Source organism: Sceloporus undulatus, chromosome 4 (genome assembly GCF_019175285.1).
Source record: "Sceloporus undulatus isolate JIND9_A2432 ecotype Alabama chromosome 4, SceUnd_v1.1, whole genome shotgun sequence".
In the NCBI taxonomy this organism is placed as follows: Eukaryota; Metazoa; Chordata; class Lepidosauria; order Squamata; family Phrynosomatidae; genus Sceloporus; species Sceloporus undulatus.
The window spans coordinates 214,025,642-214,148,647 of record NC_056525.1 but is presented as its reverse complement, the minus strand read 5'-3'; the positions used below and the strand labels follow the sequence as shown (position 1 = coordinate 214,148,647).

At 39.9% G+C, this 123,006-nt stretch overlaps 5 protein-coding genes across 9 annotated transcripts; 2 read left to right on the top strand and 3 right to left on the bottom strand.

Moving 5' to 3' along the window:
* Window positions 1–8,375: 8,375 nt before the first annotated feature.
* Window positions 8,376–28,341, bottom strand: CA13 (carbonic anhydrase 13). 2 transcript variants are annotated; one of them, XM_042463154.1, is made up of 7 exons: window positions 28,173–28,341; window positions 18,186–18,383; window positions 17,135–17,253; window positions 14,845–14,940; window positions 13,769–13,831; window positions 11,390–11,545; window positions 8,376–10,459 (listed from the first exon to the last, which is right to left on the bottom strand). In XM_042463154.1, exons 1-7 carry the CDS (start codon window positions 28,201–28,203, stop codon window positions 10,346–10,348), a joined length of 777 nt encoding a protein of 258 aa, XP_042319088.1. In that variant the 5' UTR covers window positions 28,204–28,341; the 3' UTR covers window positions 8,376–10,345. The 2 variants fall into 2 exon arrangements, with proteins under 2 accessions (XP_042319088.1, XP_042319087.1); XM_042463153.1 differs by lacking the exon at window positions 28,173–28,341 and adding an exon at window positions 23,639–23,812.
* A 5,848-nt stretch (window positions 28,342–34,189) lies between these two features.
* Window positions 34,190–42,669, top strand: RBIS (ribosomal biogenesis factor). Its single transcript, XM_042463628.1, has 5 exons — window positions 34,190–34,310; window positions 36,041–36,165; window positions 38,461–38,577; window positions 39,541–39,646; window positions 41,532–42,669. The coding sequence occupies exons 2-4, from the start codon at window positions 36,052–36,054 to the stop codon at window positions 39,607–39,609; spliced, it is 300 nt and encodes a 99-aa protein (XP_042319562.1). The 5' UTR covers window positions 34,190–34,310; window positions 36,041–36,051; the 3' UTR covers window positions 39,610–39,646; window positions 41,532–42,669.
* Window positions 39,667–55,197, bottom strand: E2F5 (E2F transcription factor 5). Of its 2 annotated transcripts, XM_042463626.1 has the most exons (9): window positions 54,932–55,196; window positions 49,173–49,282; window positions 47,515–47,676; window positions 46,857–46,900; window positions 45,769–45,833; window positions 44,591–44,849; window positions 43,101–43,289; window positions 42,541–42,585; window positions 39,667–40,412 (listed from the first exon to the last, which is right to left on the bottom strand). In XM_042463626.1, exons 1-9 carry the CDS (start codon window positions 55,136–55,138, stop codon window positions 40,303–40,305), a joined length of 1,191 nt encoding a protein of 396 aa, XP_042319560.1. In that variant the 5' UTR covers window positions 55,139–55,196; the 3' UTR covers window positions 39,667–40,302. The 2 variants fall into 2 exon arrangements, with proteins under 2 accessions (XP_042319560.1, XP_042319561.1); XM_042463627.1 differs by lacking the exon at window positions 42,541–42,585 and having other exon boundaries at window positions 54,932–55,197.
* Window positions 55,198–57,906: 2,709 nt separating this feature from the next.
* Window positions 57,907–84,627, bottom strand: LRRCC1 (leucine rich repeat and coiled-coil centrosomal protein 1). Of its 3 annotated transcripts, XM_042465521.1 has the most exons (19): window positions 84,514–84,627; window positions 82,108–82,313; window positions 81,481–81,546; window positions 79,703–79,870; window positions 79,032–79,201; window positions 78,746–78,943; window positions 77,652–77,845; window positions 76,806–77,001; window positions 71,254–71,402; window positions 69,062–69,266; window positions 68,560–68,699; window positions 67,569–67,770; window positions 66,217–66,402; window positions 63,944–64,118; window positions 63,202–63,365; window positions 60,671–60,879; window positions 60,311–60,448; window positions 59,132–59,267; window positions 57,907–58,241 (listed from the first exon to the last, which is right to left on the bottom strand). In XM_042465521.1, the coding sequence occupies exons 1-19, from the start codon at window positions 84,591–84,593 to the stop codon at window positions 58,119–58,121; spliced, it is 3,105 nt and encodes a 1,034-aa protein (XP_042321455.1). In that variant the 5' UTR covers window positions 84,594–84,627; the 3' UTR covers window positions 57,907–58,118. The 3 variants fall into 3 exon arrangements, with proteins under 3 accessions (XP_042321455.1, XP_042321456.1, XP_042321457.1); XM_042465522.1 differs by lacking the exons at window positions 63,202–63,365; window positions 63,944–64,118; XM_042465523.1 differs by lacking the exons at window positions 79,703–79,870; window positions 81,481–81,546; window positions 82,108–82,313 and having other exon boundaries at window positions 84,514–84,607.
* A 5,355-nt stretch (window positions 84,628–89,982) lies between these two features.
* On the top strand, window positions 89,983–102,617 carry SLC7A13 (solute carrier family 7 member 13). The gene is made up of 4 exons (XM_042465524.1): window positions 89,983–90,783; window positions 92,109–92,240; window positions 95,444–95,808; window positions 101,559–102,617. The coding sequence occupies exons 1-4, from the start codon at window positions 90,051–90,053 to the stop codon at window positions 101,790–101,792; spliced, it is 1,464 nt and encodes a 487-aa protein (XP_042321458.1). The 5' UTR covers window positions 89,983–90,050; the 3' UTR covers window positions 101,793–102,617.
* Window positions 102,618–123,006: the final 20,389 nt, after the last annotated feature.

The window sequence follows — 123,006 nt, the reverse complement described above, 5'->3', positions numbered from 1 at the left end:
GGACTGAGTCCGTACAAAATGGCGGCACCCCATCTACATGGGGGCCACCATGACGATGTCATGACCACGCTGCCTCTATACGGGGCGGTGTGGACATGATGTCGTCGCTCCGCGCCAGGGCGCTTAGTGCGCCCTTTGTGCGGAGCAGGAAGGAGCTCTGTTTGTGCTGGTTTGCGCCGCTGGGTGCAGCCTTCACACGGCTGTGCCCAGCAGCGCAAAGGAGAAAGGGGCCAAGCGGCCCCTTTCTCCTCCTCCCCGCCGACACGGAGTGTCCTTGGGACTTGAAGCCCCAAGGACACCCCTTTCCAGGCTGTGGGGAAGCAGCCTTTTGCCGCTTTCCCGCAGCCTGGAAAGCGGCGGATCGGGGCCTCAGCGGCTGCCGTTCTAGCCGCTGAGGCCACGATACCCCGGGGAAAGGGGCGGGTACAGGCCGCCTCAAAGGGGCGGTCTGTAACATGCCTATGTTTGACCTCAGTAACTCTGTGCCTCCAAATGTCCCAATTACAGTACATGTCAGCAGAGGAAGAGATTAAAGTTCAAAACATTTTTAAAGAAGAGGAATGTAGAACCCTTCCTCTACCTATTGCATTCTCCCCACTCTGCCCCAATTCATCTGCACTAGCTATGGGAGAAAGGACCAAGTTCCCACCCATCTACCCTTTATGCTTCAAGTTATACACACACATACTTTATTACATCTGACGGGAATAGGTCTGCATTTTTAAAACACAGATCTTCCAATATCTCACATAGTTTGGCCCTTACTCCACATTTTTTGAATGGCTGTGTGGGACATTTTTTGCAAGGAAAGCCAATGTTAATACAACACCACAGAGCCCCATACCACACAGCACCATGGAAGATGCTGCTGTCTGGAAATGTCACCTGGCAGGCGGCCTAGTTCCATACCAAATGTGTTATTACGGGCTACTGGTTGAGACGGAGAGACAGTGGAGGAGAGAGAGAACAGTTTGTTGTTTCTAGAAGAGACAGAAACTGATCCAGATTTTCTTCCAAACTCTTTTGGATTGGAGAGTTTGAGTGAGCAAGCACCATGCTCCCTCCAAAGCAAGATTACAAACCACCATCTTGATTTGCAGTCTCAGTTTGGAAGGATTTTTTAAAATAATTGAACAGTTTGTTTATAATGGCAAATTATGGTTTGATTAAAACAGGAAGTAACAGATTAAATACAGAGCATGGAAGAATTATTTCCTAAATTACAGCTCCTAGAATCTGTCAGTCAGAATGGCCCATTTAGGATATTACCCGCAAGTTTCTTGTTAGAGAAATGTGGAGTTAGCTGGAAATGAGATAATGGTGTTTATCACACTGAGGTTTTTGCAGCTTTTTGCAGCTCAGTCCCAATGTGATTGCAGGTCCAACGATTCAAATTCACGCTAAAACATGATGTGTTATCTCACGTGATTGCTTTCTATGGGGGGCTCTTACAAGGCATTTCCACATTCAATGTGCACTGACTCCTCATTTTTGTGAATTCGTTAACAAGCGAATTCACCAAAATCTGCTTCTAAGCTCACTTCAATTTCACTTTGAATTGGTCTGGTGTGGAAGATCACTCCGATGTCGCCCCCCTTGGCCTCCTGTGTCCTGCTCCTTCATCCCCCTCCTCCTCCTCCTTCACCCCATCTCGCCGAATCTGCCACCCATTCCATCCCATCATCCCCTGCCTGCTCCTTCACACCGATCCTGGCCCCAGTGACACCCTGCGACCTATCCCATCATCCCCTGCCTGCTCCTTCACCCCGATTCTGGCCCCAGTGTTGCCCTGCGACCTATCCCATCATCCCCTGCCTGCTCCTTCACCCCAATCCTGGCCCCAGTGACCCCCTGCGGCCTATCCCATCATACCATGACTGCTCCTTCACCCCGATGAAGGATGACAGCTAAGGAGGGGGCAGGGAAGGAGGACAGCGTCCAGATCCCCATTGAGCATGCTTAAGGGTGCCGATTCGAATTGTGGAACCCTTTGGTGTGGTAATACAATGTGTACTCATCACGCTTTGCTTGAATCTGCATCACGTGACTTTTCTGGAATCGAACTGTCTCCGCTTCCCCCTCAATTCAGAAGGGCAACGGAAAGGCAATCAGGTGTGATAAAACATCACATTTTAACGTGAATTCGCATTGCTAGATAGGAGTGACTCCGGATCTGGTGTGAAAAAACAATGTTTCGCATTGCTAGAACAGGAGTGACTGCAGATCTGAGCTGCAAACCCCCCACATGTGATAAGGCCAAATGTAATTCTTCTAACCAAAATAGGATGATCTGTCAAAAATCTGCTTTGAGGAATCTTCTGCCACATATGAGTTCTGCTTGTCTCTACAAACACTAGGGGCCATTTCAGACAACACATTTATACTATGATTCCATTTTTACTGTCATGATTGCATTTTATGAAATCCTCGGATTTAAAGTTTGGTGAGATACTAGAGCTCTCTGGTTGAAAATTCTAAATGACTCTCCCTCAGCTGAAAATTATATGAGATGGATGCCAGCATTACTGTTAAGGTGGAATCAGAGTTCTCTAACTATATAGTTTGAAAAGACCCTACAACTTTCAGGCAACCTGTGTCATTGAAGGGGGGGGGATATCCTGGAAGAATTGTTCCAGAAATGTCTTTCTGCTCAGATGTCAAGCATGAACAGCAGCATTAAAAAGCTGGGCAGATTGTGAAACAATAGCTGCCTGACTGCTTTTGAAGGGAAGTGTTGATGCACCATTGGGACCAATACAGCTGTATATTTCTGCTAGAATATCTGGCAGTGAAGGAATTACAATTGTGGTGAAAGGTTGTGCTTGTCTGATGGCTCTAGGCTGTCAACATATTTCAAAGGCCTATTAGGCTATTTTTCTCAGTTTCATTGTCAATGAGTAAGTGGTCTTTTAGGGGAAAGAGGGGTGTTGCATTCAATACTGCTTTAAAACACACTCTCTGTGAACATGTTTCCATCTGATGCCTCCTCATTGAACACTGCAGAAGGTACTCTCCCAACCATGAGAAATAGTTGGCTGTGCCTGCTTTTGTCATTCTGCAGTTTCACCTAGGTCAGTATGAGGTGGTATACCAGAAGTTAAAAAAATGGCTTTGCTGGCTGGGGAATTCTGGGAGTTGTAGTCCAAAACAGTAACTCCTCCCAGGTCTGGCCTATATAGCATGTTTGTTTTTTTACAAACTTATTTTCAGGAGTTAATAATTTGCAGTTAGCTATTGGCAAAACTATTGCTCTTGTTGACAATTTTGTTTAACGTGTTCAGTCCCATCTCCTTACCCAACTTCCCAGAGCATCCAAAGTAAAATCTTGAGCTGCTCTGTTCCAACAGTCCTCTGAGGAAGAGCAGATCTGATGGACTTTCACCCTTCCCTACTGTCATTCCCTTCTCCTTTTGTGTCTTGTCTTTTTTAGATTGTAAGCCCGAGGGCAGGGAAATGTCTAATTGTAAGCCTCTCTGGTAGCCTTGGTTGAAGAGCGGGGTATAAATAAGCATTATTATTATTATTATTATTATTATTATTATTATTATTATTATTATTACAGCCTTAGAAGACTAGGGGCTTGTCTACATGGGCCAATAAAACAGTCTCTCTGGCAAGCTATCTTCACCAGGCAGGGCCAAATCCCCAACTTGAATGTAAGCTGTATACACAACATAAAGCCAGCTCTGCACTGAATACACCCTCTTGCTCCTTTATATAAACTTACCTTTTGCTCTGGATTTTGCAAGAAAACCTGGAGCACTCTGTAGCAACGCAGGATTGTTATCTACACATGCATCCCTGCTGTATCACCCAACACAACCAATGCTGGTGTGAATCACTCCCTCCGAGGTCACAACAAGGGGCCCAGCTGTGTGACTGATGCTAAGTGCCTCATTTCTGACCTCAGAAGAGTCAAAAACCATGCTCTATTAGAGAGCTGGGCATGTTTAGACTAGAGAAGAGACAGTTAAGAGGTGATATGATAGCCCTGTTTAAATATTTGAAGGGATATCATACTCAAGATGAAGTGGATTTGTTTTCTTCATCTCCAGAGAATAGGACCAGGACCAATTGGTTCAAACTGGAGGAAAAGAGATTCCACCTGAACTTGGGAAGAACTTTCTTAGAGTAAGAGCTGTTCGACAGTGGAACACAGTCCCTTCGAGAATGGTGGACTCTGCTTCTTTGGAGGTTTTTAAACAGGCTGGATGGCCATCTGTCGGGAATACTTTGATTGTATATTCCTATAAGGCAGGGGGTTGGACTGGATGGCTCTCGTGGTCTCTTCCAACTCTGATTCTATGATTCTGTTACTCATGACAGCTGTGGTGAACACAGTGGCCTGTTACAGACAGCCAAAATAAAGCTGCTTCGAGTCACAGTGGAGGTATGGTGTTTCAATGATGCATGCGTCCTAAGAGTCCAGAAGTTGCACCAAAGCCATGCTCCAGCCCTAAGGACTAGAGCATGGCTTTGGTGCGACTTCTGGACTCTTAGGATGCATGCATCATTGAAACACCATACCTCCACTGTGACTCGAAGCAGCTTTATTTTGGCTGTCTGTAACAGGCCAGTGGAGATGCATGTGGAGAGTCCTACTTGACGTTGCTACCAAGTGCAGAGGTAACAGGCCATCTCTGGGGCCAGAACACTCTGGGAGCAGCCCAGAGTATGCTGGCTGGTGTAGATAAGCCCTTGTTTCTTGTGGTTGATTTTTGGCAACTTCAAATCAAATTCCTCTTTAAAAAAACAAACTCCAAAACACACCTAAATTGTGGCTGGAGCAAAGCACATCAAAGTTTCATTTACTCGTTCCTCGTCCAGTGTGATACATGCCATCTTCCGTCAGCAGTGCCTTTCTGTATTCTTGTTGCTGTGTGCTTCAATGTTTCCAAATTACTGCAACCCAAAGGCAAGATTTGTTCATGGTAAGATTTGTTCCGAGGGGGTTTGCCATTCCCAGGGCTTGAGGCTGAGAGCATGTGCCTTGCTCAAGGTCACTCAGTGGGTTTCAAGGCTAAGCAGGGATGCCAACCCTGGTTTCCAGCACCATAGTCAAACATTAAACCACTATGCCACGCTGGCTGATTTCTATGCAATACAATAAACTGACACAAATCTCACATTAGAAATGGCAATACTGAAAAATTAGTGGGATAATATTTTAAGGATAGTTTGTCACAGATCTTAAGCTGGGCACTGTGGAGCTAAGAAACATCCAAGACAGAATAGTGAAAGGCTGCTGAATTACAATCCACTATGAAATTCCAGTTTATAACCAGAGGCTGGAATGACAATAAAAGCAGTCTCTTAATTACATTACATGTGTTAACTGGTTTCCCTAGCATGAGAAGGTTTGTATTATTAGCAACAATGAATTATGAATGGCTGAGTTAATAATACATACCCTCCAAGTGTCCCATTTAGGAAGGGACGGTCCTAGTTCTGTCATCTCACTTTTTCAGCTGCTTTAAAAATCTTTGTTTCTCTTTCCTCCTCTCACTTCCCGTCTTGTCCTCAATTTTGAAATTGAAACAAAAGTAATTTGCACTCAACTCAGGAAAAGGGAGAAGAAGGGGACATTTTTTCCTTCCCTGTTAGGCTAAGGTAAAAGCAAACCACTGCAGCCTCTCCTTGCTTGTTTTCTTCTGCATTGATAACATTTGCCATTTGATAACACTCTGATGTTGATTGGCCATGTGCCCATTTTTATCTGTGAATATCATGCAGCACATTATAATATTTCAGTTAATGCCTTCTGCATTTTTATCAGCAGAAACACCGCTACGGTCCCAGCCAGCCACCCACATACACTCAAATCCTGCTCCAAACAGTTGAATAATTCTCTAAAGCATGTTTTCAGGAAACACAGACGCCTGCATCAAGGAGACATAGAAAGGGAGGAAAATTAAGTCATGCTGGTGGCTGAGCACCAGCACTATGTTTAGACTTTACTTGTTTGTACTTTCTCTAGTGCACTGAAGGATCAAACTACCAGTAGATGTTAAGAGGAATGAGCATGCCTTGCTATGACCATAAACTCATTTTAAATTATATAGTTTTGTTCCTAAGCAAGGAAGATATGTGCCTCGGTATCAGATATGCAAATTTAGCCCATGTTCATTTTGAATGTCCTGTCATAAAACAAAGCATACTAAATATAGGCTGTGTAGCTCAGGAAAAATACATAACAGTAACAAACAGATTTTTCACCACTTTAAACAGCAACTCTTCTAAAACAGGAATATTTGGGCCTAAATCCAATGGCTAGTCCCAAACATTGTAGACCCATTGCATCAGTAAAATTTACAGAATTGTTGGCTTACCAGTTACCCATTTACTCAGATTTAGTAGGACACAGATTTGCTTGATCTTGAAATAATCTAAACTTTTATGCTTTCATTCAGCAGTGTGTGGCTTACAGCTAAGAAAGTTTATATAGGATTGCAGCCTTCTGGTTAATGCAACTAAACTTGCTTTGGTCTCAACAATTTCTAAAGTACAGTACTGTGTTAGTTTTGGGGTTACTTTACAAACGACTCAGAGGTAGCCAGGATTTGATTATCCAAGTCTATTTCACAATCAGGTTTAAGTTCTAGCGCAATGATAAACTTAAAACCACCGTAACAGGTTCAGTACAATAACATCCAAATTCCACCAAAGAGTGATATCTTTATTGAGCCAACCAAAATGCACAAAGTACATAGTGGAAGGCTTCAAAGCTTCATGTATTTTGTGCATTTTGGATGTTATTGTACTTTACTACGTGGCCAACATAGCTACCCTTCAATATGTTTTCTTAACAGGTACAGTTATAACTGATATCTATTGAATATGACTTTGTGTGTAGTGACACCTATTGGTTGGAAAAGCTAAAACCAAATGCCTTATTTTAGAGATTTAGTGCACATTCTTCTGCCTGGGGAACTTTTGAAATTTCCATATGCTGTTAATTAACCAAAATTAAATAATAATGCATGGAAAATTAGTAGCATGTTTATAAAAATGCTTGCCAGATTGAAAAACAACAACTCCTCACCTTTTAATGGTTGAGCAGAAGAGGGAATTTCTACAGATCCTGATTGCATGACCATCAACACCTACTGAATTTTCCTCTTCTACACAACTGTTAAAAGGTACAGGATCCTTGTTGTTTTTCACCTGGCATCCCTTGTAAAATTGGATGCATAATTGTGGGGCACATTGTAACTATGCTGGCATATATTTACATTAGACTAAAAATGAACAGAGAGTGTGTGGTATTGTGGTTTGGACTATGACTCTGGAATTCAGTGCCTGAATCCCCATGGAAATCCACTGGGTAGCCTTGGGCAAGTCACACTCTCTCAGCCTCAGAGGAAGGCAAAAACAAACCAACTCTCAACAAATTTTGCCAAGTAAAACCTTGTTATACTTTTTCCTAAACTGATTGGAACTTTTGATTTCAGCCAATATTGCCCATGATGCTGAATACAAAATGCTTAAAATCTGTGTGGGATTTTAAACATGGGAACGTTTGGATGTCTTCTTTCATTCAGACTATAATCGAACACAGAGTTAAGTATACTTAATCCTCAGCATTAGGGGTTGGTATTTGGCTTTTGATTACAGTTCTAAATGTCTCTGTGTGGCACAGAAACAGTGCTATGTAACACATCATTTCTAAATAACTATCTGCCTGCAATACTGATACAATGTAGGCTTATTTGTTTTTGCTTGGTTTGTTCAAAAAATGGATTAATCCTAAAGTAATTATTCACTAGCAAACTAGTAAACAAAATAGAGCCATTTAACCTCAGTGTATTAGTGATGCAGGATTATTTCTTGGAATCAAAGTCAAATAATAAAGGAACAAGCATCACAAGAACCTAGAGAAAATAACTCTGAATCTTGAGTAACAAAACACATGTGCATGTCCCCATTTTGTTTGAATACAGTAAACTGAATGTGTCATGTATATTAGCACTTGACTATAATATAAATCATTGGTTCATATGCTTGAGTTCTTCTTTTAATGATTTCTCAGTTCAGTGCAGAAGAAATGCAGAGGAAGTAATTGAAGTAATATGTTACTAGTTAATATGTGCAAGTTTGCAAAACTAATTATTTAAGAGCGATAATCATATAAAGAATGATTTTTAGTATAACATGCTATTAAGTTTGCAAATCTAGATTATCCCAATAGCTTCCATGGAATTTACTTCTAGGAAAATATGCCATAAAATCATAGCATTCGTTTCTGATAAATGGATTAATAATTTGTTTCCATTTGCTTTATGAAGCCCATGACATGCAACAGAACAGCAAAATTTCCCAAACCCAAAGCAACAAGTGTATAGCATGTGTTCAAAGAAATAAACTATAACACTGTGTGAAAGATACAACATATTATCTCTTGCTTTTATTTAATGTAATTCATAAATATGAAATAACAGGGAAAAGATCAGTTTATTAGTTATCCATTAGAAATTTCTGGGCCCATTCTTCCTGACCCACTGACATCTGACATGAAAAAGATACATCAGTAATCTCACCCTCATTGCTTCCTGCCCTGATGCAAGTGTCTTCTTACAGAATCCTTTACAGTCACTTCTTTCTGCAGCTATTCAAACAACATGAAGGAATTAGGTAGAAGTCTGGTTTAAAAATGCAAATTTGTCACAAATCCAAACCATCATTACTATTCTCATACATGCACACATACAGAAAGACATTCTTTGCACTCTGTAACTTCACACATATTTACCTTCCTAAGTTCTAGTAATGTCTGTTCTCAGCCCTAGCTATACATGAAGGTGGAGAGGTGTGGATATTATTAACCCATGTCTATTCCAGTAAGATTAAAATGAAAAAAAAAATGAGTCATTATACCATTATGTTACCATTTCTACACCTCTCATGAGAATTCTTCCACTTTACTGGCTGTTGGTTGTGAGATCAGGAAAAGACTAATCTGACAGTCATGCCGCATTTTCACATACACATTACAAGGGTGACAGTAGGTTGACAACATCCAAACAATTCCTGGTTATATGTAATTGGCTATCTGTAACTTCTCTTTTAGATTAGTCATTGTTCTTCCTTCAATCCAGAGGAACAAAATAAGCTATACTGTACTAGTAAAGTGCTATGGGTATAGAGGTCATTGCTCCTTCAAGATTCTTTATTTTCTGAAATAACTAGATTAAGAAGTAAAAGGTGGAGCTCAGAAGGAATTTGGGGGCAAAGACAGATGAAGGTAAAGATTCTTAATAATTTCACTATCTAAATCACACTTATATCATATTGACTACCTAGATATGGTTTCTTGGCAAAAAGGTTAGGAAATAATTTTCCCATTTTCCTTCCAATTAGTAAGTAAAATGCTTAAAGGACTAAGGCAAATGTTTGATATAATAGGCTTAAAAGGAATGTGAGATTTTTCAATGGCTGGATCTCACTATAAGAGTTTGAACTGTTTAACTGAAAATCTTTTTCCTTCAGAGATTACTCAGAACTGTAATTTTTTTTCTGAAAGTGGAAAGGATCTATAGGTTTATGGATCTATGGGTTTATGGAAACAATCATTCCCAGGAATTCAGATGCAGTCCTAACAAGAGATTAGAATGGTTGATTTTTGGACTATACCTTCTAGTTTTCTGCATTGCCTAGCCATGGTGACTGGAGGATTATGTAAATTGTAATCCAGAAAATGATAATCTCATGTTCTGACCATAGACAAATCGAAAGGGATCCAAGCAGATAATCTATTATCCCATACTTAAAGGTATTCTCGATTGATACCTGTCCAATCCAAATACAATAGTACCATTAAACCTAATACACTACAGTGTATTCTAGTAGAGTGTAAAAGCTAACTCAGGCTTCTAAGCATAGGATCGGCTCAGTTGCACCAACTCTGAACATTTATTTTTACTGTAATTGACTCTTTCTTAATCTAACAGAACACAATGTGTCTTAATTTAATACAAAACATTTTACCCTAAATTAATTCTTACCAGTTCTATTTTTCATATTAAGTAATGACTACCTACTATAATTAATTTGCATAGAAACAGTATCTGTTATTTAAAGGAAATGAAACAAACAAGTGGACAAAAATGTTTAACTTACCTACTAAAAAATAGAAACATGATCCAGAAAATCGTAAGCATTTTATGCCCTATCAGATTCAACAGGAGACCTAAATGTGTTCTCTTAAAATGCTTAATGTTGGCTGGATCATGTCCTAATTAAAATGCATTCTCTTTATTTTTTAGAAATAAGGTGATGTATTAAAATGAGATTTGCTTCCTAAATAGTCTCAGCTACTGCTGTGAATTATCTTTTCTTGTTCTCCCCTTTAATTTCTTCTCACTTCACGGCCCCTTAAAGGCTGCGGTGGCCTGAAATTTTTCAGCATGCAGCAGGCAGCTTCTCCCTCACCAGTGCAGAGAAGGTTGCGAAATTTGGCTAGCTGTGAATGAAAAGGATATAACAATGAATACAGAAATGACACCAAAGCTCAGTTATCTGAGTGTGCATGCACACATGCGCACAAACACCAGCACTAATCAAGGGCGAGGAATGTGTAGTCCTCCTGGTATCATTGGACTACAACACTCACCATCTAAGGATACACAACTGCTGGAGATAGAATAGCAACACAGACTTCCCAAGATATCCCTTCCCTGCATTTTTTAATTTTAAAAAACAAATCACTAAAAAAACCTTCATATGGTCCTTTAAAGGCCACCAGGGGAACACAATTTTGCCATGTTTTTAGGTCTCCCTGTACTTTTTCAGGACCAGGAAAGGGTATTTTTTCCAGCCCAAGAGTAAACTGTAATCTCTCTTTCACACTACACAATTGTAGCACTTTGATACCACTTAACTTTGAAATAACAGTAGAAGACAATACTGAGTATGCCTTTCCAAAAGGAGACAGTTGCTTTTGTATATTACTGTATTAACACTAATGGTCACAAATTGCTTAGCTGATCGTTCATAACTTCACTATCTTAGTTGAAAAAATCTCAACAGAACAACTATGCAACAAGGCAGGCTTACCTCTACTAAGTATAGAAACAGATGTGTTACATAAAATTAGTTTTAAAGATTTGATCAAAGACTTTTCAATTAGAAAAAGTAGGAGAAAACTTTTCAAATATAAATAAAATGCAGGTATACAAAAATAAACATTATTTTCCATCTTACTGTAGGTTTTGGTTCATTTCGAAAAATAAAATTTAATTTTATGGCTTATTATTGTTCATATTTTGAATTAGATATATATGGGGGCACCAAAATCTTTTTTGTGCTTACAGCCTCTAAAGGTGTTAATCTGGCCCTGCCCTCGTCCTGCCACCCTCCCATAAATACACTCCTTGACAAAGGTAAATCATACCTGTTCAGAGCAAACATTTATGGGCTCTCTCAGTATGATCCAGATGACACTTTCAAGAAGAGGAGGAACTGTGAGAGAGCCGAGGTAAGTCCAGTAGTCCAGAGAATGAGGAAGCAAACAGGAAGGATCAAAGTTGGTGAACATGTGCTGTTTGCCCTTATAGAGAGAGAATGAGAGGGAGGGAGGGAGAGAAGAAGAAATCAGCAAAAATGTAGAGACAAACAAAATTTCTTGAGTGAAGTCAAAGGCTTTCACAGCTGGCATCCATAGTTATGTGGTCTATGTGGTCATGTTCTGGAAGAAGTTATTCCTGACGTTTCGCCTGCATCTATGACTGGCATCTTCAGAGGTTGGTGGCATGGAAGTGAGTGGCATATACTGTATATATACATATATACTGTGTAACCCTTGTCTGGAGGAAGTGATTTGCATGTTAATCTGTATGTTGGTCTGTTGTTGATGGCAAGGCCTCAGGGATATGTGGGAGGATATGTGTGTGTATTTAATTAGCAACCCCTTGTCTGTGAGGAAACCCCGACCCTGGATGATGTTCATCTGCATGTGCTAAGTATTGATTTTGGTGTTTTTCAGGACTGGTAGCCAAACTTTGTTTACTTTCAGGGTTTCTTCTTTCCTGTTGAAGTTGTCCAGGTGTTTGTGGATTTCAATGGCTTTCTTGTGCACTGTGACCTGATAGTTGTTGACATGGTCCAGAATTTAATCTTTTCAATTATCATTTTATGCCCAGTTTGGACTATAACATGTTCTGCTACTGCTGATTTTTCTGGCTGATCCAGTCTGCAGTGTCTGTGATGTTCTTTGATTCGTGTTTAAATGCTATGTTTGGTGGTCCCTATGTAGACTTGTCCACAGCTGCACAGTATATGGCTCTAAATGGTGAAAGTGTCATCGGAAGCATGTTGTGGGCTTTTTTGGTGCTATTTCCAAGGCTTGCTTTTCAAAGTGTTCCATGTAAAAGTTTGCTATTGTGGGGTTCAGTGGGCTTCCCATGGCTACCCCATCCCTCTGAAGACGCCAGCTACAGATGCAAGGGAAACGTCAGGAATAAATTCTTCCAGAACACTGCCACATAGCCTGAAAAACCCACAAAAAATCCTCTTGAGTCTCTGCTACTGACACTTACGCCCATTCCGCATGGGCAGAAAGTACATGCTCCGCATGTACTAGGGTTAGAAAGGGGCGTCCCTTCTGGACATCCCTAATCCTAGTACGCGCAGAGCGCGTACAAAATGGCAGTGTCCATTCTACATGGGCGCTGCCATCTTGACATCCATCGCGCGGCGCAAATGACATTGCGAGTGCGCCATTGGCACCTTGCAACGTCATTAGCACACCGCAATAAGAAGCGCCATTTGGGGCTTCTTTTTTGCGGCGCGGAGGAGCTGTGCGGTTTGGCTGCTGGGGCTCCTCCGTGCCGCAAATGATGGCATCGGCAGACCGCCGATTTTAGGCAGTCTGTAACGTGCCATAAACTCTCTAGTTTAAGCCCATAAACTGCTCATTCCACATAACCACCAGAAGACTGTGCACTTTGAAGCTGGGTTTCTGCATCAGCAGCACTGACCTCTTCTACCTGCTGAATAAACAAGGTTCTCTCCTCTCTTCTCTTCATAGGAGTTTATCACATGGGAAAAATTGGAAGGGGGGTAGATTCCATGTTTATTGTGCAAATTAAGCATAAGTGCACAATTGGTTTTCACACAACGTAACATGCACTCTACTATTAATCCGGTAAGAAAGAGACATGATCTAGCATTTAGGAATTCGTGGAAAATATCATGAATTCATTTTCACTTCATTCATGAATTTGCTTTATTTGCACAACTGCTATAGTGTGAAAGCTAACTGCAGTTTATTCATGAATTAATCATTGATTTTGAGCTTGTTGCCGGATTTCCCATGGTTTATTGTGGCGAGTTTACCTCTGGTTCTGCTTTATGGGCAGACATGGCCGATTGGCAAGAGGGTCGTAGCATTTCACGCTCTGAATTATTTCTTTTTGGTATTGTTATGTTCCTTTATGCATGTGGCAGGAAATGCAGGGATGGATTGGAGGTCATTGAAATAAATAGATAAGATGAGAAGCACAGTGTTAAAGGAGTTTATGGGGGAAGAGGGAACCAAATATACAAATTTAGCATCCTGCTCCCTAGTTCCATGTTTGTGTTGTGTTTGCTGAACACACAGGATTACTCCACCTGTGCCCCGTAAATGCAAGACAGGGTTCAGATCTTTGCATACCAAGGAAAAGTACTCAAACAAGAAATCGGTAATAGACAATGGAACATTCATAAGCCTCCTATACCATAATAAGTATGTCCTAGCTGTGGAAAACATGGAAGTTTAGAATTACCATACCTTAACTTTAATTGCATCCAAATGGTCTGTTATTTTCTTCAGCTGTGGATTACATTCACCTAGCTGAAATACAAATGTCAAATTCATTTTGCTCAGATTTCAAAATGTATTTATTGTTGGAAATACAAACATTGTTTCAAATCCAAATGTTCTAATTAATGCAGAAGTGTCATTAAAAAAACAAGATAGGCAAATAACCCACACCATAAAACTAAACTGAAGAAAATATTTTAAAATAATCATCAGGCATGAGTCAGAAAATATTAATTATCTTATTTATTTAAGACATTTCCACATCACCTTCCAGCCTACAAGGGCTCCCAAGATGATGAACAAATCTAACCGCTCATCCCAATTAGTGCCACTGAATCTATGGGAATTACATAAACATTAACTTATCAGGTTCTTAGTGATTTAATAGATCTACTCTAGTTGGGACTAGCAATCAGATTTAGGCCCAAATTTCAGAATGCATAGGGAAACATAGCAATTCTGGAAAGACATAAAGGCATTGGGGGAGTAGTTTGACATTTTATAAGTAGCCCAAAGTTACCCTGCTGTCAGTAAAGTCCTTTGGATGCTGCATATATGTTGATCCATCCATTCTAGCCATTCCTAATATTGGCCATGTTGGCTTTTTCCATGGCTTCAATCCTACATAGCAAGGATGGGAATTGTGCACCCCCCTGGATGTAACCGAACTATAAATTCCAGCATTCTTTGCTACTGTCTCTACTGGAGAGGGCTGCTGGGAATTCCAATCCAACCACATCTGAAGAGCCACATGACTCTCACCATTGTTAAATACCTGTGGGCATAAGCCTCACTGAGTTCAGTAAGCCTTACTTCTGAGTAAATATGCACTTCTGATGTATTGTATGTTTAGGATACTGAGGTCTCCCCTTGCCCCAGTTCTGACAAATTCTGCTTTGACTTTCAGATGTCACAAATACTACAAATGCATTAAAACATTGCGTAGGTGCTTTGAGAAGATTTGTTTTAAGAAAAGAAAATTCATTTGACTAACAAGCAAATACAGAAACATGTGGTAAAAACAATAGTTTGTCCCAACCTACCTGTAAGAAAACAGCCATGACTGCTAATCCATCTGCCTGGCAAGCAGCATCAACAAATGTGGCGTATTTGTCGGCATTCCAATGGACTACATGAAGCTGAAAAGCAAGATAACAACTACCATCAATTATTACCTTATGGAGACTAGACAACTCTCTGTAACAGCTGACAGGAGTATTAGGGGGCTAGTCTGGTCTTTTATAAGTAGTCCAAAGTCATCTTGATGTCAATGAAGTCCTTTGGAAGCGCCACACATTTTGGTCCAAAACTCTGAAGATCTTTTCTAGTCACTCCTAGTGTTGGCCAGTTTACAAAAACAACAAAACAGACCGTGGCATATTGACATACCAGTCCTTCCCATATCAGGCCGTGAGACCACCCTTATCTTTCCCTTGACAAGAATCTTCAGATTATACAGACTGGATTGAGGGTTTAAAGGTCCTTGCAATGAAAGGTGCTACATAAATGCCAAGATATAGGAGTTGTGACTGCTCAGTTCAATAAATCATTCTGTATTCTGGAGCTCGTAAGGTGTATCTGCCCTCACGCTTTTATTTTCATTAAAAAGCTGGACTGTGTCATTTTAAAGATATTATGGAGGTTATCGAAAAGAAATGCTTTTGACAGGAATGGCATTTGGAAAACAACAAACAAGAAAAAGACACAAGTAAAATCTGAAATACTGTGGGGAAAAGCCCATTCCCAGTGGCTTGTGACTTCTCTGTTAAAGGATGTATGTATCTTGTCTTACCACCGCTCTTGCACCACAGGTAGTTGGAGAAATCTTTTAAGGCCTGTTTCTTTTATTCTTCTTCTTCACCATCATCATCATCTTTGTCATCGATACTCCCATACAGCAGTCTGTTGGAGAAATCTGGTTCCAGTGGATAGACTGCCTTGGCTTAATGGGACCTTCAATCCATTAGCTTGTAAAGAACATCTGCCAGGGGAACCATGTCGTCTTGGACTTGCAGACTAGATCTTTCTTCATGCATGTGCCATTTTGGCAGAGGTGCATTCTTGAGCCAAAGATCCTTCTTCTTTGCAGAACTAAACAATAGACACTACCACCTAACTACTAACCTTTCAGAGGACTCTCCACCTATGTTGGTTATCCTCTCTATTTCTTTAACTTTTCCTCTCTCTTTCAACTCTAGGGTCATTCTTCAATAAGAAAGGGTTCTAGTGGGTTCTTGAAGATATTTATAACCAGCAGGAGGAAACCTTTTTAGACTGACTAACAATTCCTAGGTACTGTCCCTTCAATTTGGATTCTTAAGTAGAACTTATTTTTTTCCAGCTATATATATGTTTTGGAACATTTTGTTTTCTAAGCACCTCTTATTAATTCGTTATATTCCATCTCACCTGGTTCCTGTGGAAAACATAAGTCTTTAAACACTGCAAATGTCATTTCCCTCCAAATGATCTTCCCCACTAATTTTAGCCACTCAGCATTTCCCCACCACCATCACTCTTCTCTATTTAACTTCGGAAATTTATTCTGACACTCTTCAGCATTTTTATTACAATTCTGTCAAGGATCTACCCTACTTCCACTTCAGAATACTACTCCATTTCAGAAATAAGAAGACACTACAACATTTTCCTCCTTCATGTTAGTTAACAGGAAGCCATTTAAACTTTCTAAGAGGTGGGAAGCTATATTTATATATTGCATACTTTAAGTCATAATTTTTGTTATTCCATTTCAACACTGGAACAACACTGAAATACTGTTCGGATAATATTTTTTAAAAAATATCTTTTTCAATCTATACAATCCTTAAAACCTCCACATGTTATTGATTTTCAACTTCCATCACCCTTAGCTAGCATGGCTAAACATCAGAGATGGTGGGAGATATAATCCAACAAAATCAGTAAGATCACATTTTCCTCACCTTTTCCTACAGCATCATCTAGTAGGATTCACCACTAGGGAAGTATGTCTAATGTCTAAGCCAGGCTCGGATATTCAAGCTCATCACAGCCTATTAAAGTTGTTCTGTGTGATCTTGCCTAAATAAATTCTGTCTTGCTGCATGGTAGCACACCTCCAGAGTGATCCAATTAGCACTCTCTTTTTCTCTTTTCTTTATTTGCACATCACATTAGAATGAAACTGTTATAACATATAATTGATAAGGAAAAAAATAAAATAATGATTTTATTCGTGGAATTATGTAATTAAAAACCATGTCTGTTCATCTGCTTTGAGGTCTGATTTCAGGGATGCAACCAAGGAAAGTCACAACAACTCTTTCTGTACAGTTCAGTGGAATACTTTACCTCTGCTGCAAATTTTGTTCCATCCACTGCATGCTCAGAGCCAATGTCATCATTGGGTCCCCAATGGAAGTGAATTTGGCGCAGTCTATAATTTCCAATGAGTGGACCCCCACTTAGCACTATAAAGAGAAAAGACACACACACACACACACACACACACACACAGAGTAGCATAATTAGGTTACTTACCTAGAGAAAATGAAATGTTTGCTTAAGTTTTCTTTCTACTGTTTGGGGACCAAAATAAACCTGATGCAAGAAAACCATTACTGGATTTTCTGACTTTAAAATTGTAGTAATTTTGATATCAGCAACAGCACTAGAGAAAGTTTAACAATTTTTCTGCTGCCAATGCTATTACTAGCTTGGGTGAGTAAGGGAACAATATAGGAAATGTAGGATGAAATCTAGGTGTTATCCTCAACTAGAAGAGACCCACTGAATTAATGTGATTTATATAAATGTTGGCCTGCCATTCAACAACTGATTCTACAGGCATACTCTAATCTGAACTAGCAGTTATATTTAGGATACAAAAGTGATCTAGATCCTTAAAATGCTGCAGGGTAAACCAGTTAATCTGCCCTCCCTAACATATGCACGATAATGAAAACTGGTGAACCAGAAATCTGTCTTAACAATGTGGTTGATCTCATGGACATAAAAGCTGGGGCCCTTTCACACTGTATATTATAGCACTGATTCTACTCTAACTGACATGGCAACATCATATGTAATACTGGAGTTTGTAGTTCGTTGGAGCACAAAAGCTCCCTATCTGACAATCCAAAGTTCCTCACCCAAAACAGTTCAGCTACCTGCATGTGGATGAGATGGAATCATATTCAAGCAGCATGCAGGCAACCCATTTGAACCGAGGCATATTTTCCTAGCAGCAAGAGAAAATTTTAACAAGCAATATCTTCTCAAAGGGCAATATATCAAAAGCAAAATAATAAATGAAACTCTAATGTCAGCCCAGATTAAAACTAAAAGCTGTCCTTAATAAAAGATTGCATTCAAGCATAACAAAATTTGCTAAGAAACAAACCTGATTTATTTTCAGTGTCATCAAACTCCACACTGGTGGAATGTCCATTGTTGAGGATGACTTTAGCAGATGAAGGATCATAGTTAGGGTACAGACGGCGTAGTGTGGGGTCATATTTAGTCTCCTGAGTTTTGATATCGATGGGAGATTGGCGGTCTCCATTAGCAAGAGGGAAAATTTCCTTCCAGTGAGAAGGTCCTAGAGGACATTGTAGTAGAAAAGTTGTTCATTAAAATACATTCCACACAATCAGAAAATGAAAGTAATTGCTATATGAGAAAATAATCACAATAACCTACCTGGATTTTCTTATTTTCTTAAAAATATTATTCTGATTATTAAAAATGGTGGCATTTAAAATGGTGGAAAATACCCCACCCCGTTGTCCTTGGTGAGCTACATGAATAACTTAATTCTAATGAATTAAATACCCAAGGATGCGGGTTAGAACATTAGGGTTGGTCATTTTCTGCCTACTTCCAGGCATTCTGGTCATAAGGAATGCAGCAGGCACCTGAAATTAACACACACATGCAATAGATTCAGAGAACATTCACACATCAGCAGATTATTGTATAGTCCACACATCAGCAATGCTTCATTCAGCTTCAGTGTCATAACACAGGGATCTACGTATGCCTTACCAAATCAGACCCTTGGTCCATAAAGCTCAGTATTGTCAAAACTGAATGGCAGAAATGTTTCCTAAGTTTACCTGGAGGTTTAAGGGACTGAACCTGGGACCTTCTGCATCAAAGCATTAGCTTTGGAAGAGTGTTATGGCCTGTCTTCATACTGAGATGTACATGAATCCAAATATGTCAAATCATACATTGGGTCAAAGCTCAATTGTGAGATTTGCACCAGAGCTTGGAAAATAGTCTACTGTTTCCAGAATATCCTATCCAGCATGTGCCAGTGGTTATGCTGCCTGAGGGGCTGGGGGATATAGATTCCAGAATCTCTCCAAAATTTGAGGGATTTCCCATCCCCTGGGTTCTAGCACCTCTGCATACTAAAATCTCTAGTCATGTTAGTGGGATTAATGAGAGCTGCAGGTCAAACCATGGAGAATCAAAATTTCCTCCTCCTCCTCCTCCTAGCAGCAAACTATTACTCCTTTCTCACTACACCTGACTATTAAATCACTACCTATGCCACTCTGCCAGAGGTTTAAAAAACAACATAAACATTAAGAAAAGCAGTAATACAAGTACAGTATGTGGACTTTGCAATCACTAGCAAAGGTTTCCAGGAAGAATGTTCAAAGTAGAAGTGAAAGGTTTGTGCTCAGGAATCTTCTCAAGTAGGACAAGAAGAAATGGACTTAAGTTAGCAATACAGAATTTTTTTTCTAAAGGAGGGATAATTTTCTAATTGATTACAATAGCATTCAGTTATAATGTAATGATAGCTTTCCCACTGATTTTCTTAGAACAAGAACCAGAAGTATAGTTGGGGTGGCGGTGGCCAAATAACCATAGTAATTCTGTCTCCAAATGATATTTTCTTTCATGCCTCAAATTTTTAGCCATGGGGTAATTTAAAACCTAAGTGGAGTGTTCAGAAGTACAGTTTAAGTGTTCAAAGAAAAAGAGCAGGCAAAGTTTCTAAGGGAATATACAAACATAGCAAATACGAGACTTTTAGGTGTGCAATGGTAGAAATCTGAGGAATGATGGAACATTTAATGGAAGGGAGAGAATTCTTATTTTGGGGTACTCCTTTTGCTCTCTTCACAGCTATGCTATTGACAAGAACTATGTCTGGAAATCTAAATTCAGTTCAGAAATGTGATAAGCTTCCTAAGAGGGGGAAAGGATCCTATTGCCTTTCTGTTTCTCCAAGTTCTCCAGGAAACCCAGGGTAGTGGGGGAGTTAACAGAAAAAACACACTTTATTCTGACCTGTGGTTATTGCTAGTTTGTATTAATCTGTGTGGGTGCATTCAAAGGCTTAATAACAATTCTTTTCAGTATTGTATAACAGTCCACTCAGTTTCAGTTCAGTTCAGTTTGTCTTGGCTTACTTAGTAGTCAAATCCATTTTACCATCCGGCAGTGAAGTAGCAGAGTTTGAGTGACAGAAAAGAGTAAATGTACTTTTTTTTAAAAAATGAATTATTTTTACTGCCAGGTAGATGAAAAGGATGCTTGTTCAATTTTCTGCCTAATGTCTCAAAGCTATGTGTCCAGTTTTGGACACTGTGTGCCTTGATTTGGATGGGTGGTTTAGTGCTGCTGTGCCAACAGCAATACAGTATAGAGGAATTAATGAAATCTCTCATAAACAATATTTTGTATTATTATTATTATTGCAGTTTATACTTAATGTTTTAAACCATTTTTGGCAGGAAAAAATCATCAACAGCCTGTTCCAGTAAAAGCAGTATAGTACTGAACAGTAGTTACATAGCACTTTTCATTTCCTTGGCATCTTTCATATGCATTATCCGAGTAATCCTTATGCAAGCTCTATAAGGCAGAGAGGTATTTCAATTGGAAGACTGTAGAGGACTGAGGCTAACAAGATCAAGCTCAGAAAGGTTGCTTTTTGGACAACTCTTCCAAAAATAAACCAACTGAAGAATTCTGGGAGTCGCAGTCAAAAAATGTAATGTCTCCAAACCTAGGTGTGTATATAGTGGCCTGTCAATGACAATATCTTGTCACATCATTTCTGTAATTCTTGGGAGAAAACATCACTATCACATTGCCTAATGTTATCTATGAGGTCCAGGTCATTCTACGTCAAACATATGTGTGTTCCACCAAGATTATCTTTCAAACTGCGTTCGTTTGACACCAGTCAAATTATAGTCCTGAAATCAATCAGCTATACAGTGATATACTGTTGTACTGAAAGGTCATCCTATTTTAGCATACAATATCATTTTAGCATGCATTTTAGCATACAATATTAAAAAATATATAAAATAATGTTTGCTAACTCTGGGAAGTTTAACCAGCGATTCCCATATACACACAGGTATATTTAAATTGGTTATACTCACTGGAACAAAGGAAGGAACTAGACTGCAATCCTGTACTTATAATGGGCCCTGCACATTTGCTGGGGTTAGGCATGTAGGACCCCCGTGAAAGTGGATAAATCACACATTTTACCTGAGAGAACACCTCTCTAGGAATCTCTAGGTCATCCAGTGTAACTCTTTGGTCAACATCTGGCACAAATTGTCCACAAAATCATGCTGAAGGACCTACAAATGTCTAGAGAAGTGTTTTCTTTTGGAATCTCTAGGTCCTCTAGGTTCTCCAGTGTAACTTTATGATCAATGTCCTGCAGAATCGCACTGGAGGATCTAGAGGTTCCTAGAGATAATATATGAATCAAATCTGTGAATAATCAAATCCGCAAAAGTCAATGGTGCAAATGTGGAGGGCCAATTGTATTTTGTTCAGGAAATCCCCCTGGGTAGGTTCAATGTCTTGCATTCAAAATGTCTGAATGCAATATATGAACCTACAGTCAGCTTTCTGCATTCATGAATTCAACCATTCACAGATTCAACCATCCACTGCTTGAAAATATTATATAGATAGATAGACAGATAGATTTTATCATTTTATATAAGGGACACTGATTTACAATGCCACTGTATTTAATGGGACTTGAACATCCACTGATTTTAGTATCCACGGGGGTCCTGGAACCAAACTCCGTTGAATACTATATAGACCCACTCCTGCATTGCATCACTGTTAAGTAGGAATGGGAATTTCATGAAACATCAGCTATAAATGAGTTTTACAATGAGTTTTAAAATGGCCATTTGTATTAATACAGTATTCCCCTTTGGGCAGGAAAACAGGTTTTTTAGTCCTATGTGCAGCATCTAGATTCAGTGGGAACCAGACATGCATGGAAGTACATGTACAAACACACACATTTTGCTGCACTTCCACCCTCCAGTAATCTCTACTGCCAGCTGCCACCTGATCTTATTAGCAGCAGATAGCAGATAAAAAACCATCTTGTGAAGTAAGGGACCAGCAGTATCCTAAAAAATTAAGACTTATAAAGAAAGGTTATTGGGAGTTGATTTGGGACTGTGCACCTGTGGTGGGTTACTCAGTCAGAAGCTCTGAACTGCACACAGAGGTTCTTGAAGGCAGGAACTCTAGTGCACACTAGAACATTTCACACACCACAAAGTCTCTCCTGACTGTGAAAGGAGGAGAGGATTGTCATCATTACCACCACCACCATTTTTATACGCTGCCTTTCTCCTAAAACTGAAACTCCAGGCTGCTGAATGGTCATGTTTGTCATTCATCAATTTAATATGCAGAAGAGGTACCTAAATATCCTAAAAGGCACCAGATCTCAACTGATCTTAGAAGCTAAGTAGGGTCAGTAAGACCTGGTTAGTACTTGGATGAAAACCCACCAATACCAGGTGCTGTAGACTATATCTCAGAGGAAGAAACTGGCAAACCACCTTTTGAGTATTCCTTGGAGTTTATCACACAGGACAGATCCTGTGCAGAAATTGAATTTAAAAATTTGGGGGGGAAACGCAAAAGTGGGTTGATTTTCAGACGTGTCGGGGATATTAATCAATAGCACAACAACCCAAACAGAAAGTCGACAAAGCCCACCCCTTTTTACTTTCCGGATTTTCCAAAGGTAAAAAGGAGCGGGTTTTATCTACTTTCCTTTCTGGTTACTGTTATGATAATGCTCATTAACCCTTACGTTGTATGAAAATCCACCCCTCTTTTGCAGGTTTTTTCCAGTTTAAATTCAGTTTCTGCACCGTGTGATAAACTCTCTTGCCTAAGTAAACCCTATGGAAATCATGGGGTTGCCATATGTCAACAGGCAACTTGAAGGCGTGCACACTTACTAAGCTTCCAGAGCAGCAGAACATTATGTTCCAAAACTTTATCTCTGATGTATGGCTTGCTAAACAGACGTCATTGACCCTGCTGCTGAATCAAGATTAGACAACTGCAACAGGGTACAGTATATGGCTTTACTGTAAGACTCAAGAATTCCATCTACTACGCATTTGTGCTGTGCACACTCAAATGATGGGATGATAGCTTTAAAAAGGCATTGTACTTATTAGAGAGCCAGCATGAGTGGTTTGAGTGTTGGACTATGACTATGGAGACCGAGGTTCATTTCCCACGTTGGCTATGAAACTGGGTGACCTTGGGCATATCACATACTCTAAGCCTTGGGGGAAGGGAACTGCAAAGAATAAAACTTGTCAATAAAACCTCCATGATAGGTTCACCTTAGGGTCTCCATAAGTCAGAAATGACTTGAAGGCATACAACAACAACAACAACAACAACATTATACTTATTAGTTCCAATGCAAAAGGTTGGAGGTTATCCTCAAACTCATCAGTCTAGCTCAAAAAAAAATCGCAAAGGCGCCATCCAAGGTGGGAAGATCAAGGAACATATTACCGTACTTACTAGGGATTTTTGGAGTTGACTGGAAATGCATAATCTTCATCCTTATTGTAAAGATTGGCCCCTAGCCCATCACCCTTCTGATTCTTAACACTATTACTGTATTTGAGTCTTGATCTAAAGAATCATGAATATCCATGCAGAGACTTCTTTATACTCCCAAAATGTGATTGGCACTACAGTGATCCCTCCACATTCCCTGGGGTTAGGGTTGAAGTATCCCTGCGAATGTGGAAAAAACGCAAATAAAAAAACCACAATTCTTTTCACCTTCCTAGGAATCTCCAGGTCCTCCAGTGCAACTCTGTGATCAACATCTGTCATAAATTGACCACAGAACCATGTTGGAGGGCCTACAAATGCCTAGGGAAGAGTTTTCTCTAGGAATTTCTAGGTTCTCCAGCATAACTCTATGGTCAACTTCCAGCAGAGTTGCATTGGAGGACCTAGAGATGCCTACAGAGAACATATTAATCAAAATTGCAAATAATCAAATCTGCAAAAGTTGAGTCTGCAAATGTGGAGGGCCAACTGTAATATGAAATTGCGTATCACTGTTGCAGGAAGGAGAGATATGAAGGCTGAAGTTTTCCTTCCCTTTGCTCCAACTGACTGGTGAGCACTACACAGAATATCTTTCGTGCAGTGTGAGTTTTGTACTGTGCATGATTCTTGCATGCTAACTGCTGAATGAAGTTATCCTGTGCCCAGATCCTTTCTTTACTTTTTCTCCCTTTCCCCCAAAACTGATGGCAGTAACAAAATCTCAGGAAATGCACAAAGGTGGCAATGAAATCAGTGGGGCTGAGTTCAGCTACTGCTATTGAGCAAACCCAGATGCAGAGTTTGGGAAGGTTACTTCTTTGGACTATACCTCCCAGAATCCTGCAAGGATTCTTAATACTATGAGGGTGGCTGCAAAGTGGAAATTCTGGTCTAAAGCACACTGCAGAAATAATCCATGTTGAGACCGCTTTAACTGCCCTGGCTCAGTGCCAGGGAATCCTGGAAATTGTAGTTTGTTGCAGCACCAAATCTCTCTTGAGATAAAAGGCTAAATGGGTTATAAAACTCCAGTTAAACTGGTGTCAAATTGGATTATTTCTGCAGTGTAGATACAGCCAGATGACTACTTTCTTTTAAATTGCACACTGAAAAAAATGTAAAGTCTGCACTGCCTTGGAATCAATTTGAAAGACTCTAAATGGGGAGAGAGAAAAATCTGTGAAATTTAACAATAGTTAAGAGAAAGATTATTAATGCAACATTGCAAAGAAAACAATATATACAATGCGCAAAAGCTTCTACTATACAAAGAGGTGTCATTTTAATCCTGGCACATACAGTTATCATCACAGAAGTTCCCCTTTTATCTCCAAAAATGGAACTGCATTGCCAGTGCTACAAAACTCAGCCTGATAAATCACATTTTGAAGCATATTTGACAAAATTAACGTCTCCTGTGATTTACTGTCCTTGGAGAATTATCCATCTCTCCATTCCTCTTTTGCACCCTCAAAATTACCAAGGATTGTAGGAGTAAACCTGGTGAGTGGAAAAGGAAATTACAGTACATTCATTTTTAAAATGTCTTGTCTGATAGTCTGGGTTTTTAACATTTTCAGGAACTGGGAATTAAGTATATGAGTACTGTATTGGACTATGAAGATCAGAGTTCGAATCCACCTTCGACCATTGAAACCCACTGGCTGACGTTGGGCAAGTGACACTCTCTCAGCCTCAGAGGATGGCAATGACAAAGCCCCTCTGAACAGGGTGATCAGACATCCTCCTTTTCCAGGACATGTCCTACAATTCAGCCTTCTGTCTAGAAAGGATTTCCAAAATGTATTCCATTTTGAGCATGACTAAGAAGAATGGATTTATATTTGAGCATTTTTAAGCTTTTATTTGGTCATGTCCTACATTTTTCAGTGCCTTGTCCTCTTTTGCAGTTAGGACATCTCGTCATCCCACCTCTGAAGAAAACATGCCAAAAAAAAACCCTTGATCAGTTCGCCTTAGTCGCCATAAGTTGGAAATAACTTGAAGACACACAACAACAACAACGATGTACTCTAATGGAAGTTCAGGCCACAGTAAATATGTCACATTGATATAAGTTACTGTGTGGTTTACACTGTGATACACCAGGACTGCATCCGCACTGCCAAAATAATCCAGTCTGACTCCACTTTAACTGACATGGCTCAATGCTATGGAATTCTGGAAATTCCCAGAATTCCACAGCATTGGGCCATGGCAGTTAAAGCAGTGGATTATTTCGGCAGTGTGGATGCATCCACTAACATGGTTTATGTCTCTGGAAATCTTTTTCAAGTTCATTTTCAAGAAGATGATCCAAAGGCTAACAAGGAAAAAAGGAGCAGGAGGTGCAAGAACACTTGCATGGAAGTGAAATCTCACTTCTCTTTTCTCTTCAGGTTGCATCCAAACTGCAGAAATAATCCAGTTTGACATCACTTTAACTGCCCCAGCTCAATCCTATGGCAATCTAGGAAACTGTAATTTTTGAGGCATTTAGCCTTCTTTGTCAGAGAGTTCTGGTGCCCCACCAAACCACAATTCACACAATTCCACAGCATTGAGCCATGGCAGTTAAAGTGGTGTTGAACTGGATTATTTCTACACTGCGGATGCAGCCTCAGACAACATGTGGGAAAAGGTAGAGGACAAGTGTGGTGCAAGTGGCTTCAATATGCATTCCTCATCTTAATAAGTAAAAAAAGTGTCTGGGGATGCAAAATAACTGCTTCCACCAGCACCACCTTTGAAAAGGTACCTCTATCTTATGCCAAAGTTAAAAGCAAAGCCTCCGCAATCTACCAGCCATCTCTGTAAAGCAGATGTAGAGGTTTATCAACAGGGGAAATCCCATGCAAAAACGGAAAAAAACACAAAAAGTAGGTTGATTTTCACAAATGTCGTTGGTAAACTGGTGTTAACCCAAACGGAAAGTAGACAAAAGCCACTGCTGCTTTTGTCTACTTTCCGTTCAGGTTAATACCACTTTAACAATGACGTCGTGTGAAAATCAACCCGTTTTTGTGGGTTTTTCCTGATTTAAACCCCCATTTCTTCACAGGATTTCCCCCATGTTATAAACTCCAGAGGGTAAATGATCTACACTGTACAAATAATGTAGTTTGACACTACTTTGATTGCCGTGGCTCCATCATACAAAATCCTGGGACTTGTAGTTTTGTGAGAATCCTAGAGTTGGAAGAGACCCCAATAACTATCCAGTCCGACCCCATCCTGCCATGGAGGAATTCACAATCAAAGCACTCCAGCCTTCATTGTAAATACCTCCAAAGGTGTGTGTGTGTGTGTGTGTGTGTGTGTGTGTGTGTGTGTACACACACACACACACACACACACACACACACACCTATCCCTCCATATTTGCTAGTGTTAGGGACATAAGACCCCCACGAATATAGAAAAACCGCAAATAACAAAAACACCATGTTTTTAACTGAGAGGACACCTGTCCAGGAATCTCTAGGTCCTCCAGTGCAACTCTGTGGTCAACATCCCACAGACACTGACCACAGAACTGCACTAGAGGAGCTACAAATGCCTAGTAAAATATTCTCTCTAGGAATCTCTAGGTCTTTCAGTGCAACTTTTAGTTAAAGTTGACCATTGAGTAGTACTAGAGGACCTAGATATTCCCAGAGAGAACATACGTACTAATCAAATGTACACGCAGTTTTATCTGTATTGATATTATGACTAATTGTATAGATATATTGTGTATTTGATGGACCTCTGAACCACTTTGATCACCATGGAAAAGCGGTATATAAATAAAACTATTATTATTATTATTATTATTATTATTCCATGAATAATCAAAATCCACAAATATCAAAGCCGCAAATATGGAGGGATGAGTGTATATATGTGTGTGTGTGTGTGTGTGTGTGTGTGTATATATATATATATATACACTTTATATCTATCTATCTATCTATCTATATTATATACAGTATATATATATATATATATGATTTACTATATATATATATATATATATTTACTCTCTCTCTCTCTCTCTCTCTATAATATTAGATAGATAAATGCCTCCAAAGGATGAGACTCCACCACTCTTTCTGAGAGGGTCTGTCCCACTGTCTAAGAAGGGCTCTTACTGCCAGGAAATTCTTCTGGCAGGTAAGGTTTGCAAAACTACAAATCCCAAATGCATTTGAGGAATTTAAGGCTCAAAGTCTAGGGTTCAGGCTCCTGCCACCACCACCACCTTCCTCCCTCTATTTCAGTTAAGCCCCAAAGGTGCTGCTGGTGCTGCAAGGGAGCCCTTTGCATAGAAATCCCCAGAATAGAGCTCTAGCTTTTCAAGCGGTATCAAGCCGCGTTAATTCTACAGTGTAGACGCAGAACAACCACCTAAAGAAGGGGGGACCACAACCATCGCTCCAGCACCCCCTTCACCCTCCAAGTCCTGAGCCTCTTGAGCCCCCGAGCCCCCCAGGGCTCTCTCCCCCCTCACCATTGTCCTCCTCGTAGCCCCAGTGCAGCATGGCTGAGGGGGGTGCTGGGGATGCTGGGGGAGGCAGTGGTGCTGGTGATGATGCTGCTTGCAGAGCCTGTCCTTTGTCGCGGGAGAAGCGTCCAAGCGTCCCACTGGCTGTGGCTTGGAGGACACCCCCCCTCTCCAGGGCCCTCTTATCATGCCCAGAGGGCTTGGCAGTCACCGCCCTTGGCCACCCCCCCTTTCAGGGAGAAAAGTTTAAACACTCCATCAGTGTGTTTGCTTGCTTGTTGGTTGGTCGGTTTGGTTTGGTTTTCCCCCTCTCAAAAGAGAGTTTAAGCTCGCCTTCCTTGGGCTCCTCACTCACTGAGGGACCATCTAATGGTGTTATTAGGGTGAGCTTGGCAAGTCACACTCTCTCAGCCTCAGAGGTAAACAGGGGCAACCTCCCTCTGAAATAAGCTGCCAAGAAAACCCCATGACCCCATGACTTGGTGACCCTGAGCAAGTCACACTCTCTCAGCTTCACAGGGAGGCAGTGGTAAACCTCTCTCCCTTGAAGAAACCAGCCAAGGAAACCCCACAACAGGTTCACCTTAGGGCAGGGTGGCCGGATGTCCTCCTTTTCCAGGACATGCCCCACATTTCAATGATTCTGTAATCTCAGCCTTCTGTCCAGGAGGAATTCCAAAACTTCCTCTATTCTGAGCATGATTAAGAAGCATGGATTTAGCTTTTTATTTGGTAACGTCCTCCATTTTTCTTGACTTTCTGACATTTTACAGACCCTTGTCCTCTTTTGCCGTTACAACACGTCCTCTTTTTCCAGGGCCTGCTCTACATTTCCACCTTCCCTCCAGGAGGAATTTCCAATAGGGCCTCCATTTTGAGCATGAGTTTACATTGATGTGAGTGTTTTGAACATTTATTTGGCCCTATCCTCCATTTTTCTTGAACATTCTTCATTCTGTAGTGAGGACATCCGGTCACCTTGCTAGATGTCCTAACCACAAGGGACCACAAAATGTAAGACATTCAAGAAAAATGGAGGACGAGACCAAACAAAAGCTAAAAGCACTCCTATAAATATAAATTCATTTCATATGGTTTCTTTACAGCTATATGGCATATACTGCATTTTATTACCTACATGACTGCATTGTTCTGATGAATGCTTAAAATTGTACCACAGCAAACTCTTGACTGAATTTACATTTAGATTATTCCTTTCATTTGTACATTGTGCTGAAATTAAGGGGGGGGACCCATTGCCTAACACCTTTGCTGTCCCTTTCCCCGCTAAACAAATGTGCTCTGAGCTCTGGGCGCAAGTTTTGTCTGCTGGTGGGCCTAAGAAAAAAGAACTGTAGAAGCATCCAACCTATTCCCATATTTGTAGCGAGGACAGGCTACCAAGTGAACACATTTCCCGAGAGAACATCAAACATGGTGTTACTTGCTCTGCTTCTCCTTCATGCCCAAAATGGAGGACATTTTGGAATTCCTCCTGGACAGAAGGTTGAAGTGTAGGACAAGGTCCTGGAAAAGGAGGAGAACTGATCACCTTGCCTAATGCTAGGGGTGTAGCATGAGCATTTTCACCAGAGCAGAGGGCAGGGACAAAAATGGCGGGGAACAGAAGTTATAATGTGAATATGCATGGCTGGACCCACAGTGACTCCAGATCTGAGCTGCAAAACCCCTTGTGTGATAAGGCCCAAGGGTTTGGGCATCAGATCCTAGGAAAGAGGTTTATCTTCTTCTTGTAGTTGTTGTTGTTGTTGTGTGCCTTCATGCAGTTTATCACACTGGGGCTAATTTCAGCGTTAAAGAGAGATTAAAGCACATTGAAAGCACCCCGCAAATAAAGCAAAAATGATGTGTAATTGCACTAATTATTATCACAAGGAATAGCGCAAATAAAATGAATCGAAATGCATTGTCGCTGAAATCCCGAAAGCAAAAAGATGTGCATTAATGCTTTTTTGTGACCACTTTAATGGCGGGTTGTGTGTGATGTCGTGTGAAATCGTAATTACATGATGTTTCTGAGATATTCATGAGATAAACTCCTGATCTCCTTCGTGTGATAAACTCCATAGTTGGATGATACACCAATGGCCATCCAGTCTGACCCCTGCCATGCAGGAATACACAATCAAAACACTTCTGACAGATGGCCATCCTGATCCAGCCTCTATTTAAAAACCTCCAAAAAGGGACATTCCACCACACTTCAAGGCAGCCTATTCCATTGTCGACCAGTTCTTACTCTCAGGAAGTTCTTACTAATGTTAAGGTGAATCTCTTCTCCTGCAGTTTGAATCCATTGCTCCAGGTCATGTTCTCTGGAGCTGCAGAAAGCAAATTTATGGCGGCCCTAAGGCGAACTTATCATGGGGTTTCCTTGGCAAGATTTGTTCCCCTGAGGCTGAGAACATGTGACTTGCCCAAGGTCACCCAGTGGGTTTCATGGCTGAGCTGGCAATCGAAAGACTTGTCTGGCAGGTATGCAAAGGGTAGCGCTTTGAAGACTACCTGTGCAAAAAAGTTGTAGCATTTGGGTTTTGAAGACTTGAAGTAGACCAAATCCACAAAAGCTTATGCTACATCTTATTTATTTTTATTTTATTTATTTAGGTATTTATATCCCACCCTTCATCCCTAATGGCTCTCAGGGCGGCTTACAATTATTTTTAATCAGACAGCTCCCTGCCCTCAGGCTTACAATCTAAAAGACACGAAACAAAAGGAGAAGGGAATGGTGGAGGGAAAGGGGATGAGAGGTCCAGTGGTTCTTCTCTCCCTCTGAGGCCTGGACCAAGGCAAATGGATTGGAGGGAGGGCTCTTCCTTCTTCCAGGCTAGCCCTCTTAATCTTAATTTGCACAGTCCCAAAGGTGCTACAAGATCTCTGAGAGTCTAGGAAGTAAATACTTATTAAAGTCATCCTACTGCAATGATCTGAACTTTTGAGAAAATCTAATAATCCATGATTTACAAAGGTCCAGTAGTTGTCATTTGTATTTGAGGGCCAAAATAAATATGAAACCAAGAAATTTGTGATTGGGTCCTTCAACTTCATTTGTTGTGGTTATGGGTATCAGGTTGGCATTGCCTTATGGTGATCCTATGAATGAAAGACCTCCAAGTGTTCTTGTCATCAGCAGCCCTGTTCAGATCTGGCAAACTCAAAGCTATGGTTTCCTTGACCGAATTAATCCACTTGTAATGCATCCTTTTCCTGCTGCATTCCATTGTATCAAACAGTATCGTTCTTTTAATGAGTCATATCATATCATCTCATGATGTAGCCAAAGTATGATAGCCTCAGTGTAATCAATTTGGTTTCTAGTAAGAGTTCAGCCTTGATTTGGAACATATCCAGAAAAGGATGATTAAAATGGTGAAGGGTCTTGAAACCATGCCCTATGAGGAACATGTTAGGGAGCTGGGGATGTTTAGGCTAGAGAAGGTTGATAAGATAGCGCTGTTTAACTAATTGAAGGGATGTCATACTGAGGAGGGAGCAAGCTTGTTTTTGGCTGCTCCAGCAAACAGGACTGGGAACAATGGATGCAAGCTCTAGGAAAAGAGATTCCACCTAAACGTTCCTGACAGTAAGGGCTGTTCGACAGTGGAACAAACTTCCTCATAGTGTGGTGGAGTCTCCCTCCTTGGAGGTCTTTAAACAGAGACTGGATGGTCATCTCATCTGTCAGGGATGCTTTGATTGAGAGTTTCTGCATGGCAGGAGATTGGACTGGTTAGCCCTTGTGGTCTCTGAGCTGGCAGAATGCAATAGTATTGCAGATTATGGATGCCATTTTTGAATATTCCTTTATGTGAATACACACACACATATACACAGAGCGAGACTGGGAAACCTTTATAAACTTAATGGAATAAACATTTAAGACAGCATGCCAAGAAATACCATTTTCAGGGAATGCTGTGGTGGCAGAAAAGATATTTATTGCCTTATAATGTGGGTTTCTGGTTGCTGCTATGTGAAACAGAAGGCTGTTTGATCTGATCCAAGAGTCATCTTAAATACAGTATATTAAACATGAATACACTGCCACCTTCAGTTTGCTGCTGATACTTCGGTTTGAATTTTCTAAAAATCCAGAATGCTCATAATCCCTGATAATTTTTAAATAATCAGAGTTCACACTCATGATTGCTTGTCCAAGGGTCAGTTGTTTTCAACCATAGTGAACTGATTTAGATACAATCCAAAAGCCAGAAGCATCTTTTGACGTTTTGGCAGTGTGCTATACAAGCCTACTCATGCTTACTTAGAGGTAGGCACCATTGCATTAAGTGCCTCCATGCTAAATATTCACATTGTTACTCAGCACTAAGTGTCAGTGGTGCAGCTTGTTCCCCATAGAAGGTATATACTGCTCGTGCCTGTGAGGCTGCAACTACATTGTAGAAATAAATGCAGTTTGACACCACTTTCAATGTTATAGCACCATCCTATGGAACATGAGATTTGTAGTTTTGCAAGGTTTTAGCAAGTTTCTTCACAGAAAGAAGGGGGGTTTGCTCTTGCCATCCACTGAGGCTGAGAGAGTGTGACTTTCCCAGTGGTTTCTTCTACACTGTCGAAATAGTGCAGTTATGTAATACTGCATTATAATCCTGATGACCAAATGTCCTCCTTTTCCAGGATATGGCCTACTACAATTCCCTTCTGTCCAGGAGGAATTTCCAAAATGTCCTCCATTTTGAGCATGACTACAGAAGCTTGAATTTACACGGACAGGAATCTTTTAGCTTTTATTTGGTCATGTCCTCCATTTTGCTTGAATGGCCTACACTTTGCAGTGAGGACAACTGGTAAACTTGATTATAATGGCTTTCTCTGCCAAAGAGCACTGGTGCCTCAGCAGACTATAGAGCCCAGGAATCTGTAGGCTGGAGCCATGGTCATTAAAGTGGTTTCAAACTGCATTATTTCTATAGTGACCTAGAACAAGTCACACTCTCTTAGCCTCAGAGGATGGCAACAGCAAACCTCTGAAGAAACTAGCCAAGAAAACCCTATGAGAGGGTCTCCTTAGGGTCCTCATAAGGAAAATTACTTAGTTGGGAGGCACAAATCCAGGGTGACTAACTGTCCTCCTTTTTCAGGATTTATCCTCGATTTCAACCTTCAGTCCAGGAGAAATTTCCAAAAGGTCCTCCATTTTGTTTGCGCATGACTACAGAAGCATGAATTTACATTGCTTTTAACTTTCTACTGGGTCATGTCCTCCATTTTGAGATGCCTTGTTCTCCTTACAGGACAACACAACAACTCTGGTCCAAAACACACTGCAGAAATAATCCATTTTGAGGCCGGTTCAAGTCAACTGCCCTGGCTTAGTGCTAGGGTATCCTGGGAATTGTAGTTTATTGTGGCACCAGAGCCTTATCATAGAGAAGACTAAACTACAGTTCCCAGAATTCCATAGCACTGAGCCAGGGCAGTTGAAGTAATCTCAAACGGGATTATTTCTGTGGTGTGTTTTGGACCTGTGCTACAGAAATAATCCAGTTTGACGCCGCTTTTAACTGCCACGGCTCAGTGCTACGGAATTCTGGGAACTGTAGTTTTGTGAGACACTCAGCCTTCCCTGTCAGTGAGGACTGCTCCCACAACAAACTAAAGTTCCCAGGATTCCCTAGCACTGAGCCAGGGCAGTTAAAGCGGTCTCAAACTGGATTATTTCTGCAGTGCGGATGCAGCCAAAGATGGGCCCTAGAAACATGAAGCATAAGACCAAAGGCACTGCTGTGTCAAATGTGGACGAACTCGAGACAAAGATATGTAGAGAGAGCACCTTTGAGACTAAGGTGGCATCCACACTGGAGAAATAACCCGGTTTGGCACCGCTTTAACCTATCAGGCTCAAGGCTATGGAATTCTGGGAGTTGGAGTTTGTTGTGGGGCCCAGAGCAGAGCTCATCTTTGAATTATAGCATTCAAAAGGGGGGGGGGGGGGGAGAAGAACCTGGTAACCTAGGCAACCATTCCCCCCTTCCCTATGGGCCAGGCAAGGAAGCCATTCAGGCGCAGCTGGATGACGTAAAAGGTCTGCGCGGGGGGCGCATGTGCTCCAGGTTCAGAGGCTGATGAAAGGAAGGGAGATTCTGGAGCTGGACGGTGGGTATCGCTTATCGTTAAAGGCCACTCTCATAAGGGAATGCTTGCTTATAGAAAAACCATACATGCCCATACAGAATCATTGGGGAACTATTCCCCATGTTTCTCTATGAGCAAGTATTCCCCATTGATTTCCTATGGGCAAGTACTGCCATTTGTTTTAGTATTCTGATTAATGTTTGATCCAAGGCATGGGAAATCTTTTAACTGTTTCCATTTCCTCGTTATCTGGGTTGAATTTGTGTAAATCCTATGTGGCCATCATTTTCGTTTTCTTTAAGTTTAGCATTAGGATTGCCTTTGCACTTGCTTCCTTGACTTTCTTTAGTGATTGTTCCAAGTCTGTGATGCTTTCCAATTGTAGTCTGGTGTTGTCTATGTTTCTTAGGTAGTTGATATTCCTTGCTCCTGTCTTCACTCCATCTTCTGTGTCTAAGCCTGCTCTTCTTTTGATGCATACACGTTGAGCAGATAGGGTGAAAGCATGCAGCCTTGACTGACCCCATTGTTTTAATATGGGTACATTTTATTTGTCGTCTTAAATAGATGTGTCTTAACTGATGTATTTGAACTGATGTTGTTTGTCTGTTAATTGTTGTTCCCCACCTCAATCCATGGGGAGAGTAGAGCAAGAAACAATGCTAGTATAGTGGTGGGGAAGCAGGGCTCTTCCCACTTTGACCAACTCCATTTGGCTTCTTATTTCTTGCAGTAGATGCATCTCCACTGTATTATTTTATTCATTTACATCCCACCTTTTCCCCAATAATGGAGCTCAGGGCGGTTAACAATGTTTTAAGACTAATACAGATTAACAACATTACAATGGTTAAATAAAAATATAAAATATAGGGCTCTTCCTGCTTTGACCAGCTCCATTTGGCTTCTCATCTCCCTCAGAGAGTGCATCTCTACATTGTTGTTGTTATTATTTTATTCATTTACATGCCATCTTTCTCCCAGTAAGAGAAGGAGGCTAATAACATTTAAAAAATAATACAGTTTAAAAACAAAAGTTAAATGAAAATATAGAACAAAAGGGCTCTTCCCCCCTAGACCAGCTCCATTTGGCTTCTCATCTCTCTCAGAGGGTGTATCTCCACTGTATTTTTATTATTATTCATTTATAGCTTGCCTTTCTCCCAATAATTGGACTCAAGGCAGCTAACATTTTAAAAACAATACAAATAAAAAGCAAAAGTTAAATGAATGTATAAAATATAGGGCTTTACACACCGCTTTGAGTCCTGTCACTGAGAGAAAGGTGGGATATAAATTATTATTATTATTATTATTATTATTATTATTAATATTAATAGAAACAGTGTAAATGTACCTTCTGAGGGGGATGAGAAGCCAAATGGAGCTTCTCATCTCCCTCAAGAGGGTACATTTTATATATGCTTTATATAAAATATGAAAATATATTTTATATTTTCATTTAACAGTATTGGATTGTGGCCATTCTATTCTAACATTTGGACAAATTAGACATCTCTGTTTAATACCCTGGTTTTGTGCATCTTTATTTGGGAGTGTGTCTCATTTACTTTATTGTAAGTAAATGAGTGTGTGTAAGACCTAAGATTGTAGCCTTACTTGCAAAACAAAAACAAAAAGACGAGGAGCTTGTGAATATCATTACTTACTGTGTCAACAAAAGCATTATTACTGAATTTTTAAAAATGAACAAACAAAAAGATAAACCAAATAAATGTATTTTTATACAGTATTTTAAGCAATGGGCAAGAACAAGGCAAAAACTCAGAAGCAGAAGAATATATTCCATGTGGCCAACAGAAAAATAACAAAAGCTAAAAGTAAAGCAAAGCCAGTAACAACCAGTTTGAAAAAGGTAAGTATTGTGGGAGATAATTACTGGTATTGTTATGAAATTATGAAATGGAGACTCAGCCATCTCTGTTCTGTAGTGACAAACAACAGTGAAGTTTACTGTATTGTTATGCATCCAGCTACAAGAACAGAACTGTACTGTTTTCTGAAATTCCTTTCTTCTCTCTCTACTGGTTGGTAAATAGCCTTGTTGTGTATAGGGGGCAACTGCACAAGGCAGCACCTAAAAGATGGTTGTTCAGGCGGTGAGGAAGATGTGCTGTAGTACTGCCTAACAGAACTTGTTGGAACCTCTTCCTTATCCAGGATCTTGCTACAGTTAAAACTACTGGAGCTCCATCCCACATTCTTCCTGGTGACCCCTAACTGTAATAAAAAACACTGCTGTGGCACCTTAAAAACTAGCAAATTCACAAATGCTACTGATATAGTAAATCATTAATCATTATGTTGCCACAGGACTTTCTTTTGCAGTCAATGAAATGTATAGAATGGGTATGACATTACGTAAATTATAATATAGTTTGGATATTTGTACTTTGATATTAGGTGGTGTAACTAGGGTCCAAAACACACTGCAGAAATAGTCCAGTTTGAGACCGCTTTAACTGTCCTGGCTCAATGCTAGGGAATCCTGGGAATTGTAGTTTGTTGTGGCACCAGAGCTCTGACAGAAAAGGCTAAATGTCTTACAAAACGACAGTTCCTAGAATTCCCTAGCACTGAGCCAGGGCAGTTGAAGCAGTCTCAGAATGGATTATTTCTGCAGTGTTTTGGATCTAGGAGGGAATAAGAAGATTGAGTGTCAGCTGTAGCATGTTGGAGGTATTTGCCTGAGGGTGGTGATGGGTGGAGCGTGAGAATGAGAGGTGCTGTTGGAATGATGTGGTGAAAAGAAAGAATGGAACAAGTTTTGGAAGAATTAAGGTCCTCTACAGACTGGCATAAAGAGCTGGTGTGGGAGCGTGGGGACCGATTGTCCTGACTCCATCCCCATGCTGCTCACCTGACTAGACGGCAGGTGGCATCACACTGCATCTTTGGTGTGTTTACAGGCACTATACCGAAGAAGTGAAGAACAGTTGCTGTGGCGGCGACTAGGGTGCCCTTTCCATGGCACAAAAAGGAGCACCGCAGAAAGGCAAATTGGGCTGCGGCCCCAATCTAGTGAGGGAAGGACTGGCTGCAGCCTCTCCAGAGGGGTGGTCTGTTCAGCCCCTAATTCCCCAAAGGGATTAATAAAAAGCAAAGTTTTGTCTTTACACCAGAATGAAAAGAGTGCTGTATGAGAAAAGGTCCCAATTATATTACGAAATAATGTGTAGAACTTTGTTCTCAACTTGTGTTGAAGGCATATCTAGTAAATGAAGTTCCCTTCTGCATGTTTACTGTATATATACTAATGTGAATCTCTAACCAGAAAATGAGCCCCCAAAAGGGGCCATATTAAAATCTTTAATTTTTGCCCCAAACCTGCCCTCGACTTATATGCGAGTCCAATTTATACATGACTATATACAGTTATTGTTTGTGATGTTTACTTGCTTTATTTTCTCCCTTCCTCAGACTTGCTCTTCTTTTGTGCTTCTGTAATTTATTGTCCAGCTGAGAGTACCCATGTATGCCTCTCCAAAATAATTGTAGGCTATGAAACCATTACTTGTTTTCATGAAATATGTTTCCTACTTTGTTTTTAGCACCTATTAATCCCAATGGCACTATTCAGCTTTATCATTTCTCTTGCACAGCATAGAAGTGTAGTGTATATAATGGGTACTGGATGTAGAAATTTGCCATGTGTGGCAAGAAAACAAATTTACAGTGGATCTGCTCATAAATCTTTATAACTGGATAGGGATAATTGAAATTGACTCTCAAAACTGAATAAATTAGATATGTAAACAATTCTTCCTCAGCCTAAGAAACAAGCTTAGCTTTTCTGTAAATAATGCTTTTTGTTGTGACCAAGACATTTAATATATGATATTGCTTACCAAACCTTTAAAATGTATTAATATAATTTAATATGTAGGTTATATGATGCATATTTACAGTACTCCAGGCAAAAATGAAAGTCAACAGTTTGTGCATCAATTTTAAAAGATTTTATATTGAAGAAACACACGCAGCGTTCAGCATGAAACATCAGCCTCATTCCCTGTACTTTAGTATTCTTCCTTCGAAGTGATTGAAAAATATGGCTTATTTAATTTAGGTATTTATAGTTATTTTATGGTGGAAATATATTAGCATCTTGAAAAATAAAAGCCTCTGTATTCTCCCCCTTTCTCTGAAGATCAATATTGTGAATGAGGAGAAGGTTAACACAGCAAACAAAGTATTCACTGAAGTTCAGAAAGAAGTTAGACAACTGTCAAAGGCTATTCTGTCAGACTCTTCAAAGATGAATGAGGTAACAAAATTATGTTTCTTTATACATCACTCCCTTTGATCTGTGTCTTTAATTTTTAAATTGATATACCCAGAATTTTAAAGCATAGGGCATTCCTCCTGTAATTTATTTAGATTAGTTAAGTTTGACAATAGAAAAGTAATAGTAAAGGGAGGTAAATTAACTAACCGCAAATTTTGTTGGAGGAAAAGGGAGGTTCTGATAGTATTGATAATAACTTCACCTTTGGCTAGAAGGCTTCCTAGTTAAAAACTGCATTCCTACAAGCTGGATGTTGGCAAAGAGAGTATTCTAAATGTGAAGTCAAAGGCTTTCATGGCCAGCATCCATGGTTTTTTGTGGGTTTTTCGGGCTATGTAGCCATGTTCTAGAAGATTTTCTCCCTGACGTTTCACCAGCATTTGTGGCTGGCATCTCTCTGAAGATGCCAGCCACAGATGCTAGTGAAACGTCAGGAAGAAAATCTTCTAGAACATGGCCACATAGCCCGAAAAACCCACAAAAAACCACAGTATTCTAATGTTTCAGGATAGCAATTAAAACAAGTCAGAATAATAGTATTGCTCTCTCATATATATATATACACACACGCACACACACACACATATACAGTGTGCCCGCGTCATACGCGGGCACTCTATAAGCAGCTTTTAGCATATGCTGAAAGCCACACAGGAACGCATGGGGAACAAGGAGTGGCATGTCCCATTGGGATTGGGATTAATAAGGTGCAAGCCTGTGGCGTGTACCACTGCACTACTACACCACCGCATGCACAAGCCCCATTCACTTAAATGGGGCTTGAGCATGTGCGGAAATTGCTTTACACTTCATCCGTCTGAAATGTCTGTAGTAAGTGTATTCAGGAACAAGACTGTTTCACTGTGATACATACACTAGTTCATTCAACAGCAAAGATATTTAAATTAATAGAATACTTAACTCTATGTTTTCCCCTTTCAGATTCCAAAGGCTCTGGAAGCTGAACCAGCTAATGTGGATGCTGCTGCTAACTTACTATCTCAGTTGTAGCACAAAATAATGTATCTTCAACAAAGTCACATATATGGTATATCAGCAAACAACAACTCTTTGTATATTTTTTTATTTTAAAGATCTTGTTAATGTACAAGCATTGGCACTCCTTATTACAAAAAGTGCTTTCCTAAATCTAGGAACATGGAATGTCCAAGTGTAAAAAAGGAAAAAAGAAACTTAAAGTGCTGTTTAAAAAGGCACTCCACAAAAATGTTGGTTTTCACTGACGAAAATGGAGCAGTCTTTAATAAATGCCCTTCATTTTACAATTGGCAGTGGACATTTCAGACACAAGTCCAATGTTTTAGAAAGAGTGTTCTCATGGGACAAGATTTGAATGAATGCAGCAACCTTTCTGAACTGGGATGTTTGGATATTATTATTAAAGCATAGATGGGAGAATTCAGAAACCTTGGAAATTTGTGGTCAGTAAAGTACAATACCGTATTGTACTGCAACTGTATTAAGATCCTGTAACAACTCAATGCCACCCCACCCTTTGTATTAAAAGGCCATGTTTGTTTTTCTAGGTGTACCATTTGTTCACAATAAGAGAAATATGTACACCCAGTGTTGAATTACAGAAGTTTTACATTAATTATTTTAAATACACTACTTGCATTATGAAATTAAGTGTACAATATTACATAGTTAGAGGTAGATGAGGCAATCTGGCTGCTTCAAATCTTAATAGTTCAGTATCTGCACATCAAAGAGATCACAAACTCCTTCATTATCATCCAGGTTGAAGTTGTAGTCATCTCCAGGAGTAGGAGAAAGCCTTAAGAGAGGAAAAACTGTAGAAAAAAATCTTAATTTAATACCTGTTCATGCATTTCATACTTGCTGGATTTACTCTATTTTTTAAACTTGAAATCCAGGATCCAGCAGCTGAAGCCAGATGCAGAAGTAATATACAGTACGCCCGCATCATACACTGGCGCATCTTACATGGCTTCCAGCATACACTGGAAGCCACACCAGAAGAAGCAACGGTCCGCGTGCCGCCATGTGCCACAAGCCCCATTCACTTGAATGGGGCTTGAGCATCCATGTTTTTTCCCTTACGTGTAGGGTCCGGAACGGATCCCCCATGTAAGGGGAGGGTGGACTGTACTTAGAATTAAATGCAAAAGCCCAGAATTCATTCAAGCACAGGTTAAGACAAAAAATTAGTTTCTGGTACCAGAACTGCACTGAGTTCACAGCCTTTTTTGTTTATCACAATCTTTCATCATTTAAGCAAAAGGAAAAGGTAGTATTGTTACAACTGCTAAGAAACTGGGAGCCAAAAACCCTTGTTGACTAGCTGAAGTGTGTGAAGAAGGTCTGGAAACTGTCTCCTAAGAGGAGCAGCTGAGGGAGCTGAATATGTTTAGCCTGGGGAAGAGAAGGTTAAGGACTGCCATGAGAACCATGGTTAAATATATGAAGAGATAACATATTGAGGATGGAGCCAGCTTATTTTCTGCTGATCCAGAGACTAGGACATGAAGCAATCGTTTCAACCACAGGAAAATATTCCACCTAAATGTAAGGAAGAACTTCCTGGCAGTAAGAGCCATTTGACAGTGGAACACACTGCCTCAAAGAGTGGTAGTCTCCTTCTTTAGTTTTTTAAACAGAAGTTGGATGGCCGTCTGTCAGGAGTACTTCAATTTGTGTGCATTCCTGTTTGGCAGGGAGTTGGACTGGATGGCCCTTGTGGTCTCTTCCACCTTTATGATTCTTCCTGGGTCAACATACTGGAATAAGGACTGGTGGCTCTGCACAGTCAAATAAACTGTGTGCCATATAATACCAAATATTTTAACTGGGAGTGTTTATATAAAATGTTAAGTAACAAAAATGGGTTTAAATATACTACCAAAAACATTTTTTTCAACCATTAATATGTGTTTTTCCTCCCTCTCCAGGTATAAAGTGGAAGAGACAGCATATAAAGCTGGAAATTACTTTGGGTGTTTGTGTAACACAAAATGTGGTAATCAGCAAGCAAGTGAGAGAGAGATTATTGTTGAAGACAAAAAACACTTCCACACATATTGTGGCTATAAGCTCACAAGCAGCAGGCCAGATCATTTTCCATGCTAAATAGATGAACCAAAATTGTGGGGTGTTGTAACAAAGCACTAATAACAGGTATCTCTAAAGCAGCCTTCCTCAACCTGGTGGAACCCAGTACTACACTTTTGTTATCTCCAGGCAGTTTAGCACCAGGTTGAGAATGTTCTAAAATGAAATTCCAATTTAGTGTGCATAACCCCCCAATATAAATGATATAGGCCCAAAACACACTGCAGAAATAATCCAGTTTGAGACTGCTTTAACTGTCCTGGCTCAATGCTAAGGAATTCTGGGAACTGTAGTTTTGTGACACATTTAGCCTTCACTGTCAGAAAGCGCTGGTACCACAATTCCCAGGATTCTCTTGCATTGAGCCAAGGCAGTTAAACTGGTCTCAAACTGAATTATTTCTGCAGTGTGTTTTAGATCATAATTTAACATTCTTGTCTTTTTTTCCTGGGAAACAGGAATTCATAAGTAGTTGTTGAATTTGTTTGCTATAGACAGAGTGAACTTGTGATCTGATTATGATTCTACTGAATAGGGGTGACATAGTAATCAATATTTAGGATGTTTCCATTAAGCTACAGCATTAAGTGTATACTGAGTTGGGTTCAGTTTTAGGCTTGTGCAACCAGCTGCTGGAAAAAGACTGCTACACCTGTTCCCTGAAAATAATACAAAGAAGGTTGGGAGAATTTGCTCATTGTGATGTACTTGTAAAATCAGAAGCCACCTTCATAAACGTCTATTGCATCCAGGGCACTGTACATTTTGGGGGGGGAGGGAGACAACTAATGTTTGAAGTAGATATAGATTCTACTTTGTTAAAAACAACTACAATGAAAACAAACGTACCATCAGAAGACATCAGTTCATCAATTATATCACTGTTAATTATGCCTAGGAATAAAAATGCACATTTGTAATTTCAATAAGATCAAACTGCCTTAATAATTCAGGAATAAAAGTTCTCACATTTAACTAGCTCTTGCAGTTCACTAAGTAAATGTTTAAACTGTTTAGTTACTTAAGGTTCCTGAACCTTTTTCCTGGACTTCAGATATTTCACAGAGAGTGTTCTGTTGTATACTTCCAGAGAAAACTGCTTCCCACTTGACATTATGTTCTTAAGTTAAGCATTTGGAATACAAAACAAACTTCAGTAATGAAGAGCATTAGTGAATTACCAAAACCAGAGCCTCTCATAAGGGGCAGCCTGTGGACAATGAGGTTCTTAAAGGCATTTTTACCATAAAACATACTTGGCATGTGACAGCTATAGGTAAAAAGATTTGCCTTCAGAAATGTAGCCAATGTCAAGACCCCATTAAACAGCAGTATTTTCCTTTTCACATTCCTGAGCATTGCCGTCCCTTCCCAACCTTAAAATTAGAATTTAAAAAGATGTTCTTTACCTCCAGGCTCATCCATCTTTGCTATGTCAAATGTGTTTGGTTTGAGAATACTATTAACATCCAGCGGAATTAATGGCTGGCAGGTATTTGAGCTAGGTGTGGTTTCTGTCACAAGGCTGTCATACAGCTCAGAATCTGGAATGCTGGCATAGAGAGTCTCTGGAGTTGGGATGTCTTGTAGACTGATGTCTGTAACAGTAGGAAAGTTCACATTAGAAACACATGCGGTTTCAGCACAATCAACTAAAATTAATATGGGATGAGCAATCCTGTTATGATACAGTCAAGGAAGAAGAAATAATAAATATTACATCAGAGAATTCAATGAAAAGCCACACTCAAATATATGAAGTCCAGCATTTTGTTTACAGAGGCCAACTACAAGTCCAAAGCACACTTCCAAGCGCCAATCATTCTGGACAGCCACATTTTCTACTCTACAGTTCCTGGACCATGTTTAAAGCCAGCCACATGAAGAGTGTTGAAGTAATACAGTAAGAGATAACTTGTGTGTTTGATAGCTGATGCCAAAAACTAATACCATGCATTTGTTTCTGATGATGGTGGGGGTCAGTAAAAAAATCAAAATGTTTGTATTTTCAACTGAAAGATTCTATTTACTTCAAAAGCCGATTAATACTTGAATAATGTTGCTAGATTAAAGAGACACATATGAGCTCTAGTTATGTTCAAATGGACATATTTCAACTAATCTAAGATGCATGAATCCCTTTGCCAATCAGGTTGGGAAGCCATTTTTTTAAAAAAAAATCGTAATTATAGCTTCTTGGGTCTAAGCTGGGAAGCTATGGTTTAAGGTCTGTGATTTAAGGTCCTCAGTTATCCTGGCAGTCTGAATAATAGTTTGATAGTCAACAGTGTACTTCTAGCCAGAAAACATTTAAGACCCTAAGTAAATGATGCATTAGATGTAAGTGTCACCTCAAATGATTGATACATTTGATTCTAGTTTGACCTTTCTACTCCTTGCTACCATAAAGGCATAACATATGTTTAGGAAAGACGAGTCACTGTATATTCAGTATGATTTCACACTGTACCAGTATCAGGCTTTATTTCCAAGTCCTTTGAGCACACATCATTTCTAGTCACCGTGATATACTTAGGAATCCCTGAAAACTCTAATAGTGATAAAATCAAAGTACTACCATGTTTCCCAGAAAATCAGACATACCCATAAAATAAGATGTAGCAGGATTTCTAATAATAAGCATTTGAGCAATATGAGCCATACCCCAAAACTAAGACATAGTGATAGGTGTGGCTATGCAGCATACCAGCGCGGAGTGGTAAAGAAGACTGCTACTGTGTTTCTCCCAAAATAAGATATCCCCTGAAAATAAGCTATAGTGTGTCTTTTTGAGGAAAAATAAATATAAGACAGTGTCTTATTTTCGGGAAAACACGGTATATACTATGATCTACTTTCATCCATTTAATTACTGTTTGGAAAAGGAGTTTTTGCCTACCTGTTGGCATATCTCTGACTGGTGTCTGTAACAGGGATTGTTCCTGATTGGAGGCTCCAGATACTTGTGATATCTGAGGCTCTGCATTAGTTTTAGAGGGAGTCAATGGAACAGTAGGTTGAGATGGAGGATGTAGGAGGTCATCTGGTGGAGGTACAGGAAAAACCACTGGCCTGGAGGAAGTGGACTCTTTATTTATGAGCAATACATGAATAGGCCCTGAATTACTCTTTAGATTGATCTGGTATTTCTTTTGTCCCTTGAGAAAAATACAGGGCAGATAAAAAAGTTACAAACTGAATTAGTTATGGATGTTGAATTAGAAATTAAACTACATGAAAGTCATGTATCAGATCACACAGAGAATATTTAGGTGTTGTATCCCCCCCCATTCCCATGAAACCCTCATGCTTCTGTAAAGGAGTGTGAATTTTAACAGAAATACAAAATACGAATATGGTGAAAAAGTGTGAACAGGATTTTTTCAAGCCACAATACCCACCAAATAAGGTGGGAAAAAATCAACAATGTAAGACTTCTACCCAACACTACTGCCCTATTACCATACCCACATTTTTGCATTTCTATTATCATTCACCTTCCCCTTCCTCACTCACTAGTATATATGTCCATCCACAGAAGCTTCACTCAGTTTGTCTGATGAACTGGACCGTGGTTCACAAAAGCTTATGGTAGAAATGTTTTTCTCAGCCTTAAAATGTTATGTAATTCCTTTATATCTTTCTTTTTATGATAAAACAGAATATTCCCCTGCTGTGTGTGTGTTTTAATGTATTTTTTTACTATCAAGAAAATAGATATTTAAACCAAATTAGTGCTATTTTTCAATTAATGGGAACTACTAAGTATTATAAAACAATACATTTTCCAATATTGTAAACAAATTTCCCAAATAAAACACACAAAGTCAAAACATAATGCATCTGCCATGGCTCAGTGCTATGGCATTTGCAGTTTTGTGAGATATTTAGTCTCCTCTATCAGAGAGTTCTGGTGCCACAATGAACTGCAAATCCCAAGATTTGATAGGATGGAGCCATGACAGTTAAAGGTGGGTCAAACTGCATTAATTCTGCAGTGTGGCAACAGGCAAGCTTGCTGCTTGGAACCAAAGTCTTGTGAGGTCTAATCAGATTAAAAGAGCTGTTTATACATACCACATGAGGTACAGGAACTTCCAGTTGTGTGCCAGAAGGTGCCTGAATTGCTAGCAGTGTATCCCCTAATCATGAATTGTCAAGTGTTAATTTGTGCACATTTCTGAATGTTATAAAATCAATTCGGCACATGTGCATCAGCTTGAAATCCCATACATTTTCATGCACTTCACAAAAGATCTAACTAAATTTAATCAGCTTAAATATGTGGAACAGAGACCATGATACTCCTACACTTTCTTCCCACATTTCTTCTAGGAGTGTAGGGTGATACTCTAAAGAGAGTTTCCATGACTGAGAAAAAGTGGTCGAATTCACATAGTGAGCTTTCATAGATGGAATGATTTAGTTTAATCATATTTAATAACACCTGAATGCAAATATGAGGATTTTGCTATATCCTGGAAAAAGGTGTGACTGTGGTCAACACTATATTCCATAAACAAGGCATGAATTTTATAAGAGAGAAAAACCCTTTTTGTTATGTAACTTCAAGTCATTTCTGATTTATAATCCTAATATAAAATTGTCATGGGGTTTTCTTGTCAGGGTGTATTCCCAGGGGGTTTGCCATTGCTTTCCTCTAAGGCAGGAAGTGTGTGATCTGACCAAGACATCAATTGGGTTTCCTTAGCCAAGCAGGGATCTAAACCCTGGTCTCCCAGAGTTCTAGTTTGACACTCAAAACACATTCATTTTCCTGAAGAAACCCACTTTGTCCTGATTTAGCCACTTCACTTTTCTGTATTCTGTCAGCTTTATTCTACACAGAGATGTAAATTTCTAGAATTCTGAAACCATGAAAAAGTCCACCACCCATGTCCCAGAAAAACAAGAAATGTTTGGAAAAATAGGAAAATGTAGTATTAGCATCCCTTGCAGGTTGAAACTCAGTTTGTTATTTTAGGACTAGAACATGTGTTATGTGTACTTTGATTTGGAATACAATTGGTATGTATGGTAGATATACTAAATGGCCAACACAGCTACCCCTGCACGTTTTCTGAAATGTAATTATAAAGTACAGTCAACATCACAGGTTCCCCCCAGTACTATTTGTAAAGTTACCATATTTTCTATCAACTTACCATTGAAGCAATCACAAATGTCTTCATGGGTGATGTATGAAAAAGTGGAAAAATGTCAAGGATTTTTTTTTCTTCAAAATACACTGATAAAACAACATTAGATACTTTTGGGGAGAGGATGGAAATTTGAGAATTTTGTTTGAATATTTTGTCTGGCACAGACTAGAGTAGTGGTTGGAAGCACATAGTTAAAAATAATAGGGCTGACTTAAAATCTGCCTTTGACAATAACTTACTAGGACATTCTTAGTTGAGAATAAACCTCAAGTAAAGATGCTATTGTATGAGTTCAAGACCCTTCTATTTTGATAAGGCAAGGGGTTCTCAAATTGGCTTGACCCAGCTTCTCAAGTTCACTCAACCCAGAAAGACTGTCCTTCTGGAAGCTGCATTTGAGTGGCCTTATGGATCAGCACATGATGTCCAGGCTGCTGCAGTGGGTGAGTTTCTGGAAGGAATCAATACAAATTGGAGCCCTGCTTCCCACTGCTGCAATTGTACCTTTGGATCCAAGCTACTGAACAGTGCTAGACATACTCCTTTGGAAACATGTATAGGATTGGGCATCTAATCAGTGATGAACTACCAGTGTGAATTACCAAAGAAACATTGCAATCATTCCATTCTCAAGAATTACAACATGCTTTTTAAAGGATATTGTTTATTTGTAGAATCTTCCTTAACATTTTTTATGCTTTGCTGTAACCACAATTTCTGCTGATCTAACTCTTTTTCTTTTAGTTCTAGATCTTCAATTTCTGCTTCAAGGTATCTCAACCTGTCCACAATCTCTTTTGTATTACAGCCAGCACCCACACCTCTTAAAAGAGAACAACAACAAAAAATTAACTATAAGGTGGGCAAAGGTAGTAAAAAAAAACCCATAGTAGTAGAGATTTGGAAATCTTTTAAGCAGTATTAATTTAATCTATGCTTGGAAATAGAAATGCAAGTTTCAGGCCAAACCAAAACATATTTTTAGTGGAGGAAAATAATGGAGTAAGTGATCACTGTGATTGGGGTATATTCACGTTCATTTCCCCTAAATAAAGTGTCTCATGGGTCAGCATAAAATGGCAGAGATCCTACATTGAACAGGTGGAGTGTATCCCCCCACCCCCACAGGCACACTTATTTTCTCCTTCACCCAAATCCCGTCAAACCTCAGTAACAGCTCCTGTTGCTGCTGTTTACTGGAGGGGTGGCAGGCGGGCAGGCAGGCACTTCAGATAATGCAAAATCTGTTTGTCCTGCCTTGGAGGGGAGATGAAACCTCCTTTTCCTTCCTCTGGTAGCCTAAAGCAGCCACATCATTGTTTGAATTGTCCCACCCACTACTCCCAATGTTAAGCATTACCAGTGGTCGTTCCTGAGATTTGACATCTGTCAGAGGGAGCTTTTTCCTAAGGGCTTGAAAAATTGCTCCCTGCATTCTGTCCCAAAAGAGACATAAGCTACATTTACACATGTGTATAAACTACACTTACACATGTGTGTCAATTACAGGATACTGCCAAATGACTGTTTGATTTTACAAAAAAAAAACAAAAACAAAAACAAAAACAAAAACACCACCTTAAAGGCAGAATATTATTTGTCCTTTGCTTCTATTATTCTAAGAGAATACCAGATAGAATATTCTCCTTTAGTGCTGCTGCCTTGTCTGATTGTTTCTTTAACGGTAGCAACAATGCAGAACAATGGTCAAAAATAATGAGTTTTTTCTCCATATGTCTAGCCTTATGCAAATATTTAATTTCTATGATAATACAGCCTGAAGTCTTGAAGTGAATTTCCTGAACCGAAATTTCCTAAAGTAAAAGCAGACTGTACACAGAAGGTAAAGCAATGTAACAGCCTTGTGGGTCAATCCTGGCCCCTGAAGGAATTTTATCTGTTCCAGGCAATTTTAATTAATGTGTGATTTGAAGAAAAACGGAAGAAAGGAGGGAATGTTTTAAGAGATGTATAGGATGCTCTTCAACTCTGCAACCTTGGGCCATGGCTCACTGGCACAACACACACATTGCATGTAAAAGGCCCCAACCATCTCCAGGTAGAAGCAGCAAAAGTGTCTGTCTGAAATTGTATAAGTCAGTGTCAACCCTACTGAGCTAGACAGACCAATGGACTAATTCCAATGAATATAGAGGGTTTGCATTTCTACCAAATAGAATTCCAATCTCTGCCAAACTGTCTGATGAACACTGCTGTAGAGTATACAGAAAGTGATTATCACTGATAATTAAAATATTAAATCTTATAAACGAAAACCATCATCTGAAACATTTGTGTAAAAAAACCTGTTTCTCTTACTTCCACTGGATGCTGTTTTTTGACTTTTTTTCAATGAGATCTATCCCTTCCAAAACATTGGTGATATCATAGATCCGCCTCTTCTGTCTTACAGCAAGTGTATCAGCAGCCTGGTAAGAGAACAGAGACAAAGAACAATGAATGCAAATGAAGGGCAAAGGGGGAGGCTCATTAGATAGTTCAGTGAATCTACAAGTCTCCGAGGGAATATTCATCACAAGACTAAAAGGGTAAATCGTCAAACTGTCACAGTCACAGATGTGCAATTAGATGCCTTGGACCACTCTTTCTGTCTTTGGGAGAGGGACAGCCACCTTAGGAATGACCTCCTCAAAACATGCCTCTAGAATTTCCCACATGAGAAAGAGTTCTTTCAAAGTTATCCATGCATGAGTCAACTCCATGGGGAGTGTAGAGAGGGAGGGGATAGAGTTGAAAAGATGGCTCTTTTCAACAAAATGCAGGGAAAATGCCATTTTCTTTAAAATATTAGATATAGAATATAAGGATGACAAATCACAGTAGTAAACGAAGATAAGCTTCTCTCCATCTTTTAATTGAAGTGTAATTTAATGTGGAGTTGCTATGCTACCAAAACATAACTGACAATGATTAAGATAGAATTTCTGTAAATTAACACCAGCAAGAGTGAAAATTATAGATATTATGTGTCTGTGGGAGAGAATGACATAGGAGGAAAGTTGGTAAAATCCAAAGACGCTAGAGTATGCTCTAGTACCTATTGTCTCTTGATGCTAAATACAACAGCAAAAGGAGACTGAATGAAGTTTAACCTGCAAGTAAGAGCCAACGTGATCAGCAGTCTAAGCTCTGAGCTTCAAATTTTTGTGTTGGCATAGGCCCAATGCCTTTGTAGGATCATTCTGCATGATTCTGTATCACACACACACCAGTGACAACACAATGTGAAAGACTGCTTTTGCTTCACATACCCCAAGACCATTTTGGTTATTCTCTATCCCAGGGGGACATACACATAACGTCTGGCAAACTACCCCAGACAATAAATAAGCAATAGAAATTTGGGTGATAGGTTTTTTCATCCCTTAAATATGTTTCAACTTTACACTGATGCAGCAATCTTAAGATATATTCATGCCTAAACTCAGATACATTTCAATACAAATACTGAAATGAATCCAATAGTCCCCTCCACACATATTTCAACTGCATCTAGTTTAAAGCTCAAGGCACAACTCAAATCAAAACTCCAACGTTACATCATGTCATTTCCAGGTTAGCTCCTATGACTAAAATCCAGAGGAAAGGGTTTATCAACAGCACAGTAAGGATATCCATACAGTGACTGTTTTTAGAATTGCTGTACTCTGCGATCAGCATTTGCATTTCAAACTCAGATATGTTTCTGGCATTGTTTGCAGTTGTAATTTTAAAAAGAATCAGCATTTCAACAGACTCCCTAACAGATACTGTACTTCACTTTGTTCAGTAACTACACAGCTGTTTATTTTATTCTACTGGTTCAAAATAAATGTTGATCATAAAGTAGGGGCATTCCAAAGTTTGCCAGAAAACTTCAGGGCAGGTAGTAGCAAAATATACTGATTACTCGTTATCTGATAAATCAGAGGCAGGCAAGAATGGTTTTAGTGTTGCATGCAGTCTTCTTGCTAGCAAGTGACCAATTCAGAGCTCCAGAAAGACCAGTCCATTTTTCTCCTAGCAGCCTAATGGGTGGGGAGGAAGGAGGAGGAAAAGAGGAGTGTATAAGATAGAAAAGAAAAAAAAGAACAGCCTTGCACATTTTTGGCTCTGGCTCTACCTCCTATTAGTACATAATCCCTAACAGATTATCCCCAAAGGAACGTGGCCCTCTAAGGCTTACTTGGCTATATCCTTGGCAACTATCACAATATTCCTGGCTGATCAAAAGCATCCAGGCACAAATCACCCAGTGCTGCAAATATCTGCTTTCCTATGCATGCTGCCTCACATTTTTTCTAAAACAGGTTTGCCTACCAGTATTGTACTGTTTGTTGTCCCAAAATACTGATTAAGGAAAGTACACTTCACACTGGCAATGTGATACATGCATTTTCCCCTCTTAAAAATTATACTGGTGCAGCCACATTCTTCTGTTACAATATATGCATATTTTTGTACAGTGAGTGTGGCTCTGCATGTAAGAAAACTATAATGATCCATTTAATGAATGTCAATAAATCAACTTTGCTACTGTATCATATATCCTCCCACTCTTCTCAACTGTACAAATACACACAATGTTTATGCAATCACAACAATGTAAATGCCACTGTAGTAAATAGTAGTGAATCCCACAAAGTTGACACCCAAGAGTTGATAGTAGACATTAAGTACACTGTTCAGAACATTCTAATCAGGATGAATGATGTGACTTAAGTTTTGGGAATCCCCACACAAAGGAGAATGACTTATTCACACCAATGCAGTTACCTGATACACAGCAAGCTAAAAAAACCCTGACTTTAGTCTGAAAGGAGGAAGTTTAGACCTGAATAGAGTAATAAACCTCCAAGACAGGGATTGGTAAACTTTGGGCCTTCCCAAGTTTTGTACTTCAGCTCCTCAAAGCTCCAGGTAGCAGGGCCAATACTAAGAGATGTGGTCCAAAGTATATTTCCACCCCTGATCTAAGTGTTGATCGAACCCTTAGCCAGCCAAAAAAATATCTGCGTATCTCGCTCCCAACATATATGTATGTAATATGACCAGTCCACTAATTTTGCACACATCTCTACATTCCCATTTTTAAAGGAGAAAACTTACACGCTTTGGGTTAAATCTGGACTAAGTTATTTGTCATTATAATTTATGGGTCTTTTGTCATGAATAATGTGTCACAGTGACTGGGGAAAATGGGTCTATATGGGCCTTACAGAATCTTCAGCTGGTTAAATATGAATCAGCCCTTGTGTGTGTATTGTGTTGTGTGCTTTCAAGTTGTTTCTGACCTATGATGACCCTAAGTCAGGGTTTTCACAGGGTTTTCTTGGCAAGTTTCTTCAGATGAGATTTACCACTGGCATCAACCCTTAGGGGAAAGTAAAGAGAATTTTAGTATAAATGTCAACTGAGTAATAAAAATATCCTTCCTAGTGTAAATGCAGAAGATTGACTTAGTTGCAAGAGTTCGGTCTAATGGGTTAATCTTAGCCATATTTATTTGGATACAATCTCCACTGAACTCAGAAGGGCTTATTTCTGGATAAGTCTGGGCAGCCATCTCAACTGAAGACTTTCTTGGAAACAACAACAGAACAATTGCAAATCAGATCATCCATGGATTATCAATATTTAATAGCCATGATAAGTCTTTATAATCTTTACCTAGTACAGTGCTACCTCGGGTTACGAAATTAATTCATTCCGCCACTCCGTTCGTAACCCGAGTAATTTCGCAACCCGAAAAGGCTTTCCGTTAGCGCTGGAAAGCCGCTAGCCGCGCTTTGTGTTTGAATTTCGTGCCGAAAAAAATTTCGTAACCCGAAAAAAACATTGTATCCCGGAACAGTTTTTTCCAATCTAACTTTTTCGTATCCCGGAAATTTCGTAACGCGATCAATTCGTATCCCGGGGTACCACTGTAGAGCAGAAGTGGAAATCATGCAGCCATCTGGATGATGCAGAACTTCAATTCCCAGAACAGCCAAGGGTTAAGAGTGCTGAGAACTGCAGTCCAACAACATCTGGAGGATGGCATGTTGTAGAGCTACAGAACGGCTTTGGGATGAGTTCAGTTATTATTCTAATTTGACAAATCATAAAACAGATGCTCCAGGCCACTAAAAGCAAACAGAAGAATTTCAACTCCAGGACTGAAGCAGGCTGCCGAAATGTCGCTACAGCTTAGAAACACAGAACTGGAAGAGTCCAAAAAGGTCAGGTAGTCCAACCCATCCTGCAGCAGAAAAACCTGTCACTGCTGCATCACAATAGCCAGTCATCCACCCTTAAAAACCCCTTAACAGAGCACAGTCCACTGTCTTTTGGTTTTTTAAATAAAATGGTGCTGCCACACTCTAATTTGAACCTTTCCAAGGTGATGAAGGAATAGCCCCAAACACAAGTCATCTTGCACACATCCTAGGAAGCCATGGTAGAAAAACCAAGACTCGACAAATTACACCTGCCTCTGATGTATCTATCATCTCCATCTCTGCACACTGCATACACTACTCCTGCCCTCTACCTCCTGCACCTATAAATTGTGTGATCAATGGAACACCGTTTACAGCAAACACACACCTCTCTACAATTCATGTATTTGGCCTTTTTAAAGAAGGGTTCTCAAGCAACCTTCCCAGAGGACATTTTCATCTTCTGCCCCCAGACTTTGGAATGACCTGCCAGAAGACATACGACACCTGAAAACGCTGAGTGCGTTTAAAACAGCATGAAAGACACATCTCTTCTGGCAGGCCTACCCAGTCAATTTTAAATCTTGACTTTTTATTTTGTGTATGTGTTCTTATAGGTATATTTTAAATGGGTTTTTAGTACTATATTTTAACAGTGGGTTGAAGTGCTTTTCATTCTGTTTTGTATTTTAAAGAGTCAAGAAGAGGTAGGAAAGACATACAGATGATGATGATTCTTCAACTTACAAATATCTGATCCATCACCATAAGCCACATTAGCTGGGGCACATGGAAGTTACGGTCCAAAACATCTTATCGACTTTTCTTCCTTCCTCCCTATCCACCTTCCACCCTCCCTCCTTCCTTCCTTTTATCCTACCTACCTAGCTTCCTTACCTACTTCCTCCCTCCCTTCCTACTTACCTGCCCCCTTTCCTACCCCTCCCTTCCCACCTTCCTCCTCCTTCCTTCCTTATCTATCTTTACCCTTCTTCCATCTCTCTCTTCCCATCTACCTACATACTTACTTACATGCATACATACGTATCCTTCTACATCCCTCCCTCCCTTGTTACCTACTTACCTACCTATCTTCCCTCCTATCTCCCTTCTTACTTCCCCCTCCCTTTCTACTTACTTACCTCCTTTCCTCCCCATCTCCCTTCCCACCTTCCTACTTATCTCCTTCCCTCCCTCCCTCTTTACCTACTTGCCTTCCTTGTTTCTTACCTACCTACCTTCCATTCTCTCCTCCCTCTCCTCCCACTTTCCTACATACCTCCCTCCCTATCTGCCACCCTCCCTACTTACCTTCCTTCCTTCCTTTCTCCCTATCTACCCACCTCCCTCCCTTAGCAAGTAGGAAGCAATTGTAAGTACATTTCTGTACCACTGATCAGTGCACTTAAGCACTCCCTAAGTGGCTTACAAAGTGTAAGCTAACTGCCCCCAACAATCTGGGTACTCATTTTAGTGACCTCTGAAGGACGCAAGCTTGAGTTGAGTTTGAGCCCTTGGCTGGAATTGAACTCACAACCTTCTGGTTTGTGAGGGAATGGCTGCAGTACAGGCATTTGACCACTGCGCCTCCAGGGCTCCTCCCTCCCTCCCTATCTATCCATTCACCCATCTCCCTTCCTCCCTGCTTCTCTCCTCATCCTTCTCTTCCTACCTACCACCTCTTTCCCTCCCTTCCCATCTACCTCCTTCCTCCCTCTCTCCATGCCTTCCTTCCTCCCTCTCTTATCAAATCATAGAGTCGGAAGAGACCCCAAGGGCCGTCCAGTCCAGCCCCATTCTGCCATGCAGGAACTCTCCGTCAAAGCAGAGATCCAGTGTGAAACGGGTCCTTCCTGCCTCCCTGCAAAGGGCACTCACCGCCTTGAGGTCGAGCACGCCGTCCTTGGCCTCCTGCAGCAGAGACACGAACTTGGCCGTCAGGAGGCCCAGGCTCTTCTCGTGGCGGCTGCTATTGCTGCTGCTCCCGCCTCCTCCTCCTCCTCCCTCCAGGGCGACGCTGCTAGTGCTGCTGCTGCTGCTGCTGCTGCTGGAGACCGACTCTAGCGCCGTGGCTACGGCCGCCATGCTGCCTCCCCCGCCCGCCTCTTCCTTCCCTTCAGAGGCCGGCTGTTGCGAGGAGAGAGAGAGAGAGAGGAAGTGACGCCGCTGTCGCTGCCCCCCTCGACGCCTCCTTCGCTGTTGCTGGGAGACAACGCTTTTTCTGTAGGGAAGGCCCCAGCCAACAACGTCTTTTCCCTCAGGGCCTGCCCTAAGCTGCATCCACACTCGGGAAATAACCCGCTTTGGCAGCGCTTTAACTCTTTGTCTGGCTCTTTGCTATGGAATTCTGGGAGTTGGAGTTTGTTGTGGGCCCACAACAAACTCCAACTCCCAGAATTCCATAGCAGTATCCTCCATTTTGTGTTGCTTTCCCTTCCCTCTGCTGTATTAAGACACCTGGTCACTCCACATGTCCTACATTTTAGCCTTCTGTCCAAGAGGAATTTCAAAATGTCCTCCATTTTAAGCAGGACTGCATGCATTTACATTGAAGTGAATGTTTTGTTTAATCAAATGGCTGACATTTTGTGCTGCCTTGTCCTCCTTTGCGGTTAGAGGACACCTGGTCACCCTGCGCAGGTGGGGTGTGCTTTTGAGGAGGCAGAGTGTATTGGCTTGTATGCAGGAAATATCATAAAAAGCCTGCGTTGTATGTCTTCATTTCCAATTTATAGTAACCCACAACAAGGGGGGTTCTTGGCAATATTTGTCCAGAGGTTTGCCATTGCATTCCCTTGAGGCTGAGAGAGTGTGATGTTCCCAAGTGAGTTTCAAAGTGGATGGCAAATTGGCAATGGCAAACCCTCTCTGAAGAAACTTGCCAAGAAAACCCTATCATAGTGTAAGGGTTTGATAAACCTCCTCCCTCTCTCACAGCTCTTCCTTTGGCTGAGTTCACCCCCCTCTCCTCCTTTCTCTCCTCTCCCCATTTTCCTTCTCTCAGCCTCAGCACATAATAAGAATAATGATAAGCAAGCTTTGGTATCAATGCTTGGTAGTGTATAAAAGTTAATATGTTCATCTAAAAATATATGCATAGTTTGGAAGGAGGCCTTCACAGGGGAGGATGGGATGCAAAAGGGAGTCAGAGATGCCCAAGGTCCTTGGCTCCCCGGGAGAACAAAGAAGCCTCATAGTAGACTGATAAGGAAAGTCTGGTTATAGAAACGAAAGTTACCTTCTGTTTGTTGGAATGTCAAAATGCTATAAAAGCTTTGCTCCTTGTTTTGGTCGGGGACACAGCTTGGTGAATGATTCCCCTGTGTTCTTTTGCATGCAAATAAAGGCCATCTTGGATCATGGACCTAGTTTGTTTGTTTCTCCTGTTTTGGTACCTTAACAATAGGTTTGGGTAACGCATGAACCAGTTGGCTTTGCCTTATGGCAATCCTATGTTGGGCTGCAGATGCCCATAATCCCAGTTCGTTTGTCATGCTGCTTGAGACTGATGGACATTGGTGTTTTAACAGCTGGGGTGTCCCAAGATTCCCCATCCAGCTCTGGAAAAGCCTTAAAAGAAGTTGCCACACCACTATTGGTGCCACCCACCACAGCTGCCCCTAGAGATTCTCCACTGTTGGAAGTTTGCTGTTTCATAGAACATCAGTATCAGAGCCAGCATGGTTTAGTGGTTTTAGTGTTGGGCTACAACTCTGGAGAGTCATATGCTCTCAGCCTCTGGAAGGCAATTTCAAACCTCCTCTGAACAAACCTTGCCAAGAAAAGCCCATAAGTCACCATAAGTCAGAAAAGGGAAAAGCACACGGCAACCACCACCACCCTCCCCTCTGCTATAAAGATGTAGATGTTTGATATCTTAAAGCAGCATGGATAAAGGTTTCCAATACTTCCCAAGGAACAGGGTTAATAAAATGCATTACTAACAGGCAGCAGAACCAACACCACTATAAAGGCAGCTGGCAGATACGAAACAGTCTCTTTGAGAAGAGAGGCTCTCCTGTTTCAAACCTCCAGATTTTTTTTAACTATAGCTACTTATGGGCCCTGGGCAATACAGTGAATAGTAAGGGATTATGGAAGTTGCAGTCCAAAAAAGTCTTATCTGGAGACTATTAGCACATACCAGGTATGACCCTGTGGTGCACATGCCCATAAGTGTGGCTCACAGGCACATGTGCCTTTTCCAAGGGTGTGGAAATGGAAAGGAATTTCAAGCAGGCATCAGTCGTCCATAAAGTGAGTGACGGTGAAGGAAATGCAGATTTGTAATTACAAAGCGTAATAAAAAAACATTGTTCAGAGCCAAGAAAAGTACATACACTGGTGCCTCGGGATACGAAATGATCGGCTTACGAAATTTCCGGGATACGAAAAAGTTGGATTGGAAAAAACTGTTTCGGGTTACGAAATATTTTTCGGGTTACGAAATTCATTTCGGCACGAAATTCAAATGCTATAGGCTTTCCAGTGCTAACGGAAAGCCTTTTCGGGTTACGAAATTTTCGGGTTACAAAAGGAATGGCGGAACGAATTAATTTCGTAACCCGAGGTAGCAGTGTATCAATTTCCCCCTAAAATTAGAATCTTTACAAAACGATGATGTAGCTAACTAACATTTGCTACATTTAAGAGAAGTGAGGAGAAGAATCTCTAAAATGGAAGTGCTTCTGATACAAGCCTTCAGAAACAAAAGTTATGTCCTAGTTCTGCAAACCCACCAGTTTTAGCCTATCCAGATTTCAAGAAAGGGAACTGAGTCATTTGAATTATTCCCAATGTCAGAAAAAAAAATCTTAAGTAGCTTTGTTTAAATAATTCATAAGCACTTATGGTAGTATTTTTGGGGGGTTTAATTTCTTATAAAAGCCATTAATAATAAACATCCTAACAAAGAAAATTATTTATTTTGAAAATATTGTACATAAAGTGCAAGTGATATATCAAGCTAAAATATACTACTTTTCCAGTTAAATGTCTTTCTCAAAAGAATTATGCTCAGCCCAATGGTTACATCAACCAATTAGACTGTCACTTTTCTCTGTATTCACAGTTCTTGCTGAATGTCACTCAAAGCAACTGTAAGTCGTTTAATTTTCTCTTCCATGACTTTTTTATTGCTTGCAGTTTCCTGCAGCAGCCTACGCATTTCTTCTTCAACTTGGTAAACCTAAAATAAAATTCAGCAATATGTTAGCTACAAACGGTGCTCTTTTGAACTTATAATCTATTAATATTATTTATAATATATTTGGGCACTGAAAGATTCATTAGCAGTATCTTGCTGTCTTTTTCACATACTGTGAATCTGCATTTCTTCTGAAAATATTACGGAAGAGTAAACAAAGGTTTAAAAGCAGTTTAAGAGGACATACCTCTGAAAGCAAGAACCTCCATTTTATTTTCTGGAAACCATACATAAATGTTTGAAATACAATTTCAATCACTATGCAAAATCCATTACTGCATTAAAAAGGTTTAACACAGTTACTAAAAATGGCATAAACATACAACCGAAAGCTAGGTTAAGAGAGAAAACAGTTGATACATTTTTTCCAGAATTATGATACTCCAGCTTCCAGAAGCTTTCCTATTGAGAGAGTATCTATAAAATTGGTTTCTGCCAGACCTCACTTGAGAATCAGTTCTATAATTTTGCAACCTAATAGGAAGTTCTAGAAATCTTCAAATATGGGCTTCCCCAGAGCATACTAGATAGAAAGATGGAATAGTCACCAAACATTTTTGGCCAGTCTTAAAGCCACTGAAAAATTTGTTGCAGACAACAAGCAGCTGTCAAGGAAGCTTTAGAGGTAAAACGTATTAACTTGAAACCAACCTAGAACTGCCAAAGCCACTGGCATTATGTATACCACACCCACAAAGACATTAGACCTTTGCTTTTTACACATACAGATTATTCTTTTGAGGAAGCCCCGCTAGTGAATGCTTTAATAATCCATAAATTGTGAGCAAACAATTTTTCCAACAGATTATTTACTGATTATAAACAGATTTAGAGATTATAAACAAGTGAAAACACATAGCTTTATTCATTACCTTTTCATTTGCTGCCACAATCTGTTGCTGCTTTTCATTTGCTAGCTGAAGCAGTTCAGCTTGATGTGCTGCTAGTGTTGATTCAAGTTGCCTTCGGAAAGCATCATCCATGGAATGCAGCTTTTCTGTTAATGCCCTAAACACAAGATGAACCCTCCAATCTGTTTATGGCAACACAAGCTTAGATTGCTATTATTTCACATCAGTACTGTGAGCTTAGAAAACCTCCAGTAGACTTCCAGTATACTGAAACACAACCTGTTTAGTAACATCTTTTATGGAATATATTTCAAATTCTGACCATCTTGAGTTGAATACACATTAACATAGCCAGAAAGGCAAACACAATGACGTTTACACAATAAATCAGAAACTGAATCTCAATATTATCAAAGCTAAATGCTGATGCAACAAGCTATTATTTTCTGCTTTTATCCCCTTTCCCCACATCCGGGTAATAAAAAACTAAGCAGGTACAGTTTAGCATCTAAACCCTGGATTGTGGTTTATACTGTACTGCCCATAGAAACCAGAATGTATAAATCAACACCACATCCTTATTGTTAATCCTGACACAATAAGCCCCTGCCCTGAATTTAGACTAAACTATCCCCAGCCTATGTTTACCTTTTTCCCCAAGGAAAGATTAACAGGTTGACAATGTTGTTTAATAAGCATCAATGAATGATATTATACAGTATGTCCGCGTCATACGCAGGCGCGCTTTACGCGGACTTGAGCTTACGTTCTCAAGCCGCGGGGAGCGCGCAGGGCGGAAGGGGCGGTGTGTCCCATTTAATTGAATGGGTGTGTGCACTGGTGGCGCCTGCGTGCCGCCGTGCATGAGCCCCATTGTTTCCAATGGGGCTTGAGCATAGGCGGAATTTGCCTTATGCGGAGGGATCTGGAACGGATCCCCCGCATAAGGAGAAGGCCGACTGTACTATTATTTTAGCAAAGACCCTAATAATATGTTCACATGTTAATTTCTAGGAAGACAGAAAAACAAGACAGAAAACATATATACTTATAAACAAAATAAAATACAAGGGGGGAACCTTACTAAGCTCAGGACATTTCAATGCTAATACAATCAGTCTGTCTAAACATGATATACTGGCTGGTTAAATGATTCCTGCTTTATCATTATGTGTGCATTCAGTTGGCCTATTTATTTACCTCTGTGCTTGAAGACTTTTATCTCTTTCCTCAGTCAGTTGATTTTCCTTGGTATCAAAATTTTCTTTCATTTGTTTAACCTGTGCTTCCAGCTTACTCAACAATCCTCCTTTATCTTGCCACTTCTTATTCATTGCACTGAAATATAATGGATATGTTCAGAATGGCTTCAGAGACTGTTTGCAATGCACCAAAGAGGAAAAAATGACATCCTACTTTATTTGTTAGATTTATATCTCATTTTTCTAATAAGTGCTGCTCAAGTAGTTGAAGTAGAATCATGTTTTAATCTCCCTGTCATGCCCAAATATGATGCATAGTATTTCAACACATGTAGACGATATTGCTAGTTTTACTCACTTATAAGCTTCCTTGACTTCTTCAAGCTCTGTATCTTTTTCTTGCAACTGCTGTTTTAGTTCATCTTTTCTCTCATTTTGCCTTTCTAACTTTTCCATAAGATTATCCAGCTGTGCCTCTTTTTCTTCTAGCTGTGCCTGAACTTGCTTTTGAATTTCAGTACTTTCTTCACGATGTTTTCTTATTCGCTCATCTCGTTCCTGTAAAGCCTTTAATATATTTTTTCATCAGTAAATTTGGACTAAAGTCTAGCAGCTGATAGCTCTTAACACTTTAGTTTTGACAATTCAACTCTACTTGACTGATCGAGAAAGTGAAAAGCCATCTTGATAAAGTACTAAGGAAAAAATTAACCTCCCAGTGTTTTTTAAAGTTAGCTAGCTGTCACATCTAAAAGTGTTTAGGTCAGAACCAGTTCTGTCCACTTCTAGGGAGAAATGAATATAGTGGTTAAACAGTACTTTGTCTATCTTCATAATGGACAACTTAGTTACCTTATATCCATCATAATTATTAACAGTATATACTTCCTTTTCTTTTTAACAACCTGAAGATTGGGACAGATGTTTTATAAAACTTTTATTTATACAGTCCGCCCTCCCTTTACGTGGGGGATCCGTGTTCAAGCCCTATAGAAAATTAGGTGCGTGGTCGTGGTGGTGCGCAATGCTTATGGCATAGGTACGCATCTCATTGCTTCTAATGGGGCTTGCCTTCCGCGTAAGCTCAAAGTTGCGGAAGGCAAGCCTGTCTATGAGGAGTATTAGAACATATAGATTTATTTAATTTTGGACTGTGTGGACTTCACTCTGACCTCAAACTGACCTCCTAGGGACACTGCCATTTCTCCAAAGCTTGCAAAGGAGGGGGTAGGAGCCCTAGAAGATAATAAACTGGAAAATCCCCACAGGAAGTTTGGGAATTGCTAAATGAAAAAGCCATCACCTGCAAAACCAACACAATGCTGATTGTTTGTTTTCAGCTTCACACTTGATGGGCCGGTGATCAAATCAACGACCCACCCATGTATCTATTGGTCTTCCCCGATTGTGTCAAGACCCAAGTGCATTGCCTAGACCAGTGATGGTGAACCTATAGCACGCATGCCAGAGGTGGCACTCAGAGCCCTCTCTGTGGGCACCCATGCTGTCGCCCTAGCACAGAGTTTGCCAGAGTTTCTTACTAGTAAGCTAGAGGGACATGGCACTTTGCAATAAATAAGTGGGGTCCGTGTTGCAGTTTGGGCACTCGGTCTGTAAAAGGTTCTCCATCACTGGCCTAGACTATTCTTCACCTTGGCTTAACAAAGCCCAGGTCCTTACACCCTTTGTCTTGGCTTCAGCCAAACCATTAAAGGTCATCACTAGAGGCTAGATTTCGCCTATATCTGTAGATTTGTCCACCCAGTGTGCTATTACCAAGTATACAGCCCAGTTCATGCCAGATGGGACTCTGATTTTAGCTCTCTCGGCCATCTGGTGGCCGTGTCTCTTCCATCATCCCAATCTACATTGGAGTCCCGGAGAAGCCTTCGGAAGTAAGTATCTTCCATAGTTTTGCCTCTCTCAACTCTCTCCTGAATTTCCCTCCTTTGCTTTCGTTGAGCATTAATTGTGAGAGTGTGTGTGTGACTCTTGCTGTGTGTTTGTTTCTCTTTTTAAATACATATTTGGACATTAATTGGAGCAGTCTGTCTCCACGTCATATCTTAAGGGAATGTTTGGTCCTCTGGTTGTTAACCCTCCCTCTTGTACAAGCAATCAGAGCGGCTTACATAAAATTCTAATACCTTGTATATAACCCACATTTCCCTCCCCTCCTTAAAATAACAAACAAGTAATAGTTAAAATAATCTGTAAACAGATCACAATTAAAATCTGAATTAATATTAACAAACAACATCAATCCAATCTGGGCGAAGGCTAAGTGAAGGATAAAGTAAACAAACTCCATTTTGATGGCCGGATTTTTCTTATTCTGGAAAGGCCTGCCAGAAGAGATCCGTCTTGATAGCTTTCTTAAAGCTATCTAAACTGGTAATACTTGGATCTCCTCCGGCAGGCCATTCCACAATCTTTGTTTCATGCACAAAATTATTTTAAAATATTGTATATAAAATTACTGGAACACTATGTATATAAGATGTAAAACAACACATAAATTAATCTATGTTTAGACTTGGATCCAAACCTCAAGATAGTTTGTTATGTATATGCAAACATTCCAAAATCCAAAACACTTTGGGTCCGAAGCATTCCATATAATTGAGACTCAGCCTATAATTTGCATGCTGGACAACATCATAAATAAGACCAGAAGTGGGGAAAGGGGGGGTCATCCAGATGATCTCAATAATCCTAACCATGATAGTCAATGGTGAAGAATGTTGAGAGCTATAATCCAACAACATCTAATGCCTGAAACAGATCCACCCACAATAATTGTCCCATATTTTTATGTTTCCTTATATTGTTAAAATAACCTTTAGTCAACGTCTGCTGCTTAGGAGAGTTTAGAGAGAGACCCCTTACTTCTTTTAACTTTCTAATTGTTTCTGTTTGATCCTCCACTATTTTACATTTTATCTTCAATGCATCATTGAGACGTTCATTTTGTTTTTTCAGAGCCTCATTCTCACTAGATAGAATTTCTATTTTGGATTCCAGTCTCCCCCGATCTTGAGCAAGAGATGCTCCTAGTAGAAAACAAAAACACAAAAAAATGCTTAGAGGTTTCTGCTTGGCAGATAGTGAAACTAATGTCAGTTTGGAAAAGCCCCTAAAGAAAGCAAAACCCACCACCTTCTCCTTTTCCATCTCCCATCTCTTAAACATCTATCACAGTGTATGGAATATTACAGCAATCATTTGAAAATGGTTAGCTTATTCGGCATAACAACAGAGATAGCATGCCTAGATCTTGCCAGCAAACACTATTTGAAAATAGTGTTTTGACACTATTTGAAAATAGTGTTTTGGATACTAATTTCTAGGAACGCATTATACAGTGGGATGAATACCAAGATGCTTTCAGAAATTAAACAAGTAGTTGCATGTGTGATATCCCCAGCTCCCAACAGGAGCATGCTGGACTGGGAATCAATGCCTCTTAGATGCCACAGATGCTTGGGGCTTGCTGCCATATGGCTAAGTAGAGTACCATGAGGAAGCAGATGCTTTGCAGTCTTACAGAATTACTACAGAAGCATAAGTTACAGCTCTGTTCTTTATCTATATCCTACAAGAGACAAAACAGAACATTCTGAATGATTACCCTGCTGTGCTAGCTCCTGCCCCCATATTTTCCTTTCTGCTTTTAATCCATCAATTATAGATTCTTGAGCTGTTATCTGTGAAATAAGTTTCGATTTTTCCTGTTTAAGAAGCTCAAGCTGAATTGTCTTCTGTTTATCTTCCTCCACCATATTTTCAAGTGTTCGAATCCGACTCTTTAGAAAAAGCAGAAGAAAACAACTTTACTCTTCACTCTCCAAAATGTGCTCTACAGACAGAGCTGTTTGTTGATGTGATGTAGCTTCCAATAGGAAGTAGCAGAGCTAAACTGTTACCGCTAAGAGATGGGGCAAATGATGCTGGACTGCAACTCATAGCAACCCTAGCCATCAATTTTAAAGAGCAAGGATGATGGGAGTTGAAGTCTAGCAACTTCTGGACAGCCACAAATTGCCCAACCACAATGTAGATAATCTGTTAATCTGGACCAGGTCAGGGCTGTGTTGCTTCTGAAATACTAACCACTGTTTTGTGATGGAATGTTTCCTTCTTTTACTTTTGGGATATGCTTTGTTTTATACACAGTAAAATGACTGATTAGGACAGCTTGTCATGTACTTGGCTATATTTTGTAGAGGAGAGGCGGCAAATATTTGGCCATCCAGATACTGGATTTTAACTCCTAGCATCTTCCACTATTATCTATGCTAACTAGGGTTGATAGGAATTAAAGGCCAAAAACATCTGAAAGGATAATTGTTCTTCTCTGCTACCAATGCTGATACAAAAGGAAGTACAATTTGAAATTATGAAGCATACCATAATACTTGAAACATAAAAATGGGAAGGAGGATAGACTGTAGAAACACCTTTCTGTGGTGGTGAGAGTGCATGTTCCTGTGAGGCAATATGCTATGCTGATGGTAGCAGTGCTGGTAGGGGTTTCCATGTCAGACAGGCTTTTTCTTAGGATCCAGACTAAATATAACAGCTACTAGGCAGCAGCAAAGACTCTCTTAGAGATAATACCAGTGGCACGATACCTAACATTTGTTAGAAGTGTACAGAAGAAGGCCTGGTAAACCCCTTTTGAATATCTTTTATCATGAAATTCCTATGATGAGACAATCCAAATGAAAAAAGAGAGAATGCCAGAAGATTACACTTTCACATCAGATGGCACTGAATAAGCTACTAGGGTAGAGCAGAGTACAACTCCATGTAATGCTCTGGCCAAAATGACTAAAATAAGACTGTAATATGAAGTCGAAGGCTTTCATGGCCGGCATCCATAGTTTTTTGTGGGTTTTTGGGGCTATGTGGCCATGTTCTAGAAGAGTTTCTTCCTGACGTTTCGCCAGCACAGAAAACCACTAAGACTGTAATACTTTGGACAGATCATGAAAACACATGACTCCCTAGAAAAGATTATGGCACTCGCAAATGTAGAGGAGGAAAATCAAATTGATAGACTCAGTCAAGGAAGTCACATCCCTATGCAAGACCTGAGGCATTTGATAACAGGGAGATTTGGAGATCTTTTATTCATAGGGTTGCCATAAGTCAAAGTTGACTTGACAGCAGTTAGCAGCAGTAGCAGCTTCAAAACTAGCCACTCTCAAAATCTGGAATGACCTGCCGGAGGAGGTTTGTCAGATTACATCTCAACGCATTTAAAAAGGCGATAAAAATGACCCTCTTCTGGCAGGCTTCCCAGACTAACCTCTGCTAAAACTGAATCAACTGCCCGATTAACCAGCCTCCCTGCTTCAATACTGCCTCATTATTGTCAGCTTGTTGTTATCTCCTGCTGAGCTATTTATTTGTTATTATTTTAGCTAAATGTTTTACTGTTATTAATTGTACTGACGGGAGAGATGCTAGAAGGGTGGGGGGTTCTGGGGACTGTTCTGTTATTATTTTTGTGATTTGTTTTTGGAATTTTCTTTGCTGTTACCTGCCTCGATCCTTAAATGGGAGAGGGGGGAAACAAATAAATATATTATTATTATTATCATCATCATCATCATCATCATCATCATCATCATCATCATCATCCTCCATGTAGGCTCATGCTAAAATAAAAACCAGTTAGTCTTAAAGGTGCTGCTACATTCCTTTTTCCTCCTCCCCCTCCCTTCCTCCCTTTTATGTTGAAAGAGACTAACATGGCTGCTTCTTTGAAAACATGGTAACTGAAGTGCAGTGCCATAAAATACTTCTATGCTGTTACAATGCAAGACTCCTTCTGTTTTAATACAAACGACATCATACAGAGGACACAGAAGATGATACAAGTCTAAAAATACATACTTTCAAATTGTACATTGTCTCTTGCTTTGATTTAACTAGTTCTGTAATCTTCACTTTTTGTTCTTTCACCATTGATGTCAGCTCTTGGATCAGTGTAGCTGATTGCTTTTCTTTTTGCTGAGATTGAACAAGAGCATGCTTATGTTCTGTCAACTCAGCAGCAATGTCATCAAAGGCTTCTTTAACCTATTTCAGCATGAACAAAAAGTTGAGAAAAGAGTTCCACCATGACAGTGTTTCTTCCAGAATAAAAACAGCAATGTAATATTATGAAGACTGGCAAAATATCAATTATGAGATGCATAGTTTTGAGTACTCAGTTGAACCCATTTCACAGGATTGGTGTGAGCATATGTTGGGAAGAGAGCCATCTACGCTGCCTTGAGCTGACCAGTGGAAAGATAGGATATAAATGTAAAGTATGAGTAAGTATTTTTTTTTTTTTTTAAACAGATTTGACATCAATCGCTAGAACACAGGCAGAGCAATGGAACATTGAGACATCTCCTAAGGCAATTAGGAGTGAGGTAGAAACAGTATCTAACATTCTCCCACTATTAGTTCTTCCTCTTAACTACTTCCCTCCCATTGCAAGCAGACCTAAATCTTTTAATCAAAAACCTTCCCTCAGTTCTGTGTCCTAACCTGACCATTCCCCCACCTTCTCTAACCTCAAAGAGCTCAGGGGCCAAGGAAGAAAAGTAGGAGTGGGGTGGAGATTTTGATATCAAATGTCCTTCTCCAAGGTCAGAGCTCTGTCCTCTGAGGACAATTTCCAATCCATCCTTTGGCCCATGGTGTGCTGTCCCAAAGAGTCTAGGACTAAGATCTTTCACTGACCAGGCAATGTGTTAAGATTACAGGATTATGCACTGTGTTTCTACTAGAGAGACCTACTAAATAACCTGTTGAATGGTGACTCATTTATATAAACCTCACAAACTTTGTCACAGCCTAGGGATGAAGATTAAAAAGAATGATATAAAGACTCCCTGCCATTTAAAAATATGTTTTTATTGTGAATCATGACATTTTAATAATTTCATTGTTTTTAATAATGTTGTACGCAGTCTTAAGCACTATTGTTTTTTGTAGAAAGGCAAGGTAAAACTAATAAACAAAACATAATAATCCACTTGGTATGCACTGTTTTTTTAGTATTTAAATCAAACATGGATTTTAAAAAATTAAATCAAATTTTTCCCTTAACTCATTCATTTTTTTCAGCCTCCACCATGAAAGGAATAACTCACTTTTTTGTTTGTTTGTTTAAAAAGGATTAAATGTTCTACATGCCCTACAAGGGGAGGAATTCAAAAGGTTATACTCCCTCTATGTTCTTCAGTTCTTACCTCTGTAAATCTTTTGGCTTCTATAGTTAATGCAATACGAAACTCATCTTCTAAATCCTTATAATTCTGATTTAACTGATGCACTTTCTCCTGCAGTTCTTTGATGTGGTGTTCATGCCCCTGCCGCTCTCTAGCAACTTCCTTTGACAGAGCTTCTTGGAATTCTGAGCTGTTTAATTTAACCCTAGTTTCAAGTTCTTTTCTGGAATGATACACCATGCAAGAAAGAAAGTAAATGCTAAGATGAACAATTACTTGTCCCTGAATTCCTTCCATACTTATGTGGGCATAATTACACCAGCCCCTTTCACGCTGCAATCCTGGAAGTCAAATAAAATGGCAAAATTCTGAGTTTGGAGTAGCCACCCCCACATCCATTTGTGCGTCCGGGGCTGCTGCCGGCATTCCACTCCCTTCCCGTACTCTCCCTTAACCCCTCCCTCTCTCCCTTATGCTTTACCAAGCATGTCTTTACTTTTTTTTGTTTTTCAACTATTTTTGCACAATTATAGAGCTCTGCAGCCTCAATTTAAGTTTTTAAAAATGATTTTTAAAATTTTTGAGTCTTCAGAGCTTCAAAATTGTGCAAAAACCAGAAATAATTAATAAAAGAAAATCAAGGGGGAAGAGGGGACAGTGGCACCACATGACTACCAATCGTGGGAATGGTTTTTTGCACTTGTGGCATTGCACGATTAGCAGTTCATTCACAGGTTTCCCACATGAATGAAAAGGGACAGGGCAGGGATGCAGCAGCTAGTGGAGGGAAGTGGCATCATGCGATCATTGTCGTTGATGCTGCTTCCTTCCCATGGGAATTGTGGTTTAAAAGCTGTGTGATAAAGCCCTAAGAATCTCACAAGTCCAACTAGGGCAAATAATGCTTGAGTGAATGAATCTGAATGAACTGACTGGGATATAGAACATATAGGTTAGTATGTCAGAACAACCATGTCTGTATTTACATATGGGATTATCAAAAGGCACGTACCTGTGTTCTTGCTCTCTCAACATAAGAAGTTCATGAACTTGTTCCGTCTTCTCTTTTTGTTGCCGAAGAGATACCCGGAGTAACTGTACTTCCCTTTCAGCTGCTGTAGCTTTAAGTTCTGCAGCTTGAATGTGTTTCATCTGCAGGATGTTACAAACCAAGATAAAGCAAGATCGCAGCTGTCAATGTTTAGTATGACAAGCACAAAGTTTTGGTACAGCTGCCTGTTTTCCCTATAATTTGTTATAGAAAGCCTCTAATACTTAGCATTCTGGCTACATTTACAAGCAGCTATATGAGCTGCTGTAATAAATATCATGGGGCAGTATAGTTTTCAATTTTTATAAATTATAATATATATCATGTATTTTGTTTGGCTAATACACACATGATAAATATCCTCCAACTATGTTTTCTCCTATACAACTGATACTGCAAGATTTCCCATCATATCACCTGTAAACCTCATTTCGCCCCCTACATTAAATACAAAACATGGTACCTCTGAAGCTTGCTGTTGTAACCTTTGTGATTCCATTTTGGACAATTTTTCTTCTAAAGTCTGCAATGCTTTTTGTTGATCCTCCTCCTTCTGTTTTGACCGACTCAGTTCCTTGCCAAGTCTTTCTATTTCCTCTTTCAACTGCTGCGTATCAACCTGAAGTTTTGTCTTTGCATTTCTTTCTTTTAAAATTAGCTCTCTTAGCCTGGAGGACAGGAACAGTAAATTAACGTCTACCTTTGTTAAAATAAAACAATGAAAACTATTTAGGCAAATTAAGGTGTTTTTTTTAAAAAACTGAGATATCAGAATAATTCTTCAAAACTATTAGTTCTCACTGAATTAACACAACATACCTAACCACTGTTTCTACTTTCAAGATATATTAATAGGCAAGTCATGCTGCTTTTCTGTTTTCTTTTTCAAACCTTCTAGCGTTTCAGTTTTTAAAGCTTACTGTCATCTCGTGGAGCATCAAAAACTATGGAACCAAAGGGCAACTTTAATCATGTTTTGCTGATTCAGGTATCTTGTTGAAACCCAATTATGCTTCTTTAATCATGGTTTGGAATAATATCTAAACTGAGCCATTGTTAGAAGATAGCATGGTTAAATAAAATACTAGATTTCTTTTAATCCTTACAATCATTACAGTTAATTGTATTAATAGCTTAAAACTGAGAAGCAACTTTGAGTGGGGAGACTTTCCAGAAGGGTAAAGGCACAGAACTCAAAGTTCAGGAACCAGAACTGTCAATATTTAACTGATCACATCTCAGCCATTTGGTTAAGATCATGCACCTATACAGTATTTTAACTCAAGGGTTTACTCATCTGCCTCAAAATACTGGAGACAGACATTTTGGGCACTTTAGACAATCAAAGCATTTCAATGTATAGCTAAGCATAATTATTGATCTGTCTAGTTCTGTAAATGTTTCTGTTTAATTTGCAGTAGCTAAACTACAGTGGTCCTCTAGCTCTACCTGAAAATACCAAGGTCTGAACCTGGGTCCTTCAGTATTCAAGGAATGTATTCTATCACTAAGCTATGGGCTCTGCAAATGTAAATCCATTTCTAATTAGATCCTCTTAGCAAGATACAGTGGTACCCCGGGATACGAATGCGCCGCCTTACGAAATTTCCGGGTTACGAAAAAAATCAATAGGGAAAAACTGTTCCGGGTTACGAAGGTTTTTTCGGGTTACGAAAAAAAATTTGGTGCTTTTCGGCGCTATTTCGCACGAAATCGCGGCTTTTCCCCATTAGCGCCTATGGCTTTTTCGGCTTACGAAGCATTTCGGGTTACGAACGCGGCGGCGGAACGAATTATTTTCGTAACCCGGGGTACCACTGTACTGGTATATTCACTGTAGCTGTACTCAGTATTTTAGCAATTTTTTTAAGTTGCACTGTAAGCAGCTCTGAATCTCATATGGGGAGAAAGACAAGATGTAAATCATATAAATATAATTCTGTGGTGATGCAAGATGAAAACACACGAAAAGTCTTATGCTATGCGCACAGTCCACCACCTCAATTTTTCTACTGTTACAGATGCAAAGGTGGGTTTAAAAAAGGATGCAGAACAGGCCAATAATCCAAATGATTTTTACAAAAAGGTGAGTTCAGACTGTGAAGGCAACTAAATAAAGAACAGATTCTGATAACCTGAGTAGGCATATTCTTCATCAGGAGAAAATATTTAAAATTTGATGGTGGAAAAGTAATATTCCTTTTCCAAAGTATCACTATATTTAAGGCATCAAAATTTGTGTAGGATCATTAGCAAACCATATATGTTTTTAAAGCCACAAGGTAATAAGCACTTTCTGAAAATACTTAAAAAGACTTGAAGGAGTAGCTAATGTAATGTTTCTAACAGTAAGCCTGACAAAGACATTGGGAACAATTTTCTACAAAGGTATTCCTCTACCTACTTTTAGCGACCATCTGTGTCTGATCTGAAAGTTTGTAATAGACAAAAATATTCCAATTGCTGTTTAGTCTTAAATGCATTAAGAATTATTTGCAGTTCAACCTACACGTACCTAGTGAAATTTGTTACCTATTACTGCTTTTAAGTTCTTTCTCTATTACCTGAAATCATAAAAGTTGGGATGAGTGGGGAGTTCAGTCTATGTGTGTGTGTGTGTATGTAAAATGTCAATTGAATATGTTGGTTCTTTACCTTTCTGTAGTATATACTGCCATACTTTGAATATCTTTTTCTTCTTTGGCTTGGTTCTGCAGCATTTTGAGATTTTCTCTTAATTTCTTTTCAGCTTCTTCAGCCTTCCATCTCTTCTCTTTTTCCTGATCTAATTCTTGAATTAGCGTCTGAGCCAGGAAGAAAGATCACATTTTGGAGAAAAAACAAAAATACAATTATTATTATTATTATGTTTATATCCCACCTTCCACCCAGTACAGGGACTCAAGGTGGCTTACAAATATAAAACAGTCCAAGTTAAAACATTATAAAACATGCAAAATACAAGTTTAAAAAACAGTTAAACAATTAAAACATATTATAAAACTCCTTAAAACAAAAACAAAACAATGTAAATCCATTTCTTATTAGATCCTCTTAGCAAGATACTGGTATATTCACTGTAGCTGTACTCAGTCTGGGCATCGACAGGGGAAGTGTGACGCTGCAGGTGCTCTTGGACCTCTCAGCGGCCTTCGATACCATCGACCATGGTATCCTTCTGGAACGCCTGAGAGTTGGGTATTGGAGGCACTGCATTGCAGTGGTTCCAGTCCTACCTCTCAGGCAGGTTCCAGATGGTGTCACTTGGAGACAGTTGTTCGGCCAAGAGGGAGCTCAAATCGAGCGTCCCTCAAGGTGCGATTCTGTCCCCAATGCTGTTTAAAATTTACATGAAGCTGCTGGATGAGATCATCCGGAGACATGGGACGGGGTGTTATCAGTATGCTGATGACACCCAAATATACTTCTCTATGTCTCGGACTGAAGCAGTGACTAAGGATGGCATCTCTCCTCTGAATGCCTGTCTTGGGGCGGTAATGGACTGGATGAGGGAAAACCGACTCAAGCTGAATCCAGGTAAGACGGAGGTATTTGCTATAGGAACCCCGAATCCAAGAATGGAGTTATGTCAGCCAGTTCTGGATGGGGTCACACTTCCCCTGAAGGATTCTGTTCACAGCTTGGGGGTCCTCCTTGACTGGTCGCTCCAACTGACAGCTCAGGTGGATGCAACAGTCAAGAGCGCCTGCTATCAGCTTCGTCTGATACGCCAACTGTGAAGACACACCCAACTAAAGGTGGTGGCAGGTTTGGGTGTGCAACGCCGGTACCCTGGTGAGATCAAACTCTTCTACCCAAAAAAGGCTCTGAAGCTGAATGTAAAGTTCAAAAGGGGGGAAATTTAATTTAAAGGACAAAATAAAGAGTTTTCTCCTCCCCAGCTCTAAATAAAAGATACTTTACAGTTTCAGCAATCTTCTGGATGTCATCTTTCTGGGTCTGATGTTGGTTTGCTCTCCTCACTCAATGGAGCTGGTGCAGGGTCTTTCAGCTCCTGAATTCTTTATTCACTTGTTGTTGGTAACTAATTTGGCTGAGTTGGTAACTAAAATGGCTAAAGTGTAAGAAATGCCCTTTCCGGCTGTCTGGGCCTGTTTGCCACCAAAAAGACAGCTCTCTGCCTGCTCACAGCAAAGACTGCTCCAAAACAAAAAGCTTCCAGCTACAACAGAGCATGCTGGGAAAGGGCAAACCAAACCTGGAAATAATGCAGGGGAAACCTACAGCTCCTCCCACAAACTAATACAATGAACCTTTCTACACTAAAATAATCTATGGCCTGAACCAATGTGAAAGAAAATGCAGGGGAAAATTCAATCAGTCCTGGCAGGACATCACACCAACTGTGTCCCTTCTTGGAGCCGAGGGACCTGGAAACAGTAGTACATGCACTGGTAACCTCTTGATTGGACTTCTGTAATGCACTCTACTTGGGGCTACCCTTGTGCCAAGTTCGGAAACTTCAGTTGGTACAAAATATGGCAGCCAGATTGATCATGGGAACTTCTAGGAATGACCATATAACACTGGTCTTGAAGTCCCTGCACCAGCTGCCTATTAGTTTCCGGGCAGAGTACAAGGTGTTGGTGATTACCTTTAAAGCCCTACATGGCTTGGGACCAGAGTACTTGAGGGAACGCCTTCTTCCCTATTGTCCGTCCCTCACACTAAGGTCCTCAGGAAGAAATCTACTATAGCCAAAAAGATCTAGGCTAACATCAGTCTCCCAGAGGGCCTTTTCTACTACTGCTCCAAAACTATGGAATGACCTGCCGGAGGAGATCCGTCACATTCCCACTCTGACAGCTTTTAAGAAAGCACTGAAGACGGATATCTTCCGGCAGGCCTTTCCAACTTAGTTACCCTCCCCAGATATAGAGATATTTGTCCCCTCATCTGTCTATTCTTCCCCGCCTATGTTTCTGACTTTTTAAAAAATGTCTTTAATGTTTTTATACTATTACTGTTTAATTCTGTTTTAGTACTGGGAACAGGGGGCGGGTTTGATTTCTTTTTTAACTCCATTGTAATGTGATGTATTTTATTGTTGTAACCTGCCCGGATTCTTCGGGATTGGGCAGGCTAGAAATAAATCATTATTATTATTATTATTATTATTATTATTATTATTATTATTACAGCATCCATGTCATGCGAAAGCCTGGCGGCATAAAAATGTCTTTACTTGCCACCAGAAGGACAGCAGGGATGGAGTCATCCTGGCCTCCCTACAGAGGGAGTTCCAGAGCTTGGGAGCAGCCACTGAAAAGGCCCTTTCTCTTGTTCCCACCAAACACACCTGAGAGGATAGTGGGACAGAGAGAAGAGTTTCTCCTGATGACCTCAATATTCTTGTGGGCTTATACAGGGAAATACAGTCCTTCAAATAGCCTGGACCCAAGCCGTATAGGGCTTTATAGGTCAAAATCAGCACTCTGGATTGTACCCGGAAATGGACTGACAGCCAATGGAGCTGTTGCAACAAGGGAGTTGTATGCTCCTTGTAACCAGTTAATAGCCTGGCTGCAGCTCTTTGGACCAGCTGAAGTTTCTGAGCACTTTTCAAAGGCAGTCCCATGTAGAGTGCATTACAGTAATCCAAATGGGATGTAACCAAGGCATGTACCACCATGGCCAGGTCTGACTTCTCCAGGAATGGGCACAGTTGGTGCTCAAGTTTTAGCTGTGCAAAGGCACTCCTGGTCAACGCCGATACCTTGGCTTCCAGGCTCAGTGCTGAATCCAGAAGTATCCCCAAACTAGGAACCTTAGTTTTCAGGGGAAGTGTAACCCCAGCTAACACAGACTGAATCCCTATTCCAAGATCTGTCCTTCGACTGACCAGGAACACCTCTGTCTTGTCTGGATTAAGCTTCAGTTTGTTGGCCCTCATCTAGTCCATTACAGCAGCCAGACACTGGTTTAGGACAGAAACAGCTTCCTTGGAATTAGGTGGAAAGGAGTAATAGAGCTGGGTATCATCAGCATGCAGGTGACACCTTACTCCAAAATTCCAAATGACCTCTCCCAGCGCTTTCATCTAGATGTTAAAAAGCATAGGGGACAGGACTGAGCCCTGAGGGACCCCACAGGCCAATGGCCAAGGAGTTCAACAGGTATCCCCCAGCACAACCTTCTGAGAGTGCCTCTCCAGGAAAGAGTGGAGCCACTGTAGAACAGTACCTCTAAGCCCTATCCCAGAGGGGCAGCTCAGAAGGATACCATGGTGGATGATATTGAAAGCTGCTGAGAGGTCCAACAAAACCAACAGGGACACACTCTCTGTGTCAGATTTTCTGCGTAGGTCATCCATCAAGGTGACCAAAGCTGTTCCTGTTCCTTAACCAGGCCTAAAACCAGACTGACATGGATCTAGATAATCCATCTCTTCCAAGAACACCTGGAGTTGAGAGGTTATCACATGATCTAGCACCTTGCCCCAAAATGGAAGATTGGAGACTGGCCTGTAATTATCTAGTAAAGTAGGATCAGAGAAGGTTTTTTTCAAGAGGTCTTACCACAACCTCTTTTAGGCGGGTTGGGACCCTGCCTTGCTGTAAAGAGGCATTAATCACTTCCCTTACCCACTCCAACAGTCCTCGTCTGGCCTGTTTAATAAGCCAGGTGGGACAAGGGTCTAATATACATGTAGTGGCTCTCACTTCTCCAAGGATCCTGTCCACATCATCAGGCTGCACAAACTGTAATGTATCCATCAATACTGGACAAGCAGGAGCCAAGGATCGATCCACTGACACTGTATTAACTCTGGTGTCTAAGTCAGAGCGAATCTGAGCGATTTTATCAGCAAAATGATGAGCAAATTCTTCACAGCAAGCTGTTCAGTGGCTTACATTCTCCTCAGGACCTGATCATAACAGATTCTTAACTACTCAAAACAGCTCAGCTGAGCAGTTCTGTGCAGCTCCAATAGTTTTAGTTTAATAAGCCTTTTTTGCTGCCTTTATTGCATCATCACATGTGATTTAAAAACAGTGCTAGAATTCCTCTTTATTCATGCGATAATCATAGGATAAATTGTGATATTGTGCAACGTCTTCATGCCATTGCGCAGTATTTACGGAACCATCCCGCTATGCTCTCATCTTTCTTGTCCATGTGATAAAGTCCTATGTCTAAGTTATGTCTAAAGTTCTATGTCTGCATATGTATACTGGTTAATTTTTGAAATTATTAATAACTATATTAAATTTTAAGAATGAACAAAAAATTGATTGATTCAGCCTGAAAGAAGGTGGCCAATGAAGGTCAACAACCATAAAGTCAACCGATGTTAGAAAATAGGAGCTACTGACTGGTAAGTAAAGGAAGTGTGATGGCATTAATAGAATTTTCAACAGAAGAGGCCAACTTTTTTGTTTCAACTTCATACATCATCTTGTACCTAGCCCTGCATATTTTATAGTTTCAGTGTTGATGGCAAATGTTTCTGAAAGGGAGGAAAAGGGTACAATGCATCTCATATTTTCTTTGGAAATACAAAAATGCCCATATGGTAATTCAAGAATTAAATTATGTGCTCTGGAGACTGGAATGAAAGAGCAAACTGTGAACTCATACTCACCTGTCTAGACTTGAACTTCAATCTATAAGCAGAATGCTTAAAAAGCCAAAGTGTGTTGGAAACAAACAGGGAATTGAATCTGACAGGTACATTTCCATGGATTTCCATGATCCAGATCTAATTGTAATAGACTGAGTTGAGCAGAATGACATCTACAACACCCTTGCAATGGCTCAGAGATTTACAAGGCTTTTCAGAAGAGAAGAGCTCTTTCTGTTCCCAAAGATCCTGAAGAGAGTCCTGCCAGCAGAAGGAGGTCAGCCAATTTTCACCAATTCTCCTCTTCCCTTTCTCTTTAACATCCAACAAATGTGCACTGAGTGCCTCCCCCAGTTTCATTCCAAAGAGTCCCCAAACCCTCCAAATTAAGCTTTTCAGAGGGCTCAAGACAAAAACCCCTTTCCACTGGCAGGAATGCCTTTTGAACTAAATTCCACTGAGGGGATTCTCCCGCTACCAACTATTGTTAAAAATCAACATCTTTTCATCTTTGAACATAAATTAGAATAATTTTTGAACTCAAGCTTGATATTAAGAACTGGTTTCTATGCTATGTAAAAGCCATTGTTACCTTGATAGCAAAACATTAAAATATATTTACCCTGTAAGTAGAGTCTTCTGGTGTATTTGAATCCATGATTTTTAGTTTTTCAATTTCACTTTTCTGTCCATGCAATTTCTTGGGTGATTTCCCAACTACCTCCAAGCTTGGTATTTCTGAAGCTGGGCTTGAATTTTCTTCTGCTTTGACATAAGATCCTGGATTTTTTGACTTCATGCAACTCTGCCCTTCTCCTCTAAAATGACATAGAAATTAAGTTGATATGAACAGGAATACATCAACAATTCGAATTAAGACTTGCTAACATTGCCAAATATATGGCATTTAAAATGCATCCTGAATACTTAATAAAGTACTGACAAATGCAACTGTAAGATGAAACACTATACAGACAATCTAATGGCTAACTGTAGTGTATAAAATGCAGTTATTAAAAGCAGCAGTTGAGCTTTCAATGCTTTCCCTTCATCTCCTTCAATGCTTTTTCTTCATCACAACTTCTTCTGCCTTTTTTTTTTTTTTTTTTTTTTGCTTTTAATAACAAAACTATTCTCCAGCTGGGATAAAATTATAATCATCAACCAGATGTCAATTGATTTTTCACTCCAATCCTAATCTAACTGACATGGAACCCAAGTTATATTCAATTTAAGGAATTTATTTTCAAGAGAAGCCTGTTTAGAACTATCTGCCAAGTTAAAATATGTGATGTTATAAAGATCTAATAGGGTTCAATTTCATGTACATCAGCAGTAACCTAGAATATGATTCTAAACATGCTTACTCAAAATTAAATCCCACTGAATTTAAAAGGGATTCTTTCCAAATGAGTAGATAAAGGAATGCAAGTGAACACAGAAGTAGCTATAGCTGAACTGAAGTTACCTGTCTGAAGTTTTGCCTCTCTGAGAGCGGTTCTTGGTAGATAAAGTTGATTTTCGATAATTAGGTACTCTGCTTCTTCTAGCTACCTTTCTGTTCTCTTTTCCACTTTCACCATCACTCTCTGAAGTAAGATCTGTCTCTCTTTTTGCTTTGAGAACATTCAGAGCAATGCCAGGTTGAGAAGAATTAGTTATCTAAAAATAAAAGGGTTTTGTTCAAAATTCACTTCTGATCCTACTTGATCCTGAGACCATTAATTTTAGAAAAAGGCTGGTTACACTAGAGGCACTTGTAATAAGGTCATATGTGAAAACATATTGACTTCAGAAGAAAGTATCCATTATTACTTCAAAAACCAGCTAAATAAGGTACATTTTTCCTTCAAGTTCACAACATACACAATCTGAGCTGTGAGCCACAGCATTTTTAACTGAGACACAGACTAATGTCACTCTGTTAGACTTACACTACACTCCAAGGCCCACTCTCATTGTCATCATGAGACAGCAGTAACTAATGCAGCTTTGTTAAGGATACCCTTTCTTCGAGAGGGAGCACATATTAGTGCCCATCCAGACTGTACCTCATTCAAAGTACAGATTGTGAGATGGGGTGGGCAAATGAGGTGGAAAAATAGGCAGTTGTTTCGGCTGTTCAATCACATCCTCTAAAATATAGGTACACAACATATAATGGAAACCTTTCAGTAGATGTTTGATGACGTTGAAGCCATACTGGGTAAATGGAAGTGTAGTCAGAAAACTGTGCCAAATAACCTATAGTAACTGGAATGGGAAAAAAAAAAGATACATCTCCGCTTTCCCCCCTTCCCCAATTGTTTCATACTCGTACAAATTAAGACAGGGCTTATGGTCACAGAGAATTCATCTAGAGGTTGCAAGAGATCAGCAACAGAGAATATGTCCCTCTGTTTTTACACCTGCTTACATAAATGTAAATGGATAATATTACTAGAGGCATCTCCACATTAAACTTGCCTGTATTTTACTGATTTTGTTCTTTATACGGGACATAAATGCAGCTATACACAGAAACATTTGTAAATCTGGGCTGAAAGACATAAAAATTGTTACCTTTTCTAGGAGGTGCGATATCTGATCCGCAAGTTTTTTTATTCTCATGTCACCATCACATTTAGTTCGTTCTGGTTCAGAAGAGGATATGGCTTCGGTTGATGAGCTAGTGACAGGCCAGGTTGCTATATTTGTGCGGTGGCGAAACTGAGCTAACACTTGATCAATGTGGGGTGTTAGCACTGGTAAATTACACATCTATTAATAAGAAGCAGACTGTAATATAGAAAAAACATATTGCCCTTTATGGTTTCGGGGAGGGGGGGGGGATATAGAATCACTGTACCTCTTCATCATCAACAGGAGAACTTGATGAGGCCAAGCAATCTAAAAAATCTTCTAAACACTTCAAATCTGATGAGTTTGCTTCCACCAAGTTTACTGATTCACCAAATATATTCCTTCCATCTAGGACAGTTAGTTGGGGTAACGCCTGAAGTAGGATCTCTCTGTAACCTTAAAATAATATTGAAGGTATTTATTCCCCTATTACTTACCAAGAAGAGTTTCTTTGTTTTTGGAAATCACAAATATATTTTACTGTAAAACATAAAGGAACATTCCATTTCATCTTCTGAAGAAACATAAATAATTGAAAGACTCAGTTATGAGCCAAAGACATAACTATCTCTGAGAAGATGCTGAATGAGAATTGTTGTTGTGTGCCTTCAAGTTGTTTCTGACCCCAAGGCGAACTTATCACAGGCAAACTTATCGTATTCTGGGGCTGAGATGGTGTGACTTGCCAAGGTCACCCAGTGGGTTTCCATGGCCAAATGGGGATTTGAATAGTAGTTCCCAAATCCAAAGTAATTCTTTCATGTGTGCAACCACTTTTTCCAAATCCTTTTAGTGTCCACTTAATTTCATACGCTAGAACAGAATCACAGGAATATTTCCATGACAAGGCAAGATCTGCTGAGTAACCCAAAACTATATTCTGCGCATGATTCATACCTATTTTGGCACACACTGGATTATTTTTTCCACTCCTCTCTAAAGATAGATTGGTCAAGTATTGTAATCCACTCAGGCACTGGAGTAAATGGTTAATGTTGCTTATGCAATTGCTGTGAAGTTCTATGTGACTAATTTTACAATTGGCGCCACGAAGAGATAGAAGTCCTGTAAAATCAGATACAAAATGATCAGTGAACTTTTCAAGAGGTGCCATTATTGTATTTTTAATATGATTAAATGAGTAAAAAAATCAAGAATGGCTGGAATTCTGTTGCTTAGTCCCAGCTAGACTAGACCTCTTTAACCAATAGCTGGACAGACATGCACATCCAGTTGATGGAATAGGTCTGCTCTAGTCAGGACTAACAGTAGGATTAAGTTTAATACGTCACTTACTTTTCCTTTGCAAAATTGCCAAAATGTACTTTGTCAGGAAATTAGAAAAAGATATGCCACTTTCCAAGGGCTGGGCTATCCCTTAGTTTGATACACCAAGGCTTCCAAGTAAAGTTAGTTAGCTGTCACATTTGCCAGAATTATGATCCTGCCCTATGCTAGTAATCACATTTTTCCCTGCATGGCACAGGAGTGGCAAAGGTAGGCCAACATGATCTACTGGTGCTAAGCAACCTAATTCTCCGATGACTTAGGCGGGATACAGACCACCCAAAGTGGGCAGTCTCCCACCACCCTAGTTTGCTCCGCGGGAAAGCCACAGCCTCCAGACCATGGAGTTCCCCATGGAGCAAAAAGAACCCTTAAAAGACAGATTCTTTATTTGGTGCGCTTGTGACACCGCAATGACCCAATGGCGCACTTGCGGTGTCACAAGTGCGCCGGGACATGCGGATGCTAGGCGTCCGTCATGTCAAAATGGCAGTGCCTATGTAGACAGGGCACCGCCATTTTGACGTCCTGGCAACGTACTAGGGTTAGGGAGCGTCTAAAAACGCTCCCGGGCAACCCTAGTACGTCGTCAGGACGTACTAAAAGGCCCACGTAAACAGGATCTTACTTCCTTCACAGCTGCTAAGCATTATTCCTCCTGCTGCCACTGCATGTGGTGATATATTCATGCTAGTGTAGTGCACCAACAGAATTATGAACATCATGCCCTGCCACCCTGCATAAAACCACAGCTCCTGGCACACTAAGGCATGTCTGCTGTAATGGTACACCCCCTACAGTCCCTGATTCTGCTCACTCATCAGCAGGCAGAGGGGCAGATCTGTGAGTCTGTTCCTCAAATAGCTTCATCATCTGAGACTCTATGAATTGTTCAAGGAATTCTGCCATAAAATTAAGTGAAGTGCTTTTAAAAAGCAAATAACATACAGGCACATACAGTCTCCTTAGTGTACTTGCCAAGTTTCAAGTGTCTTGGTTTCATGCTCTTGAAACTCTGGCTCTCACTGCCTTTTATTATTACAGAAAAAATATTAATACAGCAGCAACATTCAAACCCTAACATCTTTAACAAAACCATGGAATATGTGCACAAAACAATTTCTTCATAAACTTCTGTGCAACAGAATCCCTGGAGAATTGAATAATACAGACATTTTACTAAACTATATCATCACTTTAATTCAAAATACAATATAGCTCAATCATTCACTTGCAGCAGACTCCAGCCAAGATTTCATCTCACAGCTAAAAGTAGTTCATTTGTCTGAGGTTTCAGCAGACAATTCCTAAGCTACATGAATTATCTAACAGTAAGCCCCAATAATACTTGAACAGCTATATATCAGATGTAGCTGAAAATTTCTTACCTGTAAGGTCATGTATGCGGTTGTAAGACAAATTCAGTTTAGTTAAGTTAAACAGCTTTTCCAATCCTGGGAAGAGGTTAAAAAGTAAAGATTCAATGACTACATAAAACAAGAGCTGAAGAATCTATCAACCTGCAGTAAAAGACTGAAGCATGGAATTCTTTTGTTCCAGGCTCCAGTCATTGTTCCATTCCACTTCCCTTCAGTTTGCTTCCTTCACAACAGGAGTCCATGAGACACAGCTACTAAGAATGCTAAGTCTTCATTAAGCTGCTTGCCTTGTTATTTTTCCTAATAATTTCTGTGCTTGAGCAAACATCAAGATCCTGTGAACATACTGTCTCTCTTGTGTTGTTAGTTATTGATTCCCGGAAGATCCTGGGGGCAGAACATTGGTGCCCAGACCTACCAAAATTGTCACTCTTGCTCTATGAGATTGTGGACATGGTAAAGGAGGCCGCAATAGAAACCACCTCCCCATTTTTCCTGCTGGCATCCTCCCCTGGATCTCAATCGCTATCATAAATATGAAGAGCTGTTCTGTTCGTATAAAAAGAAGTATAGAACCAGCCCCAAAATTGCAACAGTTACACAAGCAACAAAATAATGATCCACGCAAGGACTAACCTTCAACTTTTGTTATCAAGTTACAAGCCAAGTTTAAGGTATGCAGGTTGGCAAGGGAACTTAGCCCTTCAATGCAGCGTATGTGGTTTGATGAAAGATCCAGATGTTGCAAATTCAATAGGTGGTCAAGCCTTTCAATCCTGGAGATCTTGTTACAGTGCAAGTTGAGTGTGTGAAGCTTTGAACTTAAAGATAATTCTGTTAAACTACAAATGAAAAGGATGTAACATTAGGACATTTTTAAATTGAAGTACGATTGTCACCAGAAGTATCTATATAGCACTTATCAAGCATTCAAAGCACACAGTAACCACATCACCAGTTCTGCAAGGGAGGTCAGAATTTTTATCTTGCCTGTGAAAAAAGCAGCAAAAGGAAAACCAGTTGCCATGGCTATGCTCCACCTGTCTTTCTGGCTCCTTACTATTAAGCCTTTAGAGATACAGATGCAATTGCTTGTTGATAAGTGCCAGTGGGTGTATAGTTACGATTCCACTTAGACAGGAGAGTCTTTTACTCAGTTATGTAATTCCACAGGGTGATCTTGAGCTAGTTCTCTGTCTCTCAGCACTATCTCATGTGGATTGTTGCAAGAATATATGGAATAATTCGTGTTATTAAATATGAAATAAATGCAGTCTTAAATATTTAAAAGACTGCCCAAGAGAGGAGGATGCAGGTTTAGTCTGTAGGAAGAGGTGAAGAGAGACTTAGGGAGCTGGGATGTTTAGCCTGGAGAAGAGAAGGTTAAGTGGTGATACGATAGCCCTGTTTAAATAGTTGAAGGGATGTCATATTGAGAGTGGAGCAAGCTTGTTTTCTGCTGCTCCAGAGAACAGGACCTGCATGGCAGGATGTTCAACTGGATGGCTCTTGTGGTCTCTTCCAATTCTATGATTGTAGGTCTAATGGTTTTAAGTTGCAATAAAGTAGATTTCCATTGAACATCAGAAGGAACCTCTGAACAGCTGTTTGGCAATGGAATTACCTAGAGACATGGTGGAATCTCTTTCTCTGGACCTTTTCAAAAAAGAAGCTGGACAGCTACTTGCTGAGGATGCTTTAACTGGATTTCCTGCATTGAATGGTGCTTGTTGGGTGAGGTTTATCGTCATAATAGTCACGTGAGCTAGACTCAGGGTGCATCTACACTATAGAAATAATGCAGTTTGATGTGCTGTAGCTCCATCCTATGAAATCCTGGGATTTGTTTCTGCTGCTCCAGAGACTAGGACCTGGAGCAATGGATGCAAGCTCCAGGAAAAGAGATTCCACCTCAACATTAGGAGGAACTTCCTGACAGTAACTGTTCACAATGAAACAAACTCTCTCGGAGAGTGGTAGAATCTCCCTCCTTGGAGATCTTTAAACAGAGGCTGTATGGCCATCTGTCAGGGATGCTTTGATTTAGATTTCCTGCACGGCAGAATGGGGTTGGACTGGATGGCCTTTCTTGGGGTCTCTTCCAAGTGTATGACAAGCCCCTCTCTTCATCCTCCATCTTGAGGGAGAGAGAGGCAGGCTAGCTCCAACAGGCCTGCCTGGAAGAAGACAAGCCCTCCCTTCAGCCACCAGCTTAGGGAGAGAGATAGTGTAGATCGGCTGGACTGTCCCCCTTCCCCACCACCATCATTCCCTTCTCCTTTTGTGTCTTGTCTTTTTTAGATTGTAAGCCTGAGGGCAGGGAAATGTCTAATTTACAAATTGTAAGCTGCTCTGATAGCCTTGGCTGAAGAGCGGGGTATAAATAAATAAATATTATATTATATATTATATTCTACGATTGTCATTTTACAAGGTCTTTAGCCTTCTCTGCCAAAGTGTGTTGGTGCCTCACCAAACAACAAATCCCAGAATTCTGTGCAATGGAGCCATGGCAGTCAAAAGTGGTGTCAAACTGCTTTAATTCTGCAGTGAAGTTGCACTCCTGGTTTTTCTTTTACTCCAACTCTGACAGTAACCAACATAACCCTTCAAAACACAAAGATTCTGATTTCCCCAACCTAAACTGTAATGTACCCCGGCTTTAGGGTCACCATAAGTTGGAAACGCCTGGAAGACACACACAACAACAACAACAACAACAACCTGAAGTTGTGTTTATTTATTTGCATACATAGATAAGATATTTAGCTAGCTAGATAGATAAGATAGAAAGAATAAGATTGGATAGATAGGTAGGATAAGTAGGTAAGATAGGTAGCTAAGATAGATAGATAGATAGGTAGGATATAGGATAGATAGATAGATAGATAGATAGATAGATAGATAGATAGATAGATAGATAGATAGGATAGATTGATTGATTGATTGATTGCTAGACAGGTAACTCTCTTTGCAATATCTTGGAAGCCCTCGCGGTTCCTGGAGGAGGAGGAGGAGGAGGAAGAAGAGGAGGCTGCTCACCTTCGGATGCCTTTGTCCATCAGACTGAGCTCCCCATCCGCCGCCATTGAGCGCGAGCCGCGGGGCTTGCCGCCTTCCATTTTGAATCCCTCCCCAGGAGCCCCAGCCAACGGCAGCGCGGTGCATCATGGGAGGAGGGCCGCCCTCGAATAGCCTGAAACAACCTTTGCGACTGCGGCCACAAGATGGCGCCCAGGACGCAGGAAACATAGAGCTACGCAAAGCCAAGAGGGGGACGCGGCTCCATTATTTTTGTTCTCCCTGGATCAGGGGTTCCCAAACTGTGTCCTTTGAGAGATTTTTTGGACTTCAGCTCCCAGAAGCCTCAGCCATGTTGGCCAACAGCCTGGGATTCTGAGAGATGAAGTCCAAAAGCCCTTAAAGCGCACATTTTGGGGGCTATCAGTGCTTCTCAACCTTTGGGCCTGCGCCAGATGTTTTGGACTTCAATTCTCAGAAGTCCCAGTCAGTAGGCTCATTGTTCAGGAATTCTGGGAGTTGAAGTCTCAAAAAATCTAGAGGACCAAAGGATTATCTATTAATTCAGGTGTCTTTAGTCATGCCCAAAATGAAGGGCATTTTGGAATTATTCCTTCTGGACTGAAGATGGAAATGTAAGAAATTTCCTGGAAATGGAGGGTGGCTGCTCACCCTTTATCAGAGTGGCCAGATGTCCTCACCACAAAGGAGATGTAGTGCTGGAGAAGGGTGTGTTGCCTACAAAGGTGTGAGGCTTGGAGAGCCTCCACTAACAACAGTAGTCTATATTTAAAACGCTGGGGAATATTACTCTTGCAAGAGGGTGGGCAACCTCTGGGACCAAAAGCACCAATATATATACCAGTAAGTGGTATTAAACTGCAGTAATTGTGTGGTATATATTTGAAACTCCTTGAAATGGCATGAAACAAGGGCTTATGTAGATTTTGAGTCCTTATGAGAACTAATACTCAAGCCTAGCGGTGAAGAAAGGAAGCCCTCAAAGAAATCTTTGGATATTTTAAATAAAGAAATAATCCTCAATAATAATAATAATAATTATTATTATTTATTATATTTTAAATAAATAAATAATCCTCTTCTAGAACATAGTCACATAACCCAAAAAACCCACAAAAACTATGGATGCCGGCCATGAAAGCCTTCGACTTCATAATCTTCTATTTCTTGCCATTTTTGTTAGCGGCTTCTATAACAAAAACACTTTTTGTGTTGTATGAGATTTTTCTATAGAATAGCACCTAATCTTGTACCTAGGTTTTGTGAAGGAAGATATACTTAGGCTGCCTGGCTATATACTTCCTTGGAAGGGACTTATGTCAGTAGGATGCTGAATCCATATTTAAGAGTTTTAGGTTTTATTCTGAACTTCAAAAGAGCTATCCAAGGTCCTGAATCCAGAGGCTAGAGTCCAGCACCTTGGACAGCTTTAAACTCCTCTGCAGAGGTCCTTCTCTCTGTCCCATCACCTTCTCGGGCTTGTTTTATGGGAACAAGGGACAAGGTCTTCTTGGTGGCTCCTGATGGAACAGAGATGATGGAATATCTTGAAGATGTTGGGACTCTAATGGGATCATAAAGGGAGATATGGTGCTTCATATAGCCTTGACATAAGCCATATAGGGTTTTATAGGTCATCACCAGCACTTTGAATTGTGCCTGGAAATGGATCAGCTGCCAGTGGAGCTGCTGCAACAAGGGATGGACTTTTGAATTTTCTTGTTGTTGTGTGTCTCCAAGTTGTTTCTGACTTATGGCGACCCTAAAGTGAACCTATCACAGAGTTTTCTTGGCAAGTTTCTTCAGAGGAGCAGGTTAGCCATTGCCATCTTCCGAGGTTTAAATATTCTTTTATTACGACTCCTCAGCAGCTGTTCCCAGGTTTGTGCAACCCCAAATATATTTTCAGGATATACATTTCAGAGTTTAATAGAGAGCTTTGGAAATGCTGCTTCTGATTAAATATGCTTAGGGTTTTTCCAAGTTTTGTTTTTACCATGCATTCTGTGTATGTCTAGTCAGAAATAAATCCCACTATGTTTGGCAGGGAGAGAACAAACAGTCACCTGGAAGTAAATCCCATTGAATTCAGCAGAACTTATCTCTGGGTAAATATGCATTGGACTGTGTTGCAAAGGCAGTAAAAAGGCGATAAGAAAACACTTCTATCATCCTCAAAGTGAAATGGTTTTTAAATCACCAAGGAACATAACATAACAACAGATGGTATTTGTAGGCTTGTTTTCTTCTGTTTTTCCAAACAGGACAGATGAAGTCCTTGAAGTGTGGCTAAGATCCCAGAAGACCACTTGCTAAATTAATAAGGAATCAGTAAAGTTTTATGACCATATGTCTTGTGTAATGAATAACCTGGGGAGAATTCTGGGAAGCATGTCAATTTGATTAGTCAGATATTTCTTTCCTGCTAGCAGGATTTGGGTAAAATATGCATGGACAAAATAACATTTTCATTTTATCAATAGGTTTTACTTTGTTTCTCAATATTTGGTGATTCCACTTCATTTATATTTGTTCAAAATAAATTATCCCAAATATATTCCTTTTTGTTTTTTGTGGGGAACTCTAGAGTCACTTCAAATGTCCAGCTGTAACATATTAACTTGGAACTGAAAATACTGCTTTGTTATTTCCCCAGGAGAACTCCACAGTCAAAGATTGTGGAAGTGGCACCTCCATTTGCTCAGACCATGCTGTTACCATGCTGTTACCCATAGCTTTCCCCCTTTAAACAGCTGTGCATCGCAAAAACGTGAATGCACTGACATGGAATAGCCTAAGCTTCTTGAGCACTCACATGTATGAACCTTCCCATTTGGCAACTCTGCTCTGGGCTTGAAGATGTTGGATCCTAAAATTCTAAATAAAAGGCAATGAAACAAAACCTTGTTCTGAAAGAGAGAGAGCACTGTATGGACATTCTTTTCTAGCTGTATACTGTCCTTCCTGTTAATTTTGTCACATGTTTATTTATTTTTAACTTAAATCAACAGGAACCTTTCAAGATTTCAGACTACCATGGAAAAAAGAAACAATATTTCTTTAAAACAAATAATAGCCATAAACAAGCATCTTATTTCAAATGTAGAATTGACTTTTATCAGGCATAAGAGCTGGGCAATGTAGTCTAGTGGAAAATATGTTTAGTGCCTAAGGAACAGGGCTGAGACATGGTGCTGTTTGAAGTACAGCAGAACATAGAGAACCCATCTACAGAACTCAGAGGTACAAACCAGACAACTCATCTTGGCATAAGAGGCAGAAAACTGCAGTTAATCTCTCCCCACCTATGAAAGTAAAAGCATAGTTATAACAAAATAAATAACCAACAATATGCTTCCCTTTCCTGATCACCCAAATCCACTACCTGAGTCAGCTGTCTCACACTGTTTAATGGTACAGACAGTGTCCAAGACACAGCATAGCATAAGTATCCACTGGACCCAACCTGAGAATTACACAATCCCTATACAGTACTGAATTCCACCGCAGCACAATGCGTGAGAAACAGTAAATGTGCATAGGTGTTAGTTCATTGCACATACACAGAGGTAGTCGGTGTACAATGACACTGACACACTAATTTAGTGCATTCTTTTGTAATGTATTTCCGTCACCATCTGCTGGACATGTCCGTTCCACATTGTTCAAAACAGTCACTCTACACTTGCAGTAAAACCCACACCTGTGTATGTCATAAAAAGATTCTGGTCAAGGATTCTGGATTTCTTTATCACTTGTATAACTTTTATTTGGTTTATCTATACTAACCAATAGATTTAAAAGCAGTTTTTAGAGGAAGGAAATCTGAATAAATGGATTCCAGCAACAAAAGCCTGTTGTTATCTCAGCTAATTATAACTGATTTTATGCCTTCTTGTGATTCTGTGTTGCCTACCTTTTGCCACATCCACTCCCATACTCTACCCTAATTTTAATATCTTTTATCTGAAAAGGACACCCCCCACACAATTTAGGTTGCTTTGGGTGATTTTCAGTGTGTGGCAGAGGGAAGTTTTACCAAAAACTAAGAATGACTTCATTTACTTCCTTTTCACCTACAGCCTTTTTTCCCCACCAGGATTTTTTTTTAAAAAATGTTAAAAATGGGAGAAGGATGATGCAATTTGGAGTGTAGTGCAGCCTCTGGATACAGTATTGGGGAAAACCTTTTTTTGGCTTATTTGGATAAATCTTTTGATCCAAACTTACACTCTGGATCTGAGGGACTTGATTTATTCATATAGGACTCCGAGAGTTTTCTACTGAGGAAATGCTGTAAGCTACAGTTATTTCACCCCTTTCACTAAAATATAGGAGGAAAAGAGATGAATTGCCTCCCCTGGAAGCCTGTAGAAGTGCTGATTCATCTTTCTAGTAAGTTTCAGCTCTACTCTCACCCCAAAATGGTTTAACATTTAAAAAAATACATATTCTTCAAAAATCAAAAGTGCATTTTCATCCACCTCTGAGTTATTTAGTTTGTGACAGTTTATGCAGCCTCCAAAAGATCCAAAGGGGAAACAAAAAATGACCTGTGGATTTTCCACAGTTGTTCTCTCCTGCTCTAAATATACCACAAAATACCCTTAAAGAGTCACTAGATAAGAGTCACAGTGATCCATTCCATGAATCTCATTTGAAAATCCAAACTACAAAGAAAAATATTGTTTATGCTTCGATTTCTTTTCTGTTTAAAAAACAACAACCAAGAATATGTATGTGTGTGTATGTCCCAAAATCAAGCAAACAGTCTTGCGAGAGAGACAGATTTACAGCACTGGCTGCCCAAATAAATATCTGCCCCAGTTGAAATTTTCCTGCAGTCTCCAAATTTGTAGCATTACAGAGACATTGAAATGGTTCACACCCAGAAGGTTTGGCATTTTAGTATTCTTTTGACAACTTTGCCTGCCTCTTTTCTGCCAGTACCTAAGCTGAATTTCTAAATGCTCACCTGAAACTTTAGTATAATGCTACAGATATGGAGCCTAAAGGAAAATTTCATTGGGGGGCAGAATTTTTATTGGGAGGCAATACCTTCATTCCCCCTCCCCATAGCTACAGCCATGCCAAACATGCTTTATTTGAAAGCAGAATCAAAGGAGGTATATAGGAAGAATCAGAGGCTAATATTAACCTTATGGGATTTAAAACCCGAGTGAGACTTTTTTTTCAGTTCAGCGAGACTTGATATCCAAGTAAATGTCCTGAAGTATCCATGAACTAATTTAAGTAAGCAAGCTCAAGTGAGTTTAGTGGGAGGTATTCCCAGGTAGTTATGCATGAGGCTGAAGGCTTAACTTGATCACACATTTTTGAAAACCTGGCCAAATTTCTTGAAAGGATATAGTTAATGATCAGCTCTTTTCTTGTGAAACCTGAAAGGATACTTGTCTGAAATGACTTTGTAAATCATTCAAGTAGTGTTTGACTTCACCCAGGGAAAAGGGTATGGCGAGAAGGAAATTAAAATCTTCAGGTTACTTATTGTTTTCTTTGTGAAACAACGGAAGGGAATGACAAACATGGAGAAAGACCAATATGAGCAGCAGGCAAAAGAAATAAACAAAAATGAAAACAAGATGCAACTCCAAAGAACCATAGGCTATTTGGAAGGAGTTAGCTTTATCGTGGGAACAATTGTAGGTGCAGGAATTTTTGTTTCTCCTACTGGGGTTCTGAAATATTCTTTGCTCAATGTTGGTGTTGCACTGATTGTTTGGACTGCTTGTGGCATCGTATCTTTGATGGGTGCCCTGTGCTATGCAGAGCTTGGCACAGCTCTACCATTTTCAGGAGGTGAGTACAGCCACATCAAGAGAGCGCTTGGTTCTCCTCTGGCTTTCATCTTCATGTGGACAGCGATGTTCAACAAACCAGCTTCAAATGCTGCCCGAGCCTTATTGTTTGCTGAATATGCTACTCAGCCTTTCTATGGTGAGTGCCTGGCCCCAGAACTGCTCAAGAAATGCTTGGCACTGGCTGTTCTCTGGTTCCTTGGGCTCCTCAATGGGCGAAGTGTCAAGATGGCTGCTTGGGTGCAGACTGTATTTACTATCCTAAAGATGATGGCTCTGTCTGTAATTGCGATTGGTGGGATCGTCCTGTTGATAAGAGGAAGGAAAGATAACCTTGCAAGGTTTGAGAATGCTTTCAGTTCAGAGATTCCTGATGTTGCACAGATGGCCGAAGCATTTTTCCAAGGACTGTATGCATACGGGGGCTGGTGGTCTCTCAATTATTTGGCAGGTATAGCTCTCATTTTCTCTGTCAGTTGGCAACTATGCTGTGTATTCTACCTTTGATTTTTGCATTCTTCTTATATCTGTTGGAATCTTAGCTGGTTTATCAACAGATTCCCACCAGGGTTCTTAATATTGTCCTGAAGCATGGCTTTTTGAGGCCGAGTGAAGAGATGGGGAGAAATGTTTAAAAGTGGATTGTTCCTAAGTGGTATACAAACAATTAATTCATTTTGCATAAACACAATGCACTATTGTCTTACCCCTTGCAGAAAATACAACTTAATTTGTCTGAACCCTATGGAAATAGTTACTGGTTCGTTTTCTGACAGAGTTCTTGTCTTTACCACACAGCCAATGCAGAATAGCTCCATGTTAGGGTAGTCTGGAGTCAGTTTGGGTCATGTGAAAGTATCCTTGTGATTTTCCATCAGCTATGTAGTTGTATATTTTACAACACATTTTGCCTCTCATATGGATATGTGCTTTCTTTCTTTCTTTTTTTTTCCAGTAGGCTAAAATACTACTGCAGTTCCCAGAGACTAAATGGGTATGATGATACAGACAACAGATGTTTTCTATCATTTTATAAACAGATAAAATCTTATTAGTCAGTCTATTTCCCCCCACCTCACAATTTTATTATAGCTAACTGTTATTTGATCCAGATGAGATCCTGGGTGCAAAGCTCTGGTTGACTTCTGCTGGTCAGTTGTGATGCAGACTCGCTATACAATTCTTAGATGTTGTTAGACAAGCTATAGAGTATGCTATTGAATCACACTTGTTCCAAAGCAGCCAGCACTTGTCTTGTGAAGTGGGTGTATTTTGATGCCAAGATCATGAAGATAAGGACAATGCCAGGTACATACTCCTCTAGAACATTCCAAAGTGGTGATGAAAACAGTTCATAAGCACTTTAACAGATCAGTGGAGGACAAATGCTTAGACAGGAGTGTACAGCTGTGGTTCTCCCCATGGCATTTGACTGCAGCTCTCATAATCTCTCACTATTGGCTATCATGGGTAAAGCCAATGGGCATTGTAATCCAAGAATTTCTAGAAGGTCACAGTTGCCCGCCTCTGTGTTAGAGGAACTGAGCTATGTCTTTGTACTTTGTGCCAACTAAAAGCACACTAGAAAAAAATAAATAAGGCTAGCTGGGAGTCTTAGGGTTCCATGCCAGTTGCCAAATTCATTTTATAACAAATGATAGAAAGAAAATAGTCATGCATTTGGTAAATAGTCATAATGTATATTACTTTTCTTCTGTACAAATGGATGTGTTTTCTTCTTTATAAATGGAGTGACTTCTACATTATATATTGCAGAGGAAGTGAAAAACCCCAGCAGAAACATTCCCTGGACTGTGATGACTGCACTTCCCTCAGTTACTGTGTTCTATTTGCTGGTAAACATTTCATACCTGACAGTTCTCACACCAAAGGAAATGGTTTCCTCAGGTAGGATTACTGTTTTGTAATCTTGATTTAGTGAAAAGAAATGACAATACAGAGAAGACAGAATTCATGACACAAGTTCAGATAAGCCACAGTGTAAAGAAAATTGAAACAAAACAGCCAAGGTGTAAATAAAATTGAAACAGAACCTTTGGCCATAACCTATGTGCTCATGAATTTTGTTGAAAAGGACAGAAAAACAGAAGGGTATGTATGCATGATTAGTGTCCCATTTAGTTACTTGTGTGGGAAATATTTAAAATACCCATCTGCCTAGCATTATGCACTTCAGAGGAAAAGAATGTAACATGAAGCAAAAGCAGTTTTCATTTTACATTGGTTTCTAGATTCTAGCCATGATTTGTAGTATAAACAGACAGGTTAAGATCTAACTAAGTATTTTGGCATCCAATGCTAGCAAAACAAAAACATTTTCTTCTTTCACTCTCACTGCCATATGCTGTGGTAGATTGCTCAACCCCACACAATGGGGCTTTAAGGGTCTATAGAAGGAAGAGAGGCTTACCAATTCATGGGGAAATAGGATGATCTAGTAAGAATATACTACTGGCTCCTGACATGGTGTTCTTATATGATTGCAACTTCACTCTAACCTCTGGTGACCCCCCCCCCCATCGTAGAATTTTCCTAGCAAGATTTACAGTCGGCCCTCGGTATCCACAGATTCAGCCGTTCATGGCTTGAAGATATTTTTTTTAACTATAAATTGCAGAAAGCAAACTTTGAATTTACCATTTTATACAAGGGACACCATTTTACTAAGCCTCTCTATATAATGGGACTTGAGTATCCAAAGATTTTGGTATCCACAGGGGATCCTGGAACCAAACCCCACTAGATACCAAGGGCTCACTGTACTTACCCTTTCTCTAAGAGAGAGCTCTGGTGCCAAAACAAACTACAGATCCCAGGATTTTGTAGGATGGAGCCATGGCAGTTAAAGGAGTGTCGTCGTCGTCATCATCATCATCATCATCATCCCCTATTCTATATAATGAGACTTGAGTATCCATGAGAGTCCTGGAACCAAACCCCAGGGCCCATTGAAGTAATAACAATAACAATAATAATAATAATAACAATACCCCATTGTATACAATGGAACTTGAGCACCTATGGATTTAGGTATCCATGGGGGGGGGGTTCACCACCATCACCAGCCCAGCCCTTGAGCAATTTCTTATGTATCCCCCTTGTGTAACTATTGTGCCCACCCTGAAAGTTGCAAACCACAGTTTAAGAATCCCTGATCAAGCAGATATGCCTGATGTTCAGGACCACTCAGTAGGGTGTAGTACCACTGTGCCATTAACAGTTGCTCAGTAGAGAATGTGGGAAGAAACTCCAGCTTTCTCCAGGGCAGACACACGAGAACAGAAGTTCAGATTAAAATATGATTTGGCTGGGGTTTGTACATGTAGCTATAGCTACATACCAGAGAGCCATATCCAAGTGCAGGCTCCCGATGGTCCTCTTGTTTATGAGGAGCTGGCTCTTGACTCTTGTGGCATGTAGTGGTTAGAATGGTGGGCTAGGACATGGAAGACCCAGATTCAGGTACCCACTGATCTGTGAAACTCAGTCACTCTCAGCTTAATCAATTTCACTGCATTGTTGTAAAGTTCAGAAAAAGAGGATAATGCTCACCAACCAGAGCTCACTGGAAAATAGATGGCATATTATGTACCAAATAAGTAAATAGTATTTGGCTTAAATGTTCATGGAATACAATCCACTTCAAGTCTCAAAGCAAGTGCAGTTCACAAGAGCTTAAGAGAAATAAAATATTTTAGACTATAGCATAATTCAAGTACAGTGGGTCCTTAGTATCTGCTGGAGTTTGGTCCCAGGACTCCCCATGGATACCAAAATTCATGAGCACTCAAGTCCCATTATATATAAGGACCTTATATAAAATGGCAAAATTAAAATTTGTTTTTTGGATTGGGGGGGAGGGCATTCCAAGCTGTGAATAGCTGAATCCATGGATGCAGAATCTGTGGATAAAAAGGCCCAGCTGTACTTACTTTTTAAAAGTACTATATTATTTTTTCAATTACAGGGAGCATTTACTTTTATAGTTGCAATTTTAAAGGTGTTTTACAGGCATGGGATTTCATTACTTAAAAAAAATCAGAATACTGTTGGCCATCCTATAAGTTTAAATTTAAATAAAAGCAGTTAAAGTTATACTGCAAAAGAAGCAATGGTTTGCTGCACTTCCATTATAATATAAATCATGCCTTGTTATTTCAGAAAGCAACTAATTCCCAGTAATTCATCATTTTTAGCAATTTACTTGGAAGAAGCAGTCTCCAAGTTGCCTTCAGATTCTATTGGTGTATCTTTTATACACCTATTAAAAGTCACAGAATTATTGCCCTTTATGTAACACATGATCCCATGTGAGCACTGTTGCTTCCAGCTTCTGGAGCTGAGCCTTATTTGTTCTTCTGTTCACTAAAACATGGATGCCTGATTATAGACTGTTCTCTGTTCCAGGCACTTTCTCCCTTTCCTAATTTAGGAAGACCATCAAGACATTTCCGTCAACATTTAGGTCAATCTAGACATTAAAAGGCACGTGAATTCCCTGTGATTCACCCACTTGCCTCAATTTCAGGGATTTTCTCAGAGATGTATAGTTCAGCAATTAGACTTTCAAATTAAGCCCACGTTTATCTTCCAATGACCAATAAAAAAAACAACAGTACACTAAATGCAAAATATAGAGGTGAGGAAGAACACGTATTATGATAGACAGACCTCTTTCACCACTTGAGGGAGCAGCTGTCCTATGTACATGTTAAACGGCCCGGTACAGACATGTGGGAAGCGCTGTACTTGGGGTGAAACTAGGGTTCAGGAGCGCGCAGCATCCTTATACTCCCAAACTCTAGTTCATAATGCTGGTGCCATCATGGCGGCCTCCTGTCCACACGGGGGCCACTATGATGATGCAAGTGCCACACAGCATTCAGACATCACTGGCAGGAAGTGGCATCATGATACATCCTTTCCTGTTTGCAACACCACAAAAAAGAAGCCGCTCTAGGCAGCTTCTTTTTGGAAGTGTGTTGGTGTGCATCGACTCATGGCAAAGAGAAGCAGTGCAGAGCTGCTCATCTGTCGAGCCCCAAACATGTTTTTTAGTTATTTTTAATGATGCTATTGTTTCCCTACAGTTGCTGTAGCAGTCACATGGGCTAACAGAGTAATCCCCTCAGTCGCTTGGATGATTCCTGCAGCTGTGGCTGTTTCGATATTTGGTGCCCTCAACAGCAGCATGTTTACACTTGGACGATTGAGCTATGCTGGAAGTCAGTCTGGACATTTGCCCATCATAATATCCATGCTTAACATACAGTACTGCACTCCAGCACCAGCCATGATTTTCTCAACTGTTATTGCATCCATTTTCATTATCCCATCAGATCTAATTGCTTTAACCAATTATTTTGGCTTCTCCGTTTGGCTCATGATTGGATTAACATGCACTAGTCTGATAGTCCTCCGATACCGAGAACCTGATCTTCACAGGCCTTACAAGGTAAGAACAAAATAATGAACATGAGTAACAAAGTTGTATAATAGCAATGTGTTATAGCTGATATAGAGGCCTTGCACCCCCACATATGTTAAAAATACTATGGACACTTTGTTCACTTAACGCAGGGGTAGACAACCTTTTTGAGCCGGGGGCCGGGTTGCTGTCCCTCAGAAAACGGGGGGGGGGGGGGAGCAAAAAAAATAAATAATTAAATATTTTTTAAAAAAAAAATTAAATAAATAAATAAACCAGGACAAATGTAGGACAAAAATTTCAAATGGAGGACACTTTTTTACAAAAAAGGGAGGACATGCTAAAAATTTGCTGATTTTTTAAAAAAGGTTAATATAAATGCATGTTTCGGATGCTTCTATAGACAATTACCCCCCTTGCAAGCCGCTTGCCCGCCTCCTCCTGATAGGCCAAAGGCCCCACCCACGCCCTCACACGAGAGGCCAAAGGCTCCGGCGGCAATCAGTGGCAGGACCGGGCTGGGGCCAGTCCTAAGGCCTTGCTGGGCCGCATCTGGCCTGCGGGCCGCAGGTTGCCTACCCCTGACTTAACGTCATATCAGTGGGGCATTTTAAGCTGTGTTATACTTAGTTATACAGGGTTTGCATGAACCAATAGACCTCAAAATAAGAAATGAGGCCATGTAGGAGAGAATATGCAGTTAATGTGGGAGGAAATGTTTTCTTTACCTTCATCAAAATGAGGGCATGCAAGCACTATGAACTACTAACTATTAGAGGGACTTATAGATTTTGTGTTTCTCCTTCTCCCTTTGACCATGAGAAAAGTCAGAAGAGAGGCTGTAATGTGTATTTGTTTGAATGTACACTGGTACCCCGGGATACGAATTCGCCGCCTTACGAAATTTCCGGGTTACGAAAAAAATCCATTGAAAAAAACTGTTCCGGGTTACGAAGGTTATTTCGGGTTACGAAAAATTTTTTGGTGCTTTTCGGCGCTATTTCGCACGAAATCGCGGCTTTTCCCCATTAGCGCCTATGGCTTTTTCGGCTTACGAAGTATTCCGGGTTACGGAAGCGGCGGCGGAACGAATTAATTTCGTAACCCGGGGTACCCCTGTAGTTACATTTCCACATGTTCCCCAACTCTGTGCAAGCTGAGTTGATGCTGTACTTTCTTCAGACCTTCTTGTTTAGTTTAGGATAGGTATGTCAGGTATGCATGGAATACTGGTGTTGGGAATAAGCATGAAAAGTCTTTTGGAATAAATGGGAGAAAATAGTGATAGGAATTCTACCTACATATAGGAAGATACACTTGGCATGCTCTGGCTAAACTACAGAACAGGTTGAGTCTCCCTGATCCAAAATGCTTGGAACTAGAGGTGATTTGGGTTTTTAATTTTTAAAAATTATTTTGGAATACCTGTACTGTATTTGCATAAATGTACATAATGAGATATCTTGAAGATAATGTCCAGGTCAAAATACAAATTCATTTATGTTTCATATACACCTTATACACATAGCCTGAAGGAAATTTTATACAATAATTTAAATAATGTTGTGCATGAAACAAAGTTTGTGTTCATTAAACTATAACAAAGCAAATGTGTCACTATCTCAACTACCCATGAAGAAAACTTTGGTTTTTGGAATATTTTGGATTTCAGAATTCTGGACAAAGGGGACTCAACCTGTCCATGCTTTAGAGAGGGAGGAATGAGGAGGAGAGAGTGAAAGGGTGAGAAGTAAGGGAGGAAGGGAATGGATGAGAAGAAGAATATCAGTTTTAAGTATGAGACAGATTGAGAGCCAGTGTGGTGTAATGGTTTGAGCATTTGACTATGAAACCCACTGAGTGACATCTCAGCCTCAGGGGAAGGCAATGCCAAACTCCCTCTGAACAAATCTTCCCTCTGAAAAAATGCCTTATTAAGAAAGAAGATGCATTTGTTGTGCTTCTGCCGTCAAGGACATTACACACATCCTGTTTGACTGTTGCTTTTATGATAATGAGAGAGCCCACCTTTTACAACCATTTTTGGTTAGATTGACCTATTGGGATCCTACTGTCAAATTGTTCTATTTCTGTTCCTGTGAGAATTTAAATCTAGTGTGCTGTGTAGCAAAATTTATTATAAAAGCTGCTCGACTGAGAGATCAATTTATCATGCAAAATGGGGCTCCATGCCATGGTGATGAGTTTATTTAAATATGTTTTTAGATGTGATCAATTTTTTTCCCCTTGTATGTATTTGGACAATCTAACATTTAGATTTTGTATTATGTATTTTGTACTTTGTCTTCTATTGATACAGTCAGCTGACTAATCAATGAAATTTGTTGTTGTCTCTGAGCAAATCATGCCAAGAAAGCCCCATGACAAGTTCACCTTAGGGTTACCTAAGGAAACAACTTGAAGGCACACAACATATACATAGGAGACAGCTTGGGCAACAGAAAAAGAGGAACAAATTAGGTGGCTCTATCTAACCCCAGAGGCCTTTTCACATGACTCAGTTATAGCACGATCATTCCATTTTAACTTCTCATTTAACATTTGTAGTTTATGGCAGGGTATTTTGAAATCTCAGCCAGGGTGCTGTAGTGCTTCCCCAAAATATGAACTCCAGAATTCACTGGAATGCAGTCCTGGAAGAATGGAATCATAGTGCTATAATTGTTTAGTGTTAAAAGGCCTCAGCTTTATCTTCCCTGTAGGCACAAAAGGGCGAAAGAGACCACCTGTTTGGAGTGGTGTCCCATTGCCCCTTTCAGTGCTGGATTGGGGCAGCAGCAACTACATGCTGTGGCCCCAATCCGGCAGTTTTCCAGCACTAAAAAGAACAGCAAAATGCCACTCCTTTTAGTACCAACAAAAAGGCACTCTTGCTACTGCGGTGGGGGCTTTTCGGTGTTCCTTTGGCACAGCGCATTTAAACGCTGTGCCAACAGAGTGCCGTGACATCCCCCACCGTGCAGTCAGGCACACAGCATGACACTGGTGTGGGGGTGGCTGGTGTGCATACGCCATGCACCCATGCCACCCCTAAGCTGGCATATAACGCTGGTCTGTTTAGCCCCAAAGTCAGTAGTGAAGCATTATTGCACGCTACCTCTCACGGGTGAAGTATGGAGGGGGCAGGCCAGTGCCTGTGCTCCTGGGACACCTCCATGGTTTGATAATGTTTGAAGAGAGCTTTTGCCTTGGAATGGTCAATTGCCATTGTCAGCAGAGGCAGCTATTCCCTTTATGCCTTCTGTTGCCTATCTCTGTTCTGCATTTGTCTGCTTCCAAGTCTTTTCAGATCAAACATTTTTTCAGGGAAGAAGGAACATCTGTGTGTGTGTGGAGCGGGGGGTGGGGGGAGGCTGTATTTTGGCAGGCTCTGTCCTGATCTGCATGCATTTCAGTGTTTGAAGTATATTCCCTGTTTCTATGTATGCTTATGAAAACTGGACAGTGAAAAAGGCTGATAGGAAGAAAATCAACTCATTTGAGATGTGGTGTTGGAAAAGAGTCCTGAGAATACCATGTACTGCTTAAAAAAACCAAGCCACCAATAAATGGGTCCTAGAGCAAATTAGACCTGAACTTTCCCAATATGACTATGTTGAGGTTATCGTACTTTGGCCATATCATGAGAAGAAAGGACTCTCTGGAAAAGATGATAATGCCTGGGAAAGTTGAGAGCAATAGGAAAAGAGGAAGGCTGCATACCAGATTCAGTCACAAAAGCCATGGCCATGAATGTGCAAGAGCTGAGCAGGGTGCTTGAGGATAGGGGAACTTGGAGGTCTCTCATTCATAGGGTTGCCATGGGTTGAAGGTGACTTGAAGGCAGTTAACAACAACAAAGGCTTATGAGTATAATGTACTGTCTATAAGTCTAAAAATTTAGAGAAGGCTGAAACACTTAAGCCTCGTATTGATTGCTGCTTCTCTCTTGCTACTCACATAGACACACTGAAGAAGTCTCCTATCCATGGGTCATGTTAAAATCCATAATTCTGGCCCCAAACTTGCTCTTGATTTATACATGAGGTCCACTTATAGTCAAATATATATGGTAGATCTGAGAGCCTAAAGGTTTTACTTTTTTGAATTGTGATTCCCAGAACTGTCCAGCCAGCATATGCAGGTAGAGGACCCTCTAATAGTGTGCATTATATATACTTATATGTAATAATAATAATAATAATATTTATTTATATACCGCCCTATGGCAAACCAATCCGGGCGGTTGACAACAGTAAAATATGGTCATACCCTAACTTAAAAGTGATGCTGAAATGAATCTGTATAAATCAGAAACCTCCTCTCCATCTCTCTCTCTCTCTCTCTCTCTCTCTGTTTGCTTTCCTTCACCTAAACCTCTAACCATCTTATTGGTAACTGGATCTGAGAAGCATAAAAATAATAATGTGTTTATACTTCTCAATCTGCTAACTTCCTGATACAGAAGATTCATGAGCTTTTATTTAAAAAAAAAAAAAGACAACAGCTGCCACAATGCCATTGTTTCACTGTCAATTTTCTAATAATATATGCATGCTATTCTGGAGAGAATTGGCTGTTGTTTTTAAAAAGTATATTTATTGTGAAGAGCACAGATATGGGGAGCCTGTCCATACAATCCAACAAGCAGCTAGAACTGAACATAAGTACCTATGAGGAATAAAGAAATAATGTACAAAATGTAGGTGTGGATCCTGAGCAACAATGTTGTGCAAATGCTGAAAACATGTACCAAATCTGAAGTGCTGAAAGCGATTCTGCTGACATTATTCTTTACTCTGATGAAGCAGTGTAATCAAAGGAAATACTGAAACTGCAAAAACCAGAATGGTATCCATTTTTATGAGATGTATGCATCTGTCATTCTCAATCCTGAATCTTCCAAATATGTTATGCAGAGTTACACTGGTCAATGGAGTATTCTGGTGGCTTTTAATATCTGGTGAGGTCTTTCCTTCCCATCCATTCCCTGCTTCCATACCTCTCTTCTCCTCACTCTTATGGAGCCACTCTATGGCTGCATCTACACTGCAGAAATAATCCAGTTTGACACAAAACTGCCATGGCTCAATGCTATAGAATTCTGGGATCTGTAGTTTATTGTGGCACCAGAGCTCACTGACAAAGAAGGCTAAATGTTTCACAGAATTCCATAGCATTTAGCCATGACAGATAAAGTGGTGTCAAACGGGATAATTTCTGCAGTGCGGATTCAGCCTACAAAGAAGCATCATTTTACTAGGAGTATGCTTTTTTCTGATGCTCCCAGGCTCTGAAATAGTGGATTCTTTTAAAACAAATGTTTTAAATGTGGCAGGTGAAATGACTTGTGTATTATACTAAATGTGTGCACATGTGATGCTAAAGGTCAAATTAGAGGGTCATGCTGGCTGGGGATTCTGGGAGCTATATCCCCAAAAAGTGACTTTTCAAGATTTGCTTTCAGGTAAGCGTCACATTTTAAAAAATGGTTCTATGATTCTTTATACTGTCTCTAGTGACTGCGATATATTTGTTAAGTACTCAGGGTATCTGGAGGAAATCGTTTGTATTGTGTAGGTTAGGAGAAATTCTGCTTTGGGCTATTTCAGTTCTTGCCAATGATATCAGAAAACAGATAGCTGGCAGCACAAGCAACAACTGTTCACAATCTAATATCTTTATCTATATCTATATATTTCATTTTTATGTTTCCTTAAATGCTTATTAATACATCTGACTTCTGCATTCTCAGACCTCTGTTATATATTTTGCAGGTTTTTCTACCAGTTGCCTTTGGGATGGTGGCAATTTCACTGTTCTTAGTTTTAGCACCGGTAGTCTGGTCTCCAAAGGTGCAGTATGTATATGCATTCTTTTTCATGCTTGGGAGTCTTCTCTTATATTTGCCTTTTGTACATTTTAAAATACATTTTGAGTTTGTTAACAAAATTACTTGTTACCTGCAGCTGCTTCTGGAGGTTTCACCTGCTGATTATAAATCTGACTGAGGGCAAAGGTGCAAATTTTTCAATAAACTGGAACTGAACATGGCTTGGATCCAGCATAATGCCAGCCTAATGCTGGCATTCAAGGCAGCTCCTTCCAGTCCTTGAAATGTTGATCCCCTTCATGTAAGCTGTCTTTTGGATCCAAAGCAGAAATTTTGTTTGTTAATTGATCAAATCAATCAATCCAGTCAAATCTGACTGAAGGAAAAGATGCTGTCTGTTCGGAACCTTTATAGTGGTAAAATTAGATATCAAAATACATAAACCCAGCTGCATTGGTCTTTTCTCTCTGATTCTTTCACTACCATTCCTTACTTTCTCTTTCATTACCATTCCCTACCATCCTATCTAAATTTAAACTATAAGTTCCTTGTGGATAGGAATCCTTTTTCTATTATTATGTGAAAAAGCCACATGTATACCATGGCATTACCTAAATAAATAAACTACATTGTTCACAATTTTGCTTATTAAATATTATGTCTGAGTGTGCTTCTTTAGCACAATTGTTCATCTCCACTCCCACGCTTTCCTCCTAACCACTGTTGAGAATTCAAGAGAATTCAAAGGAAAATGTCAAAGGAGTTTTGGATGCAAAGTAATATAGACAGGTCACACTTGTTTCAAGAACATAATACTTTGGATCTGTACTTTTTATTACAGATCAGTTAACAATCCTGTCCATATAAGCGGCACTCCCCTTTATTCTTTGTGGATGCTACCACTATGTATATACTTGTGATACTGTCTGTGTCTGTTTGTCTGACTGCCTGTGTTGTAACTGACAGCTGGAGTTGCTGACAATTTTCTGGTCTGCCTTCTCAAAAATTCAGATCCCTGCTGACTAACCTGCTCTGGGGAAATGAGAATTTCATTTCCAGAAATGTGTGCCTTGCCTTTGCTTTAGAGATTAAACAAAGGAAAATACACAAACTGTGAATTGAAGTCATGGTTAAAGTAGACCACAAGCCTCCATGCACATGTGTCAACAAAATCTTAATGTGCACATTAACTTCTCTTTTGACTTTTCAAAGATTACTTGGGATTTGTCATGGATTATGAATAATAGCTGTCAATCTGCTTTCTGCTCAAACCATCAGGAATTAAATGTTGGAAATCCCACAATAAAACTGCTGGCTGAAGAACATCCATGGATAACTGTAAGGAAAGGATGAAAGAGCCCTAAGGGAGGGAAGCATGAGAGAGAGTTTCTGTTTTAAAATACATGAATTGAATTTTGCTTTGACATTGAGAGGCACAACTGTGGACAAATTTCTGGAAGGTTGCATGTTCCCATAAACAGAAATATGTGGTCCCCCAGACATTGGACTGCAACTCCCAAAATTCCTACCCAGTATAGCTAATGGCGATGGGAACTGCAATTCAACCACATGCAGAAGGCCACACAGTCCTCATCCTTGCCTTCAGGTAAGATGTAGGAAGGCTTTGTCAGGCAGAGAGGTGGCACTGGGATGAGGAACGGCATACCAATACTTAGAGCTCTTTCATCCTATACAGATTAACTACACAGATTAACTATTGTGGCATCATCCTACAAAAGCCAGTTTAGGAAGGAAAACTTAGCAAGCACTTGTGTCTCACAAAACTACAAATTCCATAATATGCAACCATGGAATCATAATGCAAAAGCACTCCTGATGAGAAGCACTTTGCCACCTTCTCATGTACACATATAGAGAGATCTTATAGCACCTTTGAGACTAACTGAAAGAAAGCAATTGGCAGCATGAGCTTTGGTAGACCTCAGTCTACTTTCTCAGATGCATTTGGTGGAATGGAAGACATATATATGCCATTGGTATGTGAAGTTGGACTTGCAACTTCATTTCCATACACAAAGGACTTGTAATTTGTATTGACATCCTCACACACCAGTGGCACATATAGGTCTGTACCTGGCTTCCACTCCACCAGATTCATCTGAGGAAGTAGACTGAAGTCTACAAAAGCTCATGCTGCCAATTTCTTTCTTTCAGTTAGTCTCAATGGTGCTACAAGATCTCTGTACGTATTGATTCTACAGACTAACATGGCTATATCTTTGAATTCATGTACACATAGTACAGGACTGGCCTTAATGAAGGGAGGACATAAATTTTCCTTACATGCAACTCACTTATATCCTGCTGGTGGGCTTCCCATAGCTAATGGGCATCCAGCCAAGTTATATTCTTAGAGTGAACGTGAAAAGAAGAAGGATAAATCAGCATGCAGTTCTTTATAACATGCCAGGCTCAGGGCTGGAAGTTAACTTGGGAGCTCCTAACTCAAGCATTACCACTAGTTAACTAAAATGCAAGTTGGAGAGCAACACCTAGCCCAGAGCATGAATTTCTTATCCAGCATAGTCAGTGTTCATATTGACTGGAAAATTCTGGGGTTGTTGCCCAAAGAAGGAAAGTTTTCTTGCTTTTGTCTTGTCACACTCCAGAATAGTTGAGACATGAAGTAGGGAAAGATCTTCTGGCTAAACATTTTCTGATTCACATTGCACTGTCCTTGGAAATATAAGAAATATGTAACATACTGTTAGAGATTCTCTCTTTATGGTACTTGTGTAGACTTTTATAGACTTTCAAACAGCATTTTATTCTGTATCTCAAGCCAGATTGTGGAGAAAATTGGAGGCCTCCTTGATTGATTGTTGTCTGCTCCATTTAATATGGAGTAGTATGATAGCCAGACTAATTACTGCACTAGCGTCATTTCACCCATATTGTATAAATATTCAGGATGCACAGGATTGTTTTAGACTTTTCTGTTGCTGTCAGACATGAATCCTGAAATAACATACAATGTTGCTAAATTCCGTGCAGCAGCACTTAAAATTCATCAGATGATGACCAATGCCACAGACCAGCTCTAAGAAATATTGCTCTGTAAACAGATGGTCAAGATGCTCTACATACTATTTTTCAATGTTTTCAATATTTTAATAATAATAATAATAATAATAATAATAATAATAATAATTTAATATTTTATATACTAAATTTATGTTTTAAACAGGTGTACATTTTATTATGTTTTTAATCTAATGTATTCCACTCCCCTTTGTTGGTCGATGACCATAATAAAGATTTATTCTATTCTTATTCTTATACTGTTAGAGGTTGCCATCTCTCATATTTACTGACTGTTAATGTTAACTAGGAGTGCAGTTGGTTCACAAGTGCATAAACAGTACTCATTCCTTTTCTGCCTTAGGCATGTTTTGAGGATTTATGAAAAGAGCTATTATATGGGTGGGAATTACACAACCCATTAGTTGGATCTGGCGGAAGGACAGAATTTTTGGCCAACCACCAAGTCCTCTAACTTCTCCCATAAGTAAGAAAATATCATTAAAAAGGGAGAATTGCACCTCCAGAGATTTCCAGGAGGCATGATTCTCTATCTAATTGCTTTTGCAGGAGATCCACCTTAGGCTCCAAATAGCTAATTTTAGGAAGTGGTAAAAGACTGAGTACAGCCACTGGAGTGTCTATCCAAAAATGGGTCAGATGCAGCACCCAAACCCTCTGAGGCTGCCCACTTCTGGCTTAAAATTATTGAACTCATTACCACAATGAATGAAAAGAAGGAAATAAAGGCTTGAACTCAGATAGGAGCATCCACATTCATAAGTATCCCTTATGTACTCACATGGACTTTTTAAAAGGTGTTGTGGGGGTTCAAATTCTCTTTCTCCCCACACAGTGGCCAAAGCCCCTTCCCCAACTTACTGTAAAGCCCTGAAGCTGCTTCAATAGGCTTCAATGAGCTTCAATGAGCAGGCAGGATCAGAGAAACATCTGGCAACTCCCCTCCCAGCCAGACTCACAATGATCACAGAAGTGCTGAGAACACTTGATGGAGCTCAGTGTTAAGCCTTTATTGTGTGTTCAGCTATTGGCACCAGCTTCCATCAACTCCACCAAATCTTTACCTCTCCCAGTGGGAGAAAAAGAAGGTCCTTACACATGAATGATACTTACCTGCAAAATGAACAAAACACCTCTATGGGGAAGTCAGTTCCTGACACACCATCTGTTGCCCTATGGACACAGCTTCTTCCTCCTTGCTACTTTTACCAGCTGGACTTTTTATGTCACATACAGTCCATCCTCCTCAAGGAGGTCATTGGAACAATCTGTCCTGTGTGAAAAAGGAGCAGGACCAACTACTGTGGTGTATGTGTGTGTGCATGTTTGCATGCAATCTTATAAATAAAAGTTAGTGCCCAAGTTTGTTTTTGTTCTTTCCTCCCAATCCCTTTTCCTTTTGTGTTGTACCTTTTAGATTGTAAGCTTCAAGGGACTGTCACATTATTGAACTCTGTAAGCCACATTGTTGTTGTATTCCTTCAAGTCATTTCGGACTTATGGTGACTCTAAAACAAGCCTATCATGGTGCTTTCTTTTCAGAATTTGTTCAATATCACCCAGTAGGTTTACATGTCTGAGCGGGGATTCAAACTCTATTCTTCACAATCATAATCCAACACACAAATCACTATACCACGTATGTATGTATCACTCTTACGTATGTATACGACACTGGAGCCTTTTAATGCTGAACAGCAAAGTCAAAACGCTTTGAATATGAATGAATACATTCTTGAATGGAAACAAAAAGAAAGCACAGGAAGATAATTTTGAGGTCCTACAATTTTTATAGGCTGCCCTTTTTGCAAATTGTTTCTTTTCCTTTGATCATACTCCTTTAACCTCAGATCCACATGTACTCACTGTGTGAGACCTATTCTCAAAGCTTTTTGGGAAAAGAATGTGTATCTTTAAGTTAAAATGGCTGTTTCATACCAGCACTAGTTTGAGGTTTTCTCTACCAAATTGAAACTTAATTGTAACATTATAAAATAGCACTGAATTGCATGTCCTTTCACATGAGTGACCTAGAAAACTACGGTATTTCCAATCTTTTTGAGTCATGGAACACAAAAGTAATTGGAAAATTCTATCTTACCTTCATGACAAAGAATGTGTAGCAGGAGAATAACTCTAAGTGTTCCATTTAAAATGTCACTCATCAAAATAACTAGATCATTATTTGCAGTGCAGTGGTCATATTTATTGGAAGGAAGAGCATGGAGAAAGCAATAACAGTTTCTGCTCATTTTCCACATATATTTTTGCTAAATCCTTATGATTTAAGAAAGATTTTGGAATGAGAATTTTTTTGACAGACAGCAAGATACTGTTTCCTTGATACACCATTTATCATCATAATTTACATTCCATGCCATTGATCATACACTTAAATGTCTGCTTTCTAATAGAATTGAATTATATTCCTATATTTAACAATATATCCTTCATAAATATTGTCCCAGAACAATTAAACAACAACAAGAACAACACAAAAATGCTGAAACAAGAGGCATATTAACTGCGGTGAAGAACAAGGTCTAGAGATTGTTTTATTACAACAGTAATAAGCTCAACACATTTCAAGTGGCACTCAAGATACATTTTAATTTGAAGCAAAACAATCTTAACTTGGAGATGGAAACTAATTTCACTGAGTTTAATATTCCTGACAAAAGTTATCAGTTTGTTGTTTCTGGAAACCTGTTGCAAAACAAAGCATCAGTTGACATGGAAATCTACATATTTGCAAGCCTTGTGGTATGTTATGTAGATTAAAATCTCCAAGCAATTTCCCATTGAGTGAGCAACTGAAGAAGGTCAACATCAGGTGATAAGCCCCAGCCAAAGATATGATTATCCTGCTCCAATTGTGATTTATTACATTGTGTGATAGAGCCCTAAGTCTTTTTGGTAATATATGTGTGTGTGTGTGTGTGTGTGTGTGTGTGTGTGTGTGTGTGTGTATATGGTTTATTTCCAAATACAGTGGGCCCTTGGTATCCTCTGGGGTTTGGTTCCAGGACTCCCTGTGTTTAACATAATCCATGGGTGTTTAATTCCTGTTAAATACAATGGATAGTAAAGTGTTGTCCCCTATATAAAATGACAAAATCAAAGATTGCTTTTTGGAAATTGTATTGCAGTTGCTCCAAAAAGGACACATACACACATAATGGAAACGTACGTGTACCTATGTCCCTAACAGTTCCATAATGTGAAGAATAATGTACACATTAAAACATACTTACTAAATACAAAATATGCATATATTTCCTTTTGAGTAGAAAAATAGTCTCACATGCTGATACGACCTAAGGCTGGGAGAAGAACATTCAGAGAAATGTAATTAAATCAAGCCTGGGAGATTGTACATTCTATATATAAACCAGATCAGTGTTAATAACCATATCTGTATCATTCCCAGGATGCACCTAAACTACAGAATTAAGGTCAAGCTGTACATTAATGTCTTCTCATTCTTTTTTTAAAATGTTTTTTTTTCACATTTATTTTGTGGTAAAGGCCATGGTAGTGGCACCCCAGACACACACTCGCTATTTGCCCTGAAAATATTGTTTGTAGTATACACAACCTTTAAAGAGCAAATAACAGTGGGAGATTTTCAGTAGGAATTTTGCAGGGACCTTTTGTGTATCAAGATTACAGTCAGGATTGTGGTTTCATAGCTGCCTTTTCTTCAGAATTAAATTGGCACAAATCTATGTGTAGTTAAAATGCTTTGAATGGAAAAAAACACACAAATTGTTAAGAACTGTGAGAAATAGTATATCTCTCAAGCAGAGCAATTAGCACAGTAAGCCTTTCATATTGGCAGACTAGCCAGTTTTAAACATGCTTTTTGTGAAAACCAAATGATAGAACATGTAACATGTGCCTTATTTTTGTTTTAGTTGTTGTTGTGTGCTTTTTGACTTATGGTGACTGTAAAGCATAGGCCTTCCTCCCTCTGCCCTGTAAGGTTTGTTCAGAGGAGGTTTGCCATTGCCTTCCCCTGAATCTGAGGGACTATGACTTGCCCAAGGTCACCCAGTGGGTTTTATGGCTGAGCGTGGATTCAAATCCTGATCTCTAGAGTCACTGTTCAACTCTCAAACCACTATGCCTTTGGATCATATTATTGTTACGTGCTTTCAAGTTAACTCTGACTTATGGTGATCTTCTCATAGGGTTTACTTGACCAGATTTATTCAAAGGATGTTTCCTATTGCCTTACTCTGAGGCAGAGACAGTGTGACTTACCCAAAACTTACCCACTGGGTTTCCACGTCTGAGCAGAGATTCAAACCCTGGATGAGACCTTGCATCAGGAGATGTAGCTGTGGAACAGTAGCTGTATCTCCATAGCTACATCTTACAACCATGCCCATGCTTTGAGATCTGCTGGGGAGGTCCTTCTCTGTTTCCCCTCATCCTCACAGCCACATCTCGTGGGAACACAAGAGAGGACCTTCTCAGTGGCTGCTTCCAGGCTCTGGAACTTTGCCCTGAAGTTAGACTGACACTGTCCCTATTTTCTTTCCCCTCTTTTCACAAACAAAGACTTTTCTGTTTCAACAGACGTTTGATGAGTGATTGTATATGGCCTTTCTCACTCAAACAATACACTGGAATGTGCTAATTGTTGTGCTGCGGTGTGTGAGTGAGTGCACATACACATGCACATTTGTGTGTTCAATTATATATGTTTTAATCTGCTTTTTAATGTTTTTATTATTTAATCTCTTCAGTTTTTATTTTTTGTGAATCTTTGAAGATGTATTTTCTAATTTGTTTATGTTACTTTGAGTCCCACATTGTGTGACAGTACAGTTCATTTATTAAGTACATTTATGGTCCACTGAGCCCAAGGCAGTGTATATGGCTCTCCTCCTCCCCACTCACAATTTATCCTGTGAGATAGATGAGGCTCTGAGTGAATTATTAGTTCAAGGTAAACCAATGATTTTCTTGGCTTAGTGGGAGTTTGAACCTGGATCCCCCAAGGCCTGATCCAGCAGTCTAACCACATTGACTTAAACCAAATATTGTATCTTGATGCACGACGTATTTCACATTGGATTAATAACAAAAAACAAAGTTATTTTGAAGGCAAAATTGCTACTTGATGTTCCTACCCTGAAAGCCATGGGGCTGTAATAAGATAAACTTGTCAAACCTTCATTCACCAGACATCTAATCAGTCATTCAGAGCAATTTGTAGATTAAGGCTTTTGGAGGAAGCTTTGTTTCTCTTTCATGATCTATGGTTTGCTTGGCTCAAGGAAAGCAAATTCCATGCTCTGATAATTCAAAAGATTAAAAAAATCTTGTAAAGTAGGCTAGATAGAGCTTTTCTCCAGACTGCCCATGTGTGAACTGGGTTTTAAATTGTCTCTTTTTCTGAGTGAGATCAAACACAGCCTAATAGTAACAAAGGCTGGCATTCAGTATTGTTATAGGTTTGTAACCCAGGGCTACAGAAACTGTAGCTGCTCCATAATCAGGAAGGCTATACAGGCTTACTGTAAAACTACATGAATGCCACCCCAGCCCACTTTAAGAGCCAGGAGCCAGATTGTGTGAAGCAAATCTATTCAGTTTCTAATTGGGGTGCAAGGAGAAGGATGTTTCCACACATATCCTTCCCACCAGTGAGTAAAAGTGCCCTTTCGCAAGTCCTTGTCACAGCCTCACTCACTGGTGTGTGGGGTGGAAATGCCGTCTTCCTTGTGCCCCAATCGGAAACAAAACAGATCTCCATCACACAATCTGGCTGCTGGCTCCTAAGGTGGATGGTGGTGGTAGTGGTGTTGGTCAGGCCAGGAGACACTACTTAGTTATGCAGATGTATCTAAGTAGCAAATTTACAATATCAGTGCACATTTGCAGTATTTGAGCTTTGAGACTCAAGTACATCATGATTGACTACTTGTGGATCTAGACTTTAAAAATTAGTCACATGGTTACAATGCTTTAATTCCCTCTTTCCAACCAATTAATTAAACATAGTAGCAGTCTGAACTGAACTGCATCACACCATATTAGCTAGCCCAGACAGTTCTTCCTGTTAAATTGTAGTTGTTGCTCTCTTGATTGCCCCAGGTGTGTCTTGTATTGCAAAACCACAAATGTTTTGAAAAGGATGACCCAAGGGCTCAGATCCATTTGTTACTCTCACCTAGAGTCAACTGGACTAAGAACATCCAATCATTTCTTAATTTGACAAAGAATCCCAGTCAGGCCTAAACTAGGTGTGCCCCTCACTGTCCCATTCCTGCAAATGTTTCAAAATGGCCACTAACAACCGCCAGAAGCCTCAGGGAGTACTGTTGGCTATTATTGGGCATTAAGTATTTTCAGCTTCCTCGATTTTTGTACAGGACAGCTTTTCAAATGGGGATGAGTCCCCCAGAGGCTCAAACAGGGGCCAGTGTGACCTCCCAATCACTGGCAGTTGCCCATTCCTGTTTTATATCATACCTTTCCCTGAACTGGATAGGTTTAACTGGCAGCTGTGGAGACCAGCCACGAGCTACCATTTTATATTTCCCATAATGCTTTGGAATGGCCAATGTTACTCTGCATTAGGGAAAATTTAAATGGTGGCTTGGAGCCTTCACTGCCTAGTAGAGAGGTTGAAAGGGACTCAGTGCTGATGAGAACTGCTGGGGTGCTTAGTATCTAGATGTTGATCCCAAGGGTGCTAGAAACTTGCTTTGGAGCTGGGTAAAAAAAGAGCTTTTTGCACTGTGGAAGAGCTGGAGACTTTACTTCTAGTCAAGTGAAATGTTTCAACTCTATGTTAATTGCCCCCCCCCACTCCTTTAAATACACTAATCTTTTACAGTGATGCAAAATATTGGCAAGATCTGTTACATAAGAAAAATGGGGGGAGGAAGAAAAATGGTACATCGAAGAAATATCAAAGCATTCATAAAAAAGTATTCAATCCACAAAGAAAAGCCTAACACCCAGAGTTGAGACTAAAGGGATTATCAAGAGACCTTCAGGTAGGAAATGATTCTTAATAAATAGTGATTCAGATTATGCCTTCTCTTCTCAAGCAAATTAGTTTCCTGTAGAATTTGCTTGAGGTATTAAGAAAAAACATCACAGATTATTGAAAAAGCATGACCTTGAGCATTCACCTTCACAGAAATATGTGTGATCACTTTCTCTATATGTGACCATTTTGTCTTATTCTGCAGGCCACAGCCTTCTCATTGTCAAACCATCAGGAATATGCATGTGCTTGTTTCATTAGGCTCCCTACATTGAGCTGCACATGCTCATTAAATAAAGTAGGTCACAAAGATCAGGTTTTTTTAAATAAAAACTACATTTCTGCCACAGAAGAAAGATCATTTCCTTTTAGGCAATTCTTTTTTAGAGCTTTCATGCTGTCATGGCTAAAGCGTCAACTAGAAACAGGGTTCAAATATCCACTTAGCCATGAAAATGACTGTTGACCATCTCTTAGCATAACCCATATCACATGGTTTTATGAGGGTATTGGAGCATGTGGCAGAAAGAACTATGATTTCTTTGGGTGGAAAGATGGGATATAAATATAGGCAGAGTAGTTATAAATGTGTAAGCTATACAGTGCATAAACATTCATAACAGTTCAGTATTCACGTTTACAATTGTGGCACTATTGCCATGATCACAAATACCTCTTTAACAGCCAGTTGCCACACTGAGTGATGGAGGTCTGCTTGAAGGCACCCCAAAATTGACAACAACAACAACAACAACAACAACAAATCAGTTGATAAGATAACAAATGACATACAGGCATGTGATAATCAGCCCAGCCTTCTTTCAAATGCTACACTCATAAAACAAGGTGGAGAAGCTGAAAAGAGGCACCATCTTTCTCTGTGGTAGTATCTTCCTCCTCCTAAACTGTTTTGTCTATGGCTCCAGGATGCTTTCAGACTCTAATAATATTGACATTACTGCCAGTTATTGCTCTCATCTTGCAACTCTCTTCATCCCTGACAGTTCATCCCAGAGCTCTTTTCTGTCCAACTAACTGCCAAGTCTTTTCCTTCTGTACAGATTTATTGCTCCTTCCCCTCCAACATTGTTACTAAACCCTTGACATCATATGCTCCCCTAACATGAAAGATTCCTATTTGACAGCAAGGCATTTCAAGTGGCTGTTTTATCTTCTAAATTACCAATATTAGTAGGAAATCATAAATACATATACATAAATACATAGTTTTTGCTAAATATGTAAGGTTTAACATTATAGAGCAACTGCTAGGGGAAAAAACCCTCTTACTCTAGACTTGCTTTCCAGTTTGTATATTTAGCTCTCACACTTTTGAACAAAATCAAGTTAATGAATACTTCACTTCAGTATTACCTTTTGTAAGATAAAATCCTGTCAGATTGTTGTAGTAACGTTCAGGTTGTAACCTACATCATTGTGGCACTTTCCCCTATTCTAGTTGGTGGATAACCAACTGGATTTATATAATTAGAAATTAAATACAAATGCCAAGTTCAATATTACCCTACAGGTTATTCTCTGTTCATGGAACACCCATAGCACCAAGCCATCTTAACCATAAATTTCGCAAAGTTTAAATAGTTTCTATGTAAACTGAAGTCCGAACTTTCCTGTTAGAAATATCATGAAAAGACTATTTTTGATTATTTTTGGCACAATTATTTTTTGTATATTGATGGATATGTTGTTATTAGGTTTAATTGTGTCAGGTTGAAGTAAGATTGAGGGCATGTCTACACTGACAGGAAAGCCCAGCTTACTTCTGGTTTACCATGGTCCACAGTGACCATGTGCTTTTCTACATGATTGCCACACACACTGAGGTGAATTCAGGAGTACTGTCCATACAATTCACCCTGTCAAACTCATCCCAGTCTGATACATCGCAATATGCATGGCTACATGGCCACGGCTGCTCCAGTTTCCCCCTTCACCCATGCATGTGAATGTATGTACTTCTGAACTCCTCTTCCTGGTGTCACACTTATGTTGCTATGGAACACAATCCACATATGCATACAAATATCTCGATTTCACACTCAAAAGCAGAATAAATCCCAACTTTTTTCTCCAAATAAAAGCCCTGAAGTGATGAAAATGCCTGGAGTCACCTCTAATAATCCAGTATGTCATTCAAAGAGCTGTGAAAACTGTGTGAGACCATTTTATTTGGCCACTGTAAATATGCCCTTAGCTGATCTGGAATAGCATTGAAATGTCCGAGTTAAAATTGTGTCTTTCGTATCAAGCAAGAAGATGGGCTTGTACTTGGGATTCAGTGTAGACTTAAAAGCCCAAGAACCTCCAATAGTGAAATTGGTGGTATATGTCATTTGTACAGTGTTCCCTTGGTATTTGGCAGAATTTTGTTTAATGACCCCCCCCCCCCGGATACCAAAAACTGTGGATGTTCAAGTCTCATTAAAAACTATGGCTAACAAAATGGTGCCTCTTATATAAAATGACAAAATCAAGGTTTGCTTTTGGAAAACACACACACACACACACTCACACATATATTTGGATGGTTGAATCCATGGATAAAAAATCTGTGGATACAGAGGGTCAATTGTAGTAGGGAATCTGGGATAAATAATGTGTCAGATAGGAAATGGCTTTCTTCATGGATCCTAATTGCATGTCTATTTGTTTCTGTTGCTTTCCTCTTTCTCACTCCTAAGGTGACTTTTTGGGTTTGAGACAAGAGGAGGGAGAAATTTCATAAATGGCTTGCAATTTCTTTCTTTCTTTCTTTTTTTTAGAAAATATTTTATTATTAAAATGTCATACAAATATATACAACAAAAACAAAAAACAATTACACAATCAAAAATTACAAAGTAACTTACACTTACATACACAAAAAATTTAAAGTAAAAACAGAAAGAAAAAGAGAAAATCCTTAAAAACAACCTTCCCATCCTTTAAACTGAATATATATAATATATCACTTATACGACTTTCCTTTAAATTCTCTTGAGTTTCCTTACAAAGTGTTTCTTGTTCCTTCTTTAATTGAGTCTTCTATTTCATACATAGTTACATAAATTCTATTATTAACACTACTGACGTCTTCCCTTAAATATCCTATTGTCTTAATAGTTTTTATATAATCTATAATAATCCTTTACACTTACAATTACCAATATTTTCTTAACATCTTATTTCTTAGCCTTTTAAATCAATCTTATTAATCCTATGCAATAAATAGCTTGCAATTTCAAGGGGAGAACAGCTCACTCAGTTTTAAAGAAGCTGTCAGCAAGAAGTGGTGTTCTCACCTTGAATTTCAACACAAGCATGTGAATGGGACTCATTTCTGCACGTACTTGTAACATCTTTAGTTAAAAGTCACCCATGCAAAGCAGCCTCATCATCGCCATCCCCCAGGGGAAGTAATGTATGAGCTGTTAAACTTCATGGGAACAACCTTTGAACAAAAATAATTGGGAAGAAATGACACCAAAAAGTCCTATCTGAGATCATGAAACATGGTAAGAGGCAAGACCTGACAACATAACAGAAAATATGGGTTTAGTTACTGTCTCTTCTTTTGATTTTTTCTAACAGATGTCACAGCACCTCCTGAGAAGTGATCATACTCCATTAGGCTTTGAATTCTTAGACTTAGAGAATATGGGTCTAAAATAATTTCGTTTTAATTGAAATTCCTGCTGGGCAAAACAACACTGCTAGGACTGTGTTTTGAAACAGCTTGTTACAGCACAGAGAACTTCAGTTAATTTATTTCTGTTGGTAGTATGGACAATCAGGAGCAGATGTAATGACCAAAGTCAAGATCTTACACAAATGAAGAGAGGATATAATTTAATGCAAGTCAGCTCTAATTTAACACTTTTGATCAGTGCCACAAATGTTCCATTAGTAACATTTCATTTCCTTAGCCTGTTTGAGGACAATAATAGCTATGTGCCCTGCTGTGGTTGCTAACTAAAACTCCTCACCTACCCTTTCTAGTTTTCCATCGTTAGGAACAATCTCACATGATGATGAGAAACCATCGCTGCCAAGAATAAGAATCTCAAAGCTGCATCAAAAGCCAACTTTACTTACTTAATGGGCAGAACTTTTGGATGCTTAATGGGCAAAACCTTTGGATGCTCATTACTCCATTTCAGAATGGGTTGGAGCCACAGAAACCTTAAAGGGTTTCTCTATATGCCAAACAAAACAGATGTGTGCGTGCGTATGTGTATAAATGAAGACATAGTAAGAATGGCACCCATTGCTTACTGTGCTCTAAGAACCATACACAGAGATTGTGTGTGTGTGTGTACATATGTACACATGCTTTTAAGTCACCTGTCAACATAGGGTATTCATAGGCAAGGAATAATCAGAGATGGTTTTGTCAGTTCCTTCTTCTGCTTGCCTACATATTTAAGTACAAACCAACATCTTAGTGTTGTTGAGGTCATAGGCTCTGTGGGCACATCAGCACCCACCCCTCTACCCCTTGTGTGCCCATAAAAAATTGGGGGAATACTTATCAAATTTGCAGATGACACCAAATTAGGAGGAATAGCTAATACTTCAGAGGACAGGATCAAAATTCAAAATGACCTGAATAGACTAGAAAGCTGGGCCACAGCTAACAGAATGAACTTCAACAGGGAGAAATGTAAGGTACTGCACTTAGGGCGAAAAAATGAAATGCACAGATATAGGATGGGGGACACCTGGCTGAATGAAACTACGTGTGAAAGGGATCTAGGAGTCCAAGTAGACCACAAGTTGAACATGAGTCAACAGTGTGATGCGGCAGCTAACAAGGCCAATGCAATTTTAGGCTGCATCAATAGAAGTATAGTGTCTAGAATAGATCAAGGGAAATAATAGTGCCACTGTATTCTGCTCTGGTCAGGCCCCACCTGGAATATTGTGTCCAGTTCTGGGCACCACAATTCAAAAAGGACATTGAGAAACTGGAGCGTGTCCAAAGGAGGGCGACTAAACTGGTGAAAGGTCTGGAAACCATGCCCTATGAGGAATGCCTTAGGGAGCTGGGTATGTTTAGCCTGGAAAAAAGAAAGTTAAGAGGTGATATGATAGCCCTGTTTAAATATTTGAAGGGATGTCATATTGAGGAGGGAGCAAGCTTGTTTTCTGCTGCTCCAGAGACTATAGAATCATAGAATCATAGAGTTGGAAGAGACCACTAGGGCCATCCAGTCCAACCCCCTGCCATGCAGGAAATCCAAATCAAAGCATCCCTGACAGATGGCCATCCAGCCTCTGTTTAAAGACCTCCAAGGAAGGAGACTCTATCACCCTCCAAGGGAGTGCATTCCATTGTCGAACAGCCCTTACTGTCAGGAAGTTCCTCCTAATGTTCAGGTGGAATCTCTTTTCCTGTAGCTTGCATCCATTGTTCCGGGTCCTGTTCCCTGGAGCAGCAGAAAACAAGCTTGCTCCCTCTTCAATATGACATCCCTTCAAATATTTAAACAGGGTGATCATATCACCTCTTAACCTTCTTTTCTCCAGGCTAAACATCCCCAGCTCCCTAAGTCGTTCCTCATAGGGCATGGTTTCCAGACCCTTCACCATTTTTGTCACCCTCCTTTGGACACGCTCCAGTTTCTCAATGTCCTTTCTAGGACCCGGAGCAATGGATGCAAGCTGCAGGAAAAGAGATTCCACCTCAACATTAGGAGGAATTTCCTGACAGTAAGGGCTGTTTGACAGTGGAACACACTTCCTAGGAGTGTAGTGGAGTCTCCATCCTTGGAGGTCTTCATCTGTCGGGGATGCTTTGATCTGGATTTCCTGCATGGCAGGGGGTTGGACTGGATGGCCCTTGCGGTCTCTTCCAACTCTATGATTCTATGATTCAGCACCATGTACATAAGAAAAATAGCTCTTATTTTATGTTCAAGGTCTTAGGTCCAAAACACATTGCAGAAATAATCTAGTTTGAGGCTGCTTTAACTGCCTTGGCTCCATGCTAGGGAATTCTGGGAACTGTAGTTTTGTAAGACATTTAGCCTTCTCTGTTAAAGAGCTTTAGTGCCACAACAAACTAAAATTCACAGGATTCCCTAGCAAGAATCAGGATAAGGTAAGATATAGATAAGCGGTTGAAACATGAGAAGCTGAGGAGGGAGGTTTAACAAAACATGCATACACCAATAAAGTGTAACTGACTAAGAAGATGATAAAAAATGCCTAAAATCAGCCACCCCTAGACCTCTTGTCTGTCCAACTTGTCTGGTTTCCTTTTTGCAGGGGCTTGTCTCCTGGCCCCCTCTAAGGAATTATCAGATGAACTTTAAAAACTGCCTAATTGCCACCAGCAGATGTAAACAACTGGCTCAGCAGATGTTGCCGCCAAGAACGATTTGGATTCTTGGATCATGGGCTGCGGTTCCATGAGGAGGGACTTCTGGCAAGGGATGGGTTGCATCTCACACCAGTTGGCAAAAACATCTTTGCCAATAGTCTCAAAAATTTGAGCAGGAGGGCTTTAAACTGAGATATGTAGGGGAGGGAGACAGTATTCTGGAAGGCAAAAAAGCTGGAGAAAATAGTCAAACTGTCATAGAAGGAACAAGGCAAACAGTGCAAGGACCCAACAGCTGGAGGCAAAAATGTTTGCACAGGCAGCAAGTAAAGGGAACACATGGTCTTAAATGTCTCTACACTAATGCACAGAGCATGGGAAATAAACAAGATGAACTCGAAATCCTAGTACAATAAAGCAAATATAATATAATTGGCCTCACTGAAACCTGGTGGGATGAGTCTCATAATTGGAATGTAGAAATAGAAGGATATAACCTTTTAAAGAGAAACAGGCCAAACAGGAAAGGAGGAGGAATAGCCCTATATGTCAGGGACATTTAGACAGTGAAGAGATCCAGGACATCAATCCTGGAAGCCAGGTGGAGACCATCTGGATAAAAATTAAAGGGCAGGGAAACAACAAGGATGTTATTGTGGGAGCCTACTACAGACCTCCAAGTCAGATGGAGGAATTGGATGATGCCTTTCTAGAACAGATGACTACACACTCAGAAAGGAGAGAGGTAGTGGTGATGGGTGATTTCATCTATCCTGATATTTGTTGGAAGTCAAACTCAGCCAAATCCTCAAGGTCTAGTAAATTCCTCACTTGCCTCAAAGACAATTTCATTGTCCAAAAGGTGGAAGAGGCAACAAGGGGGTCAGCTATTTTAGATCTGATCCTAACCAACAAGTATGACTTGGTTAATGAAGTGCAAGTGGTGGGATCCTTAGGTGGAAGTGACCATGTTCTCCTGGAGTTTTTTATACAGTGGAAAGGAGAAGCCAGGCATAGTCAGACACGCATCCTAGACTTTAGGAAAGCTGATTTCAGTAAACTTAGAGAAATACTGGGGGAGAGACGGGAGTTAAAGATGGATGGGAGTTTCTCAAAAGGGAGATACTGAAGGCACAAATTAAAACAGTTCCAGTGAGAAAGAAAAATGGGAGGTGTCTCATGAACCCAGGATGGATGACCAAGGAACTTTCAGTTCAACTAAATTTTAAACGGAACATGTATAAGAAATGGAAAAATGGGGAAATCACCAAAGAGGAATTCAAACAAATAGCTAGCATGTGTAGAGATAAGGTCAGAAAAGCTAAATCACAGAATGAACTCAGGCTTGCTAGAGAGGTTAAGTACAACAAAAAGGGCTTTTATGGATATGTCCACAGCAAAAGGAAGAAGAAGGAAACGGTAGGGCCACTGCGTGGAGAAGATGGCAAAATGCTAACAGAAGACAAAGAAAAGGCAGAATTACTCAACACTTTCTTTGCCTTTGTGTTCTCAGAAAAGGCAAAGGGTGTTCAACCTGGGGATAATGGAGCAGAGGACAGAATAGGGGAATTTCAGCACAAAATAAGTAAAGAGATAGTACAGGAATGCCTGTTTAACCTAAATGGATTTAAGTGTCCAGGACCAGATGAACTACATCCAAAGGTATTAAAAGAACTGGCAAATGTAATATCAGAGCCATTGGCAATAATCTTTGAAAACTCCTGGAGAACAGGAGAAGTCCCAGCAGACTGGAGGAGGGCAAACGTTGTCCCCATCTTCAAAAAGGGGAAAAAAGAGGATCTCAACAATTATCGTCCAGTTAGTCTGACATCAATACCAGAAAATATTCTGGAGTAGAGCATTAAAAAGAGAGTCTGTGAACATCCAGAAAGCAATGCCATCATCACAAAAAGTCAACATGGGTTTCAGAGAAAGAAGTCATGCCAGACAAATCTAATTTCTTTCTTTGATAAAGTTACCACCTTGTTAGATGAAGGGAATACTTTGGATATAATATATCTTGATTTCAGTAAGGCCTTTGACAAAGTTCCCCATGACATTCTTGCAAACAAGCTTGTAAAATGTGGGCTAGACAAGGCAACTGTTACATGGATTTGTAATTGGTTGACCAGACGAACCCAAAGGGTGCTCAACAATGGCTCTTTTTCAGCCTGGAGAGAAGTGACCAGTGGGGTCCCACAGGGCTCTGTCCTGGGCCCAGTGCTGTTCAACATCTTTATTAATGACTTGGATGACAGAATTGAGGGCAAACTTATCAAATTTGCAGATGACACCAAATTAGAAGGAGTAGCTAACACTCCAGAGGACAGGATCACAATTCAAAATGACCTTAATAAATTATAAAGCTGGGCCAAAGCTAACAAAATGAACTTCAACAGGGAGAAATGTTGGATACTGCAGTTAGGGCAATTAAAAAAAAAATGAAATGCATAGATCTAGAATGGGGAGACCTGGCTTAAGGAGACTACATGTGAAAGAGATCTAGGAGTCCTAGTAGACCACAAGTTGAACATGAGTCAACAGTGTGATACAGTAGCTAAAAAGGTAACTGCAATTTTAGGCTGCATCAATAGAAGTATAGTGTCTAGATCAAGGGAAGTAGTAGTGCCACTCTATTCTGCTTTGGTCAGGCCTCACGTGGAATATTGTGTCAAGTTCTGGGCACCACAATTCAAGAAAGATGTTGACAAATTGGAGTGTGTCCAAAGGAGGGCCACCAAAATGGAAACCATGCCTTATGAGGAAAGATTTAGGGAGCTTGTTATGTTTAGCCTGGAAAAGAGACAGTTAAGAGGTGATATGATAGCCCTGTTTAAGTATTTGAAGAGGTGTCACATCAAGGATGGAAGAAGCTTGTTTTCTGTTGCCCCAGAGACTAGAATACAGAACAATGGATGCAAGTTACAGGAAAAGAAATTTTACCTTAACATTAGGAGGAACTTCCTGACAGTAAGGGCTGTTTGACAGTGGAGCACTCTTCCTCGGAGTGTGGTGAAGTCTGCTTCTTTGGAGGTCTTTAAACAGAGGCTGGGTGGCCATCTGTTGGGGGTGCTTTGATTGTGAGTTCCTGCATGGCAGGGGTTGGACTGGATGGCCCTTGTGGTCTCTTCTAACTTTGTGATTCTATGATCCTGGTAATGGATCCCTTCCAATGTGCATCCAAGAAGGGATAATTCTACATTCCCTACATCACTTCCTTTGGCCTGCTGCTTCTGTATTCTCAAGTCTTTCTCTCCAGAGGCAGGCAGTAGTCTTTTATTGGCTTCTCCTCTTTGCAGAGGCTTTAATGTAGGCCTTTGTCCTCTCATTTCTAGCATTTCAGAGGATGAGACATTGATAATTGTAAATGGTTAATACTTAGATTTCTTATATTTTTTGGTGTTTGCAGTCTTTTGGTAACTGTGCCTGTCCCTTTCCTTTGGATGCCTAAACTGTATTTCTAAATGTTCACTAAATTTTTAAGTTACTGCAATACTAGGAACTTGCAGACTATAGAAAATTTAATGGTGCAGAGAAGAATTCTTGCTTGGATGGGCAACACCCTCCATTCACCAATAGGTGGTTTTAATTCACTTGTGAGGTCAGGGAGTTGAGAGCAGGCAAGGTGGCATCCCTGGTGTTTCTTACCCTGACATGCTGAGATATTCATTTTGTCTGACCTATTTCCTGTAAGGATAAAGTAGGGACGACAGCTATGTACAATGCCTTGCATTCATTGGTTGAAAGGCAGGATATAAATATCACTAACAAATGAATAAAACAGATGAGAGAATATAACAAACAAAAAACCCTCTAAAATGAGCAGAGCATCATCAAGATCTGGAAGAAGGTATCCAATTAATACCCAGACTTTACAGCAAGGAGCACTGCAGTTGCAAGATCAGTGATTACTCCAAGGGTAACCACTGCAGACCACTTTCCTTTTTTTTAAAAAAAATGTGGCAATGATTAACTTATTTGGAATCAGAAATCCTCACTGATCTATGGCAAATTGTTTAGGTTGTAATGCTAAATACACAAAGGAGGAAGCCCTACTGAACTCAATGGATTTCCTTTCCAGTTAATATTCTTACAATTCCATCTGGTTGTTAAATACATATCCAAGCACTCAGAGCCCTGCTGGTCCACTATGAGAGTGGTTGCACTTTTTTCAGGATCACATTGGGTTGGCAGACAAAATCTTCCACCTCTGGGCAACTTATTTCTCCAGTGCTTTGCTTCCTGTGTGGCTGCTGCTGAGCCCATAGCTATTACCACTTACTCCTGGGCTATACTCCAACAGGATTCCAATCATTGTTTTCTTGGTCAGAGAACACCACCTAAATAATACACTAGAAGTTTAATGGTTCTAACTGGGAGTAGTTTACCAAGTGGTTTTCAGGAAGGTACGCATAGGGGTTGTGTAATGGACTGAAATCCCCAGCTGCTTCTGTGTAAGTTGACCAAAAGAAAAGGTAGAGTATCTTTGACCTCACGTTTCACTTGCTAAAACAAAACACAAGCAAAGAGGATGATATGTAGTAACACTTCTCCATTTTCTACTGAACAATGTTATACGGATGACTTTTCTTGCAATCATGAGCTGGCCATTATATACCATTTCAAAAGCTCCATTGTCCTCTGAAGTGCTCTTGCCACCTCTGCCACTCTGCGTCTGTCAGAGCAATCAGTGTTGTATTTTGTCTTCAGAGCTATCCATGTGCAATTACATGTGGACCTTTTTCCATCCTTTTTCTTCAGATGCTATTATCAGTCTGCTACTCTTATACTACGCACATCCTGGCTCACGCGGAGCAAAGCTCTCAATAAATTGGCCCAAATGGCTAGCATTCAACTGGTACCAATGGAAGCATATTGTTGTTGTTTTTCCTGCTCAGCTGATTTTGCACTGAAAAAAATGAGAGACTTTGACACTGAGTTTGAAAAAATCCTCGATTAAATAAAAAGAAAGAGAACCAGTTTCAAAAGGCAACT

Bases quoted from the DNA above. Each gene is read 5' to 3' on its own strand.
- SLC7A13 (XM_042465524.1), top strand. From the start codon at position 90,051: ATGACAAACATGGAGAAAGACCAATATGAGCAGCAGGCAAAAGAAATA. The intron at 90,784-92,108 runs GTATAGCTCTCA...TATATATTGCAG, and splicing joins GTCTCTCAATTATTTGGCAG to AGGAAGTGAAAAACCCCAGC. The intron at 95,809-101,558 runs GTAAGAACAAAA...TATATTTTGCAG, and splicing joins ATCTTCACAGGCCTTACAAG to GTTTTTCTACCAGTTGCCTT.
- CA13 (XM_042463153.1), bottom strand. From the start codon at position 23,678: ATGAAGATTATGCATTTCCAGTCAACTCCAAAAATCCCTA. The intron at 18,384-23,638 runs GTAAGTACGGTA...AATGTCCTCTAG, and splicing joins GTCAACTCCAAAAATCCCTA to GACCTTCTCACTGGAAGGAA. The intron at 13,832-14,844 runs GTAGGTTGGGAC...TTTGTATTTCAG, and splicing joins TCATGGCTGTTTTCTTACAG to CTAGGTGAATGTAATCCACA.
- RBIS (XM_042463628.1), top strand. From the start codon at position 36,052: ATGGGCAAGAACAAGGCAAAAACTCAGAAGCAGAAGAATATATTCCAT. The intron at 36,166-38,460 runs GTAAGTATTGTG...CTTTCTCTGAAG, and splicing joins TAACAACCAGTTTGAAAAAG to ATCAATATTGTGAATGAGGA. The intron at 38,578-39,540 runs GTAACAAAATTA...TTCCCCTTTCAG, and splicing joins ACTCTTCAAAGATGAATGAG to ATTCCAAAGGCTCTGGAAGC.
- E2F5 (XM_042463626.1), bottom strand. From the start codon at position 55,138: ATGGCGGCCGTAGCCACGGCGCTAGAGTCGGTCTCCAGCAGCAGCAGC. The intron at 49,283-54,931 runs GTGAGTGCCCTT...TTCTCTTACCAG, and splicing joins GCGTGCTCGACCTCAAGGCG to GCTGCTGATACACTTGCTGT. The intron at 40,413-42,540 runs GTACGTTTGTTT...TTTTTTCTACAG, and splicing joins TGAACTGATGTCTTCTGATG to TTTTTCCTCTCTTAAGGCTT.
- LRRCC1 (XM_042465521.1), bottom strand. From the start codon at position 84,593: ATGGAAGGCGGCAAGCCCCGCGGCTCGCGCTCAATGGCGGCGGATGGG. The intron at 82,314-84,513 runs GTGAGCAGCCTC...TTTCATTTGTAG, and splicing joins ATGGACAAAGGCATCCGAAG to TTTAACAGAATTATCTTTAA. The intron at 60,449-60,670 runs GTGAGTAAAACT...ATTATATTTCAG, and splicing joins GAAGTCAAGGAAGCTTATAA to TGCAATGAATAAGAAGTGGC.